The following is a 144,026-nucleotide window of genomic DNA, read 5'->3' as shown; positions in this document are numbered from 1 at the left end:
GTCGGTCATGAAGTCAGGTGCATATGAAGCATCGCCGTACAGCTGGAGTAATTAGTCTGTTCGTGAGCGCACTGTTTTGCATAATCTTAGTGGTCTAAGGCACCGAAATTCTGTCATGATCTCAGCACAGTGGAGAGAGGATGTTACCAAACTGAATTCTGCAGAAAATATTGTAAGGTAGGGTAACATTCTATAATATCACATAAATAATAGCCGTATCTGGTTTTTGCAGCCATTACTGGCGTCACATCTGCATAGTTGCACGAGATTTTATAAAGGGCACCGGCATGTAGACATCCTGAGAGAGAATGTGTCGATAGTGCTCGAGTCCAGTAGGATAGGTATGTTAATAAACATGACCGCTTTCCTTTTTCTGTGTGAAGAGGAATAGTTCTTTTTTTCCCAAGTGGTATGACTTTAATTATTTGATTCTAGCTTGGTGCAAATACAGCCCAAGCGATGATATAAAAAAGGCATTAAAAAAAAAAAAGAGTAATACCCTCACGGTAGTCATGAATGAGACAGTCTTAACGAGTTTTAGTGTAGGTGATACAAAATTAGCGCTCAAACAGTGATATATGAGGGTATGAAACATAATCTGTTAAGCTGAAAGACGACAGTATCTCGAGTAGTTTCGCGCTTATGCTTTGACATGGATGCATTAAAAAAGTACTTGAGACGGTTATAAGTCTGTACTGTATTTACCAAAGCACACAAATAACACCAGCATCACACATCAAACTTTTTTTCACACGAGCAGCTTTTCCAGCAATTTGATTTTAGCTGCTACTTTTGAGGAGTTGCCGGCTACCTTTCCTGGCTACTTCAACTGCGAAGGACCTTGTGACAGTGTTATTAAAAATTTGCCAAGAGACTGTCGCCAAGATAAAATTACCAGGGAAAAGTTGCCAGAAAACCCGCTTAATTGACGCCACCCTTAGGTTACGTAACACTGCATTCCGGCGTCGCAGAACACTAGGAGACTGGATAAGAATGGGTGGGAGGGAATAACAGGAAACAGTTTAAGCTCTTCATTCCTCTGACGTCTAGGGCTATACAGAGCCCATCTTCAGAAACAGTTTACCGGTAAGCTACCTTTCTCACCCATTCGTGACCACTTATCAAAATGAAACAGTTACATTACAAAAGTATAGACTAAGACATATTACACACACATTTGCAGACTTCCAGCCAAACAGAGCATTACAGGTAGATGATAGTGCATTTACTTATAACTCGTTCAATTCGATGGCATTATTCGTCTTAATGTCTCCAGATGATTTTATTTACTCAAGGATAGACTTTACCTGTTGTAGGGATTAGGTACAGCCTTCGTTAGCTTCATTAACAAGCGGTCTTTCTTAAGCTGAACAAAATAATGTGGTGGCAATAATAAAATACATAAGACATCGTAGCATCTGTGTACTGTAGCGACCGGCTTGCATACGCCTAACATGGACGGGGCATCTTTGATATATACATCCAAGCTTACTGGCAGGTGTGATTGGGATGAGAGGCTTAGGATTACAGTACAGCTGATTACTGTAGGTATTACAGGTGTAGTTTATGTGCAGGTGTGATGGGGTAACAGTACAACGTAGGAGCACATTACAGCAAAATACTACAGACATAACAGGTGTGGTGAGAGTGCAGTACAAGACCACATTACAACAGAGTACAATTGGTAGGACAGGTGTATCTTACGTGCAGGTGTGGTGGGGGAGAGAGCAACAGGTGGGAAGCACACCCTTGCTCTACAGGTGCTGCTGAGAGAGTGACCTGCCCTCCCACACTCATTCTCTCTCTCTCTCTCTCTCTCTCTCTCTCTCTCTCTCTCTCTCTCTCTCACACACACACACACACACACACACACACACACACACACACACACACACACAAACACCTTTCACCCTCCCTCCTTCACATACCCCTCTCACCCTCCCTCCTTCACGCACCCCTCTCACCCTCCGTCCCTCACACACCCCTCTCACCCTTCCTCCCTCACACACCCCTCTCACCCTCCCTCCCTCACACATCCCTCTCATCCACCCTCCCTCACACAGCCCTCTCACCCTCCCTCCCTCACACACTCATTCCTCAGACACCCCTCTCACCCTCCGTCCCTCACACACCTCTCTCACCCTCCCTCCTTCACATACCTCTCTCATCCTCCATCCTTCACACAGCCCTCTCACCCTCCCTCCCTCACATACTCATCCCTCACATACCCTTCTCATCCTCCCGCCCTTACACACCCGTCTCTCACACACCCCTCTCACCTTCCGTACTTCACACACTCCTCTCACCCTCTCTTCTTCACACACCCCTCTCACCCTCCTTCCCTTACACACCCATCCCTCACACACCCCTCTCACCCTCCCTCCCTTACACACCCATCCTTTACACACCCCTCTCACCCTCCCTTCCATACACACTCATCCCTCACACACCCCTCTCACCCCCCCTCCTTCACACATCCCACTCCTCCACACAATACTCTCCTTAAGAAATGTGTAGTCCATTGTTTGAGCGGCAGTGTGTTCATGTAGCTCAGTAATTGACTTAGAGAAGGCAAACAAAGTCTCTTAATTAAATTTCATGTGAACTGAGGGTACCATGTTATGATTTTATGGTTATACACACACACACACACACACACACACACACACACACACACACACACACACACACACACACGTCTTCACTGCTCCTTTCTCCTTCACACCCTCACTATCCCTTCCTCTCACCCTCATCCACTACTCTGTCTGTCTGTCTGTCTGTCTCTCTCTCTCTCTCTCTCTCTCTCTCTCTCTCTCTCTCTCTCTCTCTCTCTCTCTCTCTCTCTCTCTCTCTCTCTCTCTCTCTCTCTCCTGTCTGTCTGATGCAGTTCGTCTATAAACGGTGTTAACAAAATGTATCACTTTCTGACATCTGTATTGTCTTTTCACTTCAAAGGAACAAGAGTATTAGTTAAAAGATTACAAATATTCCCTGTCTATACTTGGCCCCACGAGGAAGACGATTCTGGTGTCGGGCGACTCATAACATAAAGCACTTCTGACGGACTACAAAGCAGACCTTGTTCTAAGCATGGCCAAGCGACGTTTGGCTATAATCCTAAGCAGAGTAGTACCAGTGACTTTTCGTCTCATCAGCTCCTCTGCTCTCGCTGACTCCGCTCAATCTCTTCATTTTTGGAGTGGTGCATCACATTAGACATTCATTCATTCATTGCCAGACGCCATTAAGGCGGGCATACAGTAACCGTATATCAATATACCCCTTTCCTGTGCATTTGTCCTATTTGAGTTAACAGGTATTAAGACCATCACCATCAAACGCAATTTGTTCAGGCACCTTGAAATTAATGGATCTTGATTTTGGCTACTTTATTCTTCAACTTTGGAGAGAATAACTTTAATGATGATAATATGTAAATATAATGTGTTACCTATGTTCCCAGCATCACGGTCATATTTCTCGGCAGACGTTATGAGCGTGGTATAAGTATCATGAGTTTAAATTCGGTGACGTCCATTCTAGTTTATTCGTTCCACCTCCAGACAGATTTATTAAACATCGGAATAATATCTAAACAGTGAAAGGGCTGATGGAGATTATGTTATTTATTTAATCGTCTTTAATTTGAAAAGTCTCCCATAAACCGAATGAAATCGTCTGGAAATAGCAAGAATAAAATATACACATGCTTTGGGAGTGAGAAATTTACACACAGAAGAGCAGAGAGAGAGAGAGAGAGAAGTGTATTCCTTGCGGTCACCTTCCTACCTCCTTGGTTCCGTTATTGACGTTTTACTATCAAGGTTACGGTGCAAGAGGCAGTGGTGAAGTATCGTTACAAAACTGTTGTGTTCCAGTGGATGGGAGGGGTAGCGAGTGGGAGGGGTGAGGCAGAAGGAGGGCGAAAGATGGTGGGAATGGGAAGGGAGAGGCAGAGGCAGAGATAAAAGGGGGCGGGGAGTGGAATGAGAAGATAAGAACATAAGAAGAGAGGATAACTGCAGTAGGCCGATTGGCCCATGCTAGGCAGCTCCCAGAAGAGTAACTGAACTTCTAGAATGACAAGGATAGCAAACAAGAAGGCTCTCCCCCGCCCTCCAAACCCTCCAGCCGAAACCGACAGGAATAAGTCAGAAGGAACACAACGCAGTAAAGAAAAACTGGCGTGGACATTTTATTGGAAAGTGTGAAAGGACAAAAAGAGACTATCATAGCGTAACCTGAAAAGGAAAAAGAATGAATTTGTACTGGTTGAGATTTTTTTTTTTAATACCCACCTCTTATATGTCATATGCTTATCTAGCCTATGCTTGAAACTCTCAATGGAAGAGGCAGCAACTACATCACTGGGCAGCTTATTCCATTCGTGTACTACTTTACTGCCAAACCAATTCCTACTTATTTCCTTACTAAGAAGGAATTTATCTAGTTTGAAACCATTACTTCTAGTTCTATCTATAGGCCTATGCTCACATCAAGTACCTTGCTAAGAGAAGGGAAGGGAGGGAATGGTAGGGAAGAGGCAGAAGGAGAGAGTGAGCAGGAGGGAAGAGAACGATTGGGGAGAGGTGGGGGGAGAAAGAGAGTGGGAAGGGAGAGGCAGAGAGAGTGTGGGAGGAGGAGGCGAGAGTGAGGAAAGAAGGCAAAGAGAGAAAGAAAGGGCAAATTGATGGGGAGAGAGAGAGAGAGAGAGAGAGAGAGAGACTAGAGAGGCGATGGCTTGGAGTAGGGAGGAGAGATTCACTGAGGTGGAATACAGAATGAGCTTAAGTGAGGTCATTAGAGACAGACAGACAGACAGACAGAGACAGAGAGAGAGAGAGTCATAGGAAGCAACAATTAAGGAAGAAGAGAATGAAATTAATGGAGGATGAAAAATGAAAGATCAAGATGAGTCAGAGAAGGGGGAAAGAAAGGGGGAAGGGATAAGGTAGATGACGACAGAAAAGGAAGAGGCGGAAAAAACGGAAAGGAGAAGGTCAGATAGAGCAAGAGAAGGTGAGAGGGATGAGCACACAGGAAGAGAAAAGAGGACACAGGAAAGAGAGAGGGAAAGAGGGAGAGAATGGAAGCGAGATCAGATCGAGGAGTAGAAAAATGGGAAAAGGAAAGGGGAGAAGGAAAAATACACACACACACACACACACACACACACACACACACACACACACACACACACACACACATAATACTTACGGAACACCTCACCTAGGCGACCTTCTCTTGCAGCTAAGTCTGTCTCAGGTGTTTTGTAAGAGGAGTGGGGTGAAGAGTAGGAACAGAAGGGAATGGGGAGATGGTGAGAAGACTGGGTAGCAAGATATATAAAATTCATGGGTGTTACACAGATGGAGACGTATGGCTAAAGTGTATGGTGACGAGAAAGTGAGATTTATGATGATGGTGAGAAAGTAAGATTTGAAGTGATAAAGAAGAGGAGGAAAGTCATAAATGGTAAAATTTGAAGATACAAACAAGAGACATGTAGTACAGAAGCACATGATAATATTAAGGTCTGTAAACTATATATATATATATATATATATATATATATATATATATATATATATATATATATATATATATATATATATATCCACACTGCACAAATATGCACACGCATGCACACATACAGATGCAGTGCATAAACATGCACACACATGACACATATACATACACATACATACGAGTACATACACATACACATGTTTTTTCAGAACATCTGTCAATTAGCAGTGCAGGAAGATACGACTGAAATGTTTAAGGGATTTTTTTTAACGGAATGTAACAATGTATCACTGTAAATGAGGATTCTAAGCACCGTGGGGAATTAGCTTATGCTCGATGTGTAACCTAAGAGTATTTTGACAATTTATTTGCACTAGCAGTGCTAAAGAGTAAGATAGACAGCGCCTAACACAAATCATGATGCAATTCTTATGAGTGTATATCAAGAGTTCTTCGGACCGTTTCCAGACACATGATAGTCTTTTCACTTTAATTTAGCCTAAAATTGTCATCTTTCCATCTTCAAAGCTGAGCTGTAACAGTAGATTAACGTTTGATTATGATGCTAGTCGAAAATAACTGGTATGGAAAGGATGAAAAGCAATGGTCTTATCTTTTGCCAGCGAACTGCGTGAAATAAGCTGCAGAAGGCGAAAATCTTGGCCGATAGGTTGAACGAACTACGGTGCGATATAACGAATGCCTCTTAATGCATGTTAACTGAGAGATACTTATCGAATTGGTTTTTGAACAGATTTGTGATGCTGCATTCAACAACAGATTTTAGAAGGTTATTCAGTTTCTATTATATATATTGTTAGAGGAGTAGTATTTAATGGTGTAGAGAATATCTCTTTGTAGTCTGAACGGATGGGGATGTCCGGTGTAGTTTTTTTTTTTTTCTTCCTGCGATAACAGATGGTCATGTAAAGTCTGGTTTTGAAAATACGCATGATGGAGTTCCCGATTATATTTTTCGAATGCCTGCTCCTTTTGTCCAGCACAATTGTGAGAAGAATTAGTGATTCGAATGTAAAACAGAAGATAACAGCAAGTGAAAAGTAATAACTAGGGTGGGTGAAATATACGAGAATACCATATATATATATATATATATATATATATATATATATATATATATATATATATATATATATATATATATATATATATATATATATATATATATATATATATATATATATATATATATATATATATATATATATATATATAAGCAAAGAGAGAGAAGATAAAAAATTCCCTAGGATATCTTCCTATCAGGATCGGGTATGAGGGTCGGGGTAGGGGGAGGGAGGTACAGTCGCGTTCATGAGTCCCGATACACATGTAGTCGTGTTGTCTACTGCTGTGTCCATCGTTGATAGGATGTTGAACTATTTCACTTGCTAACTGGCCAAATTATTTTCAGTGTATCAGGCAGTAAGAGCAAAAGTTCCGTATTCCAAAAGCTGTGAGCACTAGACAACACGCCCACATGTGTATCGGGAATCATGAACGCGACTGTACTTATGATCTGGCAGTCAATTCATTTCTCCCTCCCCAAAAGACACACACACACACACACACACACACACACACACACACACACACACACACACACACACACACACACATTCAGTTTAGGAACGAGGACATTATCAATAATTCTCCACCACATTATTTCTTTCATAGCCTACGGCAATATAACCCCCCCTCTCCCCAACCCCCTTTACTGTAGTATGGTGGCTGCAGCCAAAGATGTAGCCTAACGGGTTACGTGGCATAGATCCTTTCGTCTCCCAGTGCAAATCCCTTTGTGGAAAGCCCTTATCAGCTACTCTCTTTTTGTTGTTGTTGTTGTTGTTGTTGTTGTTGTGGAAAAGGATATTTTATGAATGTCCGTCCAACTTTCTCAATTTATGATATTTTAGAATCTTGTAATATACTACTTCATAATACATTTTTAATGTGGCTTGGGATAATGATGGAATTCCAGAAGAGTGGAAAAACGGAGTGATTATAAAAATACCAAAAAAGGGAGACTTATTTGTGTGTGGCAATTGGAGGGGGATAACTTTGACACCTGTAGTTGCAAAAGTCTTTTCCAAAATCTTGTTGAACAGAATGGAGCCAGTAATTGATAGAATTTTAAGAGAAGAACAAGTGGAATTTAGAAAGGGTCGAGGTTGTAATGATCAGATTTTTATTGTAAGGCATCTAATGCAACAAGCTAATGAGATGAAATTGTCACTTAGTATGTGTTTTGTGGATTTTGAAAAGGCGTTTGATAGTGTTTCACGTGGAGCTATGTTGAAAATTATGAGATTCTATGGCATACCAGAAAAGTTTGTAAATATTATTAGAAGCCTGCATGAGGGTACTTTCTGTAAGGTAATGGTGGGTGGTTCCCTGAGTGATCCATTTGAACTTAAGTCAGGAGTGATTCAAGGAGGAGTTCTTTCGTCATTGCTGTTTGTTTTGGTTATGGATTATGTTATGAGAAAGGCTGTAAGGCGAACAGGTGTAGGAATTAACTGGAAAGAAAATAAGAAGCTGATGGATTTGCCCTGTGCTGATGATATTGTATTGATTTGCGGAAGTATTTACGAGATGCAGAGGGTGCTTGATTGTCTGGTGGAGGAAGGAGAAAAAGTGGGATTGGTAATAAATTGTGGAAGGACTGAAATTATTAATATGAACGTGGAGAACAAAATCGATTGTGTAATTGGGAATAATGTGGTGAAGAATGTAGAAAATTTTAAATATCTGGGAACGATTGTAGCATCTAACGGATCATTAGACAATAAAACTGAGGAGAGGATTAGACTGGCTTGGCGAGCTGTTGGAATGTTAAAATCTGTTTGGAATAATAATATGCTTTCGGTATATACTAAAGTAAAAATTTACAAGTCCATGGTTAGACCAATTTTAATTTATGGGCAATAGTCATGGTACAGTACAATTGCAACAGATCAGAAAGCATTAGGATTTGAGAATAAAATACTGAGAAGGATTCTTGGGGTAAAGTGGCAACACAGAGTTACCGTACAAATGAAAGAGTATGGGATATTACGAGAGTGGAACCAGTTAATGGATATGTGAGACTGTCTCGCTGGAAGTGGCTGGGGCACATATATAGAAAAGAAGGCAGTTTAATACAGGATGTGCCAGAGTGGACTGCTAGAGGAAGAAGAGATAGAGGTAGGCCGAGGGAAACCTGGTTGAGGGCAATGGAAAGAGAAGCAGGAGAGGAGTGTTGGTGGGACCTGAAGGAGATGGCAAGAGATAAATATTGGTGGAGAGAGTTCATCGAGGCCCTATGCATCCCGTGGGGTGCCACAGGAAATGTTTGACTGGTTGATAATACATACTTATCGGCTTTGATACAGACAGGGCATACAGTTGCACATAAAAATGCGGTGCTTAAGCAGTAGAATAACACATTTCAGCGAGCAGACATTGTTTAACCGAGTCCGTAAGTCGGAAAAATTTGGCAGTTACGATTAAGATTGTTTTGTCTTCAAAATCCGTCATAATTTTGAGTAAGTTCTAGGGTGAAAATTAGTCACCACAAATATCTCTTGTGATGATAATACATAGTTTCTCATGAAAAATGTATATTTGGGTAATGAGAGGGTCTGTCATTTTTTTTTTCTTTTAGCTTAAGACTAGAACACGTGACTCATGAATATCGTGAATCAGTTCGAGGGGCCATTCTTTCAGTGGCACAGTTGTTAGTGTTATATGGGTAGTATTGGGTACTCGAACTGTTTTGGGAAGTGAGCGCTCAGTTTAGACTTTTATGACGATGATGGTGTTGTTACTGGTATACATACGAGTATTTGACTGGGGTATGAGGGTAGGGCCAGACACAGCAGCGAGCCCATCCCAGTCACACACAGCAGCGAGTCCATCCCAGTCACACACAGCAGCGAGCCCATCCCAGTCACACACAGCAGCGAGTCTATCCCAGTCACACACAGAGCAGCGAGTCCATCCCAGTCACACACAGCAGCGAGCCCATCCCAGTCACACACAGCAGCGAGTCCGTCCCAGTCACACACAGCAGCGAGTCCGTCCCAGTCACATACAGAGCAGCGAGTCCGTCCCAGTCACACACATCAGCGAGTCCGTCCCAGTCACGCACAGCAGCGAGGCCGTCCCAGTCACACACAGCAGCGAGTCCGTCCCAGTCACATACAGAGCAGCGAGTCAGTCCCAGTCACACACATCAGCGAGTCCGTCCCAGTCAGACACAGCAGCGAGTCAGTCCCAGTCAGACACAGCAGCGAGTCCGTCCCAGTCACACACACAGCAGCGAGTCCATCCCAGTCGTACACATCAGCGAGTCCGTCCCAGTCAGACACAGCAGTGAGTCCATCCCAGTCACACACACAGCAGTGAGTCCATCCCAGTCACACACAGCAGCGAGTCCATCCCAGTCACACACAGCAGCGAGTCCATCCCAGTCACACACAGCAGTGAGTCCATCTCAGTTACACACACACAGCAGCGAGTCCATCCCAGTCACACACAGCAGCGAGTCCATCCCAGTCTTACACATCAGCGAGTCCGTCCCAGTCAGACACATTAGCGAGTCCGTCGCAGTCAGACACAGCAGTGAGTCCCAAAATTGATGTTAGAGGATTAGTCTCACCTGTCAGTTGTCTGTTGTGCGGGAACATGGGCAGCCAAGGGAAATGAGGGGGCGAGTTCCTCGCCCCCCACCCCGTTTCCATCAGAATTAAGCTGAGCTGTAAGGTAGTCATTTAGTCATTTGCATTTACATATTTTACTTATTCATTCAGGTATTAATGATGGTTCCCTTAGGTTGCTTTGTTTGCTATTTAAAACTACATACATTATTTGTTAATCTGCTTTTATAATGCTTTCCAAGCAGCTGTATCTCAAGAATAATCTATCTGTCTATTTATCTATCTATCTATCTATCTACAGCCAGACGCCATAATTCCGTAAGGGGTTGTCGTTTGACTTCGAGGTAGTTGTACAATAACAGAAACTTCAGCCCTCCTCCCGTCCCCTCATAACAAAATCCTAGCTGCTCCCCCTGTCCGGGAGCCTTGCCTCAGGCCTTTTTTTGGCCTAAAACCAATGAGCGACTATAGCGCCCCTAACTATTTGGCCTGTATATCAGTGTGCTGAGACTTGGTTCATGAAAAAAGGTTAGAGAAACTATTTTGTTGTCCGACAGGTGAGCAAAACCACGTACTGTACTGTTATATACTTTCAGGGTAGGACCCCCGTCACTTTCGGTTTCATTTCCATCTTCCTATGACCCCCCTCGTCACTCCTCCCTCCACCTACCCTGTTTACAGCTGTGAGGGGAGATGATGAATTAAATGGAGTAAATGGAATGAACGTGCAATTCAGAAATCGGTAGCACCAGACTGATATGGAACAATAACTTTGTGTGCCATGGTTCGCAGAGAGAGAGAGAGAGGATAATAATGTTAGCGAAGAAAGTGCCATGATACTGAACTTTCCCATCTTACAGTGATTTCATATAAATCTTTCATAATCCTTTGCTGCACCAAGGAGCATTAGGCTACACTTGCTACACGGCAGCTCCCAAAAACCTACATAAGGATGACTCAGACGTTCCCTAGATAGTAACGTGAAGATGGCGTGAGTAGGTTACTTAAAAACAGCAACTGAGGCGCTCTACTTTATTATTATATGGCGACATGCGGCATCACTCCGGTCACGGGTCAGCTGCCACAACATACACACCAGTCTCCACACTGTGGTACACACCACCACCTCGAGTTGCCTTTTCAATGCAGCTAAAACCGCTGTAAGATAGTTTTAAGCGCTTCAGTATACTTGGTTTGAAATAGTGTATTTGATGTTATGGACTTGGTTATGAAATTGCGAAATGTGATGAATACTGTGTTCATCGTTACTGGTAAAGCTTGGCATCCATTAACTTGATGTCCTGGGACGTAAACACGCAGAGACGCGGCACTGTGGCTGTGTTCGCCCCCCCTGCCTCCCTTACCACCCTCACCACCCTACCATCCTCTCCTCCCCGCCTACCTTGCCACCCTCACCTGCCTGCTTCGCTCACTACCCTCTCCACTCCGCCCACCCTGCCACCGTCACCATCCTGCCGCCCTCATGCAATGCAATCATTTACTGTCACATCAGGAACGTAGAGGCCCAGGGTTAGGCTGTTTAGTCCAAAAACTTTGGGGGATCGATCAGTCACCTTCTCTGAGTGGCAGCTTGAAAAAAGAAAAATGTAAAGCTGTAATACTGGGGAGCCTTTGAAATTTACAGCAGACAAAATTTTCATGCCTTCAGCAGTTCGATAGGCTAATATCGTCGTTTCCTTGAGATTTCAGCTTGTTCTCTCACTTAACTTTGCCCAGATTTTAGTCCTTTTATAGTTTATTTGACCAGAGACAGAATACTGTACTATATCTCAATATCTTTTCCATAGCACCTCTTCGTGGCTAGCATCGTGCTGTAGTGTTAATATATTATTAAGATTCAGCACAACATTCAAAATTAATAGCAGCAATTATAGGCCAAGTTAAGGTGAGAAGAGCATAGTATCGCTATTTTACTGATATTTCAACCTGCTGGAAATAGAGGCAAGAAATAAACAGTGAGAGGAAGTCAGGCGGCGGGTGGGGGCGTGGCTCTCATCTACTACGTTGCTCTAGTTTCTATTAATAACAACTTCCGTGAGCTTTTGCCCCAGACTCCTGATTCATGTTCGGCGATGCCTGGGTCGGAATTCACAATCAAACTTAAGGTCAACTCTCAGTCGTTAGTGTGATTTGCTTTCGCAGGAAGGACGAGGAGCATGCAGAATCTTGCCGTGTCATGTTCCTTCTGAAATAAGTCATTGTAGCTTTTCACCTTAGCTTGACTCAGATTTTCGTCTTTTACAACTTATTTGACGTTGCCCAGTGATAGACAAATGCAACGCCACTGCTGTAAATCGTTTCCATAGCACTTACTCGTTATTAGCATCGGGTTATAGTATTATTCTTTGTTACAACTCACCATTCAAGATGAAGAGAGAGTAATTTTAGGTCAAGTCAGAGTAAAAAGAGTATAATGAAAAATGATCGTAGTATTATAGTACTTTTTTACAGCAAGGTCAAGGATATGGGAACTCATAATGTTTGTTGCTCTTGCCGGAAAAAAAACAAAAAAAAAAAAAAACAAGGTACTGAGAAATTATTGCTGGCTGTAGGGATATGGTAGTGCCTCTTCCTCAACTGTTTATTTTGCCAGTTTCACCTTGATATCCTTTTTGCATGTCAATGATTACAATAAAGTAGATGTGCAATTTCTTCCTGTACATTCAGAGAAAACATGAAAACTGCATACCCAGTCCTGGGATATGTATGCCGATTTCTTTGAAATCCACGTGCACACAATCCCCTGTTTCTGATCATTTTTGTTTGGGGGAGCGGGGTCAAGAATCATTGGGGGGTCACGCTCCCGAAATATCGCATTACGGATGAGAGTCCATTGTACAACATATACTGTAAGACATCAAAATCATATCTGGCCTTCTTTAGCTATTTTTGAGAATGTTAAATTTTGTGAGGGGGCTGGTTCCCCTTAAAGCCATAGGTGGAAAATTGTATATAATGGCAGACCTTTGGAGTAACCACACTAACTCATCTGGTAAGTTTTATTCAAATACTCCTCCTACTTCTGAGTTTTTATTTTTGGGAGGAAGCTGATCCCCCAAGAATCACGGGGGGTGGGGGATCACGCTCCTCAAGTATCGCATTAGAGATGAGAATCCATTGTACAACTTGTACATAGACATCAAAGCCATATCTGCCCTTCTTTCACTACTACTGATTTTTCTTTTCTTTTTTTTCTTTTTGTGTTGGGGGCTGACCTCCCTAAAACTAATAGTAGAAAACTTTATATAGTGGATGACCTTATCAAGGATCCAGATGAACCGACCTGAGAAGTTCCGGTGAACTTCATATGTTCACATTCCCCTACTTCAGATCGTTTTTATTTTGGGGAGGTCGGAATGGCCCCCCAAGAATCAGTAGAGAAGTCATTCTCCCCAAATATCGCATTACGGATGAGGGTCCATTGTATAACATGTACTAAGATATCAAAGCCATATCTGCCCTCCTTTCGTTATTTCAGAGAACTTTTTTTTATTTTGTGAGGGGGTTGCCCCCCCTCAGAAATCATGGTTGCAAAATAGTATATAGTGGAATACCTTCCCAGTAACAAGCCGAAATCACCTGAGAAGTTTCATTCAAATCCATCAAATACTCTAAGAGGAATTAAAGCACACACACACACACACACACACACACACACACACACACACACACACTTATCAGCTGCAGCTAATAAGTTTTTGTCAGGAAATTGTCACGATAATCGTCGATCAGATATCGTCTTCCTTTGAAGAAAAGAATAACAGAATTGTCCGTTATTAACGGATGTCTTTTGTATTGTAATATAATTCTGCATGTTTTTCTTGTTTCACACATCTCTAACATCAGGGCATTGCATTTTCTTTTATGAAGTTCATCCACGTCATGTCACATTTCGAGAGGCATACTATGTGGTGAAGTGGCCATTGAGTCACCGTCTGCGTACTTAAGAAATCTCTCTCTCTCTCTCTCTCTCTCTCTCTCTCTCTCTCTCTCTCTCGTGGTGGCACTGGTGATGTTGTAGTGGTGATGGTGGTGGTAAGGGATGACGGTGGTGGTAGTGATGATAGTGGTGGTAGTGGTTATGGTGATGATAGTGTGATGGTGGAAGTAATGGTGATGGTGGAGCTAGTGGTGTTGGTGGTGATTATGATGATGGTAGTGGTAGTGGTGATGATGGTAGTGTTTGATGGTGGTGGTCGCAGTGGTGATATGATGGTGGTTGAAGGGGTAATGGGGGTGACAGTGGTGCTGGTGCTGGTAGTGGTGATGATGGATGTGAAGGAAAGGAGAGGGAGGGAGGTCACACTTATGCTTTACCGCTTTACCCTGCCTTTTTGGGTCCTGCACAAGAAATAGACTTGATAGCCCGTTCCCTGACACTCAGTAGTCCTCCTTCGTGCCACGCACCTACCCGTCGCCAGTTCGACATCCAATGTATACATATATATAAATATATATATATATATATATATATATATATATATATATATATATATATATATATATATATATATATATATATGGCTGGTCTGTTGACAATATAATCTCTATCCTACCCTCTTGTGCAGTGCTCTGGGACAACCAACAGTTTAACGTGCCCGGTTTTAACATTTTCTTAAGTCCTGTGTTCTCTACCCCTTCTGACCGAGGACATCAAAAATTATTTACTTTGTTCTTGCTGTCTCCTCACCATTATATTCAGCTTAGGAGAGAATTTTCGAATTGGAACTGCTGGATTCAGGGACTCTCGAGAGTTGAAAATATCCCCTGATATTAGCAAGAATAACAAAAGACGCCATCGTAGTGAAGTGGTTAACAATGACTCGGTTATCGTGATGTCACCCTTACATGCAATGGACTCTGGAAATAAGGCTGTAGTTAAGATAGAGCAATAAAACTGAACTACCAAGAGAGTTTTACACAGTACAATACATGGCACCGTCAAGGAAATCGTGGCACTGCAAAAGAATGTGCAGATGAATCACGCTATGTATGGATCAGAAACAGAATGTAGGGGTAGTGTGCGGGAGGGATGATGTATAGAGACTCATAAGGTGTAGTGTTGATGGAATTTCACCAAACTCGGTAAGCCAGAGTAGTGGCATAGAGCTATGTCTCCACAGGATGGGCTTGTGTGGGATTACCCAACACCGACGGAAACCGACTTCCTCACGTCATACTGAATGTTATGTTATGAGAATGTAAATAGATTATTATCGTACTTAATTGTTATAGGCCACAATACTACTGCTGCTTGAAGCACGTCGCAGAAAATTAAAGCAGAATCAGATGAGATTTACAGAGTTATTGTTTTTTTTAATCTGTTGCAGTATCACGCTGGAATAGCTAAGGGATGAACATACACTGGATAACTAACAACCATCCTCGAGCAAAACACTGAAAAAAGAAGGATATATTTGAACAAACGAGTTAATGACTTAGGTTCCATTCAGAACAAAAAGGAGAAAAAATGGCGACTCAGAAAGTAACGATTGGATTCTTGAACATGTTTACGATCAAGTCCCTCTCGTGACCCAGAGTTTGATTTGCAGGGAGAAAAAGAAGGGGGAAATTTCTGCACTCATCTCTCTTTGCTTCTCCTAAGAAAAAAAAAAAAAAAAGATAACAGCTCATGACAATTTCCCTCTTGCAATTAAGATTCCTTGTTGCAGAAAGAATAAGAGACAAGGGGTAAATACGGTCATTTCGCCCGTCCTGGAAATAAAAATCTGAACAGTGTGTATCGTAATGGCTGGCTTACAAGAGGGAATTAAATTGTAAATCTGTCTGTGAATCGATCCAGATTCCTGTTTCATTGAATCCACTGTTTTAGCAACAGCTAATGGAGCAGAAATGCACCCCTTCAGTACGGCGGGGTCGTTTTCACTTTGTTCAAGCCCACTACACTATTTTATGCAACTTAGGAAAGATGTCTGTTCGTGAAAGAATCAGTTAAGACAATGTATAACCCGTACAGTTCGAAAAGTCTATCCTCAGCCAAATAGAATCGTCTAGAAATGAGATTAAAAAGAAAAAAAAAATACATTACCAGAGTCAAAGGGTTAATTGCCCGTGCTATTACATTTTACGAGCCTGACTGTTAAAACAATCGATGGTGAGGTCGTGCGAGGTGGTGGAGAGACTGAAGCAGAGGTGAAGGTGAACGGGAAAGGGGATGTTGTTGTGGCAGTAAAGTAGGCCATGACCTCAGCTGCGGTCTTGCTGCGCTGAGTCAGCCCTCTGTCCTCCCCTGCACTGCACCGCCATTACGTTGCGTGAAGTTAAGGTTCATTTATCCCTTTATTAATGACATAAAGCTGTTGGTCTTATTGTTTTTTGAGTATTGAGCACTAAGAGTTTAAACTCTCTCTCTCTCTCTCTTACACACACACACACACACACACACGACCCATCATTAATGTCAACCACTTCGTCAAGTTAGGAGCAAAGTCACCTGCAGTGGAAAAATCGTTGTGCAAATATAAATGAACTTTTTTTTTTCAGGTTAATATCAGACAATTTAGTTCAGTTGAGAGAAATTATGTGAGTCAGAGGATTAAAGACTGCTCTTACAAGTCTAGTCGCTGCTATGGATGCAATTGGATATTTTATTCAGGCAAATACCGAAGGGGTTTAATGAAGAGAAATCCTACCACGGCAGTTAAAGAGCTCACCATCATCATCATCATCATCATCATCATCATCATCATCATCATCATCATCACCACCACCACCACCACCACCACCACCACCACCACCACCCTGACCCATTTTGCTACTTAAAGATGGAGTGAGGAATCAGCAACTGGATAATATTGTCAGTTTGAGCGCATTGATATAGAAGTTGTCTTACGGGCATTTTCGGTATCAGGGCAAAGCTGTCGCGGTCACGTAAAAAATCTTGGTGGCAGGGGGCGTGAGTGAGAGGTAGTGGGTAACAGGTGTGGTGTAGTGTAGTGTGGTGTGATGTGGTATAGGTGTATATGAATGGCAGCGTAGTGTGGCCTAGCGTAGTGAAGTGTAATTTAGTGTAGCGTACGTCAGTGTGGTGTGGTTTGGTGTTCTGTGAAGTGGAATACAGGTGTTGTGTAGTGTAATGAGTGTAGTGTAGTGTTGTGTACAGTCATGTGGTGTGATGTACTGTGTGGCTTAGTGTATTTAGGTGAAGTGATGGTGTTGGTAGTTGTGGTTGACAGGCAGGTGTGGAACTAAGAGATATGGTACAGGTGTAAGCCAGACAGGGGGGGGATTTAGGAGGGAGTAAAAACAGGTGCGGGGAGGGAGATATGAGGTCGAGAGTGAGAAGAAAGTTATGAGAGGGATGTGTTAGGAGGAGCCTAAGCGTTGGAAGGCGACAGAGAGAGAGAGAGAGAGAGAGAGCGGTGAGGGATGTGGACAGAGAATGTAGGAAGGGTGTGTGAAATATGCGATCCAGAGTAAGGAAACAGACGTGGGAGGTGTGGGATGCGTGGGACCGTAGAGTATGTGGGGATATGTGGTGATATGAGGATGGATGTGGGCGTGTGTGGTGTGTGGTGGTGTGAGGGTGGATGTGATCTGGCGTGTGTGAGGTGCAGACTGTGTAGGTGGGTGTAGGATATGTAGGTGGATGGGTGTTGGGGATTAGGCGGGTGCGAGGGGCTATAGGCGGGTGCGAGGGCGTGAGTGGGCGGGGTGTGGGGCGGTGTGGGGCAACAAGAGCCACAGTCAGTGAGCGTCGTCCAGCCCGCCAGGCCACCGCCATCTCCTTGCCGCCACTCTGCCATTTTACTGGTGTTTGAGGCCACCCCGGTGAGTGCTTATGCTTTTTATTATTGCTAAGGCCGTGTGAGGTGGCCATCCTACTCCATGACCACGTCAAACCGCAGGTTACGCGGTATTCAAGTGAGCTGTGAGGAAAAATAGTGTCATCTGGAGGCAACGCCCGCCAGTGGAGTGCCGCCACAGGGCTAGGCCACTCCACCGCTCCCCCACACCTGTTTCCTCTCACCCTTCCCCTCCCCACACCCGTATTCCTACCTCACTCTCACACACAAACTGGCTAAGGAGAGCAGCTGGTGACAGTATTCCCTAATCTGTCTCTGTCGCACAGCTGGAGTGACAGCAGAGTGGCCGTACTGGCTAGCATTGTCAACACTGCCAGGTCTGGCCAGCCGCAGGCAAGGACGAGTTAAAGTTTCACTGTGATCCATACTGTTTCTTTATAGTGCATCCCTTCCCAAAGAACATGCAGAACGGTTACTTTGCGGTTGTACAAGTTGGAGTGACACATGAGCAAGACAGTCATAGTATTACTTCGCAAGTTAAGCTAGTTTTTGTTGCACTACTTCCTCTGCGTTTAAGTTCAGTTTACATGCAGTTATCGCCGTTTATCATGCGATAACTTATACTAAGCATTTTGTTGTTTACTTAATGCCAAAGCAACAAAACACATGCAACACGCAAGCGCTTGGGTTCTGGGAGGGGAGTGCGCTTTGGGGTGTGGGGTTGAGTGACGAGATACAAGTGGGCGCGGCAGGAATAGTGGTGACGCATCGTTGTCATGGCAACGCGGGGGGGGGGGGGGGCGATAAAACCTACTTGTGGACGAAGCGGGTTATCTTGCACGACTAAAAAACAAATAAGCTTCTTTGCCGCCTACGATGGGGATCTTGTGCTGATACGGCAGATGGGTGCGGTCTCGGGATTTTAGCAATATAATTCACGCCTCATTACACTAAATAATAAGTTTAGACGACCCATTTCCTTTACATAGCTAGTCTAGTAGATTGTAGTGAGTTCCATGACTCACATCATTATCCAAGTAACTGAAAATTAGATTTGTGTAACCTTGTCTCTGGTGTTTCAGCGTCCGCCTAGTCACACGAATATGACTGATGGTGTGGGGATGATAATGAGGGAAAGTGAAGGTTTGTACCGCAGCTTGAGGGGTGAGATCAGGTGCATTATCTGCTCCTCTTCCTGTATCTCACTCACGGGATACACCATTTACCTAACACAGAGCACGTAATGTGTGTATTGCCAGAAGTCTAAATCAAACGTAGAGTTAATACAGTGTGACTACGAAGAACTTTAAACCTCAGCATCACTCCATACCACTCCCTCTCACCACTTTCAAGTCTCTTTCCCCATACATTCCTCCATTCCCTTCTTCCATCTCGTTCTCGACCATCCCTCCCTTACTGTCCCATTATACTATTTTTTTTTTTTTTTTAATCGAGGTGAAGATGCACTTGACAGGTTGGTGATTATTGGCTGAATACAACAAGTCCGAATAACATCGCTGTATTTCAAAAAATTTCTGGTCATGTGAATTGAAACTTATTAACTTCTTTACTTCTTTACTAACATGTTGCATCCATTCTGTCAGCCTTTCACTATGCATGCGTTTCATATGCTCATTTCATTATAGTCTACCTTGTTTGTGTGCGATATTGAATTACTGGACCTTACTTATTAATCGTGTTTGTGATACAGTACATGTAGATTTTATTGTACAAACTGCGTTATCAATGTGTGGATGGACCTGTAGGGAAATACATGCAGTAATTATAAGCATGACTAGAGCAGTTACATTCGAAACTATAAAAATGTAAAGGAGGAGCAAATTTATGTCAAAGTATTAATAACATGAACACGAACATTCCTTTCCTATGCAACTTTCGGCAAAGGCAGTTACTCGCGTCAGACGTGAGGTCCCTTATGATTTCTCTTCCACTGTTTCTTTCCTTCCCATACGCACCATACTTGTTATTCTCATGTGATCTGCAGCTTCTATTATCATTATTTTATCACGCTTCCTCCTCCGTTTTCTCTCCTCCCCTTCCCTCCACCCAAGTCTCTGTCCCTAGATATTCTAGGGCTAATAAGTTACTATAGGATTTCAAAATGCTGTCCACTCCATTGAGACTGGGATCAAACTTTGACTTCCAGTTGTACGAATTAGATTTATAAGAAATCTGGTCAGCTGTACTTACCTGTTCTTGAAGTTTTTAAAGCTAGTCGTAAGTTGTACGAAGAATATCTTACTATTACCACTGCACAATACTAGGCAGACAAATAAAATAAAAAAATCCAGCTTCATTGTTATATTTTTGTTACACTGTAGTTAAAGTGTATGAAATTTTAGCTGACAGAAAACTTCATCTCTTCCAAATTCCTTTGAAAGGTGGAAATAAAAGCAAGTATCCGCATGTAAAAATTTTCCTAAACTTCATTACTTAGTGGTCTCAGGTATGTAAAATTTTCCCTAAACCTCTTTACTTGGTGGTAAAGGTATGTAAAATTTTCCCTAAACCTCTTTACTTGGTGGTCTATTAGTCAGAGCTTGGTTCCGATCATGAGATTAGTTTCGACCGTGAGATCAGTACCGGCCGTGAGATCTTGAGGTTAGTTCCTGCTGTGAGATTAGTTCTGACCATGAACCTGATATTGAGGACCTCTTCTGTATTTAGGGACGTAATTAAAGGGCTTGAACCAAATCTGTGAAAGTGCTTGCGTACAGTGTTCATGGTGAGGAAGCAAGACCAGTACTGAGTCAGTCGTAGATCTGAGTCCTTTTCCGACTGACTTCACCGTGACAAGTTGAAATGTAGTCATTGCTGTGGTGCTGCGCCGAGAGGTTAGTCTTGTCATCAGCATTATAGCAGAGGTGTCTACAAAATCCAAAGGGTGTTTAAATTTTCATCTCTGGCGTAAGGGATTTACTGCAACATATTTTGAAGTAAAAAATCGTAAAATTATGTTGAATACGTATACATGAGTTATTTGATTTTGTTCCTTCGCACATCTGTATACTAAGCAGATGTGAAATCAACGATAAAGTGAAGGTGCTCGTTGCTGCAGAGGAGTGTGTAGATGCGAGGAAAGTTTATAATGCAAATACTGTGTTTATAAACGCCCCTTCGACTCCGCCCTGGGCCGACTGCCAGGGGTAGTTCGGAGAGCAGCCAAGTTTCCTTCACCATCGGCCCCTCCTGGTTTGCGCCACCCCCAGTCAAGCACTTTTTGCTACCCGTAACCCACATTTCATCTCACCAGTTTCCTTGATCAGAAAGGTTCTGTTTTTGTGATTTTTTTTTTTCTGTGTGTGTGAACAGTCACTGGCATACATATAATTCACATGTCTTTTGCCATATACTTATTTATTTTTATCGTCCCTAACACATTTCACCTCACCAGTTTCTGCCATCAAGCTTCTGCTTTGTCCCTTTTCTTCTTTGTCATCCTCATGTGTATGCAATATTTATGGCTTATATGTCTTTTACCTCTAATAACTCCATGACTTGAGGTGTGAGACAGGTGAGTCATGCGTAATATCAGTAACTTGTGTCTTCTACATCTCTTAACTCCGTGACCTGTGTTTTGTTACAGGTATTGAGCTAAGATGTCGACCCAAGTCACCGTGCACAGGATGGTAACCACCACCACCACCTCGGCCTTCCTCATCAACGTTGGCTACCTCAAGACCTTCCCGGGCATCCTCAAAATATTCCAGATCGTAAGTTGGATATCAGGGTCGGTTTCTGAGTGGCATATGAGACTTCGAAGCACCTTTTTTCTTGTGGATTGATAATGCTTGTTACACTTTGATGTTTCTCTTTTATATGTTTCTAGAATTGACGTGGTTTGCTACTGTGACGCACAAGAGGATAAAAAAAATTAATAGAAAAATAAATCGTCGAGGAAGAGGCCCCACGAAATCTTCAAAGCGACTAGAAATACGGCCCTAAAAACCATAATAAATACCAATGTGGCAAGACGGAGACTTACGCAGAGGATGCACGTTTCATGTTTACTTAGTATTCTTATGTAAATGTTCTAATCATTGCGTACAACTATGGTCAAAAGTTCCTTTACTTTCTCGAAACTTATTAAAATTCTGAAGAAATCATGTACTTCAGTTTTCTTCCCACTGCTGTCAGACACTTTTAATTACGTTAAGAAAATCCTTCTGCAGTGGAATGGTTAGACAGTGTTCATTTATCCAGACAAATTGAAGACATCATTGCCACCGCCAGACAATTATACTGAGTACAAGAAAGACCCCTCGAAGTAAAAGGATTAAGAGACCAAAACCCCAGACTTTTAAAGGGGTTTTTGACCTCATCTGTACCTATCATTGCACAAATCACTTTTTTTTTTTTTTAGCAGAGTTTCAGTTTCAACCGCTTCTCTTTGTATTTTTCTTTCACGTGTTTGTGTCGCCTAGCTAAGCTGCTTTAACTACTGATAAACTGTTTGCCCTTCATTACAAGAACCTTTCTTAACTTTAATAAAATTGTCTCATTGTCCCGTTCTTTCACTGTTCAGTGCCTCCAGTCCTTCAGGATTTTATTTCTTCAATGTCTCATTTCTTCATTCCTTCACTGCCTCACTCCTTCATTCCTTCACTGTCCCATTCTTTCGCCCCTTTTGTTCCTTCTGTCCCGTTCCTTCACTGCCTCGTCCTTTCATTCTTTCATTGCTCCGTTCCACCACTATCGTATCCTTTTACTCTATGATCTCACCATTCCTGCGCGGTGCTGTTCCGCCATTCCTTCACTGCCTCGTTCCATGAGTGCCTCGTTCTTTGACTGTCTCATTCCTGCTGTTTCTTATTGCATTCCTTTGCTGTTCCAATACCCCCGCTCCTTCAGTATGTATTTTCTTGTTCTTGCATGTGTCATTCTTTGACTACTCATTTCTCTGTCTATTCCGTTCCGTACCATACATTGTTCCTTGCCTATCCCTTTTCCCTTCCAATCCCAGTCCCTGTCTGTTCGTTCCCTGCCTATCCCATTACCTAGTTATCCCACTCCCCGTCAGTCGTACTCCCTGTTTTATCTAGTCACTATTTATCCCATTCGCTCTTTATCTCAACCTCTGCCTATCCCATTCCCTGTCTGTTTTAATCCCTGTCTGTCCCAGTTTGTTTAACATAGTCCTTGTTTATCCCAGTCATTACTTATCTCATTCCCTTCCTATCCCATTCGCTTTCTATTCCAGTCTCTAACTGTACCATTCTCTCTCTATCCAATTCGTTGCCTATCCCATTGTGACTGTCCCCCATTCCTCCGTTCCTTGACTATACAATTTCTTATTTCTGTGACTGATAAATTCCTTTGTTCCCTTACGGTATCGTATTGCCAATATCACATGGTCAGACTATCCCGATCAGCCATTTCCTAGTTCCCTAACTAACCTTATCTCCAGTTCCTTTATTGTCTCATTCCCTTCCGTCATTCTGCCCTGTTCCCTCCTCTCCTTGTTCCCTGAGTATTGCGTTCCTCATACCCTCACGTTCCTGCCCCAGCTGCCCCGATCTCCCTTCCCCCATTCCCTGACCATTTCTTTCTCCTGTTCCCCTGCTGAGCTGCTCCAGTCTGTGCTCAGCCGCTGGGATGCTTGGTCCTGGGTATCATATGCCATTTTATCACATGACCGTCCTATTTCTCGTTCTCTCACGATCTTGTTTCTTCGTTCCCATGCTGTTCCATTGTCCAGCCCTGTTCTCCCCATTCCATATTCCCTAACGGTTCCAGTCTCCCGTTCACTTGTCCCATTTCCTTACAGTTCCATTGTCCATCTTTCTCGTCCTCCCTTCCCATCGTTCCCCGACTACGCCATTGTATGGCTGTTTCTTCCATTGCCCCGTTTCTTTACTAACCTGTTCCATTCTGCTTTCAGTTGCTGTGGTTCATTCTCTCATTGCCCCGTTCCTTTACTAACCCCTTCCACTCTGCTTCAGTTGTTGGGGTTCTTTCTCCCATTACCCCTTTCCATTACTGACCCGTTCCATTCTGCTTTCAGTTGCTGGGTTGCGTGGCCGTGGGCATCATAGGCCACTACATCACGTGGAGCAGCCGCACCAACCTCGTGCCCGAGATATTCTTCCTTCTTATAGCCACGGCCTGCCTCATCACCACCAGCCTCCTGCTCTTCTCATCGATCTGCTCCATCGCCACCGCCTCCATCATCCCCAAAACCCTCTTTGTAAGTCGTAGTAACCTCTTGAATCTGATGATTTTTTTTTTTTAATCTTGCTACCTTCATACGATTCTATGATGTATTTCTATCTTGATCTTGCTACTTCCAGGCGATTTTGTTCAGACTATGTTGAAACCGTTTGTAGTAACGGGGATTGAAGTATTCCCCCTTAACCCCCTCACAACCAGATTTCTTTCCCTAAGCTGAATATAACTGCTTGAAGGTAGCAAGAATAACGTAAAAAACGCATTATTGGAATGAAGTGGATAACCCCTTTGAGAATATATGTTCCTCCTTTGAGACTGTGTTCCCTCTTTGAGAATATGTGTTCTTCCTTAGAGAGTATGTGTTCCCCCTTTGAGAGTATGTGTTCCCCCTTTGAGAATATGTGTTCCCCCTTTGAGAATATGTTTTTCCTCTTAGCATATGTTCCCCTTTGAGAATGTGTGTTCCTCCTTAGAGAGTATGTGTTCCCCTTTGAGAGTAGGCCTGTGTCCCCTTTGAGAATATATATACCCCTTTGAGAGTATTTGCACCCCTTTGAGAGTATGTGTACCCCTTTGAGTGTACCGGTATACAGTATGTACCCATTTAAGAGTACCGGTATATGTACCCCTTTGAGAGTATGTGTATCCTTTGAGAGTATATGTACCCCTTTGAGAGTATGTGTGCCCTTTTGAGAGTATATGTACCCCTTTGAGAGTATATGTACCCCTTTTAGAGTATATGTACCCCTTTGGGAATGTGTACCCCTTTGAGAGTATTATGTCCTCCTTAGAGAGTTTATGTTCCCTTTTGCAAGTGCGTGTCCCCCTTTTGAGAGCATATGTTTCCCTTTGAGAGTATGTATTCTCCTGTTAAGAATATGTGTCCCCTTTGAGAGTATGTGTTCCCCTGTTAAGAATATGTGTCCCCTTTGAGAGTATGTGTTCCCCTGTTAAGAATATGTGTCCCCTTTGAGAGTTTAATTGTTTCCCCTTTAGAGCACATTTGTTCTTCTTTGAGAATAATTAGTCCGCGTGAAGAATATTTGTTCCCATCAATAATTTGTTTCCCTTTCAGAGCTATTTTTTGCCCTATGAGAACTACATTATTCCCCTGAGAAGTAATTTGCTTTTGTCCCCTTGGAAGGTCGTTTCTTTCCCCTTGAAGGCCTGTTTGTTAAACTGTAAATGAAGTACGGCGACTGGAGATGAGTATAATTATGTCACCATGTTTGTTATAACGGATCACCTGAATTATTTAACACTGTTGCATATATTTCGTAATTTCATTGTATTCACTTGCTGATAGTATATGAGAATATGATATGCAGAAATGACAAGATATTTTTTACAGTGCACCTCACGTAGTCCTTCGTGTGTTGGTAAAATAAACTTAAGGGACTGTAGTGGACTTGAAGCCTATTTTTGTAATGGCACAGGAATATTATATCATCCTCATTGCCCGACATTTGTATTGCAAACTGATTCGTAGCTCCAACGACACAAGAATGGGATATTGTATTGTACCTAGGGCTTCATTTCTCCTCTGACTCATATCCCAAAAGATATATAAGAATCATATTGAAGATATATCCCCACCCCTTTGTTACACGAGAAACGTGTATGCTGATGAGTAATTTACTGCCATCATGCTAAGTGCTGGTAGTTGTATTAATCAATGTTCTTCCCCTTGACCCCGTGTTGTGGCCATGCAGGAGACGATGTATCACATAGTGGCATGTATGCTTTACTTCGCCAGTGGGCTTTACCTTCTCATTCACCTCACCAGCGATAAGTACTACAGGGACAACTATCACGTGGCCAAAACTGCCGCCAGTGTAAGTAGGGGAATGTGGCGGCGTGCTGCAGGATTCACAATCATGTTCTGTTTGTTGTCAGGGTCCACCTAACTCTTCACACGCCCACTTTAACCTGTGTATTCACACCCTTTCTCTTATATTCACACCCTTTCCCTTATATTCACACCCTCTCCCTTACACACACACACACCTGTGGCCTCCTTTCACACCCTTTCCCTTACGCTCATCCCCACGCCTGTACACTACCCCTGCCCATTACACTCACTCCCTCACTCTCACTCGTTCTAACACTCACTCCCTCGCCCTCCCACCTCACACTTATGCTTACACCATTGCCCTCATCATCACCCTAACACCATTCCTCTTACAGTTCTCTCTCTTGATCTAGGTCACACCCTCTCCATTACGTATACTTTCTTACCCTCACATTCACACTCTTCACACTCATCGCTTTCTCTCTCATTTTATCCATGAAACTTGACTCTTGTATTTTTGCTAATATTGTAATAATGTAGGAGGTTCAGGAAACAAGGCTCAGGGGTCCGTCCGACGTTCAGACTCGAATATTGAGGCAGCTCTAACCCGGTGCTTCGTTTCGTCTTGTCGATCGCATGTTCGGGGCTAAGTGTGTCCGGGCCCTCAGTCTCACTCTTATTTATATGTACAGTACATATGTCTCCATGACCAGTGTCACTTTTCCACTCTTTTTATACATCCTAAATCTCAATTCTCATTCCTACCTTCACTCTCATTTATACACGTAACTGTCTTTTTCAATCACACATTCACCGTCGCTTATAATTATTTCTTCATCATCGCATTCTCCCCCCACCCTTCTTTACTCTGACCTCTCTTCTCACGGGTATGGCATATCTTAATACAAAAAAAGCTTCTCCAAAAGATAATAACAGAACTAGAACATGAAGCCCGAATCCTTTACCGCATTTTGCTTGAAGTTACTTTGGTTCTTGCGTGTGTTGCTTATTGCTCTTTATTTAATTTGTTTGGTCTTCTCATATTAACCCCTTCACTCTGATGACACTGTTTTTATGCGAAGGAATTATGGGCGAAGGAATTGCCCCACAGTCGTAAGCGTGCCCAAGAACCAAAGCTGCTTCATATTCTTGGTAGATCCTACACAGCCGCTGATCACCCTTAACTCGCACTGGTGAATAGAAATATGCCACACGGGCAAGTATATACAAATTTCTAGAATGCGCAATTTTCCTTGGCGCAATTAAACCTCGAGCTTGAGAGCGTTTATTTTATAATTATTTTCGCGGTTACATCACGATTTTCTTTTGCTTGAAAGAGCGATCAAGTAATGGAGAAATGTTTTCAAACTTCTCCAGTTCGACATGTCTCTCTTAAGCTTAACAGAATGTCTGGAGGCGAGTGGAAAAAAGACGTCATCGTAATGAAGGAAGTTAAAATATTTGTTACTGACGAGAGTCGCAAATGTGTTTAATTTGCAGTGACACTCAAGGCTTCGTAGCATATCTTCCTTTGTCGTTTATTTAGCACATTACCCTTGAACACTCTTTTGTGCGTCATTCAAGCACTCTGATATCGATACAGATTGCATCAGTATTACAAAAGAGGATGTTGTGTTGAGCTGAATTAATCGCTGAGACATAGAAGAGGATAATGAAGTGTATTGAGCAGAATAATTCGTAAGGGAAGAGGAGTTACGATATTTCCAAGGCGTCAGTGGAGAGAGCCGAGGTGATCAGCGGGTGTGTAGGGGTGAGTGTTTGGGGGAGGTGTGACATGGGGTTCAGGTATCGTTTTTCCTCCTCTAGGTTGTCCTGTTTCACGGTATATTGTGCTACCTTCTTGTATGCTCCTCCATTAACCTCCTGAGGGAAGTGGTGGCCAGGAACGAAGGATACAAAATACAGGAAACAGGATACAACTCAAAACTGTTTTCAGGGGTGAGTGTTCAAGTTACATCACGCATGCTGTCGATTTGTATTCTTCTTCCTTGCATGATAAATATAAAAAAAATAATTGACAAGGATTGCTGGCTTGAACTGTAATATTGTAAGAGGAGGCAAATCCATACCCAAACCCCGTAGCTTCCTTGCATATAATTTTGGTCTAGATTAATACAGTTAAATCATTGTGTGTGTGTGTGTGCGTGTGTGTGTGTGTGTAATTTAATTCAGTTCATTCTTATATTGCTTAGCTTTAGAGTTGAATGTACAACTGTAAATTCAGTAACTTCATCGAAAGCTGTTTTATATGAGAGATCAGTATTCTTATCGCACCTATGTCATGGATGTTCTGCTTAATGGATTGCGTAAAATTCAGTAACTTTTTTTTTATCGCTTTCATTATGTAATAGGCGTACAATATATGACTGCTTCTGTAGAAAATAATTTTATCCAATGAAATTTTATTTTAAAAATATACGTTGTCTGGATTTTCACATTATGCCATGATTTGTAGGCTCTCGGTCTGGTGAACTGTGCCCTGTACCTCCTCTCCAGTGTTTACTCCGTGCGAACCTTCCGTCGGGGATAAACAGCCTCCATCACCCAGAAACGCCGCTCTGCTGTGCCACCCCGACCCGTGCTTCTCACAGATGAAGCACATACCTTGTCGTGCTGCCTTACTTGAGAGTAATATGGCATTAGTCTGCAAAGAAGTTAGCTTATGAATACTGTATAGTATATTTTTCTATATGTTTGTAGCTTTGTGGAAGGTAGCAAGTGTCCTTTCAGCGCCTTGGTTGTCCATTCTTTGGCAAAATCATGAAGGGTCTGATTTTTAGATTTTCATGATTATAGGCCACTGATTCTACGTGCATTTTTGAATGAGATATCTGGCAATCTTGATTTAGTAAGAATTTTGATCTGTTGTTTTATACCGCTATATAAATCTTCCGATAGATAACTCAAGATTGCAGGAGTCTCAGTTCTCTAATTTATCAAAGTAGCCACATTTTCACTAGTATCATCACTTCACCATTTTACCAAGTTTTAGTAGTAGTTTTTATCATCTTCATATGGCGTCATGACATCGATGAAATTTTATAATATATGTCCAATTGCCCCTATATATATATATATATATATATATATATATATATATATATATATATATATAGACATAGATATATATGCATACATTAGTAAATAAAACTAAAAACAAATAAAAATGTAATGTTTTCCATCCATGTCTCTAGCTGTAAGCTAGGAAACCCATATCTGAATTCCGATAGTCCACCTACATAACAGCAGATGGCACACACACACACACACACACACAAAACGATATCTTGTGATTCATATATATATATATATATATATATATATATATATATATATATATATATATATATATATATATATATATATATATATATCATTCATCATCCAATCCTACGTTGCCCCATTAGGAGCGTAGGAGCCCGGGGCTAGGCAAGTTGGCCCTGACATTTAAGATGAGTGACCAGCCTTACCCTGAGTGGCATTACGTAAGCAATAAACCCCAACCACCCCTTGGATATAAACCTTCACCAGGTCAATCCGATTGGAGCTCCGTAATTACCCTTTAAACCACCAGACGCCAAAATTTGGTTATATGGTTCCCACCCAGCGTAGTAAATTGTTTCCTGGTGTTCAGGAAACCATTTGGCTTGTCACTCAGTGTAGAGTCACCCACAGGCAGAAGGAAGAGGAAAGAATGAAGGAAAGACAGAAGAGGGAGTGTAAAGTCATCCGTAGGCATAAGGATGAGCAAAAAATAAAGGAAAGACAGAAGGGATGGAAGGAAAAAATGATGAAGGAGAGGAAAGGGCAGACACACGAGAACAGCACTACATCGAGTGAGTGGATGGTGAGTACCCACCCCCACCTACCACTCACACACACACACACACACACACACACACACACACACACACACACACATTTATATATATATATATATATATATATATATATATATATATATATATATATATATATATATATATATATATATATATATATAATTCAGCTCAAAGACAGCAACCACCTATTTTACTATGGAGGAAGGGAAAATGAAAGTGTTAATGGCGTTGGATTTCTAATTAACTGAAATCTTGCAGACAACATTGTTAAATTCAGCAGTGTATCTGACAGAGCAGCATTTGTTGTCATTAGACTGTGCAAAAAATATACCCTGAAAATAATACAAGTATATGCACCAACTTCTCAAAGCTCAGATGAAGAAATAGAAACATTCTATGATGACATCTCCCAGATTATGGAAGAAGAAAAGACAACATATACTATACTCATGGGAGACTTCAGTACAAAAGTTGGGAAGTCGAAAAATGGAGAAGCATGTATGGGAAAATTTGGAGTGGGAGAAAGGAATGAAAAGGAGAAATGCTGGTAAATTTTGCTGAAATGTTTAACATGAGAATAATGAACACATTCTTCCACAAAAGAACAGGGAGAAAGTGGACCTGGAGAAGCCCAAATGGAGAAACAAAGAATGAAATCGACTTCAGTATAGCAGATACGAATAACACGATCACAAATGTCACAGTTATCAACAAAGTAAATATAGGTAGTGATCATAGAATGGTGAGTTGCACAGCCAGATTCAATTTCAGAAGTGAAAGAAAGAAGATGATTAAAGATAAAAAGATATGCCCAATAAAAGTAAACGAAAACAAAGGAGCCTTTCAGTTGGAAATAAGGAACAGATTTCAGGCTCTAAGTAATGCTGAATGTGACATTGATGAGCTGAATGACAGACTAACAATAGTGCTAAGAGAATCAGCGGAGGTAGTAGGAAAACCTAATACAACCAAAGCCAAGGAATATTCAGAAAAGACACTCGAGCTTATGAAGAAACGAAAGGAAATGAAAGTAAAAACAAAGACGAAACAGAACGAGCGGAATTAAATAAGCTTATAGAAAAAAGAAAGAAACATGGATCAGATCAAAGAAACCATCAAAAATGGAAAAAGTCTGAAATAGGTCCGAAGTAAAATGGCACTAGGAAAGCAACAATTGACATCACTGAAAGAAAAAAACGGTGAAGTCATTAAATGCCGAGATAAGACAACTAAAAGAGCTGAAGAATTTTACAAAGAACTGTAGGCATCAAAAACAGTTGTACCAATAGATAACTTTTCAGCTGACACAAGTGAAATACCTGAGATAACACCAGACGAAGTAAATATTTCTCTCAAAAATATGAAAAGAGGGAAGGCTCCGGGAGAAGATGGAATAGTAGCAGATTTACTGTTGGATGCAGGAGTAGAGTGGTAGAAGTACAAAATAGGTTTGCTCATTTATTTACCCACTGTATAAAACAAGAAAATTCCCAAAACATGGTGTAATGCAATAGTTATTTTACTCTACAAAAAAGGTGGCTCAAAAGATCTTAGTAGCTATCGCCCCATTAGCATAATTATCAGTCATTAACAAACTCTTCAATAATGTCCTTACGAACAGAATAACAACAATTTTGGAGGAGAACCAACCTCGTGAACAGACAGGATTCCGAAGCGGCTATTCAACCCCTTATCATCTACATACAATGAATCAGCTAATTGAGAAAACTACAGAATGTAATAAACCATTATGCTTAGGTTTTGTTGATTACGAAAAGGCTTTTGATTCGGTGGAGCACATAGCGACTATAAATTCACTACGACAACGAGGAGTGAATGAGAACATTGTAAAACTCTTCGAAAACATAATTACCGTATATAAAGAGGGAACTGCTACAGTTAAGTTACATGAGGATTCGGAAAAAATCAAGATTGAGAAGGGCGTGCGTCAGAGAGATACAATTTCACCAAAATTATTTACAGCATGCCTAGAAAGTATTTTCAGAAAGCTAGACTGGGAAAACAAAGGAGTGAACATAGATGGAGAAAAGCTAAACCATTTAAGATTTGCAGATGACATTGTCCTAATCTCAGAAACAGCAGAGACATTGCAAGAAATGTTAAATGACCTGAACAGAGAAAGTCTGAAAGTAGGACTGCAGATGAACTGGAGTAAAACTAATGTTTAATCCACACCACCAAAGAGGATAATCGGAATAAGCGATGACATTCTTGAAGAAGTTGAGGAGTACAACTACTTGGGACAAATACTAAAATTAACAAAAGGTCATGATAGCGAAATAAAAAAAAACATTACAATTGGGTGGAAAGCTTTCGGTTATCTTGTATTTGTTTTAACCCTCCACCTGATGAGGTCAGAGAAGGGTTTTGTTATCACTGGGCTCAATAGGTGTCCGTCCGTAGAGTTAGGTGGCACGGCGGCTGGCCGGGCGTAAAGATTTTTTTTTTTTTTCCCCCGGACCATCTCAGAATGTAATCACTATAGTCATGAAATTTCACATAGTTATGTATCTTATAGTGAACTGGTGCCTTTTTAAAGGTAGAATGGTGTGTCTTAAATAGTTTTTTGTTGTTGCTGAAAAAAAAAAAGTAAAAAAAAAAAAAAAAAAAAAAAAAATTTTCGTTTCCGGGCTAGGACTTAGAAACTAATAAAGGTCCAGGCTTCAAACTCCATGAATGTGTTAATAGGCCTCCTGGAGCCTTTTGGTAGTTAGAATGCCATGAGATTTTATAATGTTATGATATTGCAAAAATACATAAAACATTATTTTAATGCATTTTTCTGTTAAACCTTTGCAACTACTACACCTAGGAGGCAGAAATTGTGCATGATAAATAGGTATATGAATACCTAATTGTGTATGAAGTTTCATGACTGTACCTATTATACAATCATAAAAAAATGGCTGCCTAAATAAAAAAAAAAAAAAAAAAGCACAAGTCATTTCTTCAAAATAATCTGTTCATAACTTCATTATTACCATGGATAAACTACTTTAATATTTGTTTAACTGTCTCTGTATTATACGGAAGGGGGGGGGGGTGAGGGCCGTTATGCGCTTGCCGCTTGGTTAGGTGTGCAGGAAGGTTGGGGTATGTGCTTAAGGTCAGGTGGAAGGTTGCAACAGCGCAGCGTTGCCTATGTTTTCTTGGAGGGAACAGTCTTACAGGCTTCTGGCTTTTGGTTCCTTCTTCCTCGCATTAAAAAATAAAATAGTCGCCTGGTGATCTGGTGGCTTAAGGTAACCACATGTTGCCCATAAGGGCTTATATCCAAAGAGTGGTTGAGGGTTATTGCTTACGTAGTACCGCCCAGGGATGAGCATATGGTCACTCTTCTTTAAATGTCTGGATTGGCAGCCTAGCCCCAGGCCCCTGCACTCCTGAAGGATCGAACAGTACTACATGTAACCTAAGTTAATGTAGCCAATTGTGGACGTTGTTTCATTAATTTTTTACCAAACGGAAGCAGCCTTTCCATACTTCCTGTCGAACATTAGTCTTTCACAGGTTACTTGTTGTTATTCTTGGATTACCACAGCTACTGGGCATTTTTATAAACGTACCTCTGAAAGCTATAAATGAGGATTTACAATGCGTAAAAATTCCGCAGGCGTCTGCCAGCAGCCAGCCATATTAATTTTAACGTTCCTAAAGAGCATTTTAAAATTTGCGAGTTGGCTGTCAAAATATGCAAATGAGGTTTGGTTGGATTAGGTTTGCTTTGGTTAGATTAGGTTTGGTCAAAACTTTAGGTTTTCCTTAGCTTTGACACGTGATAAAACTAAAATCCCACTTTATGACAAAGTTGGAGACAATAGATCGCCACCAGACTGTACATAATTATATTGTGACGGTTCTGTAGATGGCACTAAGTATGGGTGTTGGCTGTTCATTAGGGAGTATGAGTCACCCACTCAGTATGTGGACACTTTAATTTCAAATAGACTCCCTGACTTTCTTCCATAAGGGCAGAACTGTATTCGATAGAAGAGGGACTATACTGTGTTACGTCATTATCTAAGGGTGTTTACTTTTCGTGGATAGTCAAGGAGCTTTACGAATTTTTGTCTCCTATTCCTACGGACTGTGTCATTGTCAACAGATGTCTATCAACCATCCGGTGTATTGAATGCACAGGTCATAAAGTCCACATCATATGGGTTTCTTCCCATATAGGGATACCTTTCAATGAAAAGGCTGACGATCTAGCTCGTAAGGCTCTGCATTTGGCCTACGACTCTCCTGATATATCTGCTGAATATAGTTATACTACCGTCAAAAGCATGATTAGCTCTCATACATCTTAATGATAGCATTTGCAAGAGGCAGCACTAGCTCTATTCATTATGTAAATGTGGCTCAGAATACTGATGTATCATATGATTATGGTCAAAGAGGTGAACCTCATGACGCTGTTGTCATGAGACTGAGACTAGGCGATAAATATTATTGGGAATTCACCAGAGAAAATCCTGTACCATGTGCATCGTGTGGGGTGCCGGCGGCACACACACTTCATCATTACATAATAGAATGTCCGTTAACTGCTAAGTATAGAAACTCAAAACTTTTAACACTGAACAAATTACGTGGTTATCCCCCCCCCCTAGGACGGAGCCGCAATCCCACCCCCACCCCAGGAAGACACCACGTTGGGGCAGGTAAAGAATGCGCCGGGTCCGAGCAAGACTGGCCCAGGTACGCCACGGCCCTACGCCCCTCTTTCCCTCAACATGACCAGCAGCAACCACTCAGTACTGGCTACCTACATCTCGGCCGGGCCAGCCTTCGCCAGGATCGGGGTGGGACTTGTTCAAGCACAGTCCCAAGCAGCACCGTGGTATCGGCCACTGTACATACCGGGGAAGGATCGGCCACTATACGTCCTTCAGCTGTTGCCCCCTGCAGCACTGCAGTATCGGCCACTGTCCATACCAGGGAAGGGACAGCCACTGTATGCCCTTCTGCTGCAGCCACACCTGGAACCAGCTTCGTGGTGGCGGCTACTGCACGCCCCGGGTTGGACGTGACGGCCACTGTACGCACGTCGGCTGGCAAGCCAGGGAAAGGCAGAACTACGACATTAGCCACTGTCCTCGTCGGGGAAGGGACAGCCACTGTACATCCTTCATCTGCCTCCACCTCCTCCAGGAGCAGCACCGCGGTATCGGCCCTCAGGGTCTGTGGAACTACGATGTCAGCCACTGTCCATGTCGGGGAAGGGTCAGCCTCAGTACTCCCCTCATCTGCAGCCCCTAGGTCTTCCCCGTCGGAGGAAGTCCCTGGCGTTGCCCATCTCCCACCCAGAGGCCACGCGGGACGCCCTTCCCACCCTCCCCACAGGTGTGGTTCAAAGGAGGAGCTGCCGTTCGAGAAGTGCTGGCAGGGCCCAATCACAGAGGAGGGGATCCACGCCCTTTGGGTCACCCCTGAACGATGCCTGGACCTGATGGATGCAACCTGGAAGGGACGCCACAGACGACCCCTGACGGTGCCCCAGTCTAGTGGTGACCTCAGTCCCCAGCCACCCAGGGATGTCCCCCCGACCACAGGGCGAAGCCTCCCTGGCCTCTCTCACTGACGGCCCTCCGCCTGGAGCAGGAGGCGGCAGGAACGACTCCTGGTCCTGTTCGGCCCCTGCCCTGAGGGCCACTTGCCTGGTCGAGGCTCCACCAGGAGAGAGCCTCCCTGCACCCCAGACCACAAACACGCCTGGGTTACAACGCCCCCTGCAGTAGTCCCGTGTCCCCTACAGGAAGGCACACCCGTAGGCCAACCCCCTACGCTCGGGTGCCACCTTGATTGAGCCCAGGTTTCAGCAGCCCAAGAAACTCTCTAGCGTAGTCCCAGTGTCACACACCGAAGAACAGAAACTGACAGTGCCTGTGTTACGTGTTTGTACTCAGAACAGTGATACAGTGAAAACTGACAGTGAATGTATCTAAAGGCAGTGGTACCTTAAAATATAGTGCGAGTTACCTAAGTCCAGAACCAAAAAACGATACACTAGGCCTATGAGATGAAAGGCCTACATGGACTGTGTCTCCATCCCTGTGTATTATTGGTGTATATTGCTGACTGAGGGTAATCACACTGTATATATGGTGTGCTGTAAAGACTGCCCCTAAAAGCCTGTCACTGTACCTGTGCCCTATATTGTATACGATTGTATGTGTATTGTAAGGGAGTCGAATTAAGGCAATATATGTGTAACGGTAGCCTGCCGAGTTTTTATGCCCTGTTCCTCTGTTAGTGTGTTCTAGTTCCGGTCTCGAAAGAGGATCCCACTCAGTAGCTGGTGTCTTTAGGGTGAGAAGTTGACCTAAAAACACTTAGCATAACACTAACTGTATGTAACTGTATTGGCTGAAGGTGTGTGGCAAGACCCACACCTTCTTTTGTTGTATTAGCTCTCTGTATCTTTTACAACAATAAATATTTCATTTTATGCTACATGTTCAAAGGTTAGTTCCTTGCCCTCTGAACACGAGTTACAGAGCTGGGGTTCCCTTCGAGACTGGGTCTAGAGTATACAACAAGAGGAACAGGGCATAAAAACTCGGGTCAACCAACTTCACATGTATATTACCTTAGTTACAACTCAAGACTGAACACAGTATTAATATTACACACTGAACAGGTAAGGGACACAATAGGACAGGTGGTCTCTGGTTCAGGATGCTGCGGTCTTGGGCTACTCAGAGGTGTCGTCCGGGTGTGGGAGGAATCTCGTCAGGTGTGCCTTCCCACAGGAGGCACGGGACCACTGCCAGGGGCTGGGGTGTCCAGAGTGAGTTGCTGGGCGGCGTGGAGGGAGGCCCTTCCCTAGTGGGGCCTCGGTGGGGAAGGCAGCCCTCAGGACTGGGGCCGAACAGGGTGAACAGGCATGCTTGCCTACGGCCACTCCTGGAGGAGAACTGTTTGCCGATGGGGCTGGGGAGGTCACACTCCGGAGTCCTTGGGGCGCCCCTGGGTGCCTGGGGGCTGCAGTCTCGCTCAGGTCGAGTCATCGTCAGGGGATGCCTGCAGCGTCCCTTCCTCGTGGAGTCTGACAGTGAAGGGCATCGCCGGGGAGCTGGCTACAGGGCATGGACTCCCAGACTCATCACGGCACCTCACCAGATCTCCTCCAGCTGCAACTCCACCTGGGAACTGCCTCTGTGGGGAGAGAGAGAGAAGGATGTCCCGCTTGGCCTCTGGTTGGGTGGTTAGGCAAGTAAGGGACGTCCTCTGTGAGAGTGGTCACGAGGGTAGCAGACGAGGGACATACGGTGGTCGATCCCTCCATGGTGTGGACGGTGGCTGTCGCTGCGGTTCTACACGCCTCTGGGACAGCAGGTGAAGGGCATACGGTTGCTGACCCTTCCCCGGCACGGACGGTGGCTGTTGCCACGGTCCTGCCCCCTGAGGAGGTGGCAGATGAAGGACTGACAGTGACTGACCCTTCCCCAGCGTGGATGTTGGCTGTCGCCGTGGTTCTGCCCTTCTCTGGGGTCACAGCAGGGAGACATACAGTGACCAATCTCCTCCCAGTGTGGACAGTGGCTGTCATTGCAGTGCTGTTCCCAGGAGTGGCTGCAAGTGGAAGGCATATGGTGTCTGTCTCTTCTGCGGACAGTAGTTGTCACCGTGGTCCTGCAGAGGGTAACAACTGAAGAGAGTACTGTGGCCGACCCTTCCCGACACGGACGGTGGCCGTCGTCGCAGTGCTGCCTGGGACTGTATCTCTACAAGTCCCACCCCGATCCTGACGAGTGCTGGCCTAGCTGGAGAGTAGTCTGCCAGGGCAGCATTCCTGCTTCTGGCTCTGTTGAGGAGAAGAGGTAGTAGGGGACATAGGCCCGTCTTGAGTGGGTCTTTCATGTGCCCTATGTACCTCCTTGTGGTCTCCCCCTGGAGTGGATGTTACGACACCTGGTCTGTGGCTCCTCAATGGGTGGGTAATGCACCACCCCGTCCATGGTCTCCCGTTGGAGTGGGTAATGCACCACCCCATCCGTGGTCTCCCGTTGGGGTGGGTATTGTGTCATGTCCGTGGTCCCCCGTTGGGGTGGGTATTTCATTTCAAGTCAAGTCAACTGACGCATCCAGTCCGAGTGATGGTTAGCAAACAACGCAGCCAGTTGGTGAGATCAACATTGCCACAGGAGACCCATTTATACCCCCAAATAGGTATATTTTGTCTTTTTCCAATCACTTCTTGCAGTCACAAATCAGTAGTTAACTATCTGTGTTGCATATGTACCAAAATTACTCAAAAGAGATCTCCATGCCCGTCTGGTAATGAATTACCATTGTTTCTTATAATATGTCCATTACGTAATCCAAAGAAGTACCATGTTTGAACTGCGAAGAATATATCTACACCAAATTATACCATTTTCCGTTTCATGCAACGCAGCCCAGGAGTGAATGGTGGGTGTTCCCAATTTCCAAAATTTCATTTGTCGAAAAGAAGGCTCAGACTTTGATGTGTTGATGTTTCCTCCATGTTACTTATTTCCAGTATAACCGAAATATGAAGAAACTGTCACTAAAGGGATGATATTTTTTGACAGTCAACAAATAAATTGAAATACCCACCCCAGAAGGAGACCCCGGGTAGGGCGAGACACCAACCCCAGGAGGAGGCCATGGGGAGGTGCACAAGGGCCTCCGAGCCACATAAGCCACATCCCCTGCTACAATATGCCTCTCTTCCACCCAGTGGGACCAGCAAGGAGTTCATCACCCCACTGCATTATTTTCCAACCAGGACAGCACTCACCAGACCTGGGGTAGAACTGGTTGCCATACAGTCCCAAGTAAGCCCTCCGTAACGTCCACCGGACTTGCCACTAAAGGAGGAATGACCACCAGTCTTCCCAAACCTACACACCTCAAAGGGGTGCAGTGGCATAGAAACATCCACAAGGTTTGCTGTAGAGGGAGCATCCATTAGATCTCCCTCTTCTGCCACCCACCACCAGGAGCAGGGGCATGGTAATGTCCACCGGACTTGCCATCGGAAGAACGTCCACCGGACTTCCCCCACCTCTCATCCCAGGGAAGAGAGCAGAGCCTTGGTAGCATCCACTGGACCTGCCATAAAGGGGACTTCCACCCAATTCCCCTTGGCTGCAACTTTCCCCCAGCAGCAGGACCTCGGTAACGTCCACCAGAATTACTGCAGGCGAAGGAACGTCCAACAGACTTCCTCTACCAGCTGCCCCCGGGATGACTGGAGCCCTGGTAACATCCACTGGACTTGCCATGCGGGAGGAACATCCACCGGACTTCCTTCCTCCACCACCCTGGAAGGGAGCCTTGGTAACATCTACCAGACTTGCCAGGTGGAGGGAGCGTTCACCGGACCTCCTTCTTCCACTGCCCCGGAGTGGAGTTTCGGCAATGTCCACTGCACTTGCCAAGCAGAGGGAACGACCGCCGGTCTTCCCTCCTTCACTACCCCGGAGGCTCCCGCCAAGGACAGCATCCCTGGCTCGGCCCGCCCCTCCAGAGGCTGAGCGCGATGCCCCTCGCACTCCCCTCGTGCCACTAGGGGTGGAGATTGCTCCCCTACAGGGTTCCTGATGGAGGACGTCTGATATGGACCCGTCGTGAGCCTGGGTGTCCTGTCCCTGCAGCCGTCCCCTCGACGCCCCCAGCCACTGTCGGACTCCCCAGGAGTGAGCGGCCGCAGGCAGCACCTGACGGCCTCCCCATCCCGACGAAACCGCAGCCCCCGACCCTCGAGGGGCGCCTCGACGACCCCGGGTCAGGACCAGCCCGGACCTTCCAGCAGGACCCCTACCACTTCCAAGGGCAGGCGCCGCGCTGCGCGCCTACTAGCCCTGTTTGGCCCCAGTCCCGAGGGCCACCACACGCGTAAGGGCCCCAGCAGGAGAGGCCACTCACAATGCCGCCCTACAGCCCACGCCGGACGCCCTAACACGCAGCTCGAGACGAGCGCCTCTCCCTAGAGCGCCTGGGACGGCCCACCTCTCACACCCTGGCCGACACCTGCACCTGACTGGGATCTAGTCTGTGTCCAACCTTGATGTGTCAGTAAGTGTTGTTCTGTGCCATATGTATTGTGTTCTGCATTGTATATTTGTCTAATATATTCGTGTAAGACTGGTTAGCCCGTGTTTGAGCCCTGTTCCTTTGTTGCATGCTCTTGCCCGGTCCTGAACAAGAGAACCCAAGTCCATGCTCGCGATCTGTGTTCAAGAAGTTGAACCCTGAACACGCTGCATAACGTAAATAATACTGGTTTACGGTGTTGACGTCAACTTAAGAAGGAATGGTTTTACTGTCGAGGAATAGGTTTCATTACGAATGACAGCCACTAGACATTGATTGATAGTTTTTTTTTTTTTCGCACATTCACCATCTTTTTTTTTTTTTTTTGTATAAGCACTCTGTACACCTTTACAATAATAAATATTATCAAACCGGCCACCTTTTTGCGATTACGCGCAACTTGCATTTCGTCTGTCCAACAGTATTGCCTAAATTCCGCTAGATAAACAAAATATCCGATATACCTAACGTGAAAAAAGCTAATAGTGCTTGTGTCATATACACACACCAGTTAACGAGGTGTAGTGAAAGAATGCCATTTTCATCTTTATTTAAACTTGCTGAAGTCTCTTTGTCACTCTTACTGATGTTTTGTAAGCAGGCAATAGTCCGTTCAGATGTATAATGTTTTTAGACATTTCATAAGAACTGCAGCATTTTCAACTCTTTCGGGACCACTTTCAGCAAGAACAGCGTTTCTTTCTCTCTCTCATTGTGTGTATGTCAGTTATGAAACTTCCTGAAAAGTATTAACCCCAGTAACCCCAACATTATCTGTACTAATGATCTATATCAATCTAAAACTCTACCATTGAATTCTATAATTCCATCTGATTACTGTTAAATTACATGGGACTGGAACTCGTGACACGCTAGCATATCCATGAAATTATTACATAGTTATGCCATTATGAATGAAACATGAAAATCTGTGAGAATCCCTGCCAGATCCTGTGCAATTCTCCTTTCAAATTCACTAGTCTGTTAACTATAATTTTTCTAAATCTGCGTGATGAAATCCGCTATATGTAGCGTATTTTTGTTTAGTTGGCATTTGGCATGCTGTGTCCCACTCAAGCTGAGGTTGACATGACTGTAAACATTCGTACTTGAGCCTGTACGTATTGTGAAGGTAATGTGTGCGATCCTTATTACAGAGAATGGCTGTTACTCTTCATTACTATGTGTTATTATTTTTGTTATAAGCAAACACTGTCAGCAGGAGCAGAGAATAAACTAGATGAAGAGTGACCAAGACCCTAACCTAGAAAATCAAGAAGCGTCCTTTGGGACATGTGCCGTCTGTAGGGTTTTCGCCCTTTTGTTTTCCATGCCTTAGTCATCACAGGTAAAAGGAAAGTTAGGGCTGCAGGTGGCAGTGTCTACGCTAGGACTTGCATCGGTAATTACAGAAGTATTGGTAAGTACTGCTTTTGGCGGGAATTGTATTTATGATTACCGTGAAGGGTGTCTCGTAGTACCAGGTAGGCAATTATTTTATGGAATTTCTTTTCGGTGAAACTGCAGGAGAGCCCCCATGCATTGAATTCACAGTTTTTATATTTTCTCAGTAAATTATAATGTAAATATCACTGATAGCTTCAGACAGTTGCAGAAATGCATTATTTCAAAGATATTAACTACACAACCTCAAGTTTTACACAAAGTGGTAAGTGGCCATTTGCCTTATCAGACTTTGAGGTTAATTTGTCTCCAAAGTCAATCCACACTTCATGGAATGTGGGAAGTTTGAGGGGAAGAGCGGGGGAAGTCAGGCATTCAGTAGGAGGTGGGTGGATGTGGCGTGTTTGCAGGAAGTCCGGTACAGGGGTGGATCAGCCAGAAAGATTGTTGGGAAGGACTGTTGCTATAAGTTGTTTTGGCAGGGGGGGACTGACGGATATGGAGGTGTTGGTGTGATGGTTGCGGAGAAATGGGTGGAATATGTTACGAATGTTTTGAGAGTAAGCGATAGGATATTGGTAGTGAAAATTCTGTTGGGTAGAAAGGTAGCTGCGATTATATTGGCATATGCACCACAGGCAGGATTGGATGAAGCAGAGGAAGATAGATTTTGGGATGATTTAATACGTGTAGTGGGTGGTATGCGGGATGATGAGATAGTGATTTTGGGAGGGGACTTAAATGGTCATCTAGGTGAAGCAGCACAAGGTTATGAAGGAGTGCATGGGGGATGTGCGTATGGTCTAAGGAATGCAGAAGGGGAAAGGATACTCGAGTTTGGGGAGGCAACGGACATGATTGTGTGCAGTCAGATAGATTATTTTCTGGTTAGGAGGGCTGATAGGAGGTTAGTGAGGGACTGGGATGTTAAAGTTATAGGAAATGAGGAGTGTGTGCAGCAGCACAAACTATTGATTTGTGATATGGTGCTTAAAGAACAAGTGATGAAAAAGAGGACTTGTGTACCTAGAAGAAAAATATGGAAGCTGAAAAACCAAGTAGTAAGGGATGCCTTCTATAGCGAGTTGAGGAGAGTGGTGGCTGAACAGGGAGCTGTAGACAGAGGCGTTAATGAACAGTACAGAGCCCTCAAGAACAATTTCTTGAGAGTTACTGATGTAACATGCAGTTGGACAAGAGGACCACCAAGACATAAAGTAACTTGGTGGTGGGATGAGGGTGTAGAAGCTGCAGTTAAGGAGAAAAGAAGGCTTTTCCGGGAATGGAAGAAGGGTGGTAACAAAGAGGAATATTTGGCTGCCAAGTGCAGGGCTGGAAGAGAGGTATACAGTGCAAAGTCTGAGTCACAGAGACTATTACTTGATAACTTAAATCACGGAGAAAGGAAAAATATGATATTTAGGGTGGCAGGTAAAGTGAAGAGGGATAATCGAGATATTATAGGTGAGCAGTGTGTGACGAATGATGAAGGAAGGGTAGTGGTGAACAGTGAGGATATTAAAGATGCATGGAGAGAGCATTATAATCGGTTGTTGAATGAGGAGTTTGACTGAGACAGGGAAGGTTTGGAGCCAGCAGATCCAGTGTCTGGCCCTTGGCCTTTGATTGATATTGCTACTGTGAGTGAGGCAATAGGCAGGATGAGGGTGGGGAAGGCAGCAGGTGTGTCTGGGTTGACTGCCGAAATGCTGAAGGCCTCAGGCGATATAGGGGTGAGTTTTGTCACTGACCTGGTAAATAGGATTATTTATGAGTGTGTTATCCCAGATGATAGGCTGAAGAGTGTAATTGTAAATGTGTATAAAGGGAAGGGTGATGCCCTGGAAAGAGGAAATTATAGAGGTATAAAGCTTTTAGATCAGATAATGAAGGTAATGGAGAGAGTTTTAGAAGGTACCGGTATGATTTGAGAAAGAGTGAATATTGATGAGATGCAGTTTGGGTTTATGCCAGGTAGGGGGACAGCTTCGGGAAAAATATATTGGTAGGAGACGGGATCTTTATTTTGTTTTTGTTGATTTGGAAAAGGCCTTCAACAGAGTCCGTAGAGAGTGGGTGAAGTGGGCAATGAGAAAGCTTGGCTTGGAGGAGTGGCTGGTTAGGGTGGTTATGGCTATGTATGTGGGTGCTCACACCCAGGTAAAAGTGAATGGAAATTTGAGTGATGAGTTTTCCGTGAATGTTGGTGTGCATCAGGGGTCAGTCTTGAGTCCCATGTTTATCATGGTACTTGAAGCCCTTTCACGTGACTTTAGAAACGGACTCCCGTGGGAGTTGTTGTATGCTGATGATTTGGTGTTGATTGCAGAGAACGAAAGGGAGGCGGAGGAAAGGTTTAGGAAGTGGAGAGATGGTATGGGGCACAAGGGTTTAAGGGTAAATGCAGATAAAACAAAAGTGATGATATCTAGGGTTGGTGGCGGTACTGTCAAAGACGAGGGAGAGTGGCCATGTGCAGTTTGCCACAAGGGTGTGGGAAGTAATTCCATCTTGTGCGGTGTGTGTGATAAATGGGTGCATAAGAGATGTAGTGGTATCAGAGGTAGACTGCGAGATAATGCTGATTTTATGTGTACGGCGTGTCGGGGTGAGCAGGTGGAGATTGTCAGACGTGAAAGGACTGAACTTGCTGGTGAATCTCTTGAGTGTGTGGAAGAGTTTTGTTATTTGGGAGACATGTTGTGTGCTGGAGGTGGGGCTGGAGCTAGCTCTGTGGCTAGGGTGAGAAGTGGTTGGAAGAAGTTCAGGGAGCTCTTGCCTCTCCTGACATTGAGAGGACTCTCCCTATGTTCTAAGGGGTCTTTGTATGCAGCATGTGTTAGGAGTGTAATGCTGTATGGTAGTGAGACCTGGGCAGTGTGGAGGGGCTGGGTTTATGATGGAAGAGTTGAGAGGTAGGATGGGACTGGAATGTATTGGTGTTGTGATGAGGAGAGGTAGATTGAGATGGTTTGGACATGTGGAGAGGATGGGGGATGATAATTGGGTGAGGAAGGTGAGAAGTGTTGATATTGGGGGTGGGGTTACGAGGGGTAGACCGAGAAAGACATAGGACGAGGTCATTAAGTGTGACCTTAGGGTTAAGGGACTGAACAGGGAGGCTGCAATGGATCGTGCAGCGTGGAGAGCCGCCATTGGGTGACCAAGGCCAACACATGCAAGCATGTTGGAGCCTTTAAAAATGAAAACAAACCTAGCCAAATTCAGCATAACCTAATCTAGTCCAGTTCAGCCTAACCTAATCTGTCCAGAATGATGGGGACAAATGAGTTTCAAGGCAGAATTGACCTATTACCCAGTGTAGGACGCCACTGCTGATGACAGTTTTAGAGTTCGTGTAACATAAATGTAATTTCTGCTAAATTTGGCTGTCATAAATGAATGATATCTGCAGTAATATAAATGTTGTTTCTGCAGAAAGTTAGTGTCATAAATGAATAGTATCATTATGAAAAGTAATCATTCGTAAAATTTTTTATTATTTATTAACCCATTTGTGCGTAGGGCTCCTGTGTGAGGAATTGTGCGGGAAGGATAGCCATTGAGCACATCACCATCCGCATATTGGCTTATAGTTGCGAAGTTCATAGGCCCCTGTCAGGAGTTCCCCTTTTATTAACCTTTGAAAATGGATACCACCATCCAATATTTAAAATGCCAGGCACAAATGGGTTAATTGGAGCTCACCTGCAGTTTGTCCCTTTTTTTTTTTTTTTTTTTTTTTTTTTCCCAACCAGTACCACATCCATTAATTTTGGCTCACCAATAGTAGGATGGGGTATCAGGTAGAGAGGAAAGGTAGCATTTGGCATATTTTGCACCTGTACCTCCCCTCACTTGAGTTTGGTCATTTCCTAACCTGTACTTAAATCCATCTATCTGTCTATATCCATAATCCTGTAAGGGGTGGCCATTTGACTTTGAGTTAGCTGTTTTACGGGGAGGGGCACTAACCCTCCGCCAACCCACTTGTTGACACAAGGGAACACATATGAGTTGGTCATATGGTTACCACCCAGCACTGTAAATGGTTTCCTGGCTTACAGGAAACCATTTGATATGTCACTCTATGTAAAACCACCTGAAAAGGAAAAAAGGATTAATAAAAAGTGAGAGGAAAGATAAGAGGAAGAGGAGAAGGCAAACACAGAAAAAGAATGATAAAGGTGAAGGAAGAAGTAAACAGCACTATATCAAGGGAGTGGATGATGGTCACCACCACCTACCAGCAATACAATATTTTTTCCATTTACTGTATATAACTATCAGAATAGGAGGCTTAAAAGAGTGTACATTTACATAGTTTTGGGATAGCTACATTGGATAATGTTTACAAAACCATAACACCAGGTTCCAAAGAAGTAATACTGGGAATAGGAATCATGAAGTTGGACAGTTCATAGTCAACTTCTGGTGAAACTGCTGGAAACCTCCCATGCATAGAATTTGCAGTTGTATTTTTTTCTAGGGAAACTAGGCCAATGCCATAATGTAATTATCGTTGGGATAGGTTAAAAAAGTTACAGAAACGCACACAGTAACTTTGAAGATAGAGTATCAGCTATACAGTCTCAACTGTTTTACATGCAAATGGTGGCAAGTGGCCACTTGTATTGTCATACTTTTAGGTTGATTCAGCTTCAGAGTCAATCCGCCATTAATCGTTCGTCCCTACAAACCCAACATAATATGACCTACTGTAATGAACCTAACTGACCATAATGATCTATGGATGAATAAGTTTCAGGTCCATATTAAACCAGTGCCCTCTATAGGATGCTGCTGCTGATGTTCACAAACCTAACTTTGTGCTCTTTAGTAACATAAATGGTATTCTGCAGAATTTGGTTGTCATAAATGACAAATGTGTCATAATTTTGATAATGGGGGCTCTCATCATCCCTACGTCAAGTGGGGTTGGTGGAGGATTAGTGCCCCTCCCTGTAAAACAATTAACTCTAAGCCCTTGGCCACCCTGTCTGGGATACATGGCGTCTGGCAATGAATGAATGAAATGGGGCTCTCATTCAGTTTGTCCCAACTTTCTTCTTTGATGTTTTGACAATCTTTAAAGTGACATAGGCCCACCCTATTTTGCTGTTTTCTTCGGTTTTGATCTTCACCTAAGCTCTTCATGGGATTCTGTTTGTTTTTGCATTTTCAAGTTTTAGTGTTTTAATTCTTTTAAAAGTGGTGAAAAGCATGTAAAAAGTGGTGTTTGTTTACAATTTTAATGGTGCAAAAGACAGATAGATACCATCTTGTGTTCCAAAGACAGGCAGATGCCATATTATTTTTTATTTATTTATTATATTTATTTTTCTTGACTCCGATATGTTTATGCAAAGCTACAGAATGTGGTGAATGTTTTTGGCATATCAGATAGAGCCAGGATTCCAGGGGCTTGGGTGATGAGTGAATGGAAGTTTGGCCCATTGGACTGGACAAACTTGGGCTGTCTGGACATTGCTACTCCTCACCCTGCCCTTGGATAGAAGAGGAGGTGCAGATGATGATGATGATGTATCAGTGCATATTTATCTAAATCTAACAAAAAAATTTGCAACAACCCAACCTAATATTTCCTAACCACCTCTTCTGTTTTTTGCCAACCTAACCAAACTTATCCTAACCCCTCCCTTATGTGATCATATCTTCCTTGGTTGTTGATGGATCCTCTTTATATGGTACTTGAAAATGCACTCCTGCACACTGCGTATCTTGGTGGCGTCCTTGTGTTGTGTCTGATTCTTATCTCATTTTACTCACATTTAACCCTATCTATGGCTTTAAGAAAGATGCAGGTGTTGGTGTTGTTGTCGGGCGTAAACACCAATCCCTTCTACTACAGTCAAACCTCCTTGGCGTCTTGACTATGGTTAATTGATCTGCCAAACTACCGCAATTATGAAACTCCTTCGTTACCAAATAAAGCAGTCAGTGGAAATAAATGTTAATTGGTTCAGGGCCCACAAGTTTACTTTTTTTTCTCCCCCTCACAATACCAGAATGATAACTAACCCCTAAAATGACTGAAAGGACTGGATCAGCATTGTTTATGCTGATTCTGAGTTTCTCGATTGTGAACCAGACAACCCTTTTCCCTCATATTTTTCTAACTTTGTACGCCAGCATTGTTATCATCGTATTTTGTCTGTGGGTACAAAATTCTCACAATTAACCATTCCTGACTCAGTTATTGTTCTTGTGAATACATTTCCCAGATTTCTCGTTCTTTTAACCCTTTGAGATTCCGATGACGCGTTCATACATCACTTTAAGATACTTTTGTAATACATTCATCATAAATTGCATTTAAATGTCATATCTTCAACTTGTCATTTTGATGATATATTTTCCTTTTTTCAGCATACAGTACTATGATAAAGTACAACTATTCATCTTTAAAATGACACCAAAACCAGCAGTCTGTCATGAAAAGTATATTCACACAGACTGATCAAAGAAAAAGATTGCATAGCGAATATGCGTCCAAGAATCATACAAAACTGTGCTTCTTTTTTAATTTGCCTTAACGTACAATAACATGCATAAGTAGCCCTAATCTATGTATCATTGTAAAGGTAATTTATTGTAGTTTTGGATGGTTCATACCAGATTTATATATCTTTATTACTTCATCCATTGCAAAAAATGTTCTACTGCAGGGTTTTAAATTTTTGGATTTCACCTAACTTCAACTCATCATTTTGACTTTTTAATTTCTTTGGTTTCCCTTTTTGAACATAATATGATAAATTACAGCTATTCAGCTTTAAAATTGCACCAAAATGAGCATTGTATCATGAATATTGTATTTACACAGATCAAAGAAAAATATCGCCGCATGAAGATGCGGGTTTGCATGAGAGTGGCTGACTTTAAGATAGACAGTTATCTGACCAGGGCTGAAACCTGATAGGGTTAAGTTTACCCTTAAATATATCACCACTTCAATTTATTGGCAATTGCTACCATAGTCAAATCAAAAGGTTATTTCCATCACTGGCATCTACTGAGACACTATGAGTGAGTGTGGAGTGCTTAAAACAAAATTATATTCTGTGGTTGTTTGCATGTGGAAGCCAGTCCACAAAACACACTGTTACCATAGTAACCGATGCATAGTACCCAGTGGCCCACCACACTGGCTGCGCTTATTGTCACATACATCACTTTTCTGTCTGGTCAGAATAATGTATTAACAGCTGTTTGGGGGATTTAATGTACTAAGACAATCATTATAATGCTAAAAGCAAAAAGCAGTAAAGCTGGATATGTAAAACTGTTGAAAAAAATGGAATATGGTGTTTTTTTGCGGAAGTTGTGTAGCACATATGATATTGGTTCATGAACTGCATATGATATAAATAAGCAGAGGAAAAAAATACTGAAATTCTATACAGACAGTGATTTGACGAGGCAGATGAACATTAGAAAAACTATGAAAGATGGTAACAGTACTGAGCATGATCATGTGATGATGGAATGATTGTGGTAGTGTTGGATGAAGTGGATTTATCAGGTGGCTTGGTAAGGAACTAAGCTCAGTTGTTCCATAAAGAACTTATATTAGAACATGAGTGTGATTACACTGAGGGATACCAGGTCAGAGGTGTTTTATTGAATTATTATACATGACCTGTGTAGGTCCTTGTTGAATTATTATAGGCTTCAGTACCATATGTGACAAATATGGCAAAATGGTTCATCTGGCAAGGCTCTGGAACAAAGGGTGTTGGAAAATTGGTGTTGTAGTACCATTATATTAGAGTCATCATCATCATCTGGACCTCCTTTCCCACCCTAGGGCAGGGTGAGGAGTAGCAATGTCCAGACAGCCCAAATTTGCCCAGTCCAATGGGCCATGCTTTAGTGTTGGATTGGGGCACCCTCATCTTGCTCAATGTAGGGATGCCTTGCGATCAACATAGTGACAAGCCAAATGGTTTGCTGTACCCAGGAAACCATTTACTCTGCTGGGTGGTAACCATAGAACTGGGGTTTTTGGCTGGGTTAAGTGTCCCCCAGATTCCCCTATGTAAAATCACTTAATCATGGCAGTTGTTTTAGAGAGCCTCTGAGGGCCCAATATATTAGATTAATTGGTAAAATTTCAGAACAGTCTTGCAAGTCATCATACAGTTGTAAAGTAATAAATATTCCATCCATCCATCATCCAATCCTGTGCCGCCCCATGAGGAGAATATTAGCAAAGTATCAGTAAACTTTACGTTTCAGCTCATACTCTAGATGCCTGGATACTGTATTTATTTATTTTATATTTTGTGTGTGTATATATATATATATATATATATATATATATATATATCTGTATACCTAGGCTGCTTCCCCCAAGGAAAGGGAGGTAGCCGAGACAGGACGACACACTCCCCATTTACTCATCCATTCAAACACATTCATTCGCATCTTAGCTATGTCTGTCCTCTTCTCTTCCTATTTCTTCCATCTTTCCTATCACTTCTCATTCTCACGGGAATTATCTTGGAAAGATCATATTACATCTCTTGTAAAATCTGCTTACAAGAGATTAAGTGTGCTAAGCTGACTCCATACCTTCTTTACCCCTGCACAGTTGTTACTGTAACTTTGTACATGGGTTGTATTCGCCCCTGTGTAGAATACAACTCTTGTGTGGGGGGGCTTCCCACATACAGCTCATCTCAGTAGGGCAAAGTCAAAGGCTTTTCGACTCATTAACTCTCCTCCTCTTACTGCCTTTTTTCAGCCTCTGTCTCTTTGCCGCATTGTTGCATCTTTATCTCTTTTCTGTCGCTACTTCAGTGGTCCCTGAGCCTCTGAACTGGCTGCTTGCATCACTCCACCTCTAAGATGGGCAAGTAGCACCCGTCTGTCAACAAACTCTCATCCCTTTTCTGTCCAACTCTGTAATGCAAGAGTTAACCGTTACTCCCAGTCCTTCATTTATGCAACAGGTCAACTCTGGAACTGTCTCCCTCTGTCTGTATTTCCTACTTCCTATGATCCATCTTTCAAACGCATTTTGTCCAGGCATCTTGAATTGAATGGATCTTGAATTTGGCTTTCTGTTGTATTGTTTTTGTTTTTTATTGGAAGGAACAGTTATGCGGTCTCCTGACCTTTGGTTCCTTCTTCTTTGCATTAAAAAAAATCTCTTTGTTCCTTTTTTAGGCAGCTTTACATTGAGTGACAAGCCAACTGGTTTCTTGTAACCCAGTGCTGTGCTGGGTGGTAACCTTATAGGCTAAACAACGCATATGTGTTCCCTACATGTCAACAAGTGGTTGGCGAAGGGTTAATGCCCCTCCCTGTAATACAAACTAACTCAAAGTCAAATGGCCACCCTTTACAGGATTATGGTGTCTGGCTGTAGATAGATAGATTTTTTTGCCTTTGTTATATCAAGTTTTGAGATAAGCCCTAACCCCCAATTCTGTGCCTTTAATGATGAAAAAATACAGAAGTGAGTGGAATACAAGCCATTTTAAGGATTAACCTACCCTGACACTACTTTGCCTAGCTTGACCAGTGTAATTCAGTCGTAAGAAAGACCAGATCCAACCATATCTTAATTGTTGGATACAGAGCTGCTGTCCAGTACACCACAGGACACTCTGTATCATAATTATTACAGTTGACACTAGTTGCCTCCGTGTGTTTCTCCAGAAAGAGAAACACATGGAAGTGTCATAGAAGATTAGGTGTTTATATGGGTGAGATATAACTTTAGAATATCCCCAAAATAACTTGGGGAATGTATAGTTTGAAATATACAAAATATTATTGGTGCTGTACTATACATTCAAGAGAAATAGGGTATTTTATTAATGATGAATTACACAGAATGAACAGAACAAACAAAATATGCCAAGTTTAGGACATACAATATAGGAAACCACCTGGAAGTATGCAGTGATATGGTTTGGGTCTTGCCTTCTTGAGCCATTCCATTAAATATGCTGAGATATAGGCCTACATAAATATACTGTAGGAATCACTCATACTTGAAACAGTCTAGCCAAATTCAACCTAACCTAACCTAGGCCTGCTCAGCAAGAGCAAGGAGGCAGTATACTCAGATGTAGGTTTGCATATATCAAAAATGCTATCATACTTGACCCAGTCTAGCTTATTTCAACCTAATGTACTTACTGTATACCACTTCAACCAAAGTAAAAAGTCAGTGCAGGTAAATCATTTAGTAAAGACCAAAACTTAAATGTGTATTAAGAGCATTTGAGAGTGAACTTGCACAGCCCTGCTTGAGATGGTTAGTTTCCATAGGGATGGTGTATAATCATAAACAAGTACTGTGTGTGTGTGTGTGTGTGTGTGTATTTACCTATTTGTAGTATACAGGAATTGAGCAATGCTCGTGTTGTCCTGTCTCCATATCCACATTTATCAAGTCTACCTTTACACACATGAATGTTTTTCTCATGCACCACCTCTTTGTCTAAGTCGTTTAAGTATTTACCTAATATACCTAATTGTGATATACACGGAATGTACTATGCTCATGGGTTTCTGTTGCTGTTTCTCAATGTCAAATTTAGCTTAAAACTTGTTCAAGTTTTTAGACTGGACGATCTCTCTGTCCAGGCTATTCCATAAATCAATGCTTTTGTAAGGAAAGCTATATTTCTTGATATCCTTCAAGCAGCTTAGCAGCTTGACTTTTTCTATTTCATTCCGTGTCCTCTTGTTGCTCTCTTATCCCATACAAACAGATCTTCTTTGTCAATTTTATCTACTCCCACCATGGTCCTACACTGCAATCATGTCTCCCCTCTTTCTCCTTTCCTCTAAGGAAGGCAAATCCAGCTTTTCCAGCCTCTCTCTGTATGACAGGTCTGCCAGACTGGGGACCATCTTGGTTGCTGTTCTTTGTATTTTCCCAATCTTGTTTATATCTTTCTTTTTGTGTGGGGACCACACTACCGCTGCATTTTCTAACCTAGGGCGGATCATGGCCACTATCAATTTTTTCATCATCTCATCCATATAATGAAATGCTACTCTTATGTTAGTCAAGAGTTTATAAGTCTCTCTAACTATCTTGTTAATGTGCTTTTCTGGTGACTAACTATCTTGGACCAGCACTCCCAAATCTTTCTCTTCTCTCCTTTTTGTGATTAATTCATTACCCAACAAATAATTCAGTGATGGCCTCCTGGTACTTTTACCCATTTCCAATATTTTACATTTCTTTTCATTAAATTTCATTTCCCACGCCCAGCTCCAATCGTGTATCCTATCCAAATCCTCCTGCAGTATTTTACAATCCTCCTCAACCTCTACCTTCCTCAAGATCTTTACATGATCAGCAAACAGACTTGCATAACTATTCACTCCATCTACCATATCATTTACGTAAATCAGGAACATTACTGGCTCCAACACCGAGCCTTGAGGGACTCCACTTGTGTGTGTGTGTGTGTGTGTGTGTGTGTGTGTGTGAACAGGTATACCCCAGTGTAACGATGCAGTTGGTTAAGTAAGAACCCATCGTTAGGCAGGGTATCATATCTCAGGGTAGATTTAACATATAAAGTATAGGAATGCATTTTTAAGCCCTGGGTTTCCCCCACAACCAAGCCCTAAACCCACCCAAATGAGTCCAATAACAAGTTTAAAGCCAATCTAAATGGCCTAACAGCTGTAAAAGAGGCTAACCTAAGCCAAACACCTGTAAGTAGCTCACCAAAACCAACAAATAAAATCTGAAAATTGTCAAATATAAGTCTGGAAAAAATCAAGCTTAGGGTCAACCTTTTGTGTCAAAATCAGAATTGCTTAAAAGTATATACTGTACGGTATTGTTTTTGCATCATCCCACTTTTCCTTTAGTGATCCCAATTCCTCCTGAGTTAGGTATTTTTTTATCCATACCTTTTTTATATTCTTTTTTTTTCTGTGAGTTTATTAGCATTTTTGAATATTTCCTGTACAGTGTTCACTCTCTGGAAGGTTACTTTGAGGGGCCTTGACCTGTCTCTCACATTTCCCCAGCCTTTTGTGTTCCTTTTTATCTTTATTACAGATATCCTCTCATTCTTCCTTCAATATGTTCATTATACCAGTACATTTACTATCTCCCTTTTGTCTCTTGAGATTCTGTTTTTTATATCTTCTTCATTTATACCAGTAATTATTAGAGATTTGTTGATATCTACTGATTCTTTGATCAGTTTTTGGTTGTTTTTAATTTCTTTCACTTCCTTTCTAATGCTTTTTTCTTCAACTTTTGTTTGTAAGTCTTACCGTACTTTCACCATTTCATCATACATAGTTTGTACTTCATCTCTGCAATTTCTCATAATTTCATTCACCTGAGTTATCTTCTCTTCAGTATCACTGCCTTGGTCTGTCTGACTGCTTGCTTGCCTAATTGCCTCTGTATCATTTCTGAACTCCATAAGACTCTTATGGTTGACAACAGACTCGCCATTTCTCTATTCTTCTTTCTAAATGAAGCTCCCTCAAATGGCAGCTCATCTGTTGTTGTTATTGTTGTTGTTATGTGTGTGTGTGTGTGTGTGTGTGTGTGTGTGTGTGTGTGTGTGTGCACACCAGTATAAACTGCCAGTACTGTATATATTGTATCCTTGACTGTGGATGGCACTCGGGTTTTACAACTCTGCAGAGTAAAGGAGTGTGGTGTGACCAAGAATATGCCTACTGCCTAAAGGGGTTAATTGCACTGTTATTCAGGCATTAAGTTTCTAGAAGAATTGTTTATTTTATCATCATCATCATCCGGACCTCCTTTCCCACCCTAGGGCAGGGTGAGGAGTAGCAATATCCAGACAGCCCAGATTTGCCCAGTGCAATGGGCCATGCTTTCATTCATTCAGCATTCAAGCCCCCGGAATCCTGGCTCTATTGGATACGCCAAAATCATTCACCACGATCTGTAGCTTCACATAAAAGTATCCGGACGCTGCCACGTTAAAAAGGGGGCCAAATCACTGATCATGCACTTCTCACAAACATTCATCCAGCCAGCTCGATCTCCTGTCAGTCCCCTAGCCACACCGACTTCCTGACCTCTTATCCTCACACACTCATCCACCATATCTCTCCACCTTCTCCTTGGGTTACCTCGCCTCCTCCCTCCTTCAGATTTGCCCATATATACCTTTTTCACCATCCTATTGTTATCCATTCTCTCCACGTGACCATACCATCTCAGTACACTCTCTTTGATTCTGGTGTCCACCGACTTCCTCACTCCACATCTTTCACGAATCACATTATTTCACATCCTATCCACCCTCTGTACTCCACATACATTCCTCAGTAGTCTCATCGCCACTGCTTGTACTCTTGACTTTTCATTTTCATGCCACACCTTAGTCTCACATCCATATGTTAAAGTTGGCACTAACACTCCTTCATGTAAGCCTTGTGCAGCTGCAGCACTCAAGCCTCTGTTTCTTATCAGGGCCTTCATTGCACCAGCTACTTTTCTTCCATGTGACACTCTACTTTCAACTTCCTTTGCACATTTTCCTCTCATTTCTATCATTGTACCCAAGTATTTGAACTCTCTCACCAATTCCAGTCTCTCCATTCACTGTAACATCGCACTGGGAGTCACCTTCTCTCTCAATAACCATCACTTTACTCTTTTCAAGATTTACTCTCAAGGCACGACGCTCACAGACATCAGCAAAATTCTGCACTAGCCTACCAAGTTCTTGTCCAGTGCATGGAAGCAGTACTGCATCATCAGCATACAATAAATTTGAGATATTCCATCCATCACCATTCATTACCAACGTCATCCCTCTCTCCATTACTTGTGTTTATACTTCTTTCATCACCCCATCTATATATATATATATATATATATATATATATATATATATAGACACCGCTATATATATATATATATATATATATATATATATATATATATATATATTGAACAACCCTGGGGACATCACACAACCTTGTCGCACGCCCACACTGATCGTGAACCATTCATTTAGATGCCCATTAACCTTACACATGCTCCACTGCCATCATAAAAACTCTTGACGGCACCTAACAGCTTACCATCTACACCATACATGTGGAGAACTTTCCAGAGTTTTTATTTATACTGGTATTAATTTATTCATACTTGTGTAGGGTACAGTATATGGTATGTACAGTACCATGTATTCTGTATTACTTCTGTATAAATGCCTGAGGCACATTATTATTACTTTCCATGTGCTATATTGGTATTCTATTTAATGTGAGGTGCAGTGAAGTTTGTTTTTTTCTTAAAGTGCAGTAGACCTTCAATCTGTGCAGCTAATGTGTCTGGGAATTTTACTGGTTGCTGAATGAGGAGTTTGACTGGAACAGGGAAGGTTTTGAGTTAGCAGATCCAGTGCTTGGCTCTTAGCCTTTGATTGCTGCTCCTACTCTGAGCAAGGCGAAGGCAGGATGCAGTTAGGTTAAGCAACAGGTGTGTCTGGTTTGACTGCTGAATTGCTGAAGGCCTCAGGAGATAGAGGAGTGGATTTAGTTACCAATTTGATAAATTAGTGTGTTGTCCCAGATGACTGGCTGAAGAGCGTGATTGTAAATGTCTACAAGGGGAAGGGTGATGCCCTAGAAAGAGGAAACTGTAGAGGCATAAAACTTTTGGACCAGATAATGAAGGTAATAGAGATTCCTAAAAGGTATGATTAGGGAAAGAGTAAATATTGTTGGGGTACAGTTTGGGTTTATACCAGGCAAAGGTACCACTGATGCCATATTCAGTGTCTGACAGCGTTGGGAAAAATATATAGGAAAGAAGTGGGATCAGTCCTTTGCATATGTTGACTTGGATAAGGCCTTTGACAGAGTCCCTAGGTTTTGGTGAACTGGACAATGAAAAAGCTTGGGATTGAGGAGTGGCTGGTTATAGTGGTTATGGCTTTGTATGTGGATGCTTACATCCAAGTGGGAGTGAATGAAAATTTGAGTGAAGAGTTTTCCACTAAAAAGTTGGCATGCATCAGGGGTCAGTCTTGAGCCCCGTGTTGTTTGTCATGGTGCTTGAAACTCACGTGACTTCAGAAGTGGACTTCCATGGGGGATGTTGTACATGCTGATGAGTTAGTGTTGATTGTGGAGAATGAATACGAGGTGGAGGAAAGATTTAGAGAGTGGAGAGATGGAATGGGGCATAAGGGTTTGAGAGTCAATGTAGATAGAACAAAAATGATGATACAGTATTTAGGGCTGGTGGCTGTACAGTACTGTCAGAGCAGAGGAAGAGCAGCCATATGCAGTTCGTCACAAGGATTTGGGTAGTAAGTCCATGTTGTGCAGTATTTGTGATTAGAGGGTGCATAAGAGATGCAATGGTATTAGAGGTAGACAGTGAGAAAATGCTAATGTTGTGTGTGGTTTGTCAGGGAGAGCATGTAGAGATTGTCAGGTGTGAAAGAATTGATCTTCCTGGTGAGTCTCTTGAGTGTGTGGAAGAGTTTTGTTATTTGGAGGACATGTTATGTGCTGGAGGTGGGGCTGGAACTAGTTCTGTGACTAAGGTAAGGAATGATTGGAGGAAGTTCAGGAAGGTGTTGCCTTTCCTGACATTGAGACGGCATTCCCTCCATGGAAAGGGTATGTGTAATACTGTATGGTAGTGAGACCTGGGCAATAAAGGAAGAGGATTTTGTAGGCTCAGATGTACCAGTACAGAAATGACAATGATTAGATGGATGTGTAGTGTGTCCTTGAATGCAAGACTTGGGGGACGAGGGGCTAGGTTTAAGTTTGAAGAGTTGAGAAGAAGGATGGGGCTGGTGTATACAGTATTGGTGTTATGATGATGAGGGGTAGATTGAGATGGTTTAGGCATGTTGTGAGGATGGACGATGATAGTTGGGTGCAGAAAGTGAGAAGTGTAAATGTTGCAGGTAGCGTTGTGAGAGACAGACCAAAAAAGGCCTGGAACAAGGTCATAGAGTGTGACCTCAGAGATAGGGACTGAATTGGAGGCTGCCAGAGATCAAGCAGTGTGGAGAGCAGCCATTTGGTGACCATAAAACATATGCAAGCATGCTGAAGCCTTTAAAAACGATACGTAAATCATGCCATTGAAACTCGTACTATATAGTATATATCTATCTATATCTATTGCCAGACGCCACAATCCCGTTAGGGGTGGCCATTTGACTCTGAGTTATTTGTTTTACGGGGAGGGGCACTAACCCTCCACCAACCCACTTGTTGACACGTAGGGAGCACGTATGGTTTGGTTATATGGTTACCACCCAGCGTTGTAAATGGTTTCTTGGCTTACAGGAAACCATTTGGCTTGTCACTCAATGTAAAGCCACCTGTAAAGGAAAGAAAAGCAATAAGAAGTGACAGGAAAGATGGGAGAAATAGGAAGAGAGGAGGGCAGGCACAGAAAAAGAATGATACAGGCTAAGGAAGAAGTAGGCAGCACTACATCAAGTGAGTGGATGATGGTGAGAAATAGGAAGAGAGGAGGGCAGGCACAGAAAAAGAATGATAAAGGCTAAGGAAGAAGTAGGCAGCACTACATCAAGTGAGTGGATGATGGTCGCCACCACCTACCACCAGTACTATATAGTGCCATTCCAAAATTTTCCCAAAGTCCCCCTTTTGGTCATCTTGGAAAAAAAAATTTTTCTTACGTTCACTGTAGTACTTATACAACCTCTAGGAACATCTATCTATCTATCTATCTATTGCCAGACGCCTCAATCCCGTTTGGGGTGGCCACAAACAAATCGCCTCCAAGTCGCCCTGTCCCCCGCCATTTCACTACCCTGCTCCCAACTCACACCCCCCTCTCTCATATACCTCTCCACCCCATCCCTCCATCTCATCCTCGGTCTCCCCCTCCCTCTTCCACCCTCCACCTCACTCACATACACTCTCTTCGTCAGTCTTTCACCCTCCATCCTCTCCACATGGCCAAACCACCTCAGTGTGTTCCTCACAACGCTTCCTATCACATCCACATCAACACCACAACGCTCCTTTATATCCTCATTCGTCAGCCTGTCTCTCCACTTGACTCCACAAGCTCCTCTTAAATAACTCATTTCCACTGCTCTCACTCTTGACTTGTGTCCTTCCAACAACGTCCAAGCTTCACTTCCGTACGTTAGAGTTGGTATCACAATACTGTCATGTAGTAACTTTTTTACTTCCATGCTCACTTCCCTGTTTCTTATCACTGCTTTCAAGGAACCAGCAACCTTTCTTCCCTGCTGTACCCTTTCAAGCACTTCACCCTCCAAACCTCCATCCTTACTCATCACACTACCCAAATACTTAAACGTACTCACATTTTCCAATTCCTCACCATCCAACCTCGCTATACATTCACTGACTTCACCTCTCTCAAAGACCATCACTTTACTCTTCCCTACATTCACCTTTAGGTTCCGTTTCTTACACTCTCTCAAACTCATCCACCAAGCCTTGCAGCTCCCCTTCATCTTCACTCAACAACACAGTATCATCTGCAAACAACAGTACAGGGAGTTTCCAAACACTATCCTCTCTCACCAGGGCCACTCCAACATCCACTACCCTACCTTGTACCTCTTTTATTACCCCATCCATGTACAGATTGAACAACCATGGAGACATGACACATCCCTGTTTCAAACCAACTTTCAAAGAGAAAAATTCACTTAGTTCACCATCCACACGCACTGCAGCCTTAGCACCATCATACATACTCTTCACAGCATTCAACAACTTCCATCTACTCCATATATTCTTAACACTTTCCACAATCCTTGTCTATCCACCCTGTCATATGCTTTCTCCAAATCCATGAAAGCACGCATACAACTTCTTTCCCTTCTCTAGAAACTTTTCCACTAAAGATCTAAGAATGAATATCTGATCTACACAACCTCTTCCTTCCTAAAGCCTCCCTGTTCTTCTCCAACTAATTTCTCTGTTCTTTCTCTAACTCTGTCTATAAGTATCCTACCATACACTTTTCCCTATTATACTAAGAAGACAAATGCCCCTATGATTACCACACACTTCTTTTTCCCCTTTTCCTTTGTACAAGGGAATAATTATACCTGACTTCCAATCCTCCGGGACTCTACCTTCCTCCCAGGCCAATCTGCACATCTTCCACATCCATTCTACTACTATCTCTCCCCCATGCTTCAGCATCTCACCACACACTCCATCAATTCCTGGGGCTTTCCCCGATTTAACTTTCTTCATTGCTTCCACAACCTCTATCCTACTGATTTCTACCTGTCTTCTCACCTCCCTCCTTCTCCCAGCCATTCCCCAGCCACTTATACTCGCATTACTTCCATCCTCTACGTTCAACAATTCCTTAAAGTGTTCTCTCCATCTGCTCACTTTTTCTCCCTTCTCCACTAGTAATCTACCATGTTTATCTTTCACTCCCCTGCTAACTTCACTTCCACCGTGTCTTACTTTTTTCACTTCTCTCCAGAACATTTTCTTACAGTCCCTCCACTTTACACTCAAATTCCTTCCAAATTCCTGATCCACTCTCTTCTTACTCTCTCTTACTAATCTTTTCACCTCTCTCTTTCTACATATAACTCTCTGTTCCGCCACTCAACTTCTTCCACACTCCTATTTCTCATCCATTCATTGTATGCTTTCTTCTTTTGTGCCACAGCCTGTCTCACCTCTTCATTCCACCACGCTGTTCCTTGCACCCCCCTCCGTCTTCTCTTCCTTCCACACACCACATCACATGCTGCACATATTTCTTCTGTAAATATCTTACACACACCTTCCACGTCTCCCATCTGCTCCAATTCATATTTGCCCAATCGATGAGCATAAAAAGCTTAAAAAAGGGTTAATTAGAGTGTCTGTCTATCTATCTATAGCCCGACGCCCTAATCCCACAAAGGATGGCCGCAGACAAAACGCCTCCAAGTCGCTGTCTCCCACCATTTGACTACCCTTCCCCCAACTCACCCCCCCCCCTCCCTCAAATACCTCTCACCTCCATCCCTCCACCTCACCCTCGGTCTACCTCTCCCTCTCCCTCCCTCTCCCTCTCCCTCCCTCTCCCTCTCCCTCTCCCTCCCTCCACCTCACCTACATACACCCTCTTAGTCAGTCTTTCATTCTCCATTCTTTTCACATGTCCAAACCACCTCAGTGTGTTTCTCCTAATCTTCTCAACCACATCCACATCCACCCCACAGCGTTCCTTCACTTCTTCATTCGTCAACCTGTCCCTCCACGTCACTCCACATGCTCCTCTCAAGTAACTCATTTCCATTGCTCTCACTCTTGACTTGTTCCCCTCTTGCAAGGTCCACGCCTTGCTTCCATACGTCACTGTAGGGATCGCAATACTATCATGCAGTGACTTCTTACCTTCCATACTCACCTTCCAATTTCTCATCACTGCTTTCAGTGTACCTACAACCTTCCTTCCCTGCTGTACCCTTTCACGCACTTCATCCCCCAAAGTTCAATCCTTACTCATCACACTACCCAAGTACTTGAATGCACTCACATTCTCCATATCCTCACCATCCAACCTCACTGCACACTCTGTGACTCCATTCCTCTCAAACACCATAACTTTACTTTTGTTTACATTAACTTTCAGATTCCTCCTCCTACACACTGTCCCAAATTCATTCACCAAACCTTGCAACTCCCATTCATCTTCACTTAACAATACTGTATCATCAGCAAACAGCAACACTGGAAGCTTCCAAATCTCACCCTCATTCATTAGAGCCACCCCCACATTCACTGCCCTACCCTAGAGTGTACAGCGGTAAATAAGTGGTGATTACTTACCATGACAGAGGACAGAGCAGTTTTTGGGTGTCAGGGAAGGGGTTATCTTCAGATGATGACTTATTTACCTAGGGGTAGGTGAAAGACTATTTTGATAGAATAAAGGAACAAAAAACTTAGTTGAAAAAAGAAAGAATACATGGTGAGTGGTGGCAGTAAGATGCGAGGGACAAGAGGCAGGTGGCAAGTGATTGTGTGTGTGTGTGTGTAATCAGCTATTTGAGTGTAAACATACCATTTCATAACCTGTAATTTTACCTGTGTTTATGACCATTTCTTTTGATGAAATCTTAGTTGAAAGAAGAAGAGGTACATAGTGTTTGGTGATGATGAGTTGAGAGAGATGAGAGGTGGTGAGTGATGTGTATGTGTGTGTGTGTGGCCAGCTTATCACATGTAAACTGATCATTTCATATCCTGTAATTTTAGCTATGTTTGATTATGACCATGGCTTTTAGAAAAGTCCACAAAAAGGCAGTTTTGTGTGTTCTGGTTGGGGTGAGAAGTGTCATGGTCTGACAGAAACTTTGGGGGGGGGGGGGCTGTGGACAGGGGCTGACTTTGGGATTTTTTCCCATGACCCCCCCCCCCACACACATTTTCTTCACCAGGTCATGGTTTATCTCTCTGCTTCAGTTGTGTTTAGCTCAATTTAGGTCCATATAAATTGAGGGTCTACTGTATAAGGGTTAGTTAGCAGGTCATAGTGCATATCCACAGCCCTTTGTATATTTGTTTGAAGTAGTCACTGGAAAGGCCTCACAGTATTGTAGTTATTTAATTCCATTTATCACTCACGTAAGTAATAACAGTAGCCTTCACTGAGTCGATACTTTTCACTGTTTGTGGCTTCCAGATCTACCAGAATGGGACGTGAGAGAGAACGTGAACGAGATAGGGAGCGTGACCGTGAACGCTACCACCGTCACAGGTATGGTAAACTCATTGCTTTGTATTACTTCGAAAATGTGTACCACTTTGTTGCTTATTACATCATGTTTACCACTTTGTCTCTAATTACATCCCACTTGAAAGTGGGATGCCTTGGCATATGTATGTCCGGGCTCACAACAAGTTAACTGGGATGCCCTGTGGCAGTTGTTAAAAAATATATAAAGTTCTATCTATCTATCTATTGCCAGACGCCTCAATCCCGTTCGGGGTGGCCACAAACAAATTGCCTCCACGTCGCCCTGTCCCCCGCCATTTCACTGCCCCACTCCCAACTCACACCCCCCTCTCTCATATACCTCTCCACCCCATCCCTCCATCTCATCCTCGGCCTCTCCCTCCCTCTTCCCCCCTCCATCTCACTCATATACACTCTCTTCGTCAGTCTTTCACCCTCCATCCTCTCCACATGGCCAAACCACCTCAGTGTATTCCTCCTAACACTTCCTATCACATCCACATCCACACCACAATGCTTCTTTATATCCTCATTTGTCAGCCTGTCTCTCCATGTGACTCCACAGGGTTCTCTTAAATAACTCATTTCCACTGCTCTCACTCTTGACTTGTGTCCTTCCAGCAACGTCCAAGCTTCACTTCCATACATTAGAGTTGGTATCACAATACTGTCATGTAGTAACTTTTTCACTTCCATGCTCACTTCCCTGCTTCTTATCACTGCTTTCAAGGAACCAGCAACCTTACTTCCCTGCTGTACCCTTTCAAGCACTTCACCCTCCAAACCTCCATCCTTACTCATCACACTACCCAAGTACTTAAACGTACTCACATTTTCCAATTCCTCACCATCCATCCTCACTGTACATTCACTGACTTCACCTCTCTCAAAGACCTTCACTTTACTCTTCCTTACATTGACCTTTAGATTCCGTTTCTTACACACTCTCCCAAACTCATCCATCAAGCCTTGCAGCACTCCTTCGTCTTCACTCAACAACACAGTATCATCTGCAAACAACAGTACAGGGAGTTTCCAGACACTACCCTCTCTCACCAGGGCCACTCCAACATCCACTACCCTACCTTGTACCTCTTTTATTACCCTATCCATGTACAGATTGAATAACAATGGAGACATGACACATCCCTGTTTCAACCCAACCTTCAGAGAGAAAAATTCACTCAGTTCATCATCCACACACACTGCAACCTTAGCACCATCTTACATGCTCTTCACAGCATTCAACCACTTCCCATCTATTCCATATATTCTTAATACTTTCCACAATCCTTGTCTATCCACCCTGTCATATGCTTTCTCCAAATCCATGAAAGCCGCATACAACTTCTTTCCCTTCTCTAGAAACTTTTCCACTAAAGATCTAAGAATGAATATCTGATATACACAACCTCTTCCCTTCCTAAAGTCTCCCTTTTCTTCTCCAACTGATTCCTCTGTTCTTTCTCTAACTCTGTCAATAAGTATCCTACCGTACATTTTTCGTATTATACTAAGAAGACGAATGCCCCTATGACAACCACACACTTCTTTTTCCTCTTTTCCTTTGTACAAGGGAATAATTATACCTGACTTCTAATCCTCTGGGACTCTACCTTCCTCCCAGGCCAATCTGCACATCTTTCACATCCATTCTACTACTATCTCTCCCCCATGCTTCAGCATTTCACCACACACTCCATCAATTCCTGGGGCTTTCCCTAATTTAACTTTCTTCATTGCTTCTACAACTTCTATCCTACTGATTTCTTCCTGTCTTCTCATCTCCCTCCTTCTCCCAGCCTTTCCTCAGCCACTTATACTGGCATTACTTCCATCCTCTATGTTCAACAATTCCTTAAAGTGTTCTCTCCATCTGCTCACTTTTTCTCCCTTTTCCACTAGTAATCTACCATTTTTATCTTTCACTCCCCTGCTAACTTCACTTCCACCTGTCTTACTCTTTTCACCTCTTCTCAGAACATTTTCTTACAGTCCCTCCACTTGACATTCAATTTCCTTCCAAATTCCTCATCCACTCTCTTCTTACTCTCTCTTACTAATCTTTTCACCTCTTTCTTTCTACATATAACTCTCTCTTCCGCCACTCAACTTCTTCCACACTCCTATTTCTCATCCATTCATTGTATGCTTTCTTCTTTTGTGCCACAGCCTGTCTCACCTCTTCATTCCACCACGCTGTTCCTTGCACCCCCCTCTGTCTTCTCTTCATCTTACACACCACATCACATGTTGCACATATTTCTTCTGTGAATATCCTGCACACACCTTCCACGTCCTCCATCTGCTCCAATTCACATTTGCCCAATCGTTCCTCCACTTCTCTCTTATACTCTGCCTTTTTCTCATCCTCTTGTAACCTTTCCACCCTCCTTACAAATACTCCTTCTTCCCATCCTTCCCTTCTTCTATTTCTCCATCTTAATTGGATCTTGATTCTGGCCACCACCAAGTAGTGGTCAGAAAGTCCACTCCCCCAACCTCTATAAACTCTTGCATCCATTACACATTTTCACATCCTTTCATCCACACACACATAATCAATCATTGCCTTCTTTTCATTCAGTTCACCACCCACCCTTCTCATCACTCGCCATGTATACCTGTGGATCATTTTGTGCCTGAAGAGAGTATTGGCTATCACCAACCCCCTTCCAGCACAAATGTCCACTAACACACTGCCATTCTCATTTATCTCAGCAGGCACACCCTACTCACCAACTATTCCATCCACCTTCACATTCCCTACTTCACCATTCATATCACCAATCAAAAACACTCTCTCATTCCTTCCAAACTTGTCCATGCACACTTCCACATTTGTCCAGAACTCTTCGCTCACTCTGCTTGCACGATCTTGCATTGGCGCATACACACACACAATCGCCCACATTTGTATTCCAACTTTTAATCTTACCCACACAATCCTTGACCCAACTGATCCATACTCTCTTATGCTCTTCTTCCATCTTTTACTCACAACTATACATACTTCTTCTTTTGCCCTCTCATTCTCACCTACTCCTGCACATATACCCCATCCATACGCCCATTCTCTTATAGTCTCACACACATATAAAGTTAAAGGGAGATTATTAGAGGCAATAAGGATCTTTTGAAAGGGAGACAGACAGGAATTGTCATATCACCATGGTTGCTTAATATTTATGTAAATAGTGGCTAACATTGGCCCTGGGAGGTACTTCATGAGAGAGAAGTGTGGCTGCATGCTGGGTAATTATCCCCACAGTCATCAGTCAGGCAGGAGACACAGCCACAAGTAAAAAGAGTCCAAGATGATACTTCAGCAACTGTTGGAAAATAACTAGTGGTTTTGGCTCTTGGTTTAGCTTCGAATCCATGGAGAACATCAACTGTACCGTGACCAAGCTTAGTGTGGAGATGCTTATGCTTTAAAATGAAACATAGCACGATTTTTGTGTATGTAGGTATGTTATCAGAAAAGTCAAAGCAAGGACAGCAGTTTCTTGAGTGAAAATGGACTAAGATGCAAAGATCCTGTTGATCAGTAAGCAACATCATATGATCTGCATAAATCAGATCTGAAATACTTCATCCCTCATCAGTTTCACCACCCTTTCCCAAACTTGTGTTTTGATCTTTCCATACAATCATGCATAGTACTGAACAGCCATGAGGACGTCACACAATTCTGTCTCATTCTGACACTGATATTGAATAATTCACTCAGACATCTACCATTATGCATGCTTTTTTGTCATCATAAAAACTCGTTCTGCTTCTAGCGGTTTTTCCATGCACAACATATGCATACATAACTTTATCAGTAATTCTCCTTTGTTCACCTTCTGTGCTTTCTTCAGTTCTTTAACTGTCATAACTATCTCATGGTCCTTTCTACATACTTTCTTTTATCTGATGTTCTCCAAATAAAATGCAACCTCAGAAGTTAAAAGAACATGTGGCTAAGGGCCACTTGAATGTTTAGAACAACTGAACTTTAGAAGTGGTAAAGTATTTAGCTGATTGAACTTTATAAGTACAGTAGTACAGTATTGAGCTGGCTCTCCTTTTTGTACATCGTAGTTTAGACATAATTATAGCAAACCAGTCGGCTTAAGTTGCACCTGTTAGCATGGTCTTATGAATATAACTGGCAATCCTTGTCATATCTTGTGACCTATACACACCTTTGGCAGGCCAAATTGGAAGGCTACTGGTAAATTTGGAAACTAAAATGGAAGTGTTGAATAATATGGTACTGTACAAACTCTCAAACCTGAACATCTGATATCCAATAAACTTCATGTTCCAAAAGTATTTTTTTAATGCCATAGACGGGTGTTGATATCATGTGTCCTTACATAGTCCATGCATATTTGAAGACAAAGTTCATTTATAGACATGTATAAGAACAGATGGTAAGTTGCTGATGCAAAGTACCTCATTGTATTTACTGTACACAGTACTTTAGACTGTTTACTGTGTGATTTTCCCATAGTTATTTTTATGAATCTGCTTTCAAAAATATTCCATTTTCTGCAAAGCCTTTGGAACCAAGTATTTTTTATGTGAGAGTTTGTACTGCATTAAGACTTTACATGTACTGTATTCAAAATTATGAGGTTGCTCCATACAGGTACTGTATTTGATTTATACAACCTAGGGGATGTGCAGTGTCATTGCTGTATTGTAATCAGTGGGATGAGACAATTCCTTTAAACAAAATTTGGTATATGATTTTTGGGGAAGAGTTCTGAAAATTCAGAATTTCAGTGAGTACCTCTGGGTTGGCACATACCAGTACTGTATAAGGTAAACAAGACCTACCCTTCTTCACGTAGTGACCCTTTCAATATGGTACCCTTCCTCCGTTTTTATTATTTTATTTAAGTTATTTTTTAATAATTGTTTATTTTTCTCTGAATGTGCTGCTGAAGGAGGTGGGTAGGTGATATATGACAAGTCACATGCTTTCAGAGAATTTTTCCAATGGTCTGGGGCCTTGTTGAATGTAATACAATGTGACCAGATGCAGGAGAGGGGTGCTGTTGCATGGTGGCACTACTGCTACTGCTGCTCCACCCATAGGCTCCGAAGAAACAACTGTGTCTGGTCCAGAAACTATGGAGAAAGAAAGGAAGAAACTGGCTGAGAGGTGACAAAAAATCACCCAGTTGAAAATTTGAGATGATAGGACAAGAATTATTGCTTTCAGTGGAAAGGAAGTGAATGATAAAAATATGAGGGTTGATGATTGTAAATGATTGGTGAAATGGAATGTTGAATGTGCATGGTGCATGCATGAAATGCATTTATAAAGTACTGTACTGAGGTCCATCCTTTTCAACAAATTCTGGATGGCAGACTGCAAAAAAATGGCACGTTCAACCTGCAGCCCGTAAGTGTGAGATTGTTGCTGTCTCATTTGCTCTGCTGTGAAAACACTACTTTTCCTTGGAAAGATCAAAGTGCTGCCTCAGGTGTTTGGTGGTCATTGAGGAAAACAAGTTTTTTACCTCAGGGTATTGACAGTGTGTTCTAGCCATTTAGTGAGGTGATGAATGACTTGTAAATTGTTCAGAAGGATGCCCGGCACTCCTAAGACTCAGTCTAAGACTCAGTGAATTCAAATTTGCATACTGCATTAGGATCAAATGAGCCAATAGTTCCCTTTGCTGATGAGTTGTATTCCCCTTGCTTTGTCCACATCCTTGAGTGAAATGTTATGAAGATTGGAAAGGAATCCACACAGACTGTCAAAAACTGGCCCAAGCCTTTGATGACCATCTGCCTTGCCAGTTAATAAAAACCCTTCTTGAAGGAGAATGTGCAAAAAAAACACATCAGACAATGAGGCAGTTGTGTTTGAGGTATGGAATTGGACATGGACATGGATAATTGGTAAAGTTTTGCCAGCATAAGTCTGAACAGGAATTGCAGTCTCCACCGCTATTAGGTTAGTGGAATGTTCAGGAATGGCTTATTTTTTGGTCCTTACTTGGAATGAGAATGTATTGGTGGATATTAAACATCTGTGTTAGGAGTGATTTGTAGATTCAGAGCATGAGTACTGTTGATTAATTACATTTTTTTGCAAACAGATGAACTTTTCTGACTTAAGTACAGTAAGTCATCAGTTAAAGAAATTTCATTCAAGCTACATGCTGTACACAATAGTAAGTCTTCAGTTGAAGAAATCTTCAGTTGAAAAAATTTCATTTATGCTACATACTACAGTAAGACCTCACAATAATGGACTAATTGAGGTCCAAGCCATTCCGAAAAAAGCGAAATTCCGATAAAAGCAACATCCGGAATTCCCCCCGCTAACCCAGATTTTTTCTGATATAGCCTATCAGACATTAGTCCAGATTGCACCAATGGTTTTTAAACTGTTTTTACTACCATTGCAGTACTGTACTGTATTATACCTTCACTGCAATAATCAAATGGTATAATGTATAAAATAATACTGTACTGTACACTGATAAACATTTTTTTTTTTTTTTTTTTTTTTTTTTTTTTTTTGTGGAGAACATAGCTGAAGTTATCAGGCAGTCTGGACTGCTGCTGGCTTTATCGGACTTTTTCCAATACAGTATATGGGAATTTAGTCCAGTACCTCCTCAATTCCTGTAAAAGCGAATTCTGATCTATTGAAGTCAATTATATCGAGGTTTTACTGTATATATAACAAAAGTACTGATAGAAAAAGGTCTTGATGGAAATGGAGAATTATGATAATTGTTGGTCTCCAGCCTGTCTACAGTGAATCCATTTCTCTTAGGTCACACTCACGTGAGAGGGAGGGTGTACGAAGAGATAGAGATCGAGACCGTGAACGACGAGACAGAAGAAGTAGGTCCAGGTCTCGATCCCGGTCCAGGTCACCCCGATCTCACCGCAGGTCGTCGCCTGTGTATATGGCTGGACCTTCAGGAAAGCACGATGGTAACACTGGATTAAACAACAAGTTGTAGCTTATATTTTAATGTTGAAATACCATACAGTACTCTAGAGTATATTATGGATCTGTTTGTAGGGTATTTCAATATCTTTATCTTACTAGCATCTTTGTCTCGTAACTCTTTTATGCTATATGACCATAATAGTAATTTTCATGCTGTTTTTTCATTACACATACTGGTACTTCACTCATCCTTTACTCTTCTCAAAAATCATTTTGTTAGCTTGGACTTCCTGATATATGGCTCCATGAAATGTGGATGTAAAGATAGATAGATCCCTTAACCTTGTACAAGTCACCCCCAGACTACTATGGATGAGGAACTGACTGATCACTGGCAAATAGGTAGCCATGGTGCAAATTAACTTGAGGTTATGGTTGCCAGTTATAGTAGTTTATCAACCTGTGTCTGTCTGTTTATCTAGCTAGCTATAGCCAGATGCCTTAATCCCATAAGGGGTGGCCAGTAATGAAAGTCAGTTGAAAAAGTTTTTTCATGGGGTCACCTCAGAGTGGAGGCAGTTTGTTAGTGACCACTCCCTCTGAGATTAAGGCTGTAGATAAAAACAGACACAAAGAAGTACATGGATATACTAGAGAGAATAGATAAAATTAGTCATAGAAGGAAGTACTGTACTGTACATAGATATATTAGAGAGAATGTTGGAAGGAGCCTTGATTATGTTCTTTTGTTAATGCCCTTGCTATAACTGTGTCTCATCAGCCCCTGTGCTCATATCAAATATTCCCATGCACATCAAGTTTCAGATTGCCTGTTTACTCTGTTCCACTGAAGAATGAGGCAACAGCAGTTTATGACCCTGTTGTGTCATGCTCCAAAAGAAAACGTATGAAAATCTGAATTTTGTAATGATTTATAAACAGTTATTTTAAGCAATATAACATAGGTATTTTGTAAAGAATGCCATCATTGAGTGAATATACATGTCTCCCTCACTATCCGATTGGATTCCGTTCCTGAATAGGCAGTCGAAAATTGAGCAATCGTATGGTGAACTTAAGGTTTAATGGGAAAAATAGGGATGCGCTCCTAGACTCATATTTATGTGCCCTGAAACTATACTGTACCACATATTTTATAAATAAAAGATGTTTTATGTGCTGTACTTACATGTCACAAAACTCGTCTCGGCATCGTAAACACTCGTTCGTCACTCCCTCTTCACCCAAAACACTAAACAATTGATGGAAGGTTTGACAAGGGAGGCTATAAATAAAAGATGTTTTATGTGCTCTACTTTAATTATAACAATTGCAAAGCGGTGAAAAACACACGTCCAACGTAGAATCTGAAACATTTTCATAAACACTGACTTATAAAACTTACGTGTCACACAAACTCATCCCGGAACCGTAAACACTCGCTTCTCACTCCCTCTTCCCCCAAAACACTAAACAATCAACGGAAGGTTTGACAAGCTCGTTTCACCAGCCTTCTTAATGTTGGCAGCATTCTTAATCACTGTTGATATCATAGACTGGGCCAGACCAAGGGCATGAGCAATGGAGTTTACCCCTTCGCCTCCCTCATGACGCTTAATGATGTTGAGCTTGGACTCCAAATTTAAGCTCTTCCTGGCTCTCTTAGGCTTGAGATCAGAGGCACTAGAGTTTGCAGGCTGCTTGGAAGACATCATGAAACTTGTACTTGAGGTTAGGCGAGAAATAATAGTGAAAATCACGTCGCTAATGCACAGGAATACAAAGCTAGTGAATCAAACAGGAGTGCGGGAAAGACTAGGCTGAGTCAGGGTTGCCAGATTTTTGTGACCAAAAGTACCGGTTACAGGCCTCAAAAGTAGTGAATTTGGGATAAAGTAACCCAACATAATTACGTGCAGTATATATACATACCATGTTGAGTACACCGCTTCCCATCCCATCAGCGAAGTTAAGCAACGTTGGGTCTGGTTAGTACTTGGATGGGTGACCGCCTGGGAACACCAGATGCTGTTGGCATAACGTTCTCCCTACGTGTCAAGTGGGGTTGGTGGAGGATTAGTGCCCCTCCCTGTAAAACAATTAACTCTAAGCCCTTGGCCACCCCGTTTGGGATACATGGCGTCTGGCAATGAATGAGAATGAATATATACATATCTATCAATATATCTATCTACAGTATCTCTCTCTCTCTCTCTCTCTCTCTCTCTCTCTCTCTCTCTCCACGTGTATATACATATAGACACAAATAATTTAACTGTGCACAACTTACCAGTTGAATGCTGCTCCATTAATGCTCCTGTAAGGTTGTTCGAAGTGATGTAAGCCTAAAGTTAATTAACACAGAACTCCTTACATACTGCATTAACTGAATTTACTTCTCTTTTCTTTAAATTATGTAATTTCTTTTACATTTGCAGAACTAAGCTGTTTTCTTCTTCACAAAACATAACTCCTACTGTTGGACTTAGTCATTTTTCAACTTAATGGAAGTATTTTAGGAACTAAAGGAAAGTGTTTTCTTGCACCTCATTATAATTACATATTTAAATAATTAATCAGTAAGTCTCCACGACCACGTCTTCGCAGCTGAAGATTATCAAGGTCTGCTTCTGCATCCACAAGCTGTGGATGAAGAAAACACGACAGACTGGGGTGGTAATCTCACACTTTCAGTTCAAATTAAATAGCCAATCAGGGATTAATGCAAGACTGCGAGAAATTTAAAGAGGGATGATATGATAAATTATAATTCATTATCTTTTTGTGTCTTCAAAATTTAATTATATTAGGCTGTATTTTAAATGATACATAATCACTAATCAACTTTTGACTTTCGTCTCATTAGTAGCCCAAGTTAGCCCAACTTACTTTTAAAGTAGCCCAAAAAGTTGCAAGTAGCTTAATTCAATATTTAGTAGTGCAGGGCTTCTAAAAGTAGCCCAATTTGCTACTTGTAGCCCAAGCTGGTTTTGATGGGTGGCCGCACCATCATCCTTGGTGCAGCAATCGCAATTCCAAACAAATGCATATCGACTTGTGCTGAGGAACGCTGGACTGACCACGCTCATACGATCGTAAGTGTGAGCCAGAGCAGTCGTATAGAGAGCCAAGGGTACTATAGAAGATCGATTGTATTCGTGAAATATCATATACAGAGTGCATCGGATAGCGAGGGATTACTGTACTTACGTGTTGATTTCAAAACATTTTTACATGCATCAGTCTCTGAGATGGTAAAATTATCACCTTCATCATCATCATCATCATCATTCATACCTCCTTTCCCACTCTAGGGCAGGGTGAGGAGTAGCAGCATCCAGACAGCCAAAGTTTGCTGGCCACTCTTCTATTCACTCATTATTCAAGCCCGCAGAATCCTGGCTCCATCTGATTGGCCAAAAATATTTACCACATTCTGTCTCTTCACATATACTTATTCAACAGAGCCAATCCGAACGCTGTCACATTAAAGCGGGGTGCCAGATCTCTGGTCATGCGCTTCTTCACACAAAATTCATCCAGCCAGCTCAATCTCTTGTCAGTCCCTTAGCCTCACCAACTTCCATATCTCCCTTCCTCACTCATCCATCCACCATATCCTTCCACCATCATCTTGGCCTACCTCACCTATATTCCTCTTTCAGATTCTCTCAGATATACTGTTTTCACCTATCTATTGTCATCCATTCTCTCCACATGACCATACCATCTCAGTACACTCTCTTCGATTCTGGTGTCCACAGACTTCCTCATTCTGCATCTTTCATGAATCGCATTATTCTATATCCAATCCACTCTCTGCACTCCACATACATTCCTCAGCAGTCCCATCTCCACTGCTCTTACTCATGGCTTTTCATTTTCATGCCACACTATAGTCTCACACCAGTATGTTAAAGTTGGCACTAACACTCCTTCATGTAAACCTCAATCAGCTGCAGCACTCAAGCCTCTGTTTCTTATCAAGGCCTTCATAGCAGCAACTACTTTATTTCTTTGTGTCACTCCACTTTCCACTTGTTTTGCACATTTTCCTCTCTTCTGTCGCTGTACCCAGGTATTTGAACTCACCAATTCTAGTCACTCCATTCACAGTAACGTCGCACTGGGAGTCACCGTCTCTCTCAGTGACCGTCATGTTTACTCTTTTCTACATTTACTATCAAGATACGATGCTCACAGACATCTACAATGTGCAGCACTAGTCAACCAAGCTCTTGTCCAGTATTTGCAAGTACCACTGCATCATCAGCATACATCATATTTGAGATATTCCATCCATCACCATTCATTACCAATGCCATCCCTCTCTCCATTACTCTTGTTCTTTTTTACTTCTTTCATTACCCCATCCATATATATATTGAACAACCATCGGGACATCACAATCTTGTCGCACATCCACATTGATTATGAACCATTCTTTTAAATGCCCATTTACCCTTACACATGCCCCACTGCCATCATAAAAATTCTTGACGGCACCTAGCAGCTTACCATCTACATTGTGCATGCTCAGAACCTTCCACAATCCTTCTCTGTTTACTTTGTTGTATGCTTTTTCAAGATCCATAAATGGCATAAACTCCTTACAGTCTTTCTCACAAGCCTTCTCCACTATCTGTTTACAGCAGATATTTGAGCCACACATACTCTGCCACTCCTAAAGCCACCCTGTTCATCATTCACAAGGCCTTCTGACATCTCTCTTACTTTCTCTATAATAATTCATTATTCCTTCCGTACAACACTCAGCAGGCTTATCCCATGATAATTCTTGCACTTACTTGGCTCACCTTTAATTTTGTACAGGGGTGCAATCATGCAGCCTTCTTACATATCTCCAACAAGCTCATCATACTGCTCACTCCACTGCACTTAATCATCCCTGCAAACATCTCATGAACCCTGCAGCTTTCCCATTTTTCAGTCGCTTCACACGTTCTTCACCTCTGCAAGTGTCACTTTTCCTGGCACTGCATTCCTTCTCAGCACATCCCCAAACCATTCATGTTTACAGTTGCTCTGCTTTCTCCATTCCACTTCATCAGACTCAAAATATTTTTTCCATCTGGTCCTTTCTTCATCCCCATGGGTTAATAATCTGTCACTTACATTAGTCGTGCTTTCACATTTCTTTCTGCTGTCACTTTAACATTTATGCACCTCGTTCCAGAATCACTTCCTGAGTAATTTGCATTCATTTTTCTTTCAAGATCATCATTTACCTCATCCTTTTTCCTCTTCATAAGTCTCTTTACATGCTTCTTGCTCTCAGTATATTCAGTTCTTATTACAATTGAACCCCTGTCCTGTAACCACCCTAGCCACTTCCTCTTTTCCACTACTGCTTTCATAACCACCACTGCTTTCAAGACCTCTTCAGCCTACCATGCCATACCTTTCTTTTTGTTGTTACTCTTATCACACCACACACCGCTGCAGCATTCCTAACTAAGCAGTCCCTGTTTGTATTCCACAAGTTGTCCAGATCCATTTCATTCCTGTTCACTGATTCTAACTCCTCCCCTACTTTGGTCCTGTATTCATCTGCCATTTCTGTGATGCATGGGTTCTTGACTGTCAGTCTCTATCCCTCGCTGCTTCTCTCTCTCCTGGTCCACCTCACTCCTCTCAACTTGATCTTGCATACCAGTCATATGATCTGGCAGACCTCCACATCATCCTCGCAGTGCCTTCGTATCAGCAACACTTCCCAGCTTTGTTTTCTCTTTAAGCACATAATCATTCAGGCCCCTTTCAACAGGATCTCCATTCCCTCAATACCATGTACAGGCATACCCCATTTTAATGGTGCAGTTAGTTATGTAAAAAGCCATTTGCTAGGCAGGATATCATATCTTGGGGTAGATTGAACATGTAAAGTATAAGGATGCATTTTTGGGTCTTGGGTTTCCCCCCCAGCCAAGTCCTAAACCCACCCGAATGAGTCCCCAAAAAAGTTTAAAAAAGTTTAAAGTCAATCTAAATGGCCTAACAGCTGTTAAAGAAGCTAACCTAAGCCTAAAACCAGTGCCTGTCTCACTTGTACCCAGTAAAGGTCACTGGAAAATGCAATCTCTGACCCATATTGAAACTCGGTAGTGAAGAAGCACCAGCTTTGTATACAATCCCACCATCAGATGGTCCCAGGACAATTAAATGAACATCTGTTATGCATAATAGTAAAGTATGAATGATGCAGGATTGTCCAAGGTACGAATTGTTGTGATGGAGAATCGTTGATGTTTTGATGGGGAATTCTCTTGATGGAGAATGCGATTGTGATGCAATCGGGAAAGCCTTTTCAACAGCCCCTCTTTATGTCGTTTTTGTTATTGTTCTGGTTGCTGAGCTCCTTTATTGTCTTCTGTCTTATTTTCCAACATTTATTTAGAAATTTCTTTGTATTTTCAAATTGTTTTTCCTTGTATAGCCTGAATGTAATCAAATGATTTATTGATTGATGATGCGATTGGGATAGCCTCTTCAAAGGCCCCTCTTTATTTCATTTTTTTTTTTTTTTTTTACTGTCTGGATGCTGAGCACCTTTATTTTCTTCTCTCTTATTTTCCAACATTTATTTAGAAATTCCTTTTTATTTTCAGTGTTTTTCCTTGAACAGCCCAAATGTAAACACATGATTTATCGATGTCACAGTTTTCAGCAGTGCATGAAACATTTACCCTCTACGGTTTTCATAATTATTGATATTTATTTAAATTTATTATTATGTATTCCAAGATAGGTTAGATGACAGTTCAATGGTCAAACAAGAAATATTTTTTGTTGAGTTGCCTAGTTGTCCATACCGTTTTGTACCTTGCCTGATGGGTGAGAATCCGCATCCCAAATGACAGTGTTCACTCCACCTATGACTAAAACATATTAATCTAGTCTAAAGACAGTTTATAAATCAACCTAAACACAAAATTTAAGTCTAAAATATAATCAAAATCGGTAAAAAAGTCAAAACCCATCGCAAAACCAGGGGTAGACCTACGATAGGCAGGGTAGGGTGGTATTTCTACCCCCATCACTATTCCAGGGTATGACATCTAGGGGTATTGTAAATCGGGGTTTGCTTGTATTTTTGTGCATCTTTGTGTGTGTGTGTGTGTTTTTTTTTTTTTTTTTTCCCCCAACTATGGGCAAAGGCTTTAGGGCCTATTTCTTGGGGGCAGTGACCTATCCCAAGGCCTAGTAGTCCTCCTACACCTCCACATGTCACCACTTCATCACTAACACCCACCATCCGTATTGAATACATGCTAGGGCTGTCTCATACAGGACTGGTGTATTGGTGTTAGCGAGGATATTTTTACAACATGGCGGCGGGTCATCTGGTAGATCAGGCAAGTCTGCTTTTAGGAAATTCAAATCCTTAAGCTATTCCCTGCCCCAGCCGGGATTCGATCCTGGGTCTGCACAACCTCCTTTTCCGACGCATGTCCTCCAGTCGCTTCCCATTATTATTCTCTCCTGGTATATACCGTACATATATATATATATATACACTCAACCCTCGGCTATCACGGGTTCTGCTATAGCGTATCTCGCTATCATGCCTGTTTAAAAAACTAACCAAATACCTTTATCATGCACTAAATGCCTGCTATCGCGCACCGCAAATGTTCGAAAATTTCAAAAAGGCCAGGCTCCAGTGCTCTGCCCAGCCAACAAAAGCTTCACTCTGTGATTGGTCATGTGACATCAGCGCCAGCTGAGTGCTGATTGGCCACCCGACCTAGTCTCCTGCCTGCCAAACTATTCAAGTGCGCGTCCTCAGACCGTGAACAATGATAGCGAGAACAATAACCTTTTTTATGATATGACCATGGCCAACGTACCCCCTCCCCGTCCCCCTACCATCACCCAACATAATGCTGCGGCACCTGGCAGGGAAATAAAGAAGAGGAAGAACCTAAGTTATGGAGATAAACTGGAAATGTGAAACTTATTGAGAATGGTGAGACCAAGCGAAGTGTGGGGAAGAAACATAATGTCAATGAATCAACTGTGAGGGGTATTTATAAGAATCTGTGCCTGCCCTCCTCTCTTCCTATTTCTCCCATCTTTCCTGTCACCACTTAATGCTTTTCTTTCCATTACAGGTGGCTTTACATTGAGTTACAAGCCAAATGGTTTCCTGTAAGCCAAGAAACCATTTACAACGCTGGCTGGTAAACCATATAACCAAACCATACGTGCTGCCTACGTGTCAAGTGGGCTGGTGGAGAGTTAGTGCCTGTCCCTGTAAAACAAATAACTCAGAGTCAAATGGCCACCCCGTACAGGATTATGGCATCTGGCAATAGATAGATAGATAGATGATCATATCATAATACATGCTCATTTTTAGACTATTATATATTAATATGTGGTACAAAAAAGGTATCTGAGGGGTAAATATGGAGGTCATGGCACCAATTAGAATTATTACCATAAGTTCTTCAATTCGGCTATCACGGTTTCGGCTTTAGCGCATCTATAGCGGGACCAATTGGGAGTGATAGCCGAGGGTTGAGTGTATATATATATATATATATATATATATATATATATATATATATACATTTATATATATATATATATATATATATATATATATATATATATATATCCCCTCCCTGTAAAATCAGATACCTCAGAGTTCATGGAAGAGGTGGACTTTATTATTCAACCGCCGGTGACAACAGGATTCTCCTGCTCATCCTTCCTCTAAGCCATGAAACCATGTACAATGTTGGGTGGTTTACATCTATCGAAACCATCCATGCTCCCTACGTATTAAGTGGGGTTGGTGGAGGATTAGTGCCCCTCCCTGTAAAACAATTAACTCTAAGCCTTGGCCACCCCGCTTCTGGGATACATGGCGTCTGGCAATGAATGAAAATGAAAATATATTTATATATATGTATGTATATATATATATATATATATATATATATATATACAGTATATATATATATATATATATATATATATATATATATACAGTATATATATATATATATATATACTGTATATACAGTATATATATATATATATATATATATATATATATATATATATATATATATATATATATATATGTATATATATATATATATATATATATATATATATGTATGTATGTATGTATGTATATATATATATACAGTAGAATCTCTTTAGTCCGGACCCTTTTAATCCGGATTTCTGTTAATCCGGACAAAATTTAAAAATAATAAGCTCCAAAAATATGATGAAAGTATTTCTAAAGTCATTTTCAGTATCGGCGCGGAAAGCGATCGTCATTCGTTTAGTCTCGGATCACGCTAGGTCGCAACATGGGCGCCTGTTTAAACACACGCTAGCATTCGTTCCATCAACTAGTTCACCAACCATTTATATTTTTATGCTGTATTTCAAAAGTTAATCCTCCTTACCATGCCCCTTAATGCAAGTGTAGCTTCTGTAAGGAATAAAGGTGTTAAAAGGAGGAGTTCTTACAAAAAAATGGGTCAGAATATTCTGCAGTGTTTAGTGATTACTGTAGGTTATTTTTTGTACTTGAATGTGCTTTACTTGTACATCAAACATTAGCTTCTTGCCCATATGGGTGTTATCAATATGCCAAAGATGACAATGTATTTTTTGCCTACATAAATTTTATTTTTATTCCAAATTCAGTATTACAGTTAATTAATTGATTTATTTTTTTGCCTACACGGGCCTTAGTCACTTACTACAATTTAAAATGTAGGCTAGTTTCTTGTCATGGCCTTACCTGTAAATTATGCAATGCAAAACTATCGTACATGATTAGTTTTGTTATTTTAGTACCGGTATCCTTTCATCTTTTGCAGTTACGTAGGGTTGACATATGACATATATGTTAATAATTAACAAACATACCATATGTTGACAGAGTTTGGTATGAACTGGAGATTACCCTGATGGTCCAGACAATCTGCTAATTCGGACAACCCTTCCCCCCATATAGTCTGAATGAGAGAGGTTCTACTGTATATATATATATATATATATATATTGCCAGACACCATAATCCCGTAAGGGGTGGCCACTTGACTTTGAGTTATTTGTTTTATGGGGAGGGACACTAACCTTCCACAAACCCACTTGTTGACACATAGGGAGCACATATGGTTTGGTTATATGGGTACCACCCAGCGTTGTAAAAGGTTTCTTGGCTTACAGCAAACCATTTGGCTTGTCACTCAATGGAAAGCCACCTGTGAAGGAAAGGAAGGCAATAAGATGTGACAGGAATGATGGGAGAAATAGGAAGAGAGGAGGACAGACACAGAAAAAGAATGATAAAGGTGAAGGAAAAAGTAGGCAGCACTGCATCAAGTGAGTGGATGATGGTCGCCACCACCTATATACAGTATATGTATATATATATATATATATATATATATATATATATATATACAGTAATCCCTCTACTATCCTATGTAATAAAGCCAAAGGCTTGTCCGGAAAGTGGGACCCTGGCTCCTAATTGGTACTTAAGGACCCTAACCCAGCCTAACTTTGAAAGCCACCTAAATAACTCCTTACCGGACATGCATAGCACCTGTTTAAACCTATTTAAGACCCTATTCACACCAATAATGGACATAAAGCATGAAATAAATGAAAAGGAACCAAAGAATGAGGAATTAGAAGTGACTGTACCTCAGCCAGGGTACTTACAGCACGTTTGTGGCCGCCTTTTCTAAGGTTTTGGCAGTGGTGAAAATGCTCTTGAAGCATGTACAGTACAGTAATCCAGTGTTGTGCTGCATGTAGTTCTTTGCACTGTGAGTTATAATTGTTTAACACTGCACATTGTTCTTAACTGCACCACGCCAGTTTCAACTGCCAATTTGCACTCCACAGTTAATCCTTTGCACTCTAAATACTCATTTCTTAACACTGCACAACACTGTAAATTCCCGTGTGGTCTAGTGGCGAGGTATTGCAGTTTATTCACTGTTTATTCACGAAAAATGAGCAAGTGTGGCTTCCATTGCAATAAGCATCTACTCGTGATCAAAGTTAGGCAGTAACTGCTGGTTAGAGTGTTGGTGACGGGGAAACAGTTGCCAGATCACAATGGCCACATTACCAAACTCTTCAATTTTCATTACCAAATTTAACTTTTCATTACCAGATTCATAAAGCTAGCATTTATTCTTCACTGATTATATATACAAGTGGAAATACATGTAATCACTCTTCATATAATTAACAGCATGTTGATTATTTTCATGCTATGTTGGCTAGCAAATTAATCAGAAAGAGCAAACAATCCACCATCTCCATCCTGTGTATCCTCATACATGTGAAAAATCCGTTTGGTAATGCATTATTTTGATTAATTACCAAATGAATTTTTCATCACCAAATTGGCCCATAATTGGTAATGAGAAATACCAAATGGCAACTCTGACAGGGGAGGGGGGAGGGGGGACGAAGGAAGGGGTGAAGGCTCTGTGATGTAACAGCTGTTCAGTGCCGCGCGGCAATTTCAAATTACGGGAGGGATTTTTTTTTTTTGGGGGGGGTTCCGAAGGTCCAGGCCCACAGTGTCCGGTAAGTGGGGTGTCCAGAAAGTATGGGGATTACTGTATATATATATATATATATATATATATATATATATACATACATATCCTGTATATGTATATATATATATATATATATATATATATATATATATATATATACTGTATATATATGTGTGTGTGTGTGTTTTCATTTTTGTTTTTAAAGGCTCCAACATGCTTGCATGCGTTCGCCTTGGTCACCTATTGGCGGCTTTCCACGCTGCACGATCCATTGCAGTTTCCCTGTTCAGTCCCTTAAACCTGAGGTCACACTGAATGACCTTGTCCCATGTCTTTCTCGGTCTACCCCTCATAACCCCACCCCCAATATTAACACTTCTCACCTTCCTCACTTAATTATCATCCCCCATCCTCTCCACATGTCCAAACCATCTCAGTCTTCCTATCCCCATCACAACACCAATACACTCCAGTCCCATCCTACCTCTCAACTCTTCCATCGTAACCCCCCCCCCCCCCGGACCTTGCACGCTGCAGGGACGCACTACACATCCACCTAATCATTGACATCTCTTTACGTCTGAGCCGGCGAATATCCTCCTTTACTGCCCAGGTCTCACTACCATACAGCATTACACTCCTAACACATGCTGCATACAAAGACCCCTTAGCACGTAGGGAGAGCCCTCTCAGTGTCAGAAGAGGCAAGAGCTCCTTGAACTTCTTCCAACCATTTCTCACCCTAGCTACAGAGCTAGCTCCAGCCCCACCTCCAGGACACAAGATGTCTCCCAAATAACAAAACTCTTCCACACACTCAAGAGATTCACCAGCAAGTTCAGTCCTTCCACCCCTGATAATCTCCACCTTCTCCCCCTGACATGCCGTTCACATAAAATTATCATTATCTCGAAGTCTGCCTCTGATACCACTACATCTCTTGTGCACCCATTTATCACAAACACTGCACAAGATAGAATTACTTCCCTCGCCCTTGTGGCAAACTGCACATGGCCACTCTCCCTCGTCTTTGACAGCACCGCCACCAACCCTAGATATCATCACTTTTGTTTTATCTGCATTTGCCCTTAAGCCCTTGTGCCCCATACCGTCTCTCCACTTCCTAAACCCTTCCTCCGCCTCCCTTTCGTTCTCTGCAATGAACACCAAATCATCAGCATACAATATCTCTGACGGGAGTCCGTTTCTAAAGTCACGTGAGAGGGCTTCAGGTACCATGATAAACAACATGGGACTCAAAACTGACCCGTGATGCACACCAACATTCACGGAAAACTCATCACTCAAATCTCCATTCACTCTTACTTTTTTTTTTTTTTTTTTTTTTTTTTTTTTTTTAAGAACGAAGGAAGGAAAAACAAATGAGTAAAAAAAAAAAAATAATCCATACACCAGATTACTGGTGTCCTCTGTTCATAAAATATCTGTAACAGTTAGACTTGAACAGTTGTGGGTTGAAATTTGGAGAGAAACAACTGTGGGGAAGCAAGTTCCAGAGAGATGCAGTTCGGGGAATGAAAGAATTCTGATAGGCAGAAGTTCTGCAATATGGCTGAGTGACATTCCAGTCATGAGCGTTACCAGATGCCCGTGTAGCACGAGGGAAGGCATGGGGAGGTGGCATCATGGACGCAACTTTGTCTGAGCATTTGCCAAAAAAATATCTGTAAAATAATGCAAGGAGGCAACATTCATTCTTACTTGCAGGGGAGGTAGTTTATATGTAATGGGAGGGTTGTTAATGATTCTAACAGCTTTGTTCTGAATTTTGTCTAGTTGTCTTAATGCAACCTCTCCACAACCATTCCACAAGGGTGAGTAATATTCAAGCTGAGAGCGCACATGACTCTTATAAATTATAGCTAACTGCTCATCGGCGAAGAAGTTACGGACTGTGTACAATAATCCAAGTTTCTTTGAGGTGGTTTTAGCAAGTGATCTGACATGAGAGGTCCAGCTGAGGGCACTGTTAAGTGAGACGCCAAGAATTTCAATACTTTTGGAGATGGTAATATTAGTAGCACTGAAGGTAATGTACAAATCTGGCAATATCTGTCTACTGTATTAGTAAACTGTATATATTTAGTTTTACTAACATTAAAAGAGACAAGGTTGTTTTGTCCCCATTCACTGATTGTAGATAGATCTTGAATTATGGAGATGGCTGTACTGAGTTGAGAGGTAGAGATATTAGACTTTGTAAATGGATGTCTGAGTGTGAATGAACTATGTAGTGTTGAGTCATCTGCATATGAGTGAATGGAACTGTGGGTGTCAGATAAGAGATCATTAATATGAACCAGAAATAGGGTTGGCGCCAGAACTGATCCCTGCGGCATGCCGGCGTTAATTGAGTGGAAATTCGAATATACATCATCTTCTTTTACTCTTATTTTCCTGTCACTAAGATATGAAGAAATCAAAGGAAGAAAAGACGTTAGTCCATAGCAAGGGAGTTTGGACAGCAGGGAATGATGCCATACTCTGTCGAAAGGTTTAGAGATATCAAGAGCTACTGCATGAGTTTCTCCAAAAAGATCAATTGATTGGTGGATGGTATGAGTTAAGAGATTGAGTATGTCAATGGTGGATCTTTCATGGCGAAAACCCTATTGTCTATCACTAATTAGGTTGTTGGATTCAAGATGTTTAACAATGTGCTTATTAATTAAAGTTTCAAATACCTTACGAAGAGAAGATGTGACAGCTATTGGTCTGTAATTGGAGGGGTCAGACGAACTTCCTTTCTTCGGAACTGGGTGGATATTGGCTCCTTTCCATGAATTTGGGAATAAAGAAGTATGTATGCATAGTCTGAATAATTTAGCTAGGACAGAGGCAAATTCAGGAGAACACTTTTTCAAAACAATTGGCGGAATTCCATCTGGGCCTGGAGCTTTGTTGGTAGGTAAATTGTCTAGGATGAATTTTACGTATCTTGTTTGTATTTTAAGTGGGGCAATTTCGGGAGAATCAAGTTCCAGTACTGGGACATTCTGGCTGGTATCGTCTATGGTAGAGTTTCTGGCAATGGTACTGGCAAAGATATCTGCTTTCACATGTGGGTCATTTGTAATGTTGCCATCTGAAGATTTTAGTGGGGGAATGGAAGATGACTTGTTAACGTTATTATTGAAAGAATTAAGAGTTGACCAGAATAATCTATTGTCATTAGGGCTGTTAAGTAGTTTTGATGCTTGTTTTTGAAGAAAGTTTGATTTAGATAGATTTAATACAGCTTTGCATGATTTCTAGCAATTTTAAATTGGAAGTGATTCAGATGTTTTTTATTTTAAATAAGAGTTATATGCTAATGACTTTTGGGCTGTTGCTCTGGCACAGTTGCCATCGAACCATTTTGGAGAGTTCGATCTTTTAGTGAACTGTTGACTAGGTATGAATAAATCCATACCAGCTAGTATTAAGTCGCAAATGTGGGACTGGGTAGAATTGGGATCACTAGAGAAGAAAGACTGCAATGGAACATCAGCAAGATAATTTCTAAATCCATCCCAGTCTGCCCTATCAAAGTGCCATCAGGTCACCCTGACAGGTTCAGAACTGGGAGGTGTGGGGGGTTAACTAATGAGGCTTTGATGAGATTGTGGTCAGAGGATCCAAGTGGTGACAGTACCTCTATCCTGTATTGATTTGGATTATTTGTCGAGAATAAATCCAAGAGATGGGCATTATGGTCAGGATTATCAGGTATTCTGGTTGGTTGCTTTACCAACTGGGTGAGATTAAACGATTCCGCAAACAGCTCGCACTCTAGACCAGTGTCATCAGTCCAGGCAGAATGCAATAACCATTCAACATTATGTATGTTAAAATCACCCAAAATGGTAATTTCGGTGCCAAGGGCAAGGTCAAGGTTACTCAACTGAGTGGATATGGAATCAAATACACTGGGTTCCAAAGAAGCATTGGGAGAACGATAAACTACACAGTTATATTTGGTAATGTTCTGACAATTTAATTTATATAAAGAGTAATCAAAACTGGATGAAGTGAAGTTTAAAATAGTGTCAACTGCATATTGGGATTTGATATAACAACAGGTGCCGCCCTTGTTACGGAAGTTTGTAAGGAGATGGTAACCGGGAAACCAAATGGAGATATATCGGTAGAGGGTGAGATTTGTGGTTCTGTGAGGAAAAGGGCCAAAGGGGATATAGACTGAAGGAAAAAATGAACTGAGTTTAAATTTGTGGTAAGGCCGCGGATGTTGGTAAAGAATAAGGCCACACTGTCACTTCTTCGCCGACGAGCATTCCTGGAAATAGCAACAGTCGCTGCCGACACAGTCACTTGATGGTGACCGGGAGGACCCTGGGTGCGAGCACCCACATACATAACCATCCTAACCAGCCACTTCTCCAAGCCAAGCTTTCTCATTGCCCACTTCACCACCTCTCTAGGGACTCTGTCAAAGGCCTTTTCCAAATCAACAAAAACAAAATACAGATCCCTTCTCCTACCAATATATTTTTCCTGAAGCTGTTGAACAATGAATATGGCATCAGTGGTCCCCCCTACCTGGCATAAACCCAAACTGCATCTCATCAATATTCACTCTTTCTCTAATCATACCTTCTAAAACTCTCTCCATTTCCGTCATTATCTGATCTAAAAGCTTTATACCTCTATAATTTCCTCTTTCCAGGGCATCACCCTTCCCTTTATACACATTTACAATTACACTCTTCAGCCAATCATCTGGGACAACACACACATAAATAATCATATTCATCAGGTCAGTGACTAACCTTACCCCTATATCTCCTGAGACCTTCAACATTGCGGCAGTCAACCCAGATACACCTGCTGCCTTCACCACCTTCATCCTGCCTATTGCCTCACTCACAGTAGCAGCGTCAATCAAAGGCCAATGGCCAAACACTGGATCTGCTGGCTCTAAACCTTCCCTGTCCCAGTCAAACACCTCATTCAACAACCAGTTATAAGGCTCTCTCCATGCATCTTCAATATCCCCACTGTTCACCACTACCCTTCCTTCATCATTCTTCACTCACTGCTCACTTATAATATCCCGATTATCCCTCTTCATCTGATTTGCCACCTTAAATATCATATTTTTCCTTTCTCCATGATTTAGGTTATCAAGTAAAAGTCTCTGTGACTCATACTTTGCCCTGTATACCTCTCTTCTAGCCCTATGCTTGGCAGCCAAGTATTTCTCCTTGCTACCACCCTTCTTCCATTCCACAAATCAATAGTTTGTGCTGCTGCACACACTTCTCACTTCCTATAACTTTAACATCCCTCACTAACCTCCTATCAGCCCTCATAACCAGAGAATACTCTATCTGACTGCTATTTCCCTCAGATTCATACATAATTAACCTACTCTCTCTTTTCCTAAATATGTTGTTGCACCCAATCATGTCCGTTGCCTCCCCAAACTCGAATATCCTTTCCCCCTCCGCATTCCTTATACCATACGCACATCCCGCATGTATTCCTTCATAACCTTGTGCTGCTTCACCTACATGACGATTTAAGTCCCCTCCCAAAACCACTATCTCATCATCCCGCATACTACCTACTACATGTGTTAAATCATCCCAAAATCTATCTTTCTACTTCATCCAATCCTCGCCGTGGAGCATATGCCGATATAACTGCAGCTGTCTTTCTACCGAATAGAATTTTCACTACCAGTATCCTATCGTTTACTCTTATAACATTCATAATGTATTCCACCTATTTCTCCGCAACCATCACACCAACACCCCCATATCTGTCTGTACCCAGGCCTGCTGCTGACTATCCAGGAGGAGGCATAGCACTCATCTACTCAGCAGCACTTGCAAACGTTTCTCTCATTGACTCAGACCTGACCCCATCTTCATTTGAATTTATGGAAGTATTAATAAATTTCCATCAAAATACCATTAGAATTGCAGTTGTCTATCGACCAGGTCATCCGGGCAGAGATCGAGATTTTATGGAGGAATTTGGGCAGTTTCTAGAAGGGTTTTCTCTTACACCTGGAGGACTTGTTTGTGGTGATTTCAATTGTTGGGTTGACAGTCCAGAGTCAAAACCATTTTCTTCAGAATTTCTTGAGTTGATCACCCAGAACAATTTTTTCAATCATGTGAGTAATCCAACTCATGTCTCAAGACATGTCCTTGACTTGATCTTGTCCCCTGTTGGTTGCAGGCGCGTATCAGATGTGGAGGTTGACTCATTTGACCCCCTCATCTCTGATCATGCTCTGATCACTCTTAGTTTTGATGTCCCGAAATCCCCTTCATGTAAAAAGGTCATCAGATTCAGAAATTACAACAATGTTGACCGCCAGTTGAGTTTTGAAATTGATCAACGTTGAAACTCCATCGATTCTTCAAGTCTTTCTTCTGGTGAATTGGTTGATATTTACAACAACAAGCTCAGGTCAATTTTTGACCATTATTGTCCTGAGGTAGTAAAAACAATCACTGTACGTGATAATTCTCTGTGGTATGGTCCATCCATTAATTCTTTGCGTAAACAACGTAGAAGGGCAGAACGTGAGTGGCACTTGCAGCGGACCGAAGTAACTCGTTTGCGTTATTTTTTTGCGAGAAGAGCAGTCGTTCACACTGTAAAAGCCCAAAAGGCTAGGTATTATCAAAATAAAGTTGATTCATGTGGTGGTGATTAAAAAAAAACTGTCTGCAGTTGTGAACAATTTGGTTGGTCGGAGGAATGTAATTGTTAAACCAACTTCTGTATCTGATGCCTAATTGGCTTCTGATTTTGCTTCATTTTTTACAAGTAAGATATTTCGTATAAGAAGTGATTTAGACAGTAGTTCTCCTAGTGAAGCGTACTCAGTTGACTTCCAGCCACAGTGCACAGGGGATCATTTGCTTTCAACATTTCATCCGCTGGATGTAAACAAAGTCAAATGTTACATCAGAGAACTTAATAAAACATTTTGCTCACTCGATCCGTGTAACATGTTATAACTGCCTGATGTGTATGAGCACGCTGCAGACTTTATCTGCAACATAATAAATAGATGCTTCTTAGAAAGTAATTTTGTGCAGTCTGAGAAATGTGCTTTGCTTAGGCCCCTAATTAAGAAACCTGGCCTTGATGTCAAGAGCATGACAAATTATCGTCCCGTCTCTAACCTGTCTTTTTTATCCAAGATTATTGAGCGGGCCATACTCGATCGACTCTTACCACTACTGGAACACAACAGAGTTGTTCCTGTTGTTCAATGAGCATACAGAAAATACCATTCAACTGAACCTGCACTAACAAGGATTCAGAGTGACTTGGTGGCAAACACTTGTAGTGGGATGTCCTCTCTCCTAGTTCTGTTGGATCTGTCTGCAGCTTTTGATACAGTTGATCATAAACTATTGTTGGATGATCTGTATTTTTATGGCGTTCGCAATAGTGCCCTTTTGCTCCGTAAGTCGTATCTGTCGGACAGATCTCAGAGAGTGGTTGTTGATGACGCTAGCTCTGATTTTGCTCCTCTTCTATTTGGAGTCCCTCAAGGATCAGTTTTGGGTCCAATTCTATTTACTATCTACACAAGTAGTTTATCGTCTCTACTTGATGCTCATGATGTGTCCTATCATTTTTATGCTGCTGACACCCAGCTCTATGTTAAGATGTCAGATATCAACAATACTAAGACAAAGTGTGAATCTCTAATGTCTGATATTAAGATTTGGATGGCTAAGAGGAAACTTAAGCTGAATGATGGTAAAACTGAGATCATCATCATCAGAGGAAACAGAAGGGGTGATGACACTGACAATGCCCTGGCTTTGAACATTGGCGTGTCACAGCTGCATCCAGTCAGTTCTGTTCGAAATCTGGGTGTTTATTTTATTTCTAAGTTAAATTACAAAGAACATATTAATCAGGTTGTAAGAGGGTGTAACTTGCATATCAGAAATCTGTACTCTGTGAGAAAATTCCTGAATAGACGGTGCCTCTTAACATTGGTCCATGCAGTGGTCTTGTCTCGTGTTGATTATTGTAATTCACTGTGGGTTGGTCTTCCAAATAATATACTAACCAAAGTTCAGTCTGTGTTGAACAGGGTGGCACGGCTTATCTTTGGTCTCCCCCCGAGAACCTCAACTATCCCGTTTCTGATTGAGTTGCATTGATTACCAGTAAAGGCTAGAATTGAATTTAAACTATCTTATTACATTCAAGGTTCTTAAGTTTGGTGAACCGAAGTATCTTGCTGAATTGTTAAAACTCCCATCGACACGCCCGGGTGTGATGTTACGCAGTGAAGATGATTCCTTGCGTCTTGATGAGCCAGGAGCCATTCACAAGTCATCTTTCTCTGATCGTTCTTTTGCATATAGAGCCCCTAGATTATATAACAGATTGCCATTGTCCTTAAGACAACTCTCTACTGTTGAATCCTTTAAGAGACAGCTGAAAGCCTTTCTTTTTTCAAATGCTATGACCTGGAGAGAGGTGCTATGACGGATGATTATAGGGTTTAATTATTGCCACTTTCATGTATATATGATGTAGCTTGTATTATTTGCAGGAAATGTCACAATTCTTGTAATTGTAAAAATAATGTATGTGAGTCGAGCGCTAGTGAATTCCCAAAAGGAAGAACTGGCGCTTTTGAGATACAAAAGGCCAGATTATTATTATTATTATTATTATTACCCCCTGCCAAAACAATTTATAGGAACAGTCCTTCCCAACAATCTTTCTGGCTGATCCACTCCTGTACCGGACTTTCTGCAAACACACTACATCCACCCACCTCCTACTGAATGCCTCAATGAGTCTGGAAAAAATCAAATTTAGTAAACTGTACACCAAAATGACAATGTTCACCCCACCTGTGGCTAAAACACATTAATCTTAGTCTAAAAACTGTTTAAAATCAACCTAAACACACAATTTTAATCTAAGATATCATCATAATCGGTAAAAAAAAAAAAAAAAAAAAAAAAAAAAAAAAACATTAAACCGGAGTTTGGCCATCGTTAGGCAGGGTATGGTGGTATTTCTACCCCCATCATTAAGGCGGGGTATCGCATCTAGGGGTATCATACATCGAGGTATTATTGTATTGGTTTTGCTTAGCATTGGCATCATTGATATTTTATTTTTGGAGAATGTATAAAAAAAATTGTCAGGGAGTACTCCACTTTACTTTACTTTATCCTTGTAGTAGTAGGGGAGTAAAAGTAGCAGTGTAGCAACTGTAGTCCCAGTAACCAGATGTAAGGGGGTGCTGGACTATGTGGCCTTACTGCATGGGGTGCTGAGGCCGGAAAAGGTTAAGAAACGCTGATCTAGGAAGAAAACTGAATGCAAATTATTCTGATAATAGGAACTTATTCTGGGAAGAGGTGCAGAAGTGTAAAGTGACAGCAGAAAGAAATGTGAAAATGTGAAGGATGTAAGTGGTAGATTATTCACCCATGGGGATGAAGTAAGAACCAGATAGAAAGAATATCTTGAAAGCCTGATGAATGGGAATAGAGAAATCAGAGCAGCTATAAAGCAGCTGTCAACATAATTGGTTGGGAGGGTGTGCAGAGAAGGAATGCAGTGCCAGGAAACATGATGCTGTGAAGCGGCTGAAAAATGGGAAGCAGCTGGGGTTGATGAGGTGTATGCAGAGATGGCTAAGTATAGTGGAGAGAGAGGAATGAAGTACTTGTTGGAGATATGTAAAAAGCCATGGATGAGTGAAATTGTACCAGCAGTGTGGAAAGAGGCTGTGATTGTACCCCTGTACAAAAATAAAGGTGAGCGAAGTGAGTGCAAGAATTATTGTAGCATAAGTTTATTGATTGTGGTAGGAAAGGTATATGGAAGAATTATTATGGAGGAAGTAAGAGAGGTATCAGAAGTCCTAGTGAGTGATAAACAGGGTGGCTTAAGGAGTGGCAGAGGATGTGTGGATCAAATATTTGCAGTATGACAGATAGTGAAGGCTTAAGAGGAGAACTATAAGGTGTTTATGGCATTCATGGATCTGGAAAAAGCATACTGTAAGGTAGACAGAGAAGGATTGTGGAAGGTTTTGTGCATGTACATTGTAGATGGTAAGCTGCTTGGTGCTGTCAGGAGTTTTTGTGATGGTAGTGAAGCATGTGTTAGGGTAAATGGGCATCTAAGTGAATAGTTCACGATCGATGTGGATGTGCGACAAGGTTGTGTGATGTCCCGATGGTTGTTCAGTATATATATGGATGGGATGATGAGAAAAGTGAAAACATGAGTAATGAAGAGAGGGATGGCACTGGTAATGAATGGTGATGGATGGACTATCTCAAATTAGTTGTATGCAGATGATGCATTAGTACTTGCAAATACCGGACAAGAACTTGGTAGATTAGTGCAGAGTTTTGTAGATGTCTGAGAGCATCGTGTCTTGAGAGTAAACATAAAAAAGAGTAAAGTAATGGTTACTGAGAGAGAAGGTGACTCCCAATGCAATGTAATTGTAAATTTAGAGAGATTGGAATTAGTGTGAGAGTTCAAATACCAGGCTACAGTGATAGAAGAGAGAGGAAAATGTGCAAAGAAGTGGAAATTAGAATGACACAAGGAAGGAAAGTAGCTGGTGCTATGAAGGCCTTGATATGAAACAGAGGCTGGAGGGTTGCAGCTGCATGAGTTTTAGTGCCAACTTTAACATGTGGATGTGAGACTATGGTGTGGCGTGAAAATGAAAAGTCAAGAGTGAGAGCAGTGGAAATGGGACCACTGAGGAATGTATGTGGAGTACAGAGAGTGGATAGGATACAAAACAATGTGATTCGTTAGAGATATGGAATGAGGAAGTCTGTGGACACCAGAATCGAAGAGAGTGTACTATGATGGTATAGTCATGAGGAGAGAATGGATAACAATAGAGTGGTGAAAAGGTGTATCTGAGCGAATTTGAAGGAGGAAGGAGGCGATGTTGGCCTCGGAGAAGGTGGAGGGATATGGTGGATGAGTGTGAGGAAAAGAGATGTGGAAATCAGTGAGGATAGAGAACTGACAAGAGATCGAACCGGCTGGATGAATGTTGTGAGAAGTGCATGATCATGGATTTGGCACCCCTTTTTAACAATGACAGTGTCCGGATTGACTCTATCGGATGTGAAGTTACAGAATGCGGTGAATGTTTTTGATGTATCAGATAAAGCCAGGATTCCAGGGACTTGAATGATGAGTGAATGAAAGCATGGCTCATTGGATTGGGCAAACTTGGCCTGTCTGGACGTTGCTACTCCTCACCCTGCCCTAGTGTGGGAAAGGAGGTCCTAATGATGATTATGATGATGATGATTTAATACTGTACTGTAATGATGCACTATTATTTACTTTGCATTTGTTTTTTCAGAGGCGCCAATGCAAGAGATGAGTGCTGAGGAGAAACAGATGCGAGAGGTGTTGGGATTTGCTTCCTTCCACACCACTAAAGGTTAGTTATTTGCATGTGCATATTGAATAAGGGTATACTAACGACATTTTGAAAATTCTGCTTCCATCCATTGTACTTATTAGGAATTTCATTTAATAACACTGATTTTTGTTTTGTCTAGAATCCAGTATTACTAGAAGCACTGGCATGGACTTGGTCATCCAGTATTGCTTGTCTTTATTCAGCAGTATATGAAAACATGAGGGTCTCAATATAGATTGAATTAATGCAACAGATGCCCAACTTCTGAAGCTCTTTAATGTTTCTAAGATTAGGAAAACATCTTTCCACTTCTTTGTTTCATGGCTTTCTTACATGAAACAATATTGATATTGATAGTTTTTTGTGGCATAGCAATAATTGCTGTGGCTGTAAATGTTATTTGCTGGAGAAAATGTCATAAAAAAGTCTGCCATTTTCAAAAGCAGATGCCACTTATTATAGATAAATTATGAAAAAAGTTGTTACTTTATGTATTTTTAGTATGAGTATTAGATTTCTAAAATCATGGCTGTACAACTTCATGATAGCATGATCATGATCGTCATCATCATCTTTATAGTGCCTTGTTTTAGTGCCTAAGGATGAGGTGAGGCAGGATCCAAAACGATAGAAAGAGAAAGTACATGGACAAGGTTTTGGGAAAACTTATCAGCAGTATAATCGATGGAAATGGTTAGCCAGTTATCCATTACATGATTGCCATTATTATCAGTTTGTGGTAGCAGTGGTATATGGAAAAATGGTTGAAATTACCAAGATGTAGCTTGACCTGCATTAGCACCGTGAATACTTGAACCAAGTTTTTTTAAGGTTTTCAGCTTCTGGTGAATACTTAGTGCGGTAAAAGTCCATTAATCCAGACACGGATATTCCAAAAATCCCAATGATCCAAATTTTTGAAGAAAGCTGACAGAAACTCCAAAAGTAAAAAAAAAATCAAATTTAAAAAATTCAAACTCGGCGCCAAATGTGCCGAAGTGCCAGGCGGTTTGGTCATGGATGTTTCATGGAAGGAAGCTTCTGTATACTTTGATAAACTGGTGCATTTCATTGAACAAAATAATCATTACAATTGGGCTGAGGTGATCAGTTTCCATATCTTGTGAAACGAGCTCTACAAGAAACATGCGCAGGCTGTCAGGCAGGCTGATATCCATGTCTGGCTGAAGTGCATGAGCAACCAGGCAGGTAAATCCACTGATGATGACCCAAGACCAGCTACCCACACTTCAAAGAATGCCCCTCAAGGAACCCTAGAAGAACCTGGTAGTCCTGAGCCAATGCTTGAGGATGATGAGTGAAAGTGACAAACAGAGTGAAATATACTGTACCCAAGGTTTAAGGAATTTTCCACAGTAATACATATTAAGTGTTTGTGCTTTTGCAATACATGCATATTATTAGTAACCCTGGATATAATCTCTCTAATTGGATTTAACTGCCTACAACTGCTTTTTTCAACACTACACATTACTGGTGAGTTAAACAACCCATAACATCTCTTAATTTACCAATTACAGTTCGTGTCTTCCATATTACATTATTAAGTAAAAAATTTGTGTAATACATAAAGTAATGTTATATGTGCCACATTGTATTATGAATGAATGAAAAGTTATCCATTTGGTAAAATTTCATTTTAGACATGAAATTAAGTGTCTTACGGGCCCCACCCAAAAATGCGAAAAATCTGATAATCCGAATGATTCTCGGTCCACTACCATTCAGATTAATGGACTTTTACTGTACTTATGGATTTCACTTCTCCCCTTTCTAGAAGAATCAATATCAGTTTTAATTCATGAAAAAATAAAGCTAGCAGTTTTTCAAAGTTAAAGTAGGAAAAGCAGTACAAAGCAGACAGCAATGTTCCTTGCATAAGTGTAGGCAACACTGCATGTATTAGTAATGGCACTACAGTGTGGTCTCAAATTGAACAACATTATATCAAGATCTTTTGATAACTAGACATTCTGAATAGGCATTCTTAAATTAGTCATGTGGTACACAGGTCATTACCACTGTCCCCAAACTGAAGATGCGTTGTTAAAACCATGACATGGCAATCATCTTTAGAAGTTTTTGTTTCCTTGCTTGCAAGTCATCTATGTACAGCATCAGAGAGCATAGGATTATCCTACACTCTGACAGCATCAACAGAGCATCAGGCACTACTTCGGATCTGTAGGTGAGTAAAATTATTTACTTTCACATTTTAGTACTTATCATCATCATCATCATCATGATTACCCTGTTCCACACTAATGAATAGAGTGAGTCTGATTCAGTATTAGGAAAAGAGCTATTATTCTAGTGACCAGTGAGGTGGACCATGCATATAATACTCATTACAGTCTTCTGGTTTAAAAAATTCTGAGCTCCACTGTGCAGACAAAATTCTTCCACACTTTATGCTTTATTTGATCATTTTGTTCTTGCAGTGTTTGAAAATATGACCCAGTGTTAATATAGGTACTGGCACAGCTTCATGCAGTTGTCTCACAGTCCCATTGTTCAGTTTTCTGTTCTGTACCAAAGCACTTAAAGCAAAGCTACATTCCTTACTCAGACTGCTGTATTTCATACTTCCTACTCATTTCTGCTTTTCACTAAGGTACATGATATAAAACCTTATTGTCAGTTTAAATGGTTTTCCGTCTACCAACATGTTGCATTGCTAGTCATCGTGTTTCTCACCAGCTGTCACATCACTGTATTGTAGGGTTGCCATATCTGAACATTAAAAAAGAGGACATTCCCGAAGACATCCTGCCCCTGCCCGACACACTTTGGTGCTCACCTTGAAGCAGCTGTGATAATTAATTTTGCATGTTTGCATAACATTAATATGTATACAGTATACGCTGTGACCATAGAAAATGTCAACAGTAGAAAATATCTATAGTAGAGAATGCCAGTAGTAGAAAATGCCAACAGTGGACAATGTCTAGAGTATTTTCCAGTTTTGGCTTACTTGTCACAATTTTTTATTTACTGTAAATGTTTCTTTTCTAAGTTTAAATGACATTAGTCTTGGCTTTGCCATAAAGGGGAATTGGTTATAATTAATAAAATAGCAGTATGAAAATCATCATCGTCGTCATCATCATCATCATCCGGACCTCCTTTCCCACTCTAGGACAGGGTGATAAGTAGCGCGTCCAGACAGCCTAATTTGCCCAGTCCAATAGGCCATGCTTCCATTCGCTCATCATTCAAACCCCCGGAATCCTGGCTATATCTGAAATGCCAAAAACATTCACCACATTCTGTAGCTTCACATAAACGTATCCGATAGAGTCAGTCCGGACACTGTCACGTTAAACTGGGGTGCCAAATCTCTGATCATGCACTTCTTCTTATAGCATTCATCCAGCCAGCTCGATCTTTTGTTGGTTCCCCTAACCTCACCGATTTCCATACCTCTTTTCCCCACCCAGTCATCAACCATATTCTTCCACCTTCTCCATGGCCTACCTTGCCTTCTTCCTCCTTCAGATTCGCTCAGATATTCCTTTTCACCACTCTATTGTTATCCATTCTTTCCACATGACCATACCAGCTCAATACACCCTCTTCAGTTCTGGTGTCCACAGACTTCCTCACTCCACATCTCTCACGAATCATATTATTTTGTATCCTATCTGCTCTCTTTCCTCCACAAACATTCCTCACCAGTCCCATCTCCATTTCTCTTACTCTTGCCTTTTCATTTTCATGCCACACCTTAGTCTCACATCCATACATTAAAGTTGGCACTAACACTCCTTCATGTAAGCCTCGTGCAGCTGCAACATTCAGGCCTGTTTCTTATCAAGCCTTCATAGGACCGGCTACTTTCCTTCCTCGTGTTGCTCTACTTTCCACTTCCGTTGCACATTTTCCTCTCTTTTCTGTCACTGTACCCAGGTATTTGAACTCTCTCACCAATGCCAGTCTCTCTCTATTCACTGTAACATCGCACTGGGACTCAGTGTCTCTCCTGATTACCATCACTTTACTCATTTTTGCATTTACTCTCAAGGCACAGTGCTCACAGACATTAGCAAAACTCTGCACAACTCTACAAAGTTCTTGTTTGGTATTTGCAAGTAGTAGTGCATTGTCAGCATACAACAAATTTGAGATATTCCATGCATCACCATTCAGTACCATTGCCATCCCTCTCTCCATTACTCGTGTTTTTACTTGTCTCATCACCCCATCCATATATATATATATATAGAACAACCATGGAGACATCACAGAACCTTGTTGCATGCCCACTTTGATTGTGAACTATTCACTTAGATGCCCATTTACCCTTACACATGCTTCACTGCTTTTATAAAAACACTTGACGACACCTAGCAGCCTACCATCTACACCATACATGCGCAAAACCTTCCACAGTCCTTCTGTCTACTTTGTCGTATGCTTTTTCCAGATTCATGAATGCCATAAATACCTTGCGGCCTTTCTCACAAGCCTTCTTCACTGTCTGTCTCACTGCAAATATTTGATCCACACATCCTCTGCCACTCCTAGAGCCATCCTGTTCATCACTCACTAGGACTTCTGATATCTCTCGTACTTTCTCTCTAATAATTCTTCCATATACCTCTGATATCTCTCTTACTTTCTCTATACTAATTCTTCCATATACCTGCCCTACCACACTCAATAAACTTATGCCACAATAATTCTTGCACTCACTTTTCGCTCACCTTTATTTTTGTACAGGGGTACAACCACAGTCTTTTTCCACACTACTGGCACAGTTTCACTCATCCATGCCCTTATTCATATCTCCAACAAGCACTTCAATTCCGCTCTTTCCACTAGCCTTAATCATCTCTGCATACACCTCATCAGCCCCAGCTGCTTTCCTATTTTTCAGCCGCATCACAGCGTTTTTCACCTGTGCCAGTGAAAAAAATATAATAATGTGCATGGCTGAAGAACAAGGAAAAGCAGTACATGGCACTACATGCTAGCCCGAAAACTGCTAAGTTGACAACACCGTACAGGCGTACACATGACTTATGAGCTGATGAAAACTGAACAAGATTTGTACAGTTTCCACCTCTCTCTCTCTCTCTCTCTCTCTCTCTCTCTCTCTCTCTCTCATCCTTAGTCCCCCCAATGGAGGGGCAAGTGAATGGATGAAGATTTCGAGGCCTAAATGGAAGACATGTCTGGGAAAATAGGGACATATGGCAACCGTACTGTACTTTCATACAAACCTTTAGCCTTGTTCTGTCCTGGGAAACCTTAATGGAATAGCTATGACAAACTGCCTCTGGGCTGCTTTGTGGTTATATACATCTCTCTGTCTTTTGGTCACTCCACTTCTTCACTCTCTCCTACCTCTCTTTTATTCCATACCACACATGATCATCCATTTTTGGCATTACCATCGGTCTCACTTTCAGAAACTTTCTGTGGCACTGCATCTATATGTTTTCGGTTTCCAGTATGTACAAATATAATAAGAGATGAAATGGTGCAGTGACCTTCAGAACCAGGTGATGAAATCTTTGGAACTCAGCAGTCATCAGAATATAGTATGTGTTTATAATCACATTGTTTTTTTTTATGTTACCAGAGTTGCCAGTGATCCTAAGATGGGTCCTCTGGAGAATACTTTCACCTTACCTGATTCCAAAGCCAACATAAAAGTTCATAGCCATGGAAAGCACTGCATGTTGCAGCTATAAACCATTGTAGGTGAATGCCAGTTGTATTTAAAGAAAAACAAACAAACAACAAACTACTGCTCATAAAGTTAAGGAAAAAACTTACTAGGCTTGCACTCACATTTGCGTCTAACAGTACCACTATTTGGCACATATCTCACTCGCTTTTTATGTTGCATCTCAAAATACTGTAGAGTACTATTGACTTGCATCAACTGCAGGCATACAAGATGTGACTCTAATTTATAAAAGGACTAGAAATTATATAAAACTCACCTTAAAAATTAAAAATAATAAACATGGGTGATGTCTGTATGTCCAGCAAAGGGATGGAAGGTATTTATTTTGCATTTCTGTGTTTGGCCTTTAACCCTAGAATGCTTACGTCGGGTTAATTTCCCTGTTCGGCTATTTATTTATTTGCTATTTTGTTATGATAAGAGCTTTGGAGCTGTCCTTCCCTATACCTTCAATCCACCCTACCCCCTACCTACATAGGTAGTGGTGTGGTTTCATCTCGCATTTATCACCATGATATTTGGGTTTAAAGTGTTTTTTACCCAACAAAAGCATTTATGTTACATTTTTTTTATTTTTGTGTTTTCCTTTTTTCCCAGGTGTATAATTAGTTTCTGATTAAATCAAAGAGACTAAAGGGTGAAAACAATCTAAAAGAGTCTAAATTGATAAAAAAAAAAAGTGTTTCACAGGTATAATGTGGATTAAGTGTTTTTTACCCGACAAAAGCATTTGTGTTACTTTTTTTTATTTTTTATTTTTTTTATTTTATTTTTTTCTGGTGTATAATTAGTGTATGATTATATCAAAGAGACTAAAATGTAGGGAGACTAAAATAGACTAAACTGAAAGAAAATGTCGAAAAAAAAAAATTCTCCCGATGAAAGCAGTACTGTGAGAATAATAATGTAAGCATTCTAGGGTTAAGAGGTCCCCCCCCTCCAACTAAGTCCAAAACCCACCCAAATGAGCCCAAAAACAAGTTTAAAGCCAATCTAAATGGCTTAACAGATGTAAAAGAAGGTAACCTAAGGCTAATACCTGTAAATAACTCACTAAAACCAACAAATAAAATCTGAAAATTGTCAAATATAAGTCTGGAAAAAATCAAGCTTAGTAAACTGTACTCCAAAATGACAATGTTCACCACACCTGTGGCTAGAACACATTAATCTAAGTCTAAAAACAGTTTATAAATCAACCTAAACATCACAATTTTATTGTAAAATATAATCAAAATCAGTAAAAAAATAAAAAAAAATCGTTAAACCGGGGTTTGGCCATCGTTAGACAGGGTATGGTAGTATTTCTACCCCCATCATTAGGCGGGGGTATCGTATATAGAGATACCTGAATATATATATATACTGTATGTATACATACCGTATATCTACATTTATATAATTGAGTTTGAGTGTTGGAGGAGGCATGGAACACCAAGAACGAGATACAGTAGTTAGATATGGCAAGTGAATGTGTGAGAAACTATCTATCTATCTATCTATTGCCAGACGCCTCAATCCCGTTTGGGGTGGCCACAAACAAATCGCCTCCAAGTCGCCCTGTCCCCCGCCATTTCACTGCCCTGCTCCCAACTCACACCCCCCTCTCTCATATACCTCTCCACCCCATCCCTCCATCTCATCCTCGGCCTCCCCCTCCCTCTTCCCCCCTCCGCCTCACTCACATACACTCTCTTCGTCAGTCTTTCACCCTCCATCCTCTCCACATGGCCAAACCACCTCAGTGTGTTCCTCATAACGCTTCCTATCACATCCACATCCACACCACAACGCTCCTTTATATCCTCATTCGTCAGCCTGTCTCTCCACGTTACTCCACAGGCTCCTCTTAAATAACTCATTTCCACTGCTTTCACTCTTGACTTGTGAGAAACTGAAGTATGGAAATTAAGAAAGTTGTTAGTCTTGGAGACATTTGCTCACACTCAGTCCATCAGCAACATCCACCTCACAAGTTATGTCTTCTCCCTCACCCAGCGATGGAGGGCCTGGGGAAATACATTTTGGTAAATTGGGTACCTAGCCACATTGTCATTCAGGGAAGTGAAAAGATTGTCACAGCCACCAAACATGCTACAAGAGATCTGTTGATTTGTGTTTACCCCTGAAGATAGACATCAAGCAACAGTAAAACCAAATGACTGGCCCATTATTTTTAATGTGCACATATCATGTGTGGAACATGTACCTTGTATGCTGTGGCAACTTCCACCACTTGCCTTAGAGAAGGATGTTCCAGCCTGGGTGCCCACCAGCCCACCACCATGCGTGCATCACTGTAAATGCACTTATAAAATATTCAGTGTCAGCCAAGACAAGGAATGCCATTACTGCAAGGTGGTGTCCAACGTAATGCTGTTGCACTACCTCCTCAAGTGCCTGGTCACCACTGCTCATAGTAAGGTTGATGCACCACTGCCACCAGCCACTACTCTTGAAGCATTAGCAGCTGCTGTCAGGCTTTCTTCAGGAATATTGATGATTGACCTTCATGGAGCTGGTCATTTCCTCTTCCTTACTAAGACAGTCTGTCATGAACTCAACTTACTCTACAACACATTGAACAGTGTGGCAGGATGCATGGTCTGGGAGTCTCCATTCTCCCTCCTCATGCAACTGCACTTCAGGATTGCTGGTGATGGTTGCATGAAGGCAAGGGTCAGCTCCAGCACCATACCATTTGGGGGTGATTAAAAAAAAAAAAAACAGTAGGGGGGGAGGGGGGAGCTAGCAATGAATGGAAGTGATAGTGCACCGAGTGTGGAGATAATACTCACTTCAAAGAGTTGTACCCCATCTTTAATTTGGCATTCAATAGAATTATCACATTACTTACAGATGGGAGCACATGAAACAGAGACACTGCTGTAGCCTCAGCACACAAGCACTGGGTTGCCACTGCTTCAGGCTGACAAATTTCAGTGTGGGTAGAATGGAAATGATAACACCTTGGACCCCTACCAACTCTCACTTCTTACTATTCCCCACTTACTTCCACCACAGCTCATCAGCCAGAAGCAGCATAGTATATGTGTGTAGGGTTAATACAGCATCTTGCAGTATTTCACATGCTCATAGCTGTATATAATTGTTTGGAGGAAGCTTGCTTTAAGTGTGGATTTGAGAACTTTGAAGGCTTGACTGGACAGTGATTGGATGGATTTAATAATGAATCAATTTTACCTGGTGATGTGTTGGTACTTCTGCTTTGTGTTTTCATTTTCCTGTTTCTGAATCCTTCCCACTCCACTCATATAGGCAGCATTATTTGGTTTAGGAATGACCTGTATTAGTGATGGGATTAATGAAAGCTGTTTCTTACCCTTCCACTGTGGAAGGTCTCTTTTCATGTGAATGAAAGCTTCTGGAGATGGCAAGAATAAATTAAGATATCCTCAGATTGAAGGGTTAATGGAAGAGAATGATGATGATGGATATTGTATAATCTGTACACAACTTGGTCCCAAGAATTTTGAATTTTAGATCAGCTGTAATACAATATACTGTATTGATGATTTATAGTAGTTTTCTCTGGAGTGTCAGAAGTTCCTTGTACTTTATAAGTTGCAGTTGCTCAGCAATTTAACAAAGTGAGTTGGGACAGGTAATCGATTTGTAACTCAAAAAGTTTGTGTCGAAATTCCCTCATATCTGAGGCAAAATATGTACAGTACATATCTTTGGTGCACATACGAACACTGGCAGAAAAATGAAATTAGCGCCATTATTGTTAGTCATAATTAGTACTATACATATAAAGTATGTTGTTGATGTATGGTAGTAAAAGAAAAAAAGAACTCAGTATATGCTTCTCAAAAATACCTTGTTACTTGGAAGATTGTAATTAGGGGAGCAACTGAATGTTTTGCCAGATGTTATAGTTTTTGCAGTGATATTACTTGAAAACTAAAAGTAATTTTCTTTCTTTATTTTTTAGGGAAGAAAGTTGAGGGGAACAACGTAGGTGCTGTTCACGTGATTATGAAAAGAAAGTACCGCCAGTACATGAACAGAAAGGGTGGCTTTAACCGTCCTCTTGACTTTGTGGCTTAGACCATCTGCGTGGAACAAGGGATGAAATGGGAGGATGTCTTCTTAACAAAGCAGCCAACATGTTTGATACCCCAAATTGATTAATGATCATTTTGTTTTGTTAACAAATTTATATGCACTGTACAGTAATTTTTCACTTAATATGCTTTCAGCAAAAATTTTTTAATGCAAAATTATCTATTAGCCCCGTGAGCCTATGTAGCATCTTTTTAGCATATTCTTGCTGCTTCCAGGTACTGTAATTTTATTCAGTCTAGGAGAGCCCATGGTAATAAGGTGTTAATGAAGGTTATATCTCTCCACTTCAGTTCAAAAAGTTTCTCCAGATCTGAAAATAATCCTTAGGTTACATGAATAAAGTAAGAAATACATTGCTGGATTCAAGGTGTTAGTATAGAAACTCTCCATTTGATTCACCTTTGTTCATAATTAAGTGGTAAGAGTTCGGTTGAAACAATAGAGCTCTCACACAGTGTCAGTACGGTATATCATTTATTTAAATTATTTGTAAATACCTGGGTACAGTGATAGAAAAGAGAGGAAAATGTGCAAAAGAAGTGGAAAGTAGAGTGACACTAGGAAGAAAAGTAGCTGGCACAATGAAGGTCTTGATAAGAAACAGAGGCTTGAGTGTTGCAGCTGCACAAGGCTTACATGAAGGAGTGTTAGTGCCAGCTTTAACATATGGTTGTGGGACTATGGTGTGGCATGAAAATGAAAAGTCAGGAGTGAGAGCAGTGGAGATGGGACTGCTGAGGAATGTATGTGGAGTACAGAGAGTGGATTGGATACAAAATAATGTGATTCGTGAAAGATGTGGAATGAGGAAGGCGGTAGACACCAGAATCGAAGAGAGTGTACTGAGATGGTATTGTCATGTGGAAAGAATGGATAACAATAGAGTGGCGATAAAGGTATATCTGAGCGAATTTGAAGGAGGGAGGAGGCTAGGTAGGCCAAGCAGAAGGTGGAGGGATATGGTGGATGAGTGTGTGAGGAAGAGAGGTTTGGAAATCTGTGAGGCTAGGGGACTGACAAGAGATTGAGCTGGCTGGATGAATATTGTGAGGAGAAGCGCATGATCAGGGATTTGGCACCCCTTTTTAATGTGACAGCGTCTGGATTGACTCTACCGGATATGTTTATGTGAAGCTACAGAATGTGGTAAATTTTTTTGGCGTATCAGAAAGAGCCAGGATTTCGAGGACTTGAATGATGAATGAATGGAAGCATGGCCCAGTGAATTGGGCAAATTTGGGCTGTCTGGACATTGCTACTCCTCACCCTACCCTAGGATGGGAAAGGAGGTCAGGATATGATGATGATGATTAAATTATTTCCAAGTTTTTAGAGTTTGTTGCATACAGGTACTGTACACCCAGTCATAGTTTATATGCAACCTTGAATATGATTTGCTTAATGTTTGATAAGATAATCTTTTTTGTTTGGAACATAAAACATGATTCCCACTTCAAGGAGTCTTCACTTAATCAGTGTAGTTATTAGCAGTATGTAGTTATTACCAATATATATATATATATATATATATGTAGGGGTAAATGAGAAATTACTGTACCTGTGCACAGCAGGTGATGCCAAAGTCAGTATGTGAAGTTTAAAAATAAAGCTGTATTTAAGAGCATCATCACCTAAGTGGATAATGAGGTGTGTGGAAATGAATACTTAGTGATTGGAATCTGGTTGTTTGGTGAATTGCAGTGTTTAGAATAAAGGATTAAGAACTTCCCTCTGTAGCAGTATTAATGTATCCTAGGTGAGTACCATAAGATGGGGCTATTTGACTTGCTTTTGACTATTTTTCATTGTACTAAGGTTTGTAGTGCAACATTTAGGGCACTTAAAAAGATTTACTGTATGGATAATGAAACACAAATGATCCAGGTTCATATGTGAAAATGAATTTTAGCCTAGAAAAACACAGAAAGGACATATCTGAAAAATGAAAACAGTGTTTATCATCATCTGATGTGGGGCAGTTGGACTTGGTGGGCTTTTCTTCAGTGAAACATTTGAAGTTTTCATTTGAATCGCTCCAGTCTTCGAGGCCTTCTCGTCCAGTATTATTCTTTGGTTGCGTGCCTTCAGGAGACCCGCCTCTCCGCTCCATGTGCTTCAGTTTGAATTGAACCAGCAAGAAGTTCAGTTATATATGTTGATTGGTCCTCCTTTAGTCCATGACTGCTGCAAGTGTTCAGCCTTGTAAAAAACATGGACTAAGGTGCTTTCCACTGGCATTGATGGAAAACATGATGGTTGTTGAACCCTTAGTCATATTCATGATACGCTCCACATGTTTTATACCACGCCAGAATATCTGGAGCTTTCCCTTAGGATCATCCGTGATGTTGGTTTCGTCATAGTTATTGATGTTTGCAGGAGGTACTTCCCTAAGGCTGTCTTTTAGTTTTTTAAAGTTGGCCACTATGATGTCATCAGTGACGGCTGCCCACTTCCTTGAAATATTATGTCATGTCCTGGAGGACAGCAGGACTTTAATGTCTCTTCAGGAATCCATGTACCCAGTCTATACCTGGGAGATTATTCTTGAAATCTACAATGTAGTGTCTACAACTGTCATGGTAGTACTTAATGAAGTTGCAGCCTATAAATTGACCCAAAGTGCCAAGTCAGATTGCCCTGGGAGGCAAAGTCATATTGCCCTATTAGTCCAAAATCATAATATTCTAAAAACAAAAACAGCTAACTTACTTTGATAAGTGGGTAAACATTAATAACACTTGGCTTGTTATTACTGTATATATACGAGGGATAGCAGAGGGAAATACAGTTAGAATAATCTTATCATCATCATCATCATCCTCTAATCTTGTGTCGTCTCATGAGGAGTGGGGCTAGGCAAGTTGTTCCTGAGATTTAAGATGAGAGTGATGAGTCTTACTCATCCCTGTGTGGCATTACATGAGCAATAAACTCCAGTCACCCCTGGGATATAAACCTGCACAGGCTCAATCCGGTTGGAGGACCTTAATCACCCACAAAACCACCAGGGGCCATAATTTGATTATATGTTTACCACCCAGCATAGTAAATGGCTTCCTGGTGTACAGGAAACCATTTGGCTTGTCACTCAGTGTAGAGTCACCCATAGACAGAAGGAATGAAGGAAAGAAAAAAGAGGGAGTGTAGAGTCACCAGTAGGCATAAGGAAGAGGAGTGAATGAAGGAAAAAAGACAGAAGAGGAAAGGGCAGTCATCCGAGAGCAGCACTACATCAAGTGAGTGGATGGTGAGTGCCCCCAATAATCTTGTCTTTGTTGTAATCACAGCTCAAAAAAATCTGATAATGACAGGAATTAAAAATGGATTGCAGTTTGCTTACCCTCAGCATGCTATCCCTATACTTCATTTACAATATAAATTTCTGATTTTAGGGTATAGTACTACATGAAAAAGTCAAATATACCCCTATTTACACTGTCTGGATCACCTGAGTCTCATTACCCTGTATTGAGTCTAATTGCCCCAGGTGAGGTGAATAGTCCCATCTTATGGTGTATATATATATATATATATATATATATATATATATATATATATATATACACAGTATATATGTATATATAAAATTCATTTTAGCATTATAAATGAGACATAATCACTTGAGTCATAACACTGATTATTGAAGAGTTTTTAGCTTTATACACTGATTTCCTGTCTAAGTACTGTGTACACTCAAACTTCAATTTAAGGGACTAAATGGAAAATCAACTTGTTCCTTACTTGAAAATGTCCATTGTTTTACCACATATAAAGACAGTCTTATTATGAAATGCAGTGATTATTTCACTTATTTATATATATGATTATGAATATTATTTTACAGGTACTGTATAAAGAAACATATTAATGTGTATAACCTAGACATTACATATCATTTTTGAATGGTCCTGTCCATTTGTCAGGTAGAATATGAGGTTCCTTAAATCCGAAATCCCTTAAATAGAGGTCCCTTAAATCGGGGTTTGAGTGTACAGTACTTATAATTTATATGAAGCTTGGACAAGCTCTGAATTGGAGACCCTTCAGCTTGACAATGTATTTCCTCAGCTGAGTAAAACTGTGTAGCATTAGACAGAATATGATTTAAAAGATATTTAAATGATATCCTCTGTATGAAGGGGCTAACTGAGATTGCTTTTAATCCTTGTAGAGAGAAAGAGTCTTCCTGGGACCCAATAAAAAATAAAATTGGGGATGTTGTCAGGCTGAAGGGTTTAAAAATGCTTTTGTTTTTATTAATGAAAATAGTGTTAGTATATGTCTGTTAGATTAAGGTGTATTTTGATCATTGTAAGTTATTTTTTATTATTAATTTTTCTTACATCAGAGCGTTTTATACAGTAGTAAAATGGGTCTCAGGGTGCTCTGGTATACTTGTGAATAAGTTGTGATTACAGTAGAACCTCATTAATTTGTGGTAATTAGGGTTTGGTTTTGCCAAAGTAATTGACTTTTTGTAAGTTTTAGGCTAACAGGAATCTGGAGATATTGGCATTGATCACATTCACTGCATTAGCACAAATTGCATTTAAGAGAGAAAAATCTCAAGTGAAAACAGCATTGACACTGTCTCAAGTACTTGCTGAACAGTGTTTTCCCTCCAGTTTGCCATAAATAAGGAAGTTATGATATTGAAGACTTCGTATTTTTGTAGTGTTTGAGAAGTCACATATTATTTTCCATGTTAATGGCTATACTGAAGCATAATGTAGTTCAGCAAGTACTTAATATTATTTCAAAGCCATTTTCATGTAGTTCAGCAAGTACTTAATATTATTTCAAAGCCATTTTCACTAGATACAGCATTTATCTATTTTAAATGCTCTCTGTGCTTATACAGTGCTGTGAAAAAGATCAATATCAGTATTTTCAACATTTAGCCCAAAACTTGCAAGTGGCCAGTTGCTTTGCCATATAATCTAATAAACTGAATCCTCCTCCAGAATTTAACATAATTATCAGATGCTGTACGCAAAGTATTATAAAATCACACGTGAACTTTCATCACAACCCATTTATGTAGAAGTGGTAACATTGTTAGTTTAAAGCATAATACAGTATGATGATTCAGTTGCAGATGAGCTTTTTATTACTACCTGCAATGTACTGTTCTCTTGTACTTGAAAGCAGTATCATTGTATCTATTAGGCTCGTCACTGCTTCATGTGGGAGTTTGTTTTCTTAGAGCGTGTGCCACTCTCATTTCTCTAGCTACCAGTTCACTCTATATCTTTTCACAGTGCTGTCTTCTGCTAACTGCAGAGTGACAAGCCAAATAATTTTCTGCCATTCAGGAAACCATTTATTAAGCTGGATGATCATTGTTTAGCATTTTAGGGGAGAAAGAATATTAGAGTACTTCCATGACTTATGTGTTAAACTGGTGAAAAAGAGATAAGTTATATGGATTAGGGATACCTTACCCTATCTTTGCACTTGGTGAGCATCCAGAGCCTTGGACCTGGTTTTTTTTTTTGCCTGTCCAGGGTCCACAAAAAATAAGCAGGCTTATGTTGCTATGTGGAATGTGAAGTATAAATGCTGAATATAAGAGAATGAAAGTAGTGAAAGTGTTCAAGGATGTGAGGTACGATGTGATGATGCTATGTAGGACCAAGATGAAAAACAGTGAAGTTGATTAAGGTGAATGTGTAAAATGGGTTTAGTCAGATAGGAATTTTTGTATCATCGTATTGTCGATAAAGGCTCCAACTTGCTAGCATGCATCAGCCTTGGTCACCTAATTGCGGCTCTCCACACTGCTCGACCTCTTGCAGCCTCTCTGTTCAGTCCCTTATCTCTGAGGTCCCACTGTATGACCTCGTTCCAGGTCTTGTGGTCTGCCTCTCGTAACCCTACCCCTGAAGTTAGCACTTCTCATTTTCCGCACGCATTTGTCATCGTCCGTCCTCTCCACATGCCCAAACTCTCTCAGTCTACCCCTCCTTATACGCAACACCAATATGCTCCAGTCCCATCCTTCCCCTCAGCTCTTTAATTGTAAATATAGTCCCCAAGCCTTGCATGCAAAGATGCACTACACATCCATCTAATCATCACTTTTGTATGTTTGAGCCTATGAATAGCCTCTTCCATTACTGCCCATGTCTCACTGCCATACAGCATTACACTCCAAGCACATGCCACATACTGTACAAAGATCCCATAGCACGGAAGGGAGAGCTCTTCCAGTGTCAGGAGATGCAACAGTTCTCTGAACCTCTCCAACCACTCCTTGCCCTAGCCACAGGGCTAGCTACAGCCTCACCTCCAGTGCATAGCATGTCCCCAAATAACAAAACTCTTCCACAGACTCAGGAGATTCACCAGCAAGATCAGTCCATTCATGCCTGACAGTCTCTTCATACTCTCTCTGACACACTGCACCCACAAAATCAGCATTATTTCGCAGTCTGCCTCTAATACCACTACATTTCTTATACACCCACATATCACAAATACTGCACAAGATGGAGTTACTTTCCACACCCTTGTAGCAAACTGCATGTGTCCACTTTCCCTCTTCTTTGACAGTACCACCACTAGCCCTAGATATCATCACTTTTGTGTTATTCACATTTACTCAAATGGGATCCCATTTCTGAAGTCAAAGTGACAAAACTTCAAGCACAATGACAAACAGTATGGGGCTCAAGACTAACCCCTGATGCTTGCCAACATTCACGGAATACAGTATTCATCTCTCAAATCTCCATTCACTCTCACCAGAGTGCAAGCATCCATTTACTTGTATACAAGTGAATGCACTTGAATAAAAAGGAGTTGCTTTTTTGATGAACATTGATTTGCAGAAAGGGTGGCAGTGAAGTTAGTAGGGGAGTGAAAGATAAATGGTAGATTACTAGTGGATAAGGGAGAAAAAGTGAGTAGATGGAGAGAACACTTTAAGAAAGTGTTGAATATAGGGAATGGAAGTAATGTGAGTATAAGTGGCTGGGGAATGGCCGGGAGAAGGAGAGGGGTGAGAAGACAGGAAGAAATCAGTAGGATAGAAGTTGTGGAAGCAGTGAAGAAAGTTAAATTGGAGAAAGCCCCAGGAATTGATCGAGTGTGTGGTGAAATGCTGAAGCACTGGGGAGAGATAGTAGTAGAATGGATGTGGAAGATGTGCAGATTGGCCTGGGAGGAAGGTAGAGTTCCGGAGGATTGGAAGTCAGGTATAATTATTCCCTTGTACAAAGGAAAAGGGGAAAAAGAAGTGTGTGATAATCATACGGGCATTTGTCTTCTTAGTGTAATAGGAAAAGTGTATGGTAGGATACTTATTGACAGAGTTAGGGAAATCACAGAGGAAATAGTTGGAGAAGAACAGGGAGTCCTTAGGAAGGGAAGAGGTTGTGTAGATCAGATAATCATTTGTAGGTCTTAAGTGGAAAAGTTTCTAGAGAAGGGAAAGAAGTTGTATGCGGCCTTCATGGCTTTGGAGAAAGCATATGACAGGGTGGATAGACAAGGATTGTGGAAAGTATTAAGAATATATGGAGTAGATGAGAAGTTGTTGAATGTTGTGAGGAGTATGTATGACGTTGCTAAGGCTGCAGTGCGTGTGGATGGTGAACTGAGTGAATTTTTCTCTTTGAAGGTTGGGTTGAAACAAGGATGTGTCATGTCTCCATGGTTGTTCAATCTGTACATGGATGGGGTAATAAAAGAGATACAAGGTGGGGTAGTGGATGTTGGGGTGGCCCTTGAGAGAGGGTGGTGTTTGGAAACTCCCTGCACTGTTGTTTGCAGATGATTCTGTGTTGGTAAGTGAAGATGAAGGGAAGCTGCAAGGCTTGGTGGATGAGTTTGGGAGAGTGTGTAAGAAACGGAATGTAAATCGTGAATGTACGGAAGAGTAAAGTGATGGTCTTTGAGAGAGATGAAGTCAGTGAATGTACATAGTGAGGTTAGATGGTAAGGAAATGGAAAATGTGAGTATGTTTAAGTACTTGAGGAGTGTGATGAGTAAGGATGGAAGTTTGGAGGGTGAAGTGCTTGAAAGGGTACAACAAGGAAGAAAGGTTGCTGGTTCCTTGAAAGCAGTGATAAGAAACAGGGAAGTGAGCATGGAAGTGAAAAAGTTACTACATGACGGTATTGTGATATCAACTTTAACTTATGGAAGTGAAGCTTGGACGTTGTTGGAAGGACACGAGTCAAGAGTGAGAGCAGTGGATATGAGTTATTTGAGAGGAGCCTGTGAAGTCGCTTGGAGGGACAGGCTGACAAATGAGGATATAAAGGAGCATTGTGGTATGGATGTGGATGTGATAGGAAGCGTTAGGAGGAACACACTGAGGTGGTTTGGCCATATGGAGAGGATGGAGGGCGACAGACTGATGAGGAGAGTTTATGCGAGTGAGGTGGAGGGGGGGAGAGGAAGGGGGAGGCTGAGGATGAGCTGGAGGGATGGAGTGGAGAGGTATATGAGAGAGGGGGATGTGAGTTGAGAGCAGGGCTGTGAAATGGCGGGGGACAGGGCGACATGGAGGCAATTTGTTTGTGGCCACCCTGTACGAGATTAAGGCGTCTGGCAATAGACAGATAGACAAAGTGAAAGGTTATTAGTGTATCTACCCATGAGGTGCATAATTTCAAATTTAGGGTAGTGAAAATGGCACTGATCATTTGCATATGCACCTTTTAATGACAAGTGAGAAAGATATGGACAGGTTTTGGGATCTTGTAGATGGTGTGATAAGACAGATACCTAGGAGATACAGCAAAGGTTGTGAGTGATTGGACACCTAAATGAAAGAGTTGACATCAGCTTTGTGCAGTGGCAGTATTACAACCATTAGAGTCAGATGATGCCATAATGCTGAATGGCTGATTTTTGTGTTCATATACATAGGCTTAAACATTAGGAAAGAACAATGATTAGATGGATATTAGTGCATCCTTGAATATGAGGCCTGGGCAGGGCTAGGATTACGATTGAAGAGTTGAGAAGAAGAATGGGACTGGAATTTATTGGTGTTGTGATGAAGTGAAGGAACGTTGTGGGGTAGATGTGGATGTGGTTGAAAAGATTAGGAGAAATACACTGAAGTGGTTTGGGCATGTGGAGAGAATGGAGAATGAAAGACTGACTAAGAGGGTGTATGTAGGTGAGGTGGAGGGAGGGAGAGGGAGGGGTAGACTGAGGATGAGGTGGAGGGATGGAGTTGAGAGGTATATGAGGGAGGGGGGGGTGAGTTGGGGGGAGGGTAGTCAAATGGTGGGTGACAGAGTGACTTGGAGGCGTTTTGTCTGCGGGCACCCTTTGCGGGATTAGGGCGTCGGGCTATAGATAGATAGTTAGATAGTGATGAGGGGGGGGGGGGTAGATTGAGATGGTTTGGGCATGCTGAGAAGATGAAGAATGGCATTTGGGTGCAGAAGGTGAGAAGTGTGAATGTTGGAGGTAGAGTAGTGAAAGGCAGACCGAAAAAGAACTGGGACAAGGTCATAGAGCTTGACCTCAGGGATAAGGGACTGAATAGGGAGGCTGCCAGAGATCAAACTGCATGGAAAGCTGCCATTATGTGACCAAGACTGAAGCATGCAAGCATGTTGGAGCCTTTGCAAATGATACAACGGTGAAATGATACTAATCAGGTAGAGCTTTGGTTGGTGTGCCCTATGATATGCGAGGTGAGTTAGTTCTGCCTTGCTTTGTTGCAGTGACGTTTCAGCAGCTTCGTATATTTATTTATTTTTTTTTATTTGGAGGCGATTTGTTTGTGGCCACCCCAAATGGGATTGAGGCGTCTGGCAATAGATAGACAGATAGATTTTTTTTTTATATTCCTTAATGGTAATTTAAATTGAAGAGATACTGGATGAGATTGTAGGCAAATGAATAATCACACACTTGTTTTTATTGAGACTTCCTCTTCAGTCTTGCTCAATTTAGTATTTTTCTTGTGTCATTGGTTATTTTGGGCCATTTTAAAACTTTTCTTGGTAATCCAGCACCTTGATTAGGGCCATTATGACCACACTCAGTAACCTCCCAGGAAATTAACATGCCTGATATGTCATTATAACTTTGTATTCCCTGCAGGGCTAGACGGAAAACAGGGGGTGGCAGGTAGCAGTCCCCCACTCTGTGTCTTTATTTGCTAGTGAAAGTACAGAGACCCTCAGATCTGCATCCTGTACTTGCCCAGGGCCTATGAGTAATAGACAGGTTCATATGGCAATGGAATGTGAGAAGCTTGAATGAGAAGTGTAAGACAGTGGAAGAGGTGAATGTGTTCAGGAATGCTAGGTACTCTACTATAAAAAAGTATCTGCCAGGATGGATGTGACTTTTGGTAATGAATGAAACTCGTGCCAAATGTCTCGGGATGATTGGTATGGATTTCTCAGTATGCTTCATTTACTGTGCATTAGTGTTTCATACATACTGTGGACAGATACTTTTTCTTTAGGCAGTGTATACCATACAGACATTGAAATAAACATTTGAAGTTGAGGCTTACGAAGATGAAATGTATACTGTCAGGTATAAGTGCATGTGGACGGTGTAAGAAGGAATTGTGCAGTTGGTGAGTTGCGAATGGTAGAGGGGAATGAAAGTTAATGAAAGAATATCGGTTCAACAACCACTGTCTTTATATTTTGAAACAGTGGACAAAATTTATAAAAATATTCTCCAATAACTACTCATAGTTGTATATGGCTAGCATTTTTATTGGTACAACATGAAGAAAGAACTTTATGAAGTGTATCAAGTGAACAGTTCATTTAGAAATATTAGCCTAAAGAAAAAACAATAAACAACAACACTCACTGTGAAATCATCGATCACCTGTGTAAAGATCATTTTTTGATCAAGTGTACAGTTTGTAAGTTCCTGTATGAGATGGTGAAAATGTCAGTGATTGTTGCATATTCACCCTGTGACAATGAGACAGAAAAAGAATACAGATTCTGAGAGCAGCTGAATGGAGTGATGATATCATTATCATCATCATCCAGGCCTCCTTTCCCAGTGGTGAGGTAGGGTCCAGAGAGCCAACAAAAAAAATCTTGAGAATGAGTGATGGTGTTGCCAAATTAAAGCATTGAATAAGATGGATGCATAGCAGCATCCGCAACCAAAGATTCATAAAATATACCAAAGAACTTTTTGTTGAAGTGTCCAGAACTGTGATTGGATAATCATCACAATACTGATCGACTAATTATCAGAGGGTGGGACTTAGCTCACCTCTGAAAACTAAACATATTAATGCTTGTTTAAGCAAATGGATAAGACATCTGTTACCATGCTGGAAGGTCATCGAGCATCTTACGGCATTATAATAAAAGAAGATTCAGTGTATCTCTTCCCAGCTCTCGTAGTCTGGGATATTTCCTTATGGTGCACAAAGGTTTATGAGTAAATGCAGATAAAACAAAAGTGATGGTATCTAGAGCTGGTGGCAGTACTGTCATAGAAAAGGGAGAGTGGCCATGTGTGATTTGCCACAAGGGCATGGGAAGTAATTCCATCTTGTGCAGAGTTAGTGATAAGTGGGTGCATAAGAGATATAATAGTATTAGAGGTAGACTGCGAGATAATGCTGATTTCATGTGTGCGATGTGTCGGGGAGAGAGCATGGAGATTGTCAGGCGTGAAAGGACTGAACTTGCTGGTGAGTTTCTTGAGTGTGTAGAAGAGTTTATTTTGAAGACATGTTATGTGCTGGAGGTGGGACTGGAGCTAGCTCTATGGCTAGAGTGAGGAGTAGTTGGAAGAAATTCGGTGAGTTGTTGTCTCGCCTGACACTGAGAGGGCTCTCCCTTCGTGCTAAGGGATCTTTGTATGTGTGATGTTTTAGGAATGTAAAGCTGTATGGTAGTGAAACCTGTGCAGTAAAAGGAAGAGGATATTCACAGGCTCAAACATACAGAAATGACAGTGATTAGGTGGATATGTAGTTCATCCCTGAGTGCGAGGACTGGGGGGGCTAGGTTTACGATGGAATGGTTGAGGGGTAGGATGAGACTGGAGAGTATTGGTGTTTTGATGTGGAATGGTAAGTTGAGATGGTTTGGGCATGTTGAGAGGATGAGGGGTGATAACTGAGTGCAGAAAGTGAGAATTGTTAATGTTAGGGGTAGGGCTGCAAGAGGTAGACCGAAAAAGACCTGGGACGAGGTCATTGAGTGTGGCCTCAGGGATAAGGGACTAAATAGGGAGGCTCCCAGAGATCGAGCAGCATGGAGGGCTGCCATTAGGTAATCAAGGCTGATGCATACAAGCATGTTGAAGCCTTCAAAAACGGAAACAAAAACAACGTCACTGTTTTTAATGTACTGTACTGTATACAGGTATGTGGTATTGGAAGCACATAGAATCCTATGCCTGGAGGATGTCTCCAATTGAAGGAACTATAACCAGAAAATTTTTTAAAAATCAAATTTGTTTAGACCCCATTTCTATTTTTAATTTATTTATTTGCTATTTGTTTTTGATATGCCTCAAATTTGGAGTCTCAAGATTTCCTCCTGTATGGTATGAACAGAAGAAAACTACTTAATATATATATATATATATATATATATAGTTGGAAAAATACAGTAATTTCCTTGAATAAATTATCATAGCATTGCCCACGTCTATGTAAGTTTTGAGGATTTTGTAACATAATGCAGTGCAGTAGCGGTGGCTCAATCGGTAGGGAGGTGGCCTGTAGTCCTAACGGACCCGGGTTCAAATCCCGCTGGGGCAGGGAACAGTTTAAGGATTTGAATTTCATAAAAATCAGACTTTACCAATCTACCAGAAGACCTGCTGACATGTCTTAAAAATACCCCCGCTAATACCAATACACCAGTCCTGTATGAGACGGCCCTAGCCTGTATTCAATATGGACGGTGGGTGTTAACGCCGAAGTGGTGACATGTAGAGGTGTGCGGTACATAGGAGGACTACTGGGCCTTGAAAGCAGGCTGTGAAGCCTATGGCCAGAGTCGAACACATAAAAAAAAAAGATACACGAGATGAATGAAGAATCGGGTACAGTATATTTATAAAAATCACACATCAATTGATGCTCTTTTGGCAAGGGACAAAATAAAGAGAAAATCTAAAAAAAAAAAGTATATATATATATATATATATACATATACATATGATATCCATGGTAATGAATTTCACGTTTTTATATAATGTTAAGCTACATATGGCACCTGGTGGTTTGGTGGGTAATTAAGGTTTTCCAATCAGATTCATCCGGTGCAGATTATGTCCAAAGGGTGGTTGGGATTTATTGCTCATCTAATGCCACGCAGAGATAAGTATCGATGGTCATTCTCATCTTAAATGTCAGGGCCAACTTCCCCAGCCCCCGGGCTCCTATGCTCCTCATGGGCAGCATAGGATTGGGTGATGGATGGATGAAGCTACAGAATGTGGTAAAAAAATTTTGACCCATCTGATGGAGCTAGGATTCTGTGGGCTTGAATGATGAGTGAATGGAAGCGTGGCCCATTAAATTGGGCAAACTTAGGCTGTTTGGATGTTGCCACTCCATGCCCTGCCCAAGGGTGGGAAAGGAGGTTTGGATGATGATGATGATGATGATGATGACAATAAAGTAATCAAGTTCTTCTTGATGTAAGTTTAGTACAATAATGAGGAATTCATAGGAAAAGCTATGAATACCACTGAGTTCTATAAAATTTTAAATGTACATGAGTATTCTGGAAAATTAAACATGGTTAAAGCATGGATGTACTGTAATTGAGAGTTGAAGTGAACTGTCTGTCATACTGAGTGAGTGGCTGGCTCTGGTGAGGAGTTGCTGGGAATTTACACCCCATGAATAATCAAGGTATTATTGGATGAGTACTGTATTATTGTATTGAGTACTCTACTCCTTTAGAGAGATGATGGCCCCAGATGCATCTGGATAAAAACATAGGTGATTGGAGATGGAAGTTAAACTTTTTGTGCTCTCCACCATCTTCCAACAAGTGAATAGGGAAGGAGCTGAGGGGACATTTGCATGACTTGGCAGCCCGAGTGCCAAGCTATATTGGTGCCATCTCTTTCCAGCACCATGTCAGAGTAATAGAAGTTTAGATTTTACCGTTTATGTTTGGTTAACAGCCATTCTTGTTCATGATAGTTTAAATATTGAAACTTCAGTAGGCCCTCAGTTTACGTGGGCCTGATTTGCACTAAACACACTTTACACGGAAAAATGAACTGTGACCCAGCCCATTGAATGTGGGTGGGGTGTGGGGGGAAAGTTCACGTGGGAAAATCCTAGAAGTTGGTCTTGGTCTGTGGATGCCCCCCCCCCTTAAGTTCCATTGTTAGGCCATGTAGATGCATGCTCATCTTATTTAAAATAAACAGGACATTATCTTTTTCTAGGATTTTGCAAAAATATATGGTCAAAATCCAGTATGGCAAAAGGTATGGGATGTGAAACGGTCTGTTTACATATCAGTTGCCTGCACACATTGCTTGCTGGCTGCCTCCTATCCCTTGCACCTCATTGCTGCCACTCAGTGTGTACTTTTTCATCTTTCAACCAAATTTTTTCATTAAAACAAATGGTCAAAAATCAACATAGCTAAAACTATGGAGTGTGAAATTACAGTATCTTTTTATATTTGATCAACCGCTCCCCCCTTCCACACACACACACACACACACACAACAAAACAACATAACACAATACAATACAATAAAACACACACACACATGTTGCTCACTGCCCGCCTCTCGTCTTGTCACTCTCATCTCACTGCGACCACTTACCATTTATTTTTCTATTTTCAACTATGTTTTTCATTACTTTATGTCATAATTTTTCACTTACCTCTTGATAGGTAAGTCATCTGTTGGAGATACTGTACTCCTCTCTCCAACTCTCAGACATTGCTCTGTCCCTTGACTGTTCTATCTATTATGTACAACCAGAAGCCATAATCTCGTAAGGGGGGCCATTTGCCTATGAGTTATTGCGTTATGAGGTGGGGCACAAACCCTCTGCCAATCCACTTGTTGACACATAAGGCACTGGTAAGTAATTACCATTTATTTTCCACTGTGTACATTTTAATTAACCATCTTTTGATGCCCAGTGATGTTCCTAGAGGTCATATGTGTACTACAATGAATGTTAGGTATGATCAGGAGGTAAAAAAATATCAAGGGGGGCCTTTGGGAAAATTTTGGGATTTCCCTTACAAAATATCTGTATTAACGTGTTTCAGTGGCATAATTTGTGTGCTTCGATTTGCATGGTAATATTAGCTGTGCAAATTGTGGGTCTATTGTATTTGATAAGAGTGATATTTTTTCATTTATTTATTTATGTATATTTTTGCTTTTCCAGGAGCCAACACATTTGAGGTTTGGGGATCTTCATGTGTTGCAGGCAAAAAGAGGGAAGACCTGTCAGATTATGAAGAGTACAAGACATGGGTTGAAAATAAGAAGGAGGTCATATACAATGAAAGAAGGAAACAGTTTGAGGAACGAAGAGGCGTAAGTGTCTGATATACTGTATTACAGTACTTTCTTGTTACTGTACACGTAAATGAGATTGATGTGTAGCCCCTCATAGTGATGGCGTCTGTTTAAAGTAAGAAACAGTTTGAGGAACGAAAAGGAGTGAGTGTCTCAAATTCTGTATTACTCTCTTATTACGTGCAAATTAGATTGATGAGTTGCCCCTCAGACTGATGGCATCTGTTTGGCTGTTGTGTGATAAATCAGGTATAAAAGAGTGGCATATGTTTGTGTTCTTGTTCTTGTTCTCTTTCTCTTGGAGAAAAGTTTGCATTCATTCATTCTCACGTTGATATTAGCTGACCTACACAGCCCATTTTCACAACGTGTATTACCCCTGCCCTGCTCCATCATCCACCTCCATCCCCAGCCACCCCTCTCCACCCACCCTACTCTTTTTCTAACCCCTCTCCTCCACATAGTGAACTTCTGTGATAAATCAGTCCCCATCCCAGCCACTTCCTCTTGTATGACCATTTTCTCAGATAGTTGTCCCACCCTACCTGACTGTCCACCACCATCTAAACCCACTCCATCCACCTTTTTTGGAGAGGGGAGGGGGCATGCCTCCCTACCATTCCAGCCTGTCTCTCCACTCCTTTAGCCCACCACACCCATTTTGACTCACTTTTATGGAGTGTATACCCAGTATCCTAAAAGTGATTGCCTCAGCTGCCCACTTCCCTGTTATAATACCAGTATCCACAGGGAATGCATCCCCATGGTGATCTGCTACCTCCCATCATCTCAGAGTATCTTGCCCACTCATCACTGCATGCCCATCCATCCTGCCCACTTGTCTCTGCCAACCGCAACTTTGTGTCCACTTGTCATTGCTTACCCTACCATCTGGTCAACTCATTTCTGCGCACTCATCTTTGCCCATCCTACCATCCTACCCACTCATCACTGCCCACCCTACCATCCTGCCCACTCATCTCTGCCCACCCTACCATCCTGCCCACTCATCTCTGCCCACCCTACCATCCTGCACACTCATCTCTGCCCATATTACCATCCTGCCCACTCTACCATCCAGCCAACTCATCTCTGCCCACCCTACCATCCTGCTTACTCATCTCTGCCCACCCTGCTATCCTGCCTACTCATCTTTGTCAACCCTACTATTTTGTCCACTCATCTCTGTCCACCCTACCATCCTGCCAACTCGTCTGCCTACCCTACCATTCTGCCAACTCTTCCATCCTGCCAGTTCACTTGTCCACCCTACCATCCTGTCAACTCATGTACCCACCCAAGCATTCTGCCCACTCTGCCATCCTGCCAATTCATCTGTCCACCCTACCATCCTGCCCACTTATCTCTGTCCACTCTAACATCCTGCCAACCTATCTGTCCACCCAACCATCCTGCCAACTCATTTGCCCACCTTACCATCCTGCCAACTCATCTTTCCACCCTATCATCCTGCCAACTCATCTGTCCACCCTACCATCCTGCCTACTCATCTGTCCACCCTACCATCCTGCCTACTCATCTGTCCACCCTACCATCCTGCCTACTCATCTGTCCACCCTACCATCCTGCCTACTCATCTGTCCACCCTACCATCCTGCCAACTCATCTCTGCCCATTCAGTATCCTGTCCACTCATCCCTGCCCACCCTACCATCCTGCCCACTCATCTCTGTCCACTCTACCATCTTGCCCACTCATCTTTACCCATCCTCCCATCCTGCCCACTCATATTGGCTCACCTTGCCCAGTACAGATGGACCCTTACTGTGCAGATAGGGCTGATTTTTTTACACTAGTCTTCTTATCCCTGACCTGAAAGTCTCTGTTGACCCCAGATCAACCTGGTGTACCAAGAGTGACCTGAAAAGAACTAAACTGATTGAAGTACATTAGTCTTTGAGCTGATAACTTGGATCTGAACATGACTGAAATGAAACAGATTGACTAGACTTAAGCAGACCTGAATGGATGTGGTTGGAACTGATGTGATTGGGCCCAGGTGGGTGTGAGGGCCTTGTATGGACTTACTGGACATGAGTGGTCCTGACTAGACTAGACCAGAACTCAATAGATTAATGAGCCCGAATGGATCTGAATGACCTGAATAAGCTCACCTGGATTGGACTAAACCCAACTGGACCAGACTGGCCATAGACTGACCTAAAATTACCTGACCAGGCCAAAATAATTTGACAGTGATTGGGCCTGATTGGATGTTGTTGTTGCTGTTGTTGTTCATCTTCATTTAATGAACTCATATTCATATGGTTGTGAACTCATTGGACTACTGGCTGAAGTTGCCTTTCTGCTGCAGTTGACTGGGAGGGAGTTGAAGGACATTTGTATAAACTACTCATTTATATTGGTTCCATTATGTTCAGGCATCCCTCTCACTGCAAAACAAATGCAGTGTTTTATATTACTGAGAGCTTTCGAATGTGAAATCCTGTGATGTATGATGAGGAAGTGGTTGGAGAAGTGATGAACAGTTCTTTAAGTAGTTTGCCTAGCTAGTGCAGAGGTACAGAAGTGACTCCAGGAGAGGAGGTGGCATCATTACATCTCTGTGGAGGGCATTTAGGGGTGTGGTATTGATACTGAAAATTTTAAGTAGTTTTTATGTGGGAATGCATTGACTGTGTGGTATGGTTTGTGTGTGTGTGTGCATGCATGCGTGCGTGCTTGCATGCGTGTGTACGTGCATCCGCACATGTGTACGTTCGTGCGTGCATGTGTGCCATGCATTCATGCATGTATGCGTGTGCATGTGTGTGTACACTCATGCATATTTGTGTTTTTTTGTTTGACCATGGGGGGTCTTCTGCTCTAAGGTCACCAGCTTCTGAAGCCTGGTAACTGACCTTGCAATTATCACTTAGGCAGAAACTTAACCATATGGAGGTTAAGCTGAAGCTGAGATTTGCACATTGTTATACTTCTTATCACACACCTTTGATTTTTTTTTTTTTCTTGCAACAGTTTCTAGCTGCTGTTTTGGAATAATTAGCTGGTTTTGGCACTTGGTTTAGCTTCCAGGCCATAGAAAACATTAAATGTACAATGGTCAGCCTCAATATGTAGATGCCTTAAGAGGAAGCATGATATGGTTTTCTTTTCATTTCTTTTCTTTTACATTTTTTTTATTGCCATTGGGCGTATGTTATTTGCTGTGTGGTGTTCATGAATGGAATACAGTTGTGTATGAGGGTGATGAGGCAAAATTATCATGCAAGGGAATAATAGGGTGGTAGGTGGGGGCACTCACCATCCACTTACTCGATGTAGTGCTGCTCTCGGGTGTCAGCCCTTTCCTCCCCTCCATCCTCTTCTGTCTTTCTTTCCTTCATTCTTTCCTTGTCCTTGTGCCTATGGGCGACTTTACACTCCCTCTTCTGTCTTTCCTTCCATCATTCTTTCCTCTTCCTTCTGCCTGTGGGTGACTCTACATTGAGTGACAAGCAAAATGGTTTCCTATACACCAGGAAACCATTTACTACGCTGGGTGGTAACTATATAACCAAATTTTGGTGCCTGGTGGTTTAGTGGGTAATTATTGCACTCCAGTCGGATTGACCCGGTGAAGGACTATATCCAAGGGGTGGTTGGGGTTTATTGCTTACGTAATGCCACTCAGGGATGAGTGAGGCTGGTCACTCTCATCTTAAATGTCAGGACCAACTGCCTAGCTTGGGGCTCCTATGCTCCTCATGGGGCAATGTAGGATTGGATGATGAATGGATGACCATGCAAGGAGAATTCTTAAGGAAGTGCTACAAAATCTATTAAGCCGAAGAAAATTTGATTCTTGGTGTTTGGTAAAATACAGTTTTGTGGTGTATGGTTCATTTCACTAGTAAACTCTCATTTATTCAGTGTAGTTCAGCCAAACCCTCTGCCGAATAACATGAAATGCCGGATATTGCATAGTACCCCCCATTGGCTCAGTATTCAGTGTTCAGCCAAATATTTTGTTACTATCCATCTCAACCCTCTGTCCTAAAAACTTTCCCGTGAGTAAAAGATGAAAATTTAGCATAAAATGCAATGTTGAAATGATACAATTCAATAATACAGTAAAACAGCACTGGTTGGCTACCATTTATGAGCCAGTTGATACACCTCGATCAGCAGTGTTGCATAGAACTGCCGGTTATGTCCCATTTTGGTGTCGGATATTGCTTTAATAGAGCCGAGCCAGTAGCACTGGATGTTGTATTGGGCGAGATATTGCGACGACGAATAATTGAGAATTTACTGTACTTTGCTATACAATTGATGCTCGTTTAAAATTGTTTCACAGAAAGCAGTTTCATTATTAAACTCCTAATGAAATTAAGACCTATCCATAAAGTTACTTCTGTTTCCTTATATAGTTATTTTGAAGTCATTTTTTTTTTTTCTCCATCAGTCATCTAAAGTTGTTTCACTTTAAGTAACAGTTTGCCTGCACACATTCTAAACTGTACATGAAAACTGACTGTACAGACATTTTTCTGATGTCATGCACCAAAATTACCATTTTGGGTGATTTTAACATACATAATGTTGAATGGTTATTGCATTCCACCATGACTGATGACAATGGTCTAGAGTGCGAGCTGTTTGCAGAATCGTTTAATCTCACCCAGCTGGTAAAGCAACCAACCAGAATGCCTGATAATCCTGACCATAATGCCCATCTCTTGGACTTATTCTTGACAAATAATCCAGATCAGTACAGGATAGAGGTACTGTCACCACTTGGATCCTCTGACCACAATCTCATCAAAGCCTTATTAGTTAACCCCCCCCACACCTCCCCGTTCTGAACCTGTCAGGGTGACCTGATGGCACTTTGATAGGGCAGACTGGGATGGATTTAGAAATTATCTTGCTGACATTCCATGGCAGTCTTTCTTCTCTAGTGATCTCAATTCTACCCAGTCCCATATTTGCGACTTAATACTAGCTGGTGTGGATTTATTCATACCAAGTCAACAGTTCACTAAAAGACCGAACTCTCCAAAATGGGTTGATGGCAACTGTGCCAGAGCAACAGCCCAAAAGTCATTAGCATATAACTCTTACTTAAAATCAAAAACATCTGAATCACTTTCTCAATTTAAACTGCTAGAAATCATGCAAAAGCTGTAATAAATCTAGGTAAATCAAACTTTCAAAAGCAAGCATCAAAATTACTTAACAGCCCTAATGACAATAGAATATTTTGGTCAACTCTTAATTCTTTCAATAATAACTTTAACAAATCATCATCCATTCCCCCAGTAAAATCTTCAGATGGGAACATTACAAATGACCCACGTGCGAAAGCAGATATTTTTGCCAGTACCTTTGCCAGAAACTCTACCATAGATGATACCAGCCAGAATGTCCCGGTACTAGAACTTGACTCTCCTGAAATTGTTCCATTTAAAATACAGACAAGATACGTAAAATCCATCCTAGACAATTTACCCACCAACAAAGCTCCAGGCCCAGATGGAATTCTGCCAGTTGTTTTGAAAAAATGTTCCCCTGAACTTGCCTCTGTTCTAGCTAAGTTATTTAGACTATGCATATGTTCTTCATTCCCAAATTCATGGCAAGAAGCCAATATCCACCCAACTTCGAAGAAAGGAAGTTCCTCTGACCCCTCTGATTACAGACCAATAGCAGTCACATCTTCTCTTGGTAAGGTATTTGAAACTTTAATTAATAAGCACATTGTTAAACATCTTGAATCCAACAACATAATTGGTGATAGACAATATGGTTTTCACCACAAAGGATCCACCATTGACATACCCAATCTTCTAACTCATACCATCCATCAATCAATTGACCTACATGGAGAAACTCATGCAGTAGCCCTTGATATTTTTAAAGCTTCGATAGAGTATGGCACCGTTCCCTGCTGTCCAAACTCCCTTGTTATGGACTAACGTCTTTTCTTCCTTTGATCTCCTCATATCTCAGTGACAGGAAAGTAAAAGTAAAAGTAGATGATGTATATTCCAATTTCCACTCAATTAATGCCGGCGTGCTGCAGGGATCAGTTCTGGCCCCAACCCTGTTCCAGGTTCATATTAATGATCTCATCTGTCATCCACAATCCCATCCACTCATATTTAGATGACTCAAAACTACATAGTTCATTCACACTCAGACACCCAGTTACAAAGTCTAATATCTCTACCTTTCAACTCAGTACAACCATCTCCATAAATCAAGACCTATCTATGATCAGTGAATGGGGACAAAACAACCTTGTCTCATTTAATGCTAGTAAAACTAAATATATACAATTTACTAATAGACAGATATTGCCAGATTCGTATATTGCCTTAAGTACTGCTAATATTCCCATCTCCAAAAGTATTGAAATTCTTAGTGTCTCACTTAACAATGGCCTCAGCTGGACCTCTCATGTTAGATCACTTGCTAAAACCGCCTTAAAGAAACTTGGATTAACATACAGAGTCTGTAACTTCTTCACTGATGAGCAGTTAGCTGTAAATTATAAGTCATGTGCGCTCACAGCTTGAATATTGCGCACCCTTGTGGAATGGATGTGGAGAGGTTGCATTAAAACAACTAGACAAAATTCAGAACAGGGCTGTTACAATTATTAACAACCCTGCCATTACAAATAAACTGCCTCTCCTGCAAGTAAGAACGAATGTTGCCTCCCTTGCATTATTTTACAGATATTTTTTTGGCAAATGCTCAGATGAAGTTGCATCCATGGTGCCACCTCTCCATGGCTTCCCTCGTGCTACACGGGCATCTGGTAGCGCTCATGACTGGAATGTCACTCAGCCATATTGCAAAACTTATGCCTATCAGAATTCTTTCATTCCCTGTACTGCATCTCTTTGGAACTTGCTTCCCCAGAGTTGTTTCCCTCCAAACTTCAACCTGCAGCTGTTCAAGTCTAACTGTTACAGATATTTTATGAACAGAGGACATCAGTAATCTGGTGTATGGATTTTTTTTTTTTTTTTTCCCTTCCTCTTCTGTTATTATAAAAAAAAAAGCTCTTTGATGCAGAAGACATATTTGCGGTATGTTTAATTTTGCGAATGTAAGGATTTGAATTGATTCCATTAATTTCAGTCATTTTCCAAAATTATGATCTTGTTTGAAGTCTAGCATGCTGTCGTCTGCTAGCTTGCACTTCTGTTAAAATGAAATTTGTTAAATTGGTCATCCATTGTACTACTGCAGTTTTATTGCATATTTGATTAACCCTTCTGCGTTGGCTCATGTAGTATTACAAGTGTGTTGGGAAGGGCAGCTCATGTAATGTTATGTTTTCGTGTTTCCCGCATTTTTTTTTTTGTATAATGAGTAGAGTTTTAGGCTGTAGGACAACATTGGGATGCTCCCAGCCACTCTCATGCCCCATGCACTGCTAGATGAGAGTGAGTAAATGCATTTTTTTCTCTTTTAAAACACACCGTAATACAGTAATCCCTCGATTATCTGACATAATAGAGCCAAAAACATATTTGCGTACAGGCAATGTCCGGATACAGAGCAGTATCCTCTACTGTTCCTATACCCAACCTATATGTACAATACCCCTCCTAGTTTTGGCAGTGTTCTGTGGTCTTATGGCTGTTTTTAGACATCAAAACACACATTGCAATATGCAGTATAATCCTAAACACTAAGAAAACAATGCATAAACAACAAAAAAACAAAAAACACAACCAATCTGCGCAGTACCCCCTCGTAATTTTTGCAGTGTTCTGTGGTCTTTCAGTTCTTTTCAGACATCAAAACGCACATTGGAATATGCAATATAATCCAAAGCACTAAGAAAACAATGCATAAACAACAACAACAACAAAATATGCACAACCCTACCAATATGTACAGTACGCCTCCTAATTTTGGCAGTGTTCTGCATTCCTTTGGCTCGTTTTAGACATCAAAACTCACTGCAATATGCAATATAATCCTAAACACTAAGGAAATACTGTACTGCATAAACAACAAAAAACACACTAAATACCTACTTATATACACAGTACCCCTCCCAATTTTGGCAGTGTTCTCAGATCTTTTTGCCATATTTAGACACGTAAGAATATCCAAAATAATGCTAAACACTAAAAAAAACAATGCATCAAAAAAAAAAAAAAAAATACTACAGTATTTCTACAGTACCCTTCCTAATTTTGGCAGTGTTCTCTGGTCTTTCAGCTGTATTTAGACATCAAAACAAACATCGGTATATCCAGTGTATTGTTAGACACTAAGAAAACAATACATAAACAACAAAAATCCACACAAAAAAATCAGTACAGTTGCAAGAACAGTTAAGTTTCTTGGACACCGAGTTATAGCTGCTTCAGCATCGCAAAAATTAAAATTTCATGGCCACTGTGCCCCGGGATATTGGTTTTGTTGATATAAATTGTATACCATCATCTTTACTGGTGTTTATACTGTAAGATAAGCTAATAAAAACTGATGAGTAAAAGTACAGAAATGCAGTGAAAGTAAGTTGTTCTAGTGGAACAAATACCTTCAGATAACTTCCCAACATCCTAGCACAATATTTTGCCCACACTGTGCAGGAGCTAAACATATATCTAGATGCAGAATTTCATGAGCTTTCTTGTGGTGCCTTTGGAATTTTGGTACAACCAATAGTATTCAAATAAATCACCAAAAACTTTTAAAACTCAACAGTGGATGGTAGTCAGCACGATGGTGGGGTAGGAATGAGGAACAGGGAGGGGAGGGAGATAAGCCTGGCCCCTGGCATCAGGGAGCATGGGAGAGGATGGAGGAGGGATGGGGGGGGGGAGAAGTGAGGCTGGCCAGAGGACTTTGACCATTCAGTGAGGAGGCAGGCGGGAGTTTTCAGTGAGCTTGTGGATTGCAGTCGGTATTAATGTTGTGCTAGCAGTACGTTACCAATGATCCTGGCTGCCAGACAACTTTGGCCATTCATTGGGGAGATGTACAGGCATTTGCAGTCAGCTTGTGGGTTGCAGTTGGTATTACTCACGTGCTGGCGGTATGTTATGAGTGATCCAGGAGGCCAGACAACTTTCACAATTCAGTAGGGACCTGGACAGCCATTTTAGCTCAGCTTGTGGGTTATGGTCTATTACCTGCGTGTGAACAGAGAGGCCAGCAAGCCACTCAATGGACTTTTTTTTACTTTGTAGGCTAGCTGGTTGCCGATGACAGAGCTTTTATGTCCAGTTATGGAAAAATAAATCCAGATACTGACCTATTAGAGCCAAGGCCTAACGTCCGTATACGGAGCATGACCGGATACGGAGCATCCGGATAATTGAGGGATTACTGTATATGTGTGGTGAAATGCCGAAGCATGGAGGAGAGATAGTAGTAGAATGGATGTGGAAGATGTGCAGATTGGCCTGGGAGGAAGGTAGAGTCCCGGAGGATTGTAAGTCAGGTATAATTATTCCCTTGTTCAAAGGAAAAGGGGAAAAAGAAGTGTTTGGTAATCATAGGGGCATTTGTCTTCTTAGTATACTAGGAAAAGTGTATGGTAGGATATTTATTGACAGAGTTAGAGAAAGAACAGAGGAATTAGTTGGAGAAGAACAGGGAGGCTTTAGGAAGGGAAGAGGTTGTGTAGATCAGATGTTCATTCTTAGATCTTTAGTGGAAAAGTTTCTAGAGAAGGGAAAGAAGTTGTATGCGGCTTTCATGGATTTGGAGAAAGCATATGACAGGGTGGATAGACAAGGATTGTGGAAAGTATTAAGAATATATGGAGTAGACGAGAAGTTGTTGAATGCTGTGAAGAGTATGTATGATGGTGCTAAGGCTGCAGTGCATGTGGATGGTGAACTGAGTGAATTTTTCTCTTTGAAGGTTGGGTTTAAACAGGGATGTGTCCTGTCTCCATGGTTATTCACTCTGTACATGGATGGGGTAATAAAAGAGGTACAAGGTAGGATAGTGGATGTTGGAGTGGCCCTGGTGAGAGAGGGTAGTGTTTGGAAACTCCCGGTGCTGTTGTTTGCAGATGATACTGTGTTGTTGAATGAAGACGAAGGGGAGCTGCAGGGCCTGGTGGATGAGTTTGGGAGTGTGTGTAAGAAATAGAATCTAAAGGTGAATGTAGGGAAGAGTAGGGTGATGGTCTTTGAGAGATGTGAAGTCAGTGAATGTACAGCGAGGTTGGATGGTGGGGAATTGGAAAATGTGAGTACGTTTAAGTACTTGGGTAGTGTGATGAGTAAGGATGGAGGTTTGGAGGGTGAGGTGCTTTAAAGAGTACAGCAGGGACAAAAGGTTGCTGGTTCCTTGAAAGCAGTGATAAGAAACAGGGAAGTGAGCATGGAAGTGAAAAAGTTACTACATGACAGTATTGTGATACCAACTCTAACTTATGGAAGTGAAGCTTGGACGTTGTTGGAAGGACACAAGAGTGAGGGCAGTGGAAATAAGTTATTTAAGAGGAGCCTGTGGAGTCACATGGAGAGACAGGCTGACAAATGAGGATATAAAGGAGCATTGTGGTGTGGATGTGGATGTGATAAGAAGCGTTAGGAGGAATACACTGAGGTGGTTTGGCCATGTGGAGAGGATGGAGGGTGAAAGACTGACGAAGAGAGTGTATGTGAGTGAGGTGGAGGGAGGGAGAGGGAGGGGGAGGCTGAGGATGAGATGAAGGGATGGGGTGGAGAGGTATATGAGAGAGGAGGGTGTGAGTTGGGAGCAGGGCAGTGAAATGGCGGGGGACAGGGCGACGTGGAGGCGATTTGTTTGTGGCCACCCTGAACGGGATTGAGGCGTCTGGCAATAGATAGATAGACTGTATATGTAAAGAGGCTGTATGGCAACACCAGGGTGCCCAAGGCCATTCTTCTGCACCATGCATTGCTATATGAGAGTGAGTACATACATTTTTTCTTTTTTATAATATACCAGTTATTGATATGTGACATGGTGCTTAAAGAATGAGTGCTGAAAAAGAGGATTTACGTACCTAGGAGAAAAATATGGAAGCTGTAAAATCAAGCAGTAAGAGATGCTCTCTATAGCGAGATGAGGATAGTGGTGGCTGAACAGGGAGCCGTTGACAGAGGCGTAAATGAACAGTACAGAGCCCTCAAGAACAACCTCTTGAGAGTTACTGATGCAGTATGCAGTTGGACAAGAGACCCACCAAGACTTAAAGCAATTTGGTGGTGGGATGAGGGTGTAGGAGCTGCAGTTAAGGAGAAGAAAGGCTTTCCAGGAATGGAAGAAGGGTGGTAACTAAGAGGGATACTTGGCTGCCAAGCGTAGGGCTAGAAAAGAGATTTTCAGGGCAAAACCTGAGTCACAGAGACTTTTACTTGATAACTTAAATCGTGTGGAAAGGCAGAATATGATATATAAGGTGGCAAATCAGGTGAAGAGAGAGAATCAGGATATTATAGGTGAGCATTGTGAAGAATGATGAAGGAAGTGTAGTGGTGAACAGTGGGGATATTAAAGATGCACGGAGAGAGCATTATAGCCGGTTGTTGAATGAGGAGTTTGACTGGGACAGGGAAGGTTTGTAGCCAGCAGATCCAGTATTTGGCCCTTGGCCTTTGATTGGTGCTGTTACTGTGAGGCAATAGGCAGGATGCATGTGGGAAAGGCAGCAGGTGTGTCTGGGTCAGCTGCTGAAATGTTGAAGGCCTCAGGAGATACAGGAGTGAGGTTAGTCACTGACCTGATAAATATGATTATATATGTGTTGTCCCAGATGATTGGCTGAAGAGTGTAATTGTAAATATGTACAAGGGGAAGGGTGATGCCCTGGAAAGAGGAAATTATAGAGGTATAAAGCTTTTAGACAAGATAATGAAGATAATGGAGAGAGTTCTAGAACGTATGATTAGAGAAAGAGTGAATATTGATGAGATGCAGTTTGGGTTTATGCCAAGCATGGGGACCACTGATACCATATTCATTGTTCTACAGCTTCAGGAAAAATATGTGTGGAAGAAAAGGGAATTCTACTTTGTTTTTGTTGATTTGGAGAAAGCTTTTGACAAAGTCCCTAGAGAGGGTGAAGTGGGCAATGAGAAAGCATGGGATCAAGAAGTGGCTGGTTAGGGTGGTTATGGCCATGTATTCGGCTGCTCGCACCCAGATAAGCGTGAATGGAGATTTGAGTGATGAGTTTTGAATGCTGGTGTGCATCAGGGGTCAGTTTTGAGTCCCTTGTTTATCTTGGCACTTGAAGCCACGTGACTTCAGAAATGAACTCCCCTGGGAGATGATGTATGCTGATGATTTGGTTTTGATTGCAGAGAATGAAAGGGGGGCAGAGGAAAGATTTAGGTTGATTGCAGAGAATGAACGGGAGGCAGAGGAAAGATTTAGGAAGTGGAGAGATGGTATGGGGCACAAGGGCTTAAGAATAAATACAGATAAAAGAAAAGCGATGCTATCTAGGGTTGGTAGCAGTATTTTCCAAAAAGAGGGAGAGTGGCCATGTTCAATTTGCCAAAAGGATGTGGGAAGTAACTCCATCTTGTGCAGTGTTTGTGATAAGTGGGTGCATGAGAGATGTTGTGGTATTAGAAGTAGACTATGAGATAATGCTGATTTTATGTGTGCGGTGTGTCGGGGAGAGCAGGTGGAGATTGTCAGGTGTGAAAGGATTGAACTTGCTGGTGAGTCTCTTGAGTGTGTGGAAGAGTTTTTTTATTTGGGAGACATGTTATGTGCTGGAGGTGGGGCTGGAGCTAGCTCTATGGCTAGGGTAAGAAGTGGTTGGAAGAAATTCAAGGAGCTGTTGCCTCTCCTGATATTGAGAGAGCTTCCCCTACGTGCTAAGGGATCATTGTATGCAGCATGTGTTAGGAGTGTAATATTGTATGGTAGTGAGACCTGGGCAGTAAAGGAAGAGGATATTCGCAGGCTCAGACATACAGAAATGACAGTGGTAATTTGGATGTGCAGTGCATCTCTGCATGCTGGGTCTGGGGAGCTGGGTTTATGATGGAAGAGTTGAGTGGTAGGATGGGACTGGAGTGCATTGGTGGTGGGGTATGTAAGAATTCCGAATTGGAGCAAGATTTCCAAATCAGAGCGAGATTTCTGAATCGGAGCTACTAGCGCCATTTGTTGTTTGTCTTTTGTCGTGAAATATCTCTCAGATATCCTTCTTATCATGTAATGACTTTAAGTGGTCAGATTTTAGTCATTTCTTCACATGTTTGGTCTTTTATTTTCAATCACAGAGTCTGGGATATAGGTAAGTTTGAAATTTGGAGTTTTTCATCAGTGAGCACTAATCAGTGAGATTTGGAGATATATATACAACACGCACCCAATAATGTACATTAAATTGTAATAAATCCTAATTTCAGTCATTTTTCTTCTTTCTTCTTTTCCATGTGATCATATCTGGCAACATTTCAGCACTGCAGTTGCTTATTTGGTGATTTCTCCCACCTTTTTAGTCTACTCGGTTTCGTTATACAAACACCTGTCAGTTCTTATCTACTTTTATATTATTATGATTATTATTATTATTATTATTATTATTCTGTCACCCATGGTCATGACCCTGTAACCCATTGTATCCCAAGTTCTGTGACAGGTTAGAAGCATTAAGCATACTCCCAGGAGATGGCAGGTGATTTAGGGATTAGAGGTCAATGAAGGATTAGGGTTAAGCCCTCTGGGGAATCTCAGGCTTTTCACACCTGAGTGTGAAATCACTTCCTTACTCTGACCTTGTGTTTTTCACCTTCTGACCTAGTCATGTGCATAATTATTTTTAAAAATAAGTCTAGAAAATGCCAATATTCTCTGAATACAGTTTAAAAAACGGCTAAAATTTCCAAAAGGCTAAATTTAAGGCTAAATACAGGAAAATCAACCAAAAATGGATAAATTTAGCATCAAAAGGCTAAATTTGGTCAGCCTGTTACAGCTCCGTGACAATAAGTAACGGGAAATGAATCCCACTGCAAACAAGTACACTCATAAACAAGTTAAAAACACATAAGACCTAAATACATGTAGTTACAGCCCCACCCGTTTCAAAGTCTAGCTCCGATTTGGAAATTTCAAGTTCCAATTTGGAAATCTCGCTCTGTTTCAATAATCTCGTTCCGATTCGATATTCTTACGCACCGTTGGTGGTGTGATGAGGAGAGGTCGATTGAGGTGGTTTGGGCATGTGAAGAGGATGGGGGATGATAATTGGGTGCAGAAAGTGAGAAGCGTTAATATTGGGAGTGTGGTTGCGAGGGGTAGACCGAAAAAGATGTGAGAAGAGGTCATTAAGTGTGACCTCACAGTTAAGGGACTGAACAGTGAGGCTGCCTTAGATTGAGCAGCATGGAGAGTCACCATCAGGTGACCAAGGCCAATGCATGCAAAGCATGTTGGAGCCTTCAAAAACGAAATGAAGTGAAATGAAACCGGTTAAAAAGATTTTCGAGATCATTTATTTTCATTGAAATATTCCCACCTGTGAGTTACGATGCGTAACCTTTTTGCCTGCTGTATGGCAACACTGAGGTTCTCAAGGCCACAGTCTCTCCCGCACCACTTGCTGCTACATGAGAGTGAGTACGTGCATTTCTTTCTTTTTTATAACATAATATTTTTATGAGGTTAACATGATTTTGAGATACTTTTATTTTCCTCAAAATGTGCCCACCTGTGAGTTACACTACGTAACTTTTGCCCGCCATGGAGGGATTAATGATAATAGATAATTTTCAATACAGATTTGTTACATTGGCCATCCACTGTACTACTGCAGTTTTATTGCATAATTTGATTAATGATAAAAGATAATTTTCAATACATTATGATTAATTTTGTCTTATTTGTTTTTTTTTTTTTTTTCACACTAGGAGCGAGGAGACTTTGGCAGGCCAAGGGATCGTGGACGTGGTGGGAGACGTGGATATGACAGAGGTCGTGAAGACAGGAGAAATCAGGACTACAGCCGTGGTCGAGATCGTGACAGAAGTCGTGTTTATGACAGAAACAGAGACCGTGGACGTAGTCGAGATCGTGATCGTAGCCGCGATCGTGATCGTAACCGCGATCATGATCGGCGCCGCTACCATGATCAAAGTTCTGATCGTGATCACGACAGGAGTAATGTTAATCAAGGCACGAGTCCTGAACGTGACCAAGATCAGGATTACTTGGGTAATGATATGGATCGGAGTCGTAATCATGACTGGGATGATGATGATCGCGCTCTTGATTATGACATGGGAGATAAGTATGACAAAGACCGAAACAAGGATAAGGACCGCAAGACTAACCAGAACCGTAGCAGAGACAGGAAGGAAAACAGAGATTACCGCACAAATTCACCTCCAAGGTAAGATTGTCAGAAATGTCCATTATTTTTATAATATTGTATAGTAGACATTAATATAATGAACAGTTGCTGCTGAAGTCTGTGATATAATAATGGGTACTCCAGTTATTGTGTGGCAAATCCTTGATTGTGATATATCATATTGAATGGTGCGGAGATGTTCGTACTTTTATTATAAGTGTTCAGCACCCTTAGGAAGGTAGCTTAAACCAGCTTGCAGTCACCACTATGCGCAGAGATGCCAGATCATATCTCATTCCTGCCATTGGCAGAGAGATTGAGTAACTGGTGACTCTTTTGTGCATCAGAGAATATTGTACTAATTGCTCTTAAGGCTTTGGCAAAAGTGAGAGTTTTCATTGCATTTTACTGTCCAGAGGAAGCCCCTTCTGTCTAAATCTTGAATGGTATACAAAGGTAGCACCATCTACCAATATTGTTTCCTTGAGATTGCATAGCAGCAACTGCATTATTTACTCAAACTGTACCATATTTTGTTTCCATAATGTTTTTAATTCCAGCCATGCTTTATACTTTCATCTTCCAATCTTAGCATGTGTTTCTTCTTTGAATGTATATTTATATGTGTCTGTATGTTAGACTAAAAAATTTCTTGTTTTGTTTGGAAGCTTGGTGCCATCCCAACATTTTTCACCTGTGTTGTAAGGTGCCAGGTAAATAAATAATGTATGCAGTGTAAGCTTATCGTGTTCTTGTTCAAGAAAACTAACTCTCATCACAATTCCAGCTTATCCAGCCCATTTCTTCATTCCTCCCCCCCCCCCCCCCCGGGGGGGTTTTTTTTTTTTTTTTTTTTTTTTTTTTTTTTTTTTTTTTTTTTTTTTTATATAGATGAACCTTCCTTGTACTTGGAAGACCCCCATTTTCAGGTGGTATACACTCCTTCCCCAGTAGTAGACAACAAGTGCACTTGTTGGTTTTGTGAACCAACATCCACTCAGTTGTTATAGTGCTACCTATTTCTTCCTTCATCTTTATCATTTTTTCTGAGTCTGCCCTCCTCTCATCCTATTGCCATGCCCTATTACATTTCTTTCCAGTTGGGTGGCTCTACATTGAGTGACAAATCTAGTGGTTTCCTGTAACCCAGGAAGCCAATTATAATGCTGGGCAATAACTACTGTAGATAACCAAATAATAGGGTGATGTGGAGCCCTATTTGGTGCCAAGCACACATGTTGGTTTTCTCAACTATCATCTCCTCGCTTGGCATAGTGCTGCCCGTTTCTTCCTTCACTTTTATCAACATTTTCTGTACACCAGGAAACCATTTATTATGCTGGGTGGTAACCATATAACCACAATTTGGCATCTGGTGGTTTAGTGGGTAATTGTGGTGCTCCAATCGGATTGAGCCGGTAAAGGTTTGTATCCAAGGGTATCCAAGGGGTGGTTGGGGTTTATTGTGCAGGTAATGCCACTCAGGGATGAGTGAGGCTGGTCACTCTTATCTTAAATGTCAGGACCAACTTGCCTAGCCCCGGGCTCCAACGTTCCTTATGGGGCAACATAGGATTGGATGATGGATGGATTCTGTGTCTGCTCTCATCTCTTCCTATTTCTCCCATCCTTCCTGTAATGTTTTATTAAATTTTTTCCATTTTGGGTGGCTCTAACACTGAGTGACAAACCTAATGGTTTCCTGTAACCCAGGGAGCCATGTACAGTGCTGTGGAGTAACCAGATATCTTGATAACTGGGTGACATGGAGCCTACTATGGTGCTCCTGCTAACTGGATGGAGTGACACAAATGTGACATCCATCCAGGAGCTAAACCTCCACACTCTTCCTTGCCTCTTTATGCAGTGCAGTGCTGTCCACCACAAGGATACATTGGTTTACTGCATGAGACAGCTTTGCATAGGTATACAGTGGGGTCTGCCAATATGCGAGAATATGTTCAACCAAATGCTCTGCATATTGGAAATTTTGCACGTTAGAAACCATTGAACTAGTGGAAATAATGTATAGGGTCAACACCTCACCCCATCTTCGTTATTTACAGTCCTTCCCCATTATTGACTATCATTTTAAGAATGACTTTTATTCAGAGAAAGATAACAGAGTTGTGAATGTAGTATGCTAGGTAGCATTCCATTAGTATAATTGCAGCATTGATAACCTTCCCCATCGCGTCTGGATGACATTTACGGGGATGTCCGGGTCATCACGTATACATGATCTAGTGTTTCGCGGCATTGTTTGACACACTTCAGTTACCTGCTTACCTCCATAATGGATCCTTGGCTGAGCACCCACAGTTGCCAGCTTCAACACCAATGAAGTCCAAAGGCCAAAAAAAAAAGGCTTTAGTGATAGTGCGATAGGGAGAGAACTCGAGGTGACATTGTCGCCAATTGGGAGAGAACTCGAGGTGACATTGTCGCCAATTGTGAGTGGAGAAAGTGACTCTTCCTCTGAGGAAAGCAACCGCCATGTTGAGTGTCGATATTTGTGTTGCATTAGGAGGGTGGATCACGTGAGTCCTCCACTGTGCGCCCATCGTTCATCTGCTATTTCTGATGATGGGAATGGTTCAGAGGATATTGACAATCCTGGAGAGGGGGTATTGGCATGGATGAGGAGATGGAAGAGGAGGTAGGGAGTGGAGAAAGGGAGGAGGAAATGCAGTGAAGCAAGCCTAGCTCCACCACTGTGTCTATTTATGTGAATAATGGAAGCAGAAAGTTTGTTTTGTGATGAAATCAGTGCCTTATTTTTTACTCAAAGTTTTTGTGTATGTATATTTATTATGATGAAAAAGTACAAATCACAGGAAAAAAATTCTGTTACAGTGGAAAATATTTTCGATTATGGACTGTGTGTGAATAACTATTTTGTTCACAATATCTTTTTTTTAGGTTTTATGTAGTAGTAGTAGTGGTAGTAGTTACAGTAGTAGTGGTAGTAGTAGTAGTTCTAGTAGGGGTGTAGTAGTAGTAGTATTTGTAGTAGTGATAGTTGTAGTAGTAATAGTAGTTGTAGTTGTGGTAGTTGTAGTAGTAGCAGTAGTAGTATGTGTAGTTGTTTTAATACCCAGACTTCTAATGGCACAGCGGTGCTAGAATCGAGCGACAATGCAAGCCAAACATACATCTCCATGTGTGTGTGTGTGTGTGTGTAAGGCAGTAGTGTGGAACGGTGGTGAGGCCAGCAGGTGCCTGAGCTAGCCTTCCTCAAGGTCGTTGTTCTGGTTACCGGACTCGTTTCGTTTTGTTTTCGTTTCGTTTTTAAAGGCTCCAACATGCTTGCATGTGTCGGCCTTGGTCACCTAATGGTGGCTCTCCACACTCCATGATCCATTGCAGCCTCCCTGTTCAGTCTCTTAACCCTAAGGTCACACTTAATGACCTCGTCCCATGTCTTTCTCGGTCTACCCCTCATAACCCCACCCCCAATATTAACACTTCTCACCTTCCTCACCCAATTATCATCCCCCATCCTCTCCACATGTCCAAACCACCTCAATCTACCTTTCCTCATCACAACACCAATACACTCCAGTCCCATCCTACCTCTCAACTCTTCCATTGTAAACCCAACCCCTCCAGGCCTTGGACGCAGGGACGCACTGCACATCCACCTAATCATTGTCATTTCTGTACGTCTGAGCTGGCGAATATCTTCCTCCTTCACTGCCCAGGTCTCACTGCCATACAGCATTACACTCCTAACACATGCTGCATACAAAGAAGACTGTTACAAGTGGAAGAGGGAACAGGAGAAGATCAGAGGAGGTTGCAGTTTCTGTGGGAAGCCAGGACACACGGAGAAGGGTTGTTGCAAATGGAAGGAGGAGCAAGGACAGAACAGTGCAAGGAAATCTAAGGTGAGGTGGGACACTTCAGTTGTGATTGTCCAGTGAAGGAGGAAGGGGACAAGAAGAAGGCTGCAGAAAACAGGAAAGAAGCAGAAAACTAGTAAAGGCTACTGTTAAGGGACAACAACTAGCCAGTTATTCCCAAGTAGCCCCACCACTGGGAAAATACAAGAGAGCTTCGATTGACTGTGCAAGTAGATGCACGAATAGACGGCAAGAGGTGTTCCCTGATGATTGATTCAGCCTCGGACCAGACTTTTGTGAGGCCTGATATGTTACGTCATCAGTATCTGTCTGAGTCAACAATTTTTTGGCATAACTGGGCACTGCAGAACTGAGGGGACCCTTGGATATCTGGATTGAAGTGGAAGGGCAAGAGGCCACACTTCCAGTCTACATGGCCGACATGGAGGATCCTTGCTTTCTTGGTCTGGACTGTCTGAAGTCCATGGGATGTGAGCTGGGCTTCTGCTCCATGAAGCTCAAGGTCTGAGGAAAGTAAGTTCCCGTCAGCAGCGAGACATACCAGCTCCAGTGGTGAGGTGAGGGTGCTGCGCACTACAGTGATACCACCAAGATCAGAACTATTGCTCCAGTGCAGGGTGAGTGGCTCTTTTGACAGCTGGACAGCTGCCTAGGGGTGGTGGAGCCTGATGGATGGTGCAGGATGAAAGCTGGGGTGATGGTGGGGAGGACTTTGGTGGAAACAGGCACAAATGAAGTTCCAGTTGTAATGGCCAATTCCTCCCATGAGACACAGAAGATTAATAAGGGAAAAATAGTGGGACTGCTAAGCAGTGGACCCTGAGTGTCACTGGTGGAAGGCCTGTAAAAGGAATGTAGTCAAAGATGGAATCTGACAGACCACTTACAAGACCTGTTTTCCAGGTAGGTTGCCAGTGCCTGGGTGACTCACAAGTGCTGTAGTTAAGGCAACTGCTAGTGAAGTTCACTGATGTCTTTTCCACAGGAGGCCTAGACCTGGGATGCACAGATCTGGTAGAGCATTGTATCAACACCGGGGATCACCATCCAATTAAACAGCCTGCTTGAAGGATGGCATCAGCTCAACGACAAGAAATGGAGAGGGCGATGGAGAATCTCCAAAGTCAAAGGTGATAGAAAAGCCCAGCAGTCCTTGGACATCAGCAGTTGCTCTGGTGAGGAAGAAGGATGGCTTAGTGAGATGCTGTATGAATGTGGATTATCGAGCCCTAATTGAAGTAACAGTGAAGGATGCGTACCCCTTGCCAAGAACTGATGAACCGCCGGATGTTCTGTCAGATGCCAAGTGGTTCTCCACCCTAGACATGAAAGCAGGATATCACCAGGTCAAGGTTGCTAAAAAGGACAAGGAGAAAACAGTCTTTTCATATGGGGGGGGGGGGGGGATGGCAGTCTTTGGCCTTTTTAACACCCCAGCTACTTTTGAGCACCTCAGGGACAGAGTATTGGAAGGCCTGCACTGTAAGGCAGCTGTCATCAGTCTTGATGATGTGATTGTGTTTGGACAGACTTTCGATCAGGAACTGGAGAGGCCATCAGAAGTATTCAACAGGATCCAAGTAATGCACCTTAAGCTGAATCGTGAGAAGTGCTACTCGTTCCAGAAGGAAGTGAAGTACCTGGGTCACATTTTAGTTGAGGATAGCATCTGTACTGAACCAGAGAAGGTGGCAGCTGTGAAAAACGGGCTGGTTCCAACTTGTATGAAGGAGCTGTGGAGATTCCTGGGTTTGTTTACCTACTACTTGGCATTGTGTCAAGAACTTTGCAGCAATAGCTGCACCTCTGCACAAGGTGTTAGGAAAGAGGCAGAAGTTTATGTGGACTGTAGAAAGCCTTTGATGAACTCAAACATGCATTGGCAAGCACTCTAGTGTTGCTGTACACAGATCAGAGTCAACCATTCATCCTGGATTGTAACGCTACTGACCATGGCATTGATGGAGTCCTGTCGGAGAAGAAGGATGACAGAGTATGTGGTAACGTATTACAGCAAGAAGCTCAGCCCACCAGAACGAAACTACTGCTTGACCCGTTAGGAGCTCTTGGTCGTGATGAAGAGCCCTGACATTTCCCATTCCTACTTTTATGGGTCCCACTTCATCATCAGGACAAACCATGCAGCACTCAAGTGGCTAAAGACATTAAAGAATCCAGAAAGACAACTGGCACGCTGGCCCGGGAAGCTGGACCAACACAACTATGAGGTGCAGCACCATCCTGGGCATATACTTGGCAATGCTGACAGCCTGACTTGTCGGCCTTGTGACCCAGTTTGCAAGAAGTGTAGTAGGAAAGAAGATCTTAGCAAGACTTACAGCTGTACTGCAGTGACAGGGCCAGTGTCAACTGAAGAAGACCCGAAGAGGATGCATATGGAGGATACAGATTTACAACCAGTGCTAGAGTGGCTGCAGTGGATTACAGTGCGAACTTCTTGGGAAGAGGTTCCCAGGTTCAGGCTTGTGACTAAGAGCTACTGGAGTCAGTGTGACCTTTGTTTGAACAACGGACTACTGGAGCATCGGTGGAAGGCACCCGACGGTCAGCAAGTACAGTATTGGCAATTGATGGTTCCTAAGAAAATGAGGTTGGAGATCTTAGAAGAGTCTATAACCAGATCACTAGTGGGCATCTGGGAGTGAAGAAAACTCTAAGTTGGCTGCAACAGAGGTTTTGCTGGACTGGCATGCGTCAGGATGTCAAAGAGTGGTGTTGGGCCTGTGATATATGCCGTGCCACGAAGCGACCCAAGAAACGTGGTTGCACCCCTCTTCAGGTGTACCAAGTGGGTGCACCAGTGGAAAATGTCGCAGTGGACATTACTGGACCTCTGCCACTCACGGAAAGAGGAAACGGGTATTTATGTGTTGCCATGGACTACTTCACAAAGTGGCCAGAAGCTTATGCCATCCCCAGTCAGGATGTCGCAACTGTTGCTCAGGTGTTGGTTGACCAATTCTTCTGTTGTTTTGGGATGCCATAAAAGCTACATTCAGACCAAGGTAGAAACTTTGAGTCCGCTGTGTTCCACGATTGCTGTAAGTTACTGGCGATCAAGAACACCAGGATGATTCCACTAAGGCCACAGTCAGATGAAATGGTGGAGAAATTCGACTGGATCCTGGGACAAGAACTGGCTAAGTACTGTGTAGAGGGACAGATGGAATGGGACCAGAAATTACCAGCGTTGCTGATGGCATATCGGTCAGCATTCCACAGGTTTAGCGGCTACCCCCCTGCAAAACTGATGCAGGGCCACGAGTTATGATTACAAGTTGATCAGTTAATGGAAAGACCACCTGGTGAAGAGCTGCCTACAGACACCTCCAGCTATGTGAATCATCTTCAGGAATGACTGGCTGAGGTACATCACCAAGTTTGAGAAGCTCTGAAGTTTTCAGGTGAAGTGATGAAGCTCAAGTATGATGCTAAGGCAAGTGAGGTGAGCTTCAAGGATGGTGACAGAGTTTGGTTATACAATCCTCAGCAGAAGAAGGGACAGTCACCGAAGCTGCAGAGCCCATAGGATGGGCCTTACACTGTCATGGAGCGCCTGTCAGACATAACATACTAGATCTGGGGAGGCTGTGAGGCATGAAGTCTCGCCCAAAGGTGGTACACGTGAATTGTCTGTGGCAGTACCATGGGCCAGGGCAGTACAGCTGGGACGTCTTTGAGGAACCATGCACTCCCACAGCTGATGATGTTGAGGAGGACCAAGGAGCTGAATCACAAGTGGATGGTGACAGTTTCTCTAGGGAAAAAGTGAATCAGGAAGAGGACCAAGTCATTCCAGGAACAGTGGAATGTGTGGAGGAGCAGGGACGTTGTCAGATGCGGCATAGGAATTGACCTGATAAGTTGAAGGACTATTTTGTGTATAATTAAATGTTTAGTTTGGACTAAGGATTGTTTGTAAATATTGTGTAGTTTTGTTGGGATGACAAATGGACTAGGGAGGAGGCAGTGTTAAGAAGCAGGAGTGCCAGCTGAGTGGTACTGGAAAATTCCTGATGATTCTTGCATTAGAAGTTGCTAGTTGTAGTTGCATGATAGTAGTTGTTGTGAGGGGAGGCATTTTTTAAAGTTATTCATTAATTTTATTCATTTCCTCTTTATATTGTTTCAGATATAATTTCAGTTTATATGCTAAAGCATGTAGAGTGCTACTTAATGTAAGAAAGCTCTGGAATATTTTGGATTCTTCGACATAGAAAACTGTTTTTACTAGGAGTACATCCTAGAACATTAGAGTGTTAAGCAAGGTTATAAAAGGATGAGGAGGGGAATAGAGGAGTATCAGTTTAGTTTTTACTTGTGGCAATGTGAAATCAGTGTAGCTCCAGTACTTTTGAAATCAGTGAAGTTTAATTGGCAAGCATACAGTGTTATTACTTGGAAAATAAAGACTACGAATGTGAGAAGCCTGTGTTATTACAACGCCTGAGTTGATCTTGTGTACATTGAAAGGCTGATCCTATGAAGAACAATTCACTGGGCGACATCCTTCCTATACTGAACTACAGCTATTGGAGCCTGTGGCAGTATGGGATGAGGGCGTAACAGTATACAGTATATATTGTATCTTTATGTTACCTCACCCACCACATACATTCACCTTCTTCATCTTTGGTAGTCATTGTGGTTAATTAACTGCAACATCAAAAGGTGTTGGTATAATTAATCATTATAGCTGTATATTTTTTGAGCATGTGTTCAAGAACTTTAGCTTTCTTCAACCCAGTGGGTCACTCTTAAGTTGAATATAAGCATCTGGCACTAAATACAATAGAACGTAGAGCATACCTTCAGACTAAAGGATTTATTGGAGATTGATCATAATTCCCTTCAGCCCAAAGAGTTTCTCTTAAACTGAGTAAAATCATATGACATCAGCAAGGACAATATAAAAGATACATCCTTGGACTGAGGATGAAGGTGCTGATGTATTTACAGTTGTATGATCCAGTAGTTATTGCATATGATTACCTCCCTGTTCTGTTATACCACCCAGTTTTTCTTGCAGATAATAACTAACATGTGTGAGACCACATATTTCAGTCCACCTCTGAAATCATTAATGCTGACAAAGCAAGAACATAGTAAAAAAAGACACCTTGATACTGAAGGGCTTAATGAAGACAGTTTCTAATCTCCTCACATTTGGATTTTCTCATAAGGTAAATAAAATCGTGGAGGGACTTGATGGTACTGTGATTCCCATTGAAGGAGCTCATCATTATCTCTCTTCCCTACAGCACTGTGTGCTCTTCATAACTCACACATAGATAGAGGTATTACATGACATTCTAAGTGCTGCCTTGGAATGTGTTAATTGCATGAGAACAGGAGGAGTTCCACAATCTAATGGAAGGCTTATTTTTTTATTTTACTTATTTTTTGGAGGGGGGTGACAGACAGTAATGTATCCTATCCAAGAGCTCAGACTAATGGTCGGCAGATACAGTATGTTCTTTTCTGCCGTCTGTAAGTACCTACATTGCTTGATGATGGTTACAGCACCTCAGTGCCACTATCATCAAGGATCCCAACTGTTTATGCATTTTAAAAGGAAATAAATTTTGACCAAACTACAATACATTTCTACATTTCAGTCTTTTGCTTGTGGTTTTATTTTTTATCTGATTTTTCATCCACTAATTAGACTTATTGGTATGCAATGTAGTTGTCTTTAGCTTATTTCTGCCAGTCCTGTTCTTTTACCTTTCATCTTACACTTACCTTCAGCTGCTTTATGTTTCATGAATGTAGTCAGTTTGATGAATACTATACTGTATCATTTATTTTCAGAGATGATTCTCCATATGATAGTCGAAGATACCACGCAAAGTCACCACGGGAACACAGTCGCCGATCTTCTCATAACAACTAAGACAGCTGCTTGCCTGCGATTGACGGGTTTGCTCAACCAGACAGACCAGGGTTACTCAGCAACAACAGATATAATGAGAAGCTTGGATGGTTTAGAATTAAATGGAAAGGAAACAAGGATGAATCCATTTTTTAAGTAAAGCAGCATTGCTGTCACTGGAGGAAGCTATGTACTGAAGCATCATTGTTCAAGTGCAGGAGGTGACCCGTGGTCTGTTACAGCTTAAATAATTTGAACAAAGGTAGCCTAGCTGTGGGCCCACCCATGCCCCAAGACCTCCAGCGTTCTCTTAGGGGTAATGAGGATATAAGATGACTTATATATCTGACTTTTCTCACCATTTTTGTTCACTATATGTATGGGTGGTGTTATGAGAGTGGTATAATTTTACAAATGAGTAATGGAAAGAGTGTAGGTAATGAGTATAGTCCGGTATCTCAGATCTGATGTATACAAATGATGCAGTGCTGCTAGCAAATAGCAGACAAGAGCTTGGTAGACTGGTGCAGAGCCTGTAGATGTCTGTGAGCACTGTGCCTTGAAGGTAAATGTAGATAAGAGTAAAGTGAAGGTTGTTGCAAGAGAAGGTGATTCTCATTGTGATGGTTAGGTGAAATGAGAGAGACTTGAACTGGTGAGAGAGTTCATGGGTACAAGGATAAAGAAAAAAAGTAATATGCAAAAGAAGTGGAAGGTAGAGCAGCACTGGGAAGGAAAATGGTTGGTGCTATGAAGGCCTTGCTAAGAAACGGAGATTTGAGTATGGTGGCTGCAAGAGGCTTGCATAAGAAGTTTTAGTGCCCACTTTATGGGTATGAGTCTGTGGAATGGCATGAAAATTAAAAGTCAAGAATAAGAACAATGGAGATTTGACTGTTGAGGAATGTTTGTGGAGAGCAATGAATGGATAGGTTAAGGAATAATTTGATTTGTCAAAGATGCTGAGTATGGAAGTGTGTGTGCTTAGATGGTATGGGTATGTAGAAAAAAATGGATGTGATTAGATTGGTAAAAAGAGTATATTTGAACAAATGTGAAGATAGGAGACATGGTAGCCATAAAAGAAGATGGATATGTAGTATATATAAATGGTAAATTAGATGTGAGAAAGAGAGTCATAGAATCAAACAAGGCTGGGGAACCGACAAGCAATCGAGTGAACTGATTTTTAGGAATGTGTGAGCAGGGTTTGGCACCCCATTTTAATTTGACAGTTGTCAGTTTGACTGTCAGTTAGATGAGAGTAAAGCTGTGTGCAGAATTATTTTCACCTGGCAGGTAGAGCCAGGATTCCAGGGGCTTAAATGGTGAGTGAGTGGGAGTGTGGCTTGTTCATTTAGACAGACTGGTTAATATCTCACTCTGTCAACTTTTTTCTTGCTCCCTGGACCCTACCTTACCTCATACTGGGGTGGGAAAGGAGATCTGAAGATTAATATGAATGTTGATGATAACATTTGTTAGAATATTTTCTGTGTTGCATTAATAGACTTGGATATTTTTTTTCAGTAGGGTAAACTAAGGATTTTTGGAAGGACTTGAGCATATTCGGTGATGGAGAGTTTTGTTGGATGCCATTAAAGTATTTTATGATGGTAATATAGCACATGTGAAGATGGGGGAGAAATTCAGTAATACATATTAGA

The 144,026-nt window shown here is 41.7% G+C and overlaps 3 protein-coding genes and 1 pseudogene across 4 annotated transcripts in view; 3 read left to right on the top strand and 1 right to left on the bottom strand.

Annotated features, from left to right (window-relative positions):
• The window catches only part of GC (gamma-glutamyl carboxylase), a 55,030-nt gene extending 37,078 nt beyond the window's left edge, over window positions 1-17,952 (bottom strand). The window contains exons 1-2 of the mRNA XM_080277874.1: window positions 17,788-17,952; window positions 17,062-17,271 (exon numbers count right to left, since the gene is read on the bottom strand). Coding sequence (XP_080134000.1) covers window positions 17,062-17,271; window positions 17,788-17,952 — 375 coding nt within the window. The remainder of the gene's footprint in view (window positions 1-17,061; window positions 17,272-17,787) is intronic.
• Window positions 17,912-29,097, top strand: LOC145406608 (uncharacterized). The gene is made up of 6 exons (XM_080277684.1): window positions 17,912-17,999; window positions 21,582-21,708; window positions 24,000-24,182; window positions 25,876-25,998; window positions 27,783-27,914; window positions 28,432-29,097. The coding sequence occupies exons 2-6, from the start codon at window positions 21,595-21,597 to the stop codon at window positions 28,504-28,506; spliced, it is 627 nt and encodes a 208-aa protein (XP_080133810.1). The 5' UTR covers window positions 17,912-17,999; window positions 21,582-21,594; the 3' UTR covers window positions 28,507-29,097.
• Window positions 29,098-40,976: 11,879 nt separating this feature from the next.
• LOC145406640 (uncharacterized) lies at window positions 40,977-143,046 on the top strand. 2 transcript variants are annotated; one of them, XM_080277719.1, is made up of 7 exons: window positions 40,977-41,039; window positions 62,001-62,075; window positions 68,848-69,011; window positions 91,933-92,013; window positions 117,166-117,317; window positions 132,155-132,636; window positions 142,299-143,046. In XM_080277719.1, the coding sequence occupies exons 2-7, from the start codon at window positions 62,011-62,013 to the stop codon at window positions 142,378-142,380; spliced, it is 1,026 nt and encodes a 341-aa protein (XP_080133845.1). In that variant the 5' UTR covers window positions 40,977-41,039; window positions 62,001-62,010; the 3' UTR covers window positions 142,381-143,046. The 2 variants fall into 2 exon arrangements, with proteins under 2 accessions (XP_080133845.1, XP_080133844.1); XM_080277718.1 differs by lacking the exon at window positions 40,977-41,039 and adding an exon at window positions 41,094-41,327.
• LOC145406936 (5S ribosomal RNA) lies at window positions 70,889-71,007 on the top strand (annotated as a pseudogene).
• Window positions 143,047-144,026: the final 980 nt, after the last annotated feature.

Source organism: Coenobita brevimanus, chromosome 71 (assembly GCF_032717465.1).
Source record: "Coenobita brevimanus isolate Jiangsu-jjx chromosome 71, ASM3271746v2, whole genome shotgun sequence".
Classification (NCBI taxonomy): Eukaryota; Metazoa; Arthropoda; class Malacostraca; order Decapoda; family Coenobitidae; genus Coenobita; species Coenobita brevimanus.
The sequence above is the reverse complement of the archived record's forward strand: the minus strand, read 5'-3'. Positions and strand labels throughout refer to the sequence as shown.

What these genes read in the sequence shown, in the direction of transcription:
- LOC145406608 (XM_080277684.1), top strand. Translation starts at nt 21,595, where the DNA reads ATGTCGACCCAAGTCACCGTGCACAGGATGGTAACCACCACCACCACC. An exon ending in TCATCCCCAAAACCCTCTTT is followed by an intron (nt 24,183 to 25,875) that starts GTAAGTCGTAGT and finishes GTGGCCATGCAG; the next exon opens with GAGACGATGTATCACATAGT. An exon ending in TGGCCAAAACTGCCGCCAGT is followed by an intron (nt 25,999 to 27,782) that starts GTAAGTAGGGGA and finishes TTCCTCCTCTAG; the next exon opens with GTTGTCCTGTTTCACGGTAT.
- LOC145406640 (XM_080277719.1), top strand. Translation starts at nt 62,011, where the DNA reads ATGGGACGTGAGAGAGAACGTGAACGAGATAGGGAGCGTGACCGTGAA. An exon ending in AGTTTGAGGAACGAAGAGGC is followed by an intron (nt 117,318 to 132,154) that starts GTAAGTGTCTGA and finishes TTTTCACACTAG; the next exon opens with GAGCGAGGAGACTTTGGCAG. An exon ending in CGCACAAATTCACCTCCAAG is followed by an intron (nt 132,637 to 142,298) that starts GTAAGATTGTCA and finishes ATTTATTTTCAG; the next exon opens with AGATGATTCTCCATATGATA.